Source organism: Periplaneta americana, chromosome 3, assembly GCF_040183065.1.
Source record: "Periplaneta americana isolate PAMFEO1 chromosome 3, P.americana_PAMFEO1_priV1, whole genome shotgun sequence".
Taxonomy (NCBI): domain Eukaryota; kingdom Metazoa; phylum Arthropoda; class Insecta; order Blattodea; family Blattidae; genus Periplaneta; species Periplaneta americana.
The window spans coordinates 64,668,295-64,790,874 of record NC_091119.1 but is presented as its reverse complement, the minus strand read 5'-3'; the positions used below and the strand labels follow the sequence as shown (position 1 = coordinate 64,790,874).

The following is a 122,580-nucleotide window of genomic DNA, read 5'->3' as shown; positions in this document are numbered from 1 at the left end:
ATGAGACTTGGATTTTTATGAATGGTAAGTTTCAATGTATTGTGAGACATTGAATGATTGAATTTTTTACTAACAAATAGGTTAACACTTATGTGAAATATGAAATTGCAATTAATATAGGCTACTAGTCATGAATTCAGGTGGGAACATGTTTTGCAATTAATAGTTTCATATTACAACTAGAAGTTAGTTATAAAGTTCTTGAACGGTTTTCCTGTGTTTGAAATTTTAGTGTCTCTTAGAGTTTCAATGTGAATTGCTTTTCTCTCTCTCTGTTTTTTTTTTTTTTTTTTTTTTTTTTTTAAATAGGATCACCCACTTATTCATGGAGTAAACCAAGTGAAGTTTCCAGTGACATGAATGGCATTATTCGTAGACCAACAAATGAGGGTGGAAGATTAGATGCTGGAACGAAAGGTGGATTTATACTCGGTAAGTCATATTAATTTATATTTTACATAAATTTGGCAAGAGTAATTTTTAAGCCAGGGTACAAAAATATAAAAATTGGTGACTAAATAAAAACGTGGGAAAGCCTTTCACCAAAGAGGATCTCATGCCATATTATGTTATGTGCTGTAATTGCAGTAAAGGAATAAATCTGTTTTATTTTCTTTATTTAAATGCTGTGAATTCATGTGACGTAATTATATGCCCAGGTATCATTTTTATTCCAGGTGCTGATTTAATTTTTTCATGCAATTAAAAGAAAAGTCAGGACTACCATAGTGCTATGAATGGCCCTGTAGTTGAGAAGTGGATGCAAACACAGTTGTTGACCTGAGAACATTAGGGCAATGCATTATTGTCATGGATAGTGCTGCATATCATAGCAGACTTGTGGAAAATCAGCCAACAACAAAATGGAGGAAAGAACAGCTACTGGTGATTGCAATTGAATATAATAGATTTGTTGTACTAAATGATAAGAGTTGATGGTGTGACAACACCTTTTGATATTATATTGCAATATTAATTTCCATACTTTGCAGTTATTATTATTATTATTATTATTATTATTACTACTACTACTATTATTATTATTATTATTATTATTATTATTATTATTATTATTATTATTATTATTATTATTATTATTGCAACTGTTTCTCTTATTTCTCATGATTAGGCATAGACATATGTCTACTCATAGATACTACTTTTTTCTTTCAGGTGAAATTGAATCTACTTAAGAATCCTAAGACAACAGAGCCGTGCCAATTACTGTCCTGAAGCGGCCTTGTCTTATGTGTTGTGTCTATATACAATTAATTCTTTCAGTTTTTTTCCCCCTTAATGTAATGAAGTTGTTGGTTGATTGACTGATACCCAGTATTCAGCAGTTGATATTATTTGTTATCTTGCACGCCAATATTTAACCTGATGACTGAAAGTTGTGTAAAGTTGGACAGTCAAGACAATGATCCATATCTTCATTGAGATTTCGGAAATGGCACATGGGAGATTCTGAAATATCAGTTCTTTGTAAATATTTGAGACAATCATGGCCTGTGATAATATGAGTGCTGCCACTGTAGATTTTCATAGAAGTTCAGTTATTAAATTAGGTGTGTTATTTTTACTATGTATTGTACTATATTTTTGTTTCGCTTAATTGATGAATTGTATATGTTGTAAATTGAATAGTAGGCTGTAGAACTATAGCTTAACTGATGAATTGTATGTGCTGTATGGAATGACCCTATTTTCAAGGCCATATACAAAACCACGAAGGAAGCATCAAATCGGCCGTGGTTTTAACGGTTATGAAATTCTGATTTCCTATTGGGCCATAATTGATATATTGCTGCCTAATTAATCTTGTTAGGTGGTCCAGAAAGTGGAAGGTGAGACTGTATAAAATGGAGAAGAAGTCGAGAAGATGCGAGTCTGATGAAGACGACCTGACGACAACTAATGCGAAGGTATTATTAAAATTAGTTAATGTTAATGATTTGCAAATTATTATTAAAATGCACATTTACTGTACACCAGATAGGTAGGCCTAGATGAGGGAAATGTGGTTTGTTAATGTCTTGGAGTTAATTGATCTCCGTATATTTTTATAATTTCATGTCTTTATGTGAGTTTAAATATTGAAAAGATAGTTAGACGATACCAATTCTTTCGCCCCCAAAGAACTGGCGGAAGACTCGAAGATTGACTTCCTCCTATGGAATGTAGAAGGGCTGAAGAGCATTCTAGAGCTAGCTCCTAACGAGCTTCTAGCTAAACAAGACGTACTTGTTCTAACCGAGACTTTCATGACTGACAACATAGACATCCCTGGATTCTACGCAACGCACGTCAGCGCAACACAAGGACTGAGAGGAAGACCTATATGGGGAATCTCCTGTTACTACTAACCGTTAATTGGGAAAATACTAAACACATACCAAGACGAGGACACGATAGTAATCAATTCTGATAACCTAACCCTGATTGGTCACTATTTCGAACCCCGAACTCCAATAGAAGACATCATATCGACAATCATGACGGCTTTGGTTCAAGCGAACCCAGGTCGCAACATAATAGTAGCAGGAGACATGAACTGCAGGATAGACCTTGCTGACCACAGAAGCGACGAATTACTAAATCTGATAGAAGAGGAAGGATTCAAGCTCCTCAACAAAAGAGACAACAAAACATACTTTGCGCACAATGGCAGCAGTACCATAGACCTCATCTTCTACGAAGGTCCTGAACTGAACCTTACAAAACACAGGGTGTGTTACAACACAGCAGAAACACCACTAAAAAAGCACTGCCAATAATAGCAAGCTTCTCTCTTCACGGTCAGACAAAGCCCACAAACCATTCCATTCCGGAGACACCCCCTTCAAGGAAACTAGACGAGAACGCGCTTAATAGAAACATGGATAAGCTGGACGAAATTAACAGACTGATAAAAGAACACAACCTAGATGCTGCCGCAATAACCCTAGAAGAGCTCACCAAAGATGCCACCGTGCCCAGATCAAAAAGAAGAGCCCAAAAATGGTTCGACGGTGAATGCTACCATGAGAGGAGAAAAGTATTAGAGAAGTTGCACATCGCAAGAACCACAGATAACCAAATGGACCTAAGAACCTATTGCGAATCCAGAAGAAAATACAAAACCCTACTGAAACAGAAACGAAGGACTATGGAATCCGAAGCAGTTAGGATGGTGGAGGAAGCCAAGAGAGCCCCCACGTGGCTTTGAAGCCCAGAAAATCTCAAACCATAGGACAAATAGACATGACCACTTGGGAGGAGCACTTCGCTAACATACTTAATCAAGGGAAGAACACAGCTGCATACACACTGAAGACTATAGACAGAGACCGTACTAACACACACCCTTTTACAACAGACAAAGTTCTTCGAAGTTCTTGCAGTACGAAAATGAGTTTCCCACGTCTGCTTTAACCAGACTTCAAGAAACATACGGCAGCTATTTTGACACTGTTGGTTGTAAAAGCGGACACAGTGTGATTTTAGAGTGGAGAATTTAAACCCATTGCTGACAGCCTATTCTGAAAGTACGATGATGACCAGTTGCACCTGTCGATTGATGGATGGAAGATATCGGGAGCTGTAATATAAACTGAAGTCAACTTACAACAGAGAAAATATTCGGTCACCCACACAGGGGGCAATTCCAAAGATCGCAATGCAGAAAAGAACGCTTAATACAGACCCCTGCGGAACGCCATTTTCTTGGAGATGTTCGTTAAAAAGCGTGGTGCCTACTCGAACTCGGAAATACCGCTGTGCCATGAACTTCGCAATAAACGTTGGTAGACTACCACGAAGTACCCAATCATGCAGAGTTTGCACAATTCCACACTGCCATGTGGTATCGTAAGCCTTTTCTAGATCAAAGAAAACCGTCACAAGATGCTCCTTCTTGAGGAACGCATCTCTCTCAAGCCGAACAAGATGGTCTGCGGCGGATCTGTGCTTACGAAAACCACATTGGATATTAGATAATCGGTTTTCCGATTCCAGTACCCCCATCAGGCGTTTACTTATCATCTTTTCCATAACCTTACATACGCAGCTGGTGAGATAAATTGGCCTATAACTGCCAGGTAAAGAAGGATCCTTTCCCGGTTTCTGGACTGGGATTACAATGGCGGAACGCCAAGAAGATGGAAATACACCCTCAGTCCAGATTTGTTGTATATTGGCAGAAGAAAGGATTTTTCAGCTGGCGGAAGATGGCAAAGCATGCGGTTATGGATATTGTCAGGGCCAGGGGAGGTGTCAGGAGATGTGACTAGTGCCACCTCCAGCTCCTCGGATGTGAACGGTGCATTGTAGTCTTCAGTGTCATCAAATTTAAAATTTAGGTTCCGTTTTTCTGCAGGATCTTCAATTTTCAGAAATTCCGGGTCATAATTCCTTGAGCTGCTTATGTGTGCAAAAGTGGTAGCAAATATTTCAGCAATTTCTATGGGACTGGTGGTCGTTACGCCATTGTTTAAAAGGCCTGGAATTACAGAACTATGTTTCCCCATTATTCGACGGATTTTGTCCCATATGATGTTAGCTGGGACGTTATTTTTCAATGAATTGACGTAGTTTGTCCAGGAAGTCTTCTTAGCATCGCATACAGTGCAACGAGCTTTGGCTCGAAGACGTTTAAACTGGACAAAATTTTCTTGGGTCGGATGGTATTCAAATTGACGTAAGGCACGTTTGCTGTCTCGGATTGCATCTCTGCAGGCATCTGTTCACCAGGGGACAGAGAAGCGTTTTGGCCTGCAGGACGACCGGGGGATAGATAATTCCGCTGACTTTATAACCACATTTGAGAAATGGTCTACTATGAAGTCCACACTTTCATGTCCGATATCATCTAATGATATGGACTCCAAAAATCCGACCCAGACCGCCGTTTTAATAACCCAGTTTGGAGAGTGAGATTCCGCAAGAACGTAGAGCGGACATGTGTATTCGGATGGGGTAGTGGTCACTACCATGTAGGTCGTGAATCACAGGCCATTCGAAATGCGTAGACAAAACTGGGCTACAAATGGAGATATCTATCATGGAGTAAGTACCATAAGCAAAGGATAGGTGTGTTGCTTCCCCTGAATTCAGGGTAATGAGATTTAGAAGGATACACACCTCTGCTATTTTATTTCCTCTGTCATCACCGAAATTTGAGCCCTATGAGTGGTGGATGCATTGAAATCCCCCACTACCAGATATGGAGCAGGTACAGCTGTCAAAAAAAAAAGTGGCCGCACTCGTGAACAGCGAATATTTTCAAAGTCCACTTCGGGCCGCGGCGATGTTACATGATGCATGTGCTTGTACAAGCAGTTCCGGAACTATGAAAGTGTTCCATATCTGCTCCTCGCAGACCAGCGGTAGAGTGCTTGTTTAATGATTCAAAGGTTCTGGGTTCGGGCCTTCTTCAAGTTTTCATTTTATTTTTTAATCGTTCTTTAGTGATGTAAATTATATTCAAATTATCATTTATATCCAGTTATCGTTCTTGATGGATATCACGTTATTTATATTTTGTTATCGTTCTTTAGAGATATGAATAAAATTCAAGTCATCATTTGTATTCTGTTATCGTTTTATAACGATATGAATAATAATTATTACTATTGTAGTTACAGTATCTCCAATGGGGGTTAGCCTTATTTTACACATGTATGTTAGGGCTAGAGTTTTATACACAAAAAAGATAAGCATAAAGAGAAATGGAAAAGAAAATTAAATTAGCTTACGCGATGTAAACAAAACATAAACAATCCGTAAATTAGGCATTGCGATTGCAAAACAAATATCAGTTATCAATTTGAAACATACAAAAACATTAACAACACACATACGTAACACTTCTATAACACAAATATGCAGATTTCCGTACCATACATCATAAATTAATACACAATAGTCACACAAACACAAACTATAATTACGGCATTGCGATGACATCAAGCATCCCATAACTGACTCACATACATAACAAATCAAGCATCCGTTGCAACACATACACTTCAACATAGTAATCACACTTTTAAAAGTTACAAATTTGGCTCCAAGAAGAATAAATAGGACACTGTTACTAATTACTATTCTTCTACAATTTCTTAAATACATCTGTAATAAATCTGTGAAATTCCGATATGAATAATATTCACGTTTTTTATATTGTTATCGTTCTTTAGCGATATAAATAATATTCAAGTTATCATTTATATTGTTTTCCTTCATTAGCATTATAAAATAATATTCAAGTTATTTATATTGTTATTGTTCTTTCGCAATATAAATAAGCTGTATTTTATGTAAGTAATTATTATAACACAAATAAACATCTTTCTTTGTAAAATAGGTTATTTTATTTAGATAATTAAATACGTATTATATAATATCTTATTAATTAAACAAACCGATATTTATCATTTATATTGTGTTATCGTTCTTTAGTGATACTGTATAAATAATATTCAAGTTATTTATATTGTAATCGTTCCTTAGCGATATAAATAACATAAATTTAATATTAGGTTTGGAAAAATCCAGTTGCATAATACTGGTATTAGTTTTTCTTTTTGTATTATTACATTATACTATCTTGAACCACAATAAAATGAAAAGGAGTAACGAGGAATTGAACCTGAGACGTTTACATCTAAATTCCGACGTTCGTCCGCTGAGCTACGAGGGCAAAAGTGTGGAAACATTTTCGGAAAAATTGGCCCAATCACACTCTAAGATTTTCTGATGATTCGTAGAAGCTAGTCCAGGATGCGGGGGGCAAAGGCTAATTGAGATTTCCCGATATCTGATAGGGTCAAACATCCTGATAGAATTAATATTTAACCCTAGCCGTGACATTCGGTGAAGTCCGGAGGGCCCAATTAGTCAAATCCACTCTCCTTATCTCCATGCTTGGGCCCCCTGGAATTTAATAAGATGCGAAAGAGATAGTGGTGTGCGGAAAGCAACGGGATGTTACCGTATTTAGGCCTATCCTTCCCTAGAAAAACTGCAAACATGAACAAAGGAAGCTTTTAATAGAAGAAGAAGGATCTTCTGCGGACCTCTGGAAAAAGAACTAAGAGACTAGTGAAGTGCTTTGTGTGGAGTGTGGCATTGTATGGGGAAGGAACATGGACATTACGACGAAATGAAGAGAAACGAATTGAAGCATTTGAAATGTGGATGTGGAGAAGAACGGTGCGTGTGAAGTGGACAGATAGAATAAGAAATAAAATTGTGTTTGAAAAAGTGAGTGAAGAAAGAATGATGCTGAAACTGATTAGAAAGCTAAAAAGTAATTGGTTTGGTCTCTGGTTGAAAAGAATAATAGACGACATTAGGATATGTGGATCATATGCGGAGACTAAGAGGAAGGCAGAAAATAGGAAAGATTTGAGATTGCTGGGTTTGCAATGAAAGACCTGCCCATGGACAGAACACTTATGTATGTATGTTCAGAATGCCTGGAATATCGTGTCTAAAAACAGTTGCTGTTTGCAAAGACTAGTCAATTCCATGCCCACTCGACTGCAAGATGATCGAGATAAGAGGAAGATAGACTAAATATTGAATTGTGGCTTTTTGTTTTGTTTTTTGAACGCTTTATTGTTTGAATGTTTTAAGGCCGACGCCAGTAAATTTGTTTTGTTTATGCCACGAAAGATATTTTTATTGAGAATAAAATCTTTTTTCTTTCCATTTGCAGCCACAATATCATAATGATAATGATAAAGTCATGGCATAATATATTAATGAACCTGATGTTAATTACTAAAATAATCGTAAAAGAGAAAGGAGCCATTATGTATAGTTTGTCTCTCTCAAAAACAGAACAAAAAAGAACATAAAAAGCACGTGGTTGTAGTCGAACGCAGGACCTCATGAATAAGAGGCCTGAACGCTACCATTATGCTATCGATAACACACAGAATACTTCAATTGTAACTGTAGATATCAGGCAACGTGGTCCAACAACATGTAACATCGCCTGTCTCTGAATTGTAGCGAAGATACCCGAAGGGAACTTTGTTTCAGGAGAGCGGCCACTTTTTCTTTTGACAGCTGTATCTGCGAGAGAATGTGTTCAATTTCATGCACTGTGAAAGGTGTGTCTGGGGGCATATACTCTAACCAGAGATTATTGAAAACTGTATGGTAGGTAAAGTTACTCGAGCAGCTATGCATTGATGTGGACTGTTAATGTTGATAACAGAGGAAAAAATACTTTGGCGGAGTAGGAGGGCACAACCTCTGCTGCCACAAATACCGGCAAGGTGATCATTCTGGTGAATGTAGTATCCCGAGATACTCAGGGAGTTTTCGGGCCAGAGTCGTGTCTCCTAGAGACATAAAATAGCAGGCTTCTCATGACAGATCAATTGTTGTAGTTCTGTACATCTGCTGCATACACCGTTCTTCACATTCCACTGTACAATATCAGTCATCTCAAGGAGCTAAATCATGTTGGTGGCTTCACAGGGGATATTAAACAGTAAAATCTCAATCGAAGGAAAATTAGTTGGCAATAGAAATGAATCAATGAACCAGATTACATAAAAGCACATTTTACATTTTTAATTTCACAGATCCATGTAAATGGCAGTTCTGCACCTCTGCAGTTCTTATTGCAGGGCCGCCCCTGATTAACGCCTAAATTAACTTTGAGAAAATTTTTCGTATATTCTCTCAGTTTAAATAAATTAATACAGTTCCAAAGAAAAGCAAATAAACTAAAATAATGCTAGTAAAAGTACTTGAGTAAAAACAAAAAAAAAACGATGATGAAATGAATCGAGAGTTCCACACCAAAAGTTACACAGCATTTGCTCTTAATGGGTCAAGGGAAAATTCCGGGGGAAAAAAAAACCTCAACCAGGCAACTTGTCTCAACCAGGATCCGATCCCGAGCCCACTAATTTCGCAGTCAGACATGATGACCACTACTCCAAAGTGATGGACGCAGTTTACACAATTGTTGTTTAGTCAACCGTCCGAAGACATGTTTGAACCTCACAAGCAATACAAGAAGGCACCACTTATGAGGCAACTAGGCGAGGAGATAATGGGGTAGGGTGGCCAGTTCCTTTCCCTCTAAAATTACATAATGTATCTCAACACTAATATAATATTGTATATATAAAATTACAGTTTCTTAATAGCAGATACTTTTTAATCCTAAAACGTGTCCACTATTGGGATTTTGCACTGTTTCAACCAGATCAAACACAGTCTAGTGATCCACTGCAGTTTTAATAGATTCATGTCATCATTTTAAAGGGCATACTTTCAACCATATGAAGTCAGGCATTCTTTTAAAAATGTTTTCTCCATCTCTGTCTATATTGGCGGGAACAGCGATGATTAGCTTTATTGTAGGTTCTTCTAGAATATACAGTACCGGTAAACATCTTTTTTCCTTATTGAAAATTAAAATAAAATAATGTAATATAAAAAAATTAATTTTAGATGCTATACCTTACAGTACTTATTGATGTCTTTCAGTGTTTATATGGTTATTTCTCCTAAGTTATTGAATTATTATGTTACTATTTAGGTTTATGAGTCATTACACCTGAAAATATACACTTAAAAGTCCATACTTTTCACTTGAATGGCAATGGTATTTATAAAAAGTTTCTATCATTATCACACAAGAATTTATGCTTCAAAATACTGTATCTAATTATCATTATCATCTTAGGCTCTTTTAGCCTGTACCAGCTTCTCTTTACACTCCCCATTAAATTTGTGTTTGTGCTGTTTCTACTTTCAGTTTCACTGTGTTTCAATTAAGAAGAGAAGGTATGCCAAATACAGTAATTGGATGGTATAATAATAGTTCATCAAAATACATCTATGTACGGTAGCTCAGTTGGTAGAGCAGCTGGCTACGGACTGGAAGGTCCGGGGTTTGATCCCGAGTGGTGACAAGATTTTTTCTCGTTGCCAAACTTTCAGAACGGTCCCAAGGTTCACTCAGCCTCCTATAAAATTGAGTACCAGGTTTTTCGTGGGGGTAAAAGGTGGTTAGAGCGTGGTGCCGACCACACCACCTCAATCTAGTGCCAAGGTCATGGAAAGCATGGGGCTCTACCTCCATGTCCCCCTCCAAGTGCCTTCATGGCATGTGACAGGGACACCTGATACCTTTACCTTTTTCTTTTTACGTCTATGTACAGTAAACTTGTCCAACTTTGTTCTGTATGTACAAAGGAAACTTTTAACCCTTAAGTAATTGCACAGGGTGTTGACGGAGCTGTTAACTATATATTGAGTATGCCTGTACTTCTGAAACTTTCAATACCTTTCTTAGAATTGGTAAGGGAACAATAACCATAAACATGTTTTAAATTGGAATTTGCATACTTGAGATAACGGTTTATGTGGTGTGGTGTGATGCCAATATCCTGTGCTCCTATTATTAATAGTAACAGTGACTAAACTGACCATACTTGTGTAACAAATAATAACAATGGATGTTAAGTGGCGACTGTGTGCACAGAAAAATCAAGAAAGTGGTCTGGAAAGTAAGATAAAAAGTAAATTATGATTAGGAGTGAATAGAATTCGAATATTACATGTGAACCAATATTGAAATATTACCATTACTGTACATTGATCTATAATGTCCACACTTGTGGAGTAACAATTATCGCATCTGGCCGCAAAACCAGGTGGCCCTGGTTCGATTCCCGGTTGAAGCAAGTTACCTGGTTGAGATTTTCTCCGGGGTTTTCCCTCGACCCAATATGAGCAAATGCTGGGTAACATTCGGTGCCAGTCCCCGGACTCATTTCACCGGCATTATCACCTTCATCTCATTCAGATGCTAAATAACCTAAGATGTTGATAAAGCATCGTAAAATAACCTACTACAACAACAATTGATTATAACATTGTCATAGGTATTAAAGTATTTTTGTGTGTGTGACAGAAATATAATGAGCAAGCACATCAGCTTCAAAACATAATACAGACCATGACAGAAATCCGATGTGACATTAAAGACATAAAGGAGCATGTCATAAATAAACATGCACCAGTAAGTAAACACTTCTCCAGTATTTTAAGATTGCCATTATAATTACTTACATTTAGGCCTTTTGGCAAAATTCGTAAGTACCTAGATGATTCTTACATCTGCCATCGCTCATTAGATCTGTTGGTATACCACAATGGCAGTAAGACTTTATTAATTTGTTTTATTTTACGAATGATAGTAAATTAAGACTGGAAAGGAAATAGGAGTAAATCAATCAAATGTCTCAACACTGTCTACCACAAATAATTATTATTCCACTTGTTACAAATGATGCGTGGACTTTGGTTCATGTTTTATACTTTGTTATGGCAATGAAGATAATTTTCAGCGTGCAGCTTTGTTACAGATTCTAAATTTTCAATGTAAGATTTTGTAGGTTAAAGTAGGGATTTGCAGGTGTCAGAATATATTTTTAAAATTATTTCTTACGGTAAAGTACAGTCGGAGGATTGAAAAAAACAGTACACATTTTCTTAACATGTCGACTACTGGTGCTCTTACCTTATAGCATATTAGATTAAGAACCAGACCCCTAATGTAGGCAATCAATCTGTCTGCTTTTCAGGAGAAGCGAAGCGTCCCTTTTATTGAAGAAAGCGAGACAAAAGCTATTGCATCAGTGTGCAAAAAGAATCGAAATGTTATGACTCAGATGGGTGAGGATAATCAATCAATCAATCTTCTTAATGTATCCAGCTGTTTGCTGACAACATAATGTCCACTATAGTCCACTGTAGTCTATTCAGTTATTGTTTTTCACGAGAAAAGAGGGATATTTTGATCGGTGTTCATTATAGATGCCTGTTGCTAGTATCTAGAGGTGGGGTGTAGTCAATATATACTGCAGGTCTGTGTCTTCTGCAACTGGTACTGATGATTTTAATTTACTTCTTTTGTGGTTTATGGATGGACAGTATAGAAGAATGTGTTCCAGATCTTCATCATGATTATTACACCACAGACAAGTAGTATTATCGGAAAGGTGAAATCGGTGTAGGTACAATTGTGTGACAATGTGACCTGTTCTGGCTCTTGTTAAAAATGTTTAAACATGTCTGGGCAAGATTTTATACATATCCAGGTCATTATTTTTTTTTTGTATAGACTGTAAAATTTTTCCTTTGTCAGAAGAGAGTCAATTATTGATCCATAGGTTTATAAAATGAGACTTTACTGAAGCAAAAGCACTGGATAGAGATATCACTTGGAGAGGTCTTGGATGCAAATATGTTGCCTGTTTTGCATAATTATCGACTTTCTCATTTGCAGACATATCAAAAGGAGAAAGAAGCAAACAGTTTCTTCAAAAAAATGAATATTTTTAAGAAAAAGAAAACAGAAACTCCGAAGAACAATATTCAACTAGGTGAGATTTCAAGTTACCAAGAAGATAGTGGTGACTAAACAGACCAAGTAGGTGCAAGAGCTCTAAAATTGAAAACAAGTGAGAGGAGTTGATTCTTAATTATTTTTCAAAGAGATTGATTATAGAGTGAATTACTAGGAGAGGCAATGACCTCTGCCAGAATGACTGGAATCTGATTCCTCCTGTCAGTAATTTGGTTCCATTTTGTAGATGCACAATATCTGAGTCATGGAATATACTTTCAAGTTTGAAATGAAAGATTAATCTGAAGACTACATATACAGGATGATTCACGAGGATATACCGTCACTTACAGAGCTTATTTCCGAAGACATTCTAAACTAAAAATGTCATATAGAAACATGTGTCCTAATCCCAATATTTTCAAAGTTACACAAAATATGATGTTGTTTGTAAAATACCTTATTTCTTTAGTTTTAAGGGTAAAAAAATATTACAAATAGAGAATGAACTATTCAGAAGTATCATTTCTTTAAATGACTAGTGTTCTGAAGCTTAAAATGTGTTGTCAATTGCTTTGCACAGATTTTATTTTTCAATTTTTAACTAAAAATGACATCTTTCTTACGCACTTATCACAAAAATTGTTACAAATCATACGACTTTAGGAACTTGATTCTTTACAGTTTAATTACGCATCTTAATGTACAGTCTTAAAGAATTTACAAGAGTGGTGTGATTTGTAACAATTGTTGTAATAAATGCGTAAGAAAATGTAATTTTGTAGTTAAAAATAAAAAAAAAAAAAATCTGTACGAAGCAACTATGGAATTCACAACACATCTTTAGCTTCCGAATATTAGCTAATTAAAGAAATGTTACTCATGAATAGTTCATTCTTTATCTGTAATATTCTTTTACCCTTAAAACTCAACAATAATGGTATTTTACAAACAATTTCAAATTAGTGTAACTCTGAAAGTATTGAGATTAGGACAAATGTTTATATGATATTTTTTGCTCAGAATGTCTTCGGAAATAAGCTCTGTAAGGAACGGTAAATCCTCATGAATCACCCTATATTTACATTTCTGGGACCGACTATTTGTTTTAGGTCTGCATTTGGTGTTCACATAATGCAATTCTTATTGGATATATTAATTGAGGGGCTTAGAACAAAAAGCAGTTAAGTGACATTATTAAACAAAATGAGGTAAGTGATTACACTGTGCAGTGCTGCTATATGGGCATCATTTCACCAAACTAGTGTATAATATTTCATTGCATGTACAAAACCAACTGTGCTAACTTTCGAGGAATATCACTTTTGTTGACGTCGTACAAAATTTTGTCCAATATTCTTTTGAGAAGATTCACTTCGTACGTAGATGAAATTATTGGGGATCATCAGTGCGGTTTTAGGCGTAATAGATCGACTATTCATCAGATTTTTTGTATTCGACAGATAATGGAGAAAAAATGGGAGTATAAGGGTACAGTACATCAGTTATTATTAGATTTCAAAAAGGCATATGACTCGGTTAAGAGGGAAGTATTATATGATATTCTTATTGAATTTGGTATTCCCAAGAAACTAGGTCGATTAATTAAAATGTATCTCAGTGATACATACAGCAGAGTCCGTATAGGTCAGTTTCTATCTGATGCTTTTCCAATTCACTGTGGGCTAAAGCAGGGAGATGCACTATCACCCTTACTTTTTAACTTCGCTTTAGAATATGCCATTAGGAAAGTTCAGGATAACAGGCAGGGTTTGGAATTGAACGGGTTACATCAGCTTCTTGTCTATGCGAATGACGTAAATATGTTAGGAGAAAATCCACAAACGATTAGGGAAAACACGGGAATTTTACTTGAAGGAAGTAAAGCGATCGGTTTGGAAGTAAATCCCGAAAAGACAAAGTATATGATTGTCTCGTGACCAAAATATTGTACGAAATGGAAATATAAAAATTTGAGATTTATCCTTCGAAGGTGTGGAAAAATTCAAATATCTTGGAGGAACAGTAACAAATATAAATAACACTCGGGAGGAAATTAAACGCAGAATAAATATGGGAAATGCGTGTTATTATTCGGTTGAAAAGCTTTTACCATCTAGTCTGCTGTCAAAAAATCTGAAAGTTAGAATTTATAAAACAACTGTATTACCAGTTGTTCTGTATGGTTGTGAACTTGGACTCTTACTTTGAGAGAGGAACAGAGGTTAAGAGTGTTTGAGACTAAAGTGCTTAGGAAAATATTTGAGGCTAAAAGGGATGAAGTTACAGGAGAATGGAGGAAGTTACACAACGCAGAACTGCACACATTGTATTCTTCACTTGACATAATTAGAAACATTTAACCCAGACGTTTGAGATGAGCAGGGCATGTAACACATATGGGTGAATCTAGAAATGTATATAGAATGTTAGTTGGAAGGCCGGAGGGAAAAAGACGTTAGGGGAGGCCGAGACATAGATGGGAGGATAATATTAAAATGGATTTGAGGGAGGTGGGATATGATGATAGAGACTGGATTAATCTTGCACAGGATAGGGACCGATGGCGGGCTTATGTGAGGGGGGCAATGAACCTTCGGGTTCCTTAAAAGCCATTTGTAAGTAAGTAAGTAGAACTTTAACTGTAATTTCCTCAAAACTAGGTTTCCGTCACTTACCTGCTTTTTGTTCTAAGCCCCTCAATTGTCCATAAAGAGGGATAGAATAAAAGTTAATTTGGATAATTTCCATGCTACATATACAAGGTGAACCATTAGTAATGTCATTAATTTCAGGAGGTTATTCTTTGAGATATTTGAAACAAAAAATTTCATACAATTTTGGTCGTTTTTGCTTCCTTTTTGAGATAAAAATTCTTTTATATGAAACATTTCATAGCATATTTTGGGAATGCCATTGATTGAATCCCCAACATACTTACTTTTTTTTTAAAGGTGTCCCACAGTGGTCCGAATCGCTTAAAACCAGGACAAAAGTAATAACTCTTTTTCTAGTTGTCTTATTAACTTGAAATTTGGTTAACTTATTACTAATAACATGTATCTAACGTGTGCAAATTTTAATGACATTTGGAAATGAATAACTACCCCTCTTCAGGGGTGAGATAATTATGCGTTCAGTAATAAGGGCCAAATTAGGTATTTTTATCACACTCCTGTTATTTTATTGCAAAACTCGATAAATGCAACAATTATAGTCATTTTATGTACACGATTTCATCAGCAATCCCTAATATAAGGGTTGAAAAGATTTACATAAGTTATGTAATCTAAAAGTTTAAAATTGTAAGTAACCTGTATAAATTATAATCGAAATTCAATTAAGGATTGTATTTTTGTGGGTGAATACATTCTTTCATTTAATAACATAAATAATCCAAAAGGTTGATATATAGGCAATTTACTAGTGTTAATTATTTAAGCACGTGTGGCTTACACTGTTTCGGTGTATACACCATGTCAGATTCTACTGGATCATAGTGTCATCTCGATATCGCTGCCTGTTGTAAGGGTGTGTTTATGTGTTGTAATGTGGAGTCAAATAGTGAATGTGTTCTGAAATTGATCTGTGTGTTGAGAATTTGATTAGGGTGTGTTTTAATGTGTCTGTATATTTCATATTGTTCTAGTGTGTTGAGTTTTTGAGTTGGATGTGTAGGATTTCCATGTCTGTATTTATGTTATTATATATATGGTTAGCATTAGTTATGTGTTCGGCATATGTAGATGTATTGTGTCCTCTGGTTATTGCTTTAATGTGTTCTTTGTAACGTGTTTGGAATGATCTGCCTGTCTGTCCAATGTAGAACTTGTCGCAACTATTACATGTGAGTTTGTATACGCGTGTATGGTTGTATTTATTTGTTTGTGTTGAGGTGTGTTTGTAGTGTGTTTTCTGTTCTGTATGCTATGTTGTATTTCTGTATTCTGAATGAAGATGTGATCTTATGTGTGCTTTTGTTTTCGTATGTTAGTGTGATGTATGTCTTGTGTTCTTGTGTTTGTGTTGTATTTTGTGTTTGTTAAGTTTTTGTTTTCTCTTCCTTACGATGTTGTTGCCCATATATCAACCTTTTGTAATTAAGTGTTAAAAGTAGTGTACGTAAGACTCAAGATGGATAAATAATCCGTTAATATTTTCGTAGTTTGTAGGGGTATCCAAAATGTTACTTACCATTTAATACTAGTGGTAATATAACTTGTATGAACTTGCACACTTGAAAATTCCATTGCATTATTGTGCTAAATTATTTTAGAATATCTACATTTGTAGATAAGCAGAAATAAAGTATGCATTTTGATCTGTGAAGTGTGTCTTGGATGCACTGAGTAGTTTCATTGTTGTAAATGCAGACAAGTTGAAATACAGAACTGTTTGAAGGTCGCAATTCAAACACCAAGAGTGATTCGGATTTTAAAAAGGTAGATAAAATATTCTTACGTGATGAAGTAAAGAATTTCAATAGGAAATTAGATCTCCAGCCTGTCACTCGTCCCCACAAGCTGAAGTTTCAAATTCGTCTTCTTCCCCCTTCTCTTCTTCGGACATTACCAAAAGATCAAGCACTTCTGAAGATATAATTAATTTTTATTCCCCTTTGGTAGTTTATTCAAACTGGAAATTAATGAATCAGAAGTCAACATTAACCTGCTAAAGAGGTCTAAATTGTCGTCTCGTTTTGAAATTTTTGAATAGCACTTTCTCGAAATTTTGTCACATCTTAGTTTCTAGACTCAGTGGAATCTTCTAATAATTCTGCAACTGGTACAATATCTGAATTGCCTGTACAATTGCAGAACCATGAAGAACAATTTCATGTACTTGGATGGCATACAGTATTGACGTTTTTAAAAATTTCTATACTTAGTATCATTCATAACACTTTTCAGAAGAATAAGAAGAAGTAAAAAATTGTAAATAGTAACAAAATTTCTTGTTATAATCAGTCTGAATTTTTAGGAAGATACGTGGTTTTGCTGCGGTGACTAATTTTGTTCTAACGCTGATAATATTGAAGATAAAACCACATTCTTATTACACTTTCTAGTGACTTTGTGCTATGACTCCAAATTTAATTCACGTTTGTTCTTTATATACTGCACAACATATTCTTCATGTTACACTCATGTTATTACTCTTTTCTTTAATTTTCGCGTAAATTTCTTTGCAACTAACACATAAATTCATTTTTACACATTACATTATGCACACATTATACAATGACCTGAAACCAACAAAAGTTCTCTGGATATGGAAAAAATCAAGGGCCATTGTTGTTTACTTCCAACAAATCACTCCTCAGTCTTTAAGTAATCAAACATAACTCTCGGTAAGTGCGTATGGCATGATGTGTTGCCGGATCAGGCGCATGGATATGATTCAGAGGTCATAATTCACAGTGTTGCGGGGTGTTGCAGATGAAACCTTCAGTGACAAACTTATAAATGTCTACCAATATACATATGTAAGTTTCACGGTGTACACTTCTGCGCATTTTTTTTTACTCTAAAATAATTTTGTTTTTTCCTCAAAACACGAGCAATAGAAACTTGATTTATTATCAGTACTTAGAAACAAAAAATAATAAAAACTGTAATTGTGCCTGATACATAAGACCGTAACACATTCACAAAAAATATACTTAGCATTTTACTCTGCATAATTAAGTCAGACACAATGCTCAGAAATCACTTATAAAAATGCAGTATTAATCCTGAAAGATTTGTGTCACTTTTGCCCGTAAGTATTGGCCAGAAACTTTGAAGTATTCTTCGAAAAACATTTGGTCTTATCAGAATGACTATTGAGGATTATTATTGAGGTAATTTTGTGTTTTAATATGAAATTCGAAAAATGACTTTTGTCCAGCTTTTTAGCAATCCGGCCTTCTTCCAAAGTCTTCTGTCCTGCCAGTCGCCTTCTTTCAAATTCCGCTCCTACATTACCCTGGCTACTCCACCTCTCCAGGTACTGCGAGGTCTTTGTCTTTTCTTCCTCCCATATGGAGACGATGACAGGATCTGTTAGGGCCATCTATCCTCTGGCATTCTTTGAACATGGCCATACCATTGCAACATTCTCTTTTCTAATCGTTTTACTAGTGTTTCTTCTTGTTCCATTACATTCCGTATATGGAATCCCCAATATACTCAGTTATTTTAAGAGAGCACTGTATTATGATAATAAATGATTGAAAGAATTTTAGTTTTGTCCTTAAAATGTGCAGAAATTTGACCCTAACAAATGTAACTTTTCTTTCTGAAAAGGAATTTTAAAATGTTACATTTGGTCGGATCAAATTTCTGTATACGTAAAGGACAAAATAAAATCTTTTCAGTCATTTATTATCATAATACTCGGCTCTCTTAAATTCACTGAGCATATTGGGAATTCAATCAATGACTTCCCCAAAATACGGTATGAAATATTTTTTATATAAAACAGTTTTTATCTCGAAAAGGAAGCAAAATCGGGCAGCATGCTGGGTCTCTTACGCAGAGGGCCCGGGCTCGATTCCCAGTCGGGTTGAATTTCCTGGTTGAGGTTTTTCAGGGGTTTTCCTCAACCATAAGGCAAATGCCAGGAAATTCAGGCCACGACATTCCTGAATATCACCAGCCTCATTCATCACCAAAATCATATTCATAAAAAATCAGTAATACATATATTATACAGTCGCCATCTAGTTCACAACAATAGACCCAGTCTCAACAATGGTACAGAGGCCTTCGGATTTCATCCAAAAGATTAACTCGCAATATGACCAAAAATGTTAAAGCAAGTATAAATAACAGTGAGAAAAAATAATAATAATGATGATGTCATTAATATCGACTTTGTTATCATGATTGGCAGATCTTACTAGCATGCTCTGGAATTCAACTTGTTGGATTTTCGTATGTAAAACAAGAACAAACAACATTCTGGAACTCACGAGTTCAATGGGTGAAACTCAATTAAAGTATAGGATGGAATATTATTCTGAGTACAGTGAAGTGATAAATAATTCTTGTGTGATTGTCCTCAATTTTAGATATCCGCACGCACCTTTGAGAAAGGAAGAAATATCACGAAGCTTTAGCAAATAAATAGATGACTCACAGTCGAAGGTAATGCACCACTGTCATACTAATTTGTATTACTAATCATATATACTTCTTTTATTTTTATTGCCATCTTTTTGTCTTCATTTCTGGGTAATTTTTAACAACTTCTATATCCCGGGCCTTCTTCTTCTTCTTCTTCTTCTTCTTTGGCACTACGGCCCTTGTAGTCTAGCCTTGGCCTCCCTTAGGATCTTGGTCCATTCCTGTCCAACCAGAGCCTTCTGCCTCCATCTTCTCATGCCTAGAGTCCTTAAATCTTCCTCCACTCCATCCAACCATCTTAGTTTCTGTCTGCCAATATTGCGCCTGCCTTCTGGTTTTGTGTTTAGAATCTTTTTTGGTATTCTCTGATCATTCATCCTGATTACATGTCCTAACCATTCCAACCTACGGGCTTTGATTTCAGCAACAATATCTGGAGATTTATATTGAGTTTTCAGTTCTGTATTATATCTAATCCTCCAGTGCCCATTCTCATATTTAGGACCATAGATTTTCCTTAGAATTTTCCTTTCCCATGTCATCAGTTGTTGTTCCATTTTCTCGACAGAGTCCAAGTTTCACTGCCATAAAGCACAATTGGTCTTACGACTGTTTTATATAATGTAAGTTTTGCTTTTTTACTTATGCATCTTGCTCTCAAAGTTTTGTTAAGGGCTCTCAGGCATCTATTTCCCCCAGCAATTTTTTGCCTCATATCCGCATCTGCAGTGTTTTCTTGGGTAATTAGAACTCCTAGATATTTAAAAGAATCTACTTCCTCATATTTCTGTCCATTTATTATAATATCTTTATTACAAATGCCACTTGGTCTTATGTTTCTCATATATTTAGTTTTCTCTTTATTAATTTTTAACCCCATGTGCTCTGCTTCTGTTTGAATTTGGGTTACTATTTCATTTAGCACTCCAAGAGATCTACTCATGACCACAATATCATCCGCATAGGCCATGCACTGTCTGGTCCTATTAAATATGGTACCATTAAAATTTATATCAATGTTCCTAATGACTTTTTCAAGGCCAATATTAAACAGAGTTGTAGATAAGGAGTCTCCTTGCCTCACCCCATTTATTGTTAAGAATTTATCAGATAGTTTTGTTTGTATCTTTACCTTATTATATGTTTTGGAGAGGGTTATTTTTGTTAAATTTACCAAATTGGTAGGGATACCAAATTCTCTCATAGCCTCCAGAATTTTAAATCGATTCATGTTATCAAATGCCTGCTTTCAGTCTATAAAAAACATATGTATGGGGATATTATATTCACTTGTCTTCTCTAAACACTGTTTGATTGTGAATATGTGATCGGTTGTACTTCGTCCTTGCCTAAAACCACACTGATATTCACCCAGGAATTCATCTGTATATGCTTTAATATAATTAGATACTATATTTGTAAAAATCTTATATGTAACATTCAGCAGCGAGATTCCTCGGAAATTGTTACAGTCCAGCTTGCTGCCCTTTTTGTGTATGGGGCATATCAGGGCTGTTCTCCATTCATCAGGAATTTCTTCTTTGTTCCAGATCGCTAATATTAATTCATATATGTAGGTCCAGAGACGCTTTCCACCTTTCTGTATCAGCTCTGCTGTTATCAGATCCTCACCAGGAGCTCTGTTATTCTTCATTTTCTTAATTGTTAGGGCAGTCCGGCAATTTCCTTTGGGCTTCTCAACAGGTTTGTTTTTCCAGATGTGGAATTGTCAGTCCCACGATCCAACCCCCAACCTGGAGGACCAGGGACTTGATTTTGGAGATCCAACTCCTAGGATGTTGTCTTCACCATGACTCAAGAGTTCATCCTACCCTTTCGCAGTCAGCCTACCTTACTGAGACCTATGAGTGCCGCCGTTGACCTGTTATAGGTTCCTCCGCCACCACCCTAAGTGAAAATCCTGCGGCCGATTCCACCACCCTGACAGACCTAATCCCAAGTTACCCCCGGGCAGCTCTGCCAAGACCTCCATCTCTCGTTTGTTCACTGACCCAGTTCGCCGAAGGGATTGGTTACCACAACCTTGAGCTGGGTTGCTCAGCTTAATAGAGTCCACCACGGAAAGCCCGGGCCTTCTACTTTTGTAAAATATTCAGTCTTATTCTTTTTCGTCACAGATCTTTCGATATCAACACGTCTGAGAACATTACACTGTGGGTTCATGTTTCCAACAAGATAAAGCTTAAGGGGTTAGGTACAGCTTAAAGGAGTAACATTTTGGAATTATTCAACATTTTATTTCCTTCATTACTGTATCTTGTACAATAATGAAAATTAGTATGTGTAAAACACTGTCCTTCTGCTATAAACATGTTTTTACTATTTAAAAGAAATTATTTATTTATATATATATATATATATATATTTTTTTTTTTTTTCAAAATTCGAAGTTCACTGTGCAGTGATGAAGTGTTTCCCTCATAACTCAAAAAGTATCCAACATTAGTATTAGTAGTATTTATTTATTTAACCTGGTAGAGATAAGGCCGTCAGGCCTTCTCTGCCCCTCTACCAGGGGATTCCAACTACAAAATGAACAATATTGTGTATGAAATTTTTTGTGTGTATTTATCCAGGTCGTATCTACAATCACTTCTCTACCTTTGATACATTGTGTGATAAAAAATAAATTCATTTTAAAAAATGGTCAAATATTTAACACAAAATAAAAAAAATATATATTGTTTATTAAGAAATGTAGTTGAAAGAGCATGATATTGTAAACATGAGTTTCAGCAATAAAATAAAAGAGAGAGAACATGAAAAAGTTAAGTTTATGAGTTATGAGGGAAACGCTTCATCACTGCACAGTGAACTTTGAATTTTAAATCATAAAAATATATTTTTCGTATAGCAGAAGGATAGTGTTTTACACATACCAATTTTCATCATTATATAAGGTAGCCTTACAGTAATGGAGAAAAAAAAATGTTGAATATTTCCAAAAATTTTACTGCTGTAAGCTATGCCCTAAAGATCATAGATGTAACAGTTAGGTCGGCTTTATAGGCTTTGACGTTAACAACTTTTGTTAGGTTTACTACGCTGCCATCTAGTTGTTACATAAGGAGACATCATAATTTCCATTTGAATTGCATTAGCAACTGTACTACCATCTTGTATTCGTTTATGGAGGACGGGTGGCAATCCTGGCAGTTGTTCTCTTCAAAGTGCTGCCGATTTTAACATAGTGATGAGTTATCTGTTACATATATGATCTAGGGCTACACCTAACCCTTTAAAATTATTACATAAAACTTCAAAATATTTTATTTCATCTCATTACAAAAGCTTCAATTTTATGTACAGTTCAAGACGATGATGATAAAATATATACAAGCCCACACCTGTGGAGTAACGGTTAGCACGTCTGGCTGCAAAACCAGGTGGCCTGGGTTCGATTCCCAGTCAGGACAAGTTACCTGGTTGAGTTTTTTCCCGGGATTTTCCCTCAACCCAATATGAGCAAATGCTGGGTAACTTTAGGTGCTGGACTCTGAACTCATTTCACCGGCATTATCACCTTCATCTCATTCAGACGCTAAATAACCTGAGATGTTGATAATGCGTCGCAAAATAACATACTAAAATAAAAATATGAGAAGGGGGGGGAGAGGGATATATGTGTGTGTTTTTCCCATAATGGCTCGTAAAGTGGAAGAGGATTAATGGATATCAACAAACTCGCAACAAACTACTGAAAAATCTCCAATCATACTTTAAAGATGATGCTTTACCCAGTCATAGTTAAGGCAGATGAAGGTTATACTTCACTCGATTTGCACAGTTTTCTAAAACAGACAAGTTTAATGACTTTAGACATAAAGAAGACTCTTTGGACAAATAAAACAGCAGGTATTCTAACGCACTCAATTCATGACTTTAGACATAAAGAAAAACAAAATATACTTTAATTTATTGCTTGCAGTCACGAATTGGATTGAATAAATGACTGTCTAGATCAGATTACGAAAATTGATAATGAAATACACTCCAAATGGAAGAAGACAGCAGGGCCGACCAATGAATGATGCATGAATTCTGAGGCTGGAACAGCTCAACAGTGGTTTGAAAGCTTTGATGATGATGATGATGATGATGATGATGATGATGATGATGATGACGATGACGACGACGACAATTATGATGAAATAATTAAACAAACATAGCATCCCATCAAAAGACGCAATCCAGTGTTCATTGAATTTTATAGCATTTATTAAGTTTTATGACATTATCAGGTCAGAATTTCATCAACTAGGTTTGCTGCTTTAGGAATTTCCGACGAAGTTGAGAAAGAGTTAGATGTTAATAGTGTGTGGGAAAATATCAATCAATCAATCTTCTTAATGTATCCAGCTGTTCGCTGACAACATAGAATCCACTGTAGTCTTTTCAGTTCTTGTTTTTCATGAGAAATGAGGGATCAGTGTTCATTATAAATGCCTGTTGCTAGTAGCCAGAGTTGGAGTGTAGTCAATATATACTGCATGGCTGTGTCTTCAGCAACTGGTACTGATGATTTTAATTTACTTCTTTTGTGGTTTATGAATGGACAGTATAGAAGAATGTGTTCCAGATCTTCATCATGATTATTACCCCATAGACAAGTAGGAGTATCAGAAAGGTGAAATCGGTGTAGGTATAATTGTATGACAATGTGACCTGTTCTGGCTCTTGTTAAAAATGTTTGAACATGTCTGGGCAAGTTTTTGTACATTTTCAGGTCATTTGGTTTTTTTTTTTTTTTTCCAGAAGAGAGCCAAATGTTGATCCATAGGTTTATAAAATGAGACTTTACTGAAGCAAAAGCACTGTATAGAGTATCACTTGAAGAGGTGTTGATTGCAAATGTGTTGCCTGTTTTGCAATATTATCGATTTTCTCGTTTCCAGGTATACCAAAAAGACAATGCGTGCAAGCCTAGCAACTTATTTTCTTTCAAACGGGTAACTTATCGTTAATTTCAGTCATGTAGTTTCCATGATTCCTCTATGCTTTAATTTAAATCAACTGGAACCTACAAGAAAACTTGAGAGATCGCTGGCATACTAGGTTTCCATTGAAATGTTATTTTCTTTTGGAGTTTTTTAGTTTACTTAGTTGTTTCTGAATTGAAATAATTCTATGTGCGTATAGGTTGGGTACATATTTCATTATATTAAATATAGTCCCCTTGGAATCGATAAATATGCAAATAGATTTTTCAGAAATTTGAGTAATACACTGAAGAGCAGTGTCAATAGCTAGCAATTCAGTGTCAAGACTGGAGGAGGATGAACATGGTATGAAATAACTTTATTGATATTTTGGAATATAATACTCTGCTCCTGATGTCCCATTATAAGGATTTAGAGATCCATCTGTATAAATTTGAAGGTGATCCTTATGTGTGCTGCACATTAGTTCCATAGCATCTAATTTAAGAATGTATGCATGATAGATAGCCAAACATGAAATTTTATGTCCATGTGCGGTTTCATGCCTTATGCTGAACACAGATTAAGTGATGTGCCTGGTAAAAAACTACAAAAAAGTAAACAAGTAAAGTGTGTAAATAAAAATGCTGTAAGACCAAAGCCTGTTTCAATTAATATGTTTTTAACAAACCATTGAAATATATGCAAAATGTGTGAATCACCCTTTCATGTTACAGGCTGCAGACACAGAGGTCCGTCCTCATGAAGAGGAGGAAAAGCAGATTGGTAAGTTCAAGACAAAGGCTTTCGATGTGCTGAAATGTTCAACAGGCAAGATTTGGCATGCAAGGCAATGAAACAAAGCAAAATATGAGAACCAGATAATCAATTTATACTGTTTTATAAAGTAATTCAAGTTTACTTTGGGAACTCACAAATGTTATTGATAAGAATTTCCGGACTTTTTTTGTTTTCTAACAGACACTGATAAACGCGGAGTTGGGCGATTAAACACTACCGGTAATAAGTCTCTCTTATCTTCCTCGCGCCAACGAGACAGTACTGGACCCTAAAGTAACGTTAATTGTACTATAACAAGGAATTTTATTTTCAGTGTCGCTGGGCGTCACAGAACACTACATTTCGCAGAAGTCGGGCATGTCGCATCGCGCCTCCCAGTACTCCCCCACACCATTGGCAGCTGCGTCTCTCTCTGCCAGTGAGTACATTGACTGCTAACTGTATGGGAGGCAGCTTAATCCCAACTATTTTTAACGATTCTGGAAATAATCTACAAATTACCGCGCAGTGTATTCAGAATAAAGGGAAGCAATTTTTAAACCTCTAAGAATAAAAAAGGTTTAATGGATTCCAGGAGAAAATACAGCTTTACAAATATCAAATTAATATGCAAGCTAAGGATTTAGAATTCCGTCAATTTTACTGCCAGGAAAATAAGACCGTAAAGTCTAACAAGTAAAACATCTGCAGGACATCGAATCTAAATTGATGCACATTACACAGCTGAAATTAACAAGTCGATAGCCTCACTGACAATAATAGTGAAAATTTTCTTGTATGTTTGATCGATTTGATGAAAGACAAAATAGAAGTGTAATGAAGGAATAACAACGGAAGACTAAATCCACGTCATCTCTCAAGGATTAAGACAAATAATTTGCAATTATTACAAAATGCTCCCTGTGGCTGTACAGACGAACCCCGTCCTAATCCAGAGCCTACGCCGTTTCATCGTACCGGTCCCATCTCGACCAAAGTCCGCTCCAGGGGCGGCTAGTCATGCTTACCAAACAATGGGGGGTTTGTAACCCTCTCCATGTCACTGGTTAGATGCTAACCCTTCAAAAGGGGACCACAGCCACCCAGCAGGTTCGTCCATATCAGGCACAAGTAGGCTACCAAGGTCTGGCCATACCCCGGTTTTGCCTTAACTTGCATAATGCGCAGATTGTGTATATATAGCTAATATTAGTCTACGCGTACCAGTCGCAAGAGATAAAAGTTGCACAAATGTACTATAACAAGGAATTTTATTTTCAGTGTTGCTGGGCGTCACAGAGGACTACACTTCGCAGAAGTCGGGCGTGACGCACCGCGCCTCCCGGTACTCCCCCGCACTCATGTTACACGCTGCAGACACAGAGGTCCGTCCTCATGAAGAGGAGGAAAAGCAGATTGGTAAGTTCAAGACAAAGGCTTTCGATGTGCTGAAATGTTCAACAGGCAAGATTTGGCACGCAAGGGAATGAAACGAAGCAAAATATGAGAACCAGATCTTAATTTTGGCACCTAGCATATCACACAAAATCACTGCAAATAAAATTTGATTTTGCACTAAAAACTGACGACTGCACGAATAGTGATACCAGGTTAATACAAAAGAAATAGACACTTTCAATGTTTTATAAATACAAAATGATTAAAGTTATCAGGAATCAATTTATACTGTTTTATAAAGTAATTCAAGTTTACTTTGGGAACTCACAAATGTTATTGATAAGAATTTCCGGACTTTTTTTGTTTTCTAACAGACACTGATAAACGCGGAGTTGGGCGATTAAACACTACCGGTAATAAGTCTCTCTTATCTTCCTCGCGCCAACAAGACAGTACTGGACCCTAAAGTAACGTTAACTGTACTATAACAAGGAATTTTATTTTCAGTGTCGCTGGGCATCACAGAGGACTACACTTCGCAGAAGTCGGGCATGTCGCATTCAGTACTGGACCCTAAAGTAACGTTAATTGTACTACAACAAGGAATTTTATTTTCACAGAGGACTACACTTCATAGAAGTCGGGCGTGTCGCACCGCGCCTCCCGGTACTCCCCCGCACTCATGTTACAGGCTGCAGACACAGAGGTCCGTCCTCATGAAGAGGAGGAAAAGCAGATTGGTAAGCTCAAGACAAAGGCTTTCGATGTGCTGAAATGTTCAACAGGCAAGATTTGGCTAAAGCAGGGAGATGCATTGTCACCTCTACTTTTTAACTTTGCTCCAGAATATGCCATTAGAAAAGTTCAGGATAACACAGAGGGTTTGGAATTGAACGGGTTACATCAGCTTCTTGTCTATGCGGATGACGTGAATATTTTAGGAGAAAATCCACACGATTAGGGAAAACACGGAAATTCTACTTGAAGCACGTAAAGCGATAGGTTTGGAAGTAAATCCCGAAAAGACTAAGTATATGATTATGTCTCGTGACAAGAATATTGTGTATATATAGCTAATGTTAGTATACACGTACCAGTCGCAAGAGATAAAAGTTGCACAAATGTACTATAACAAGGAATTTTATTTTCAGTGTCGCTGGGCGTCACAGAGGACTACACTTCGCAGAAGTCGGGCGTGTCGCACCGCGCCTCCTGGTACTCCCCCGCACTCATGTTACAGGCTGCAGACACAGAGGTCCGTCCTCATGAAGAGGAGGAAAAGAGCAGATTGGTAAGTTCAAGACAAAGGCTTTCGATGTGCTGAAATGTTCAACAGGCAAGATTTGGCTAAAGCAGGGAGATGCATTGTCACCTCTACTTTTTAACTTTGCTCTAGAATATGCCATTAGAAAAGTTCAGGATAACACAGAGGGTTTGGAATTGAAAGGATTACATCAGCTTCTTGTCTATGCGGATGACGTGAATATTTTAGGAGAAAATCCACAAACGATTAGGGAAAACACGGAAATTCTACTTCAAGCAAGTAAAGCGATAGGTTTGGAAGTAAATCCCGAAAAGACTAAGTATATGATTAGGTCTCATGACAAGAATATTGTGTATATATAGCTAATGTTAGTCTACACGTACCAGTCGCAAGAGATAAAAGTTGCACAAATGTACTATAACAAGGAATTTTATTTTCAGTGTCGCTGGGCGTCACAGAGGACTACACTTCACAGAAGTCTGGCGTTGTGCACCGCGCCTCCCGGTACTCCCCTGCACTCATGTTACAGGCTGCAACATAGAGGTCCGTCCTCATGAAGAGGAGGAAAAGCAGATTGGTAAGTTCAAGACAAAGGCTTTCGATGTGCTGAAATGTTCAACAGGCAAGATTTGGCATGCAAGGCAATGAAACAAAGCAAAATATGAGAACCAGATAATCAATTTATACTGTTTTATAAAGTAATTCAAGTTTACTTTGGGAACTCACAAATGTTATTGATAAGAATTTCCGGACTTTTTTTGTTTTCTAACAGACACTGATAAACGCGGAGTTGGGCGATTAAACACTACCGGTAATAAGTCTCTCTTATCTTCCTCGCGCCAACGAGACAGTACTGGACCCTAAAGTAACGTTAATTGTACTATAACAAGGAATTTTTGTTTTCAGTGTCGCTGGGCGTCACAGAGGACTACACTTCGCAGAAGTCGGGCGTGTCGCACCGCGCCTCCCGGTACTCCCCCACACCATTGGCAGCTGCGTCCCTCTCTGCCAGTGAGTACATTGACTGCTAACTGTATGGGAGGCAGCTTATTCCCAACTTTTTTTAACGATTCTGGAAATAATCTACAAATTACCGTGCAGTGTGTTCAGAATAAAGGGAAGCAATTTTTTAATGTCTAAGAATAAAAAATATTTAATGGATTCCAGGACAAAATACACTTTATAAATATCAAATTAATATGCAAGCTAAGGATTTAGAATTCCGTCTATTTTACTGCCAGGAAAATAAGAACATAAAGTCTAACAAGAAAAACATCTGCAGGACATCGAAACTAAATTGATGCACATTACACAGCTGAAATTAACAAGACGATAGCCTCACTGACAATAATAGTGAAAATTTTCTTGTATGGGCCATTCCATGTCAAATCAACACAAAAAAGTGGACTTTTCAACCCGACCACCTCAGATTTTCATTAAATTTGGTGGAATGGTGAAGAACCTTAAGTTAATTAATTACGTAAAATTTTAGCCCTCAATAATGCACGATATCCATACAGCAATTCTGTCAATACGAGAAAAAATGTAAAAATGTCGCATACTATGTCAACAAAAATAATTCGTAACTTCTCTTCTAATTGAAGTAGAATCTTAAGCTTGGGCTTATTTTAAAGCTAATGGATCATACGTTTCAATAAAAATAGGTTTGCATCAAAGTAATGAATTCTTTATTGAATAGTCACGTGAAACACATTTTAACATTGAATATCTTTAAATGCGGGACATAAATTATTTCGCAAAAAATGTATGTTATAGAGGTAAGAGTATTCTCCCCTTGGTGTAAGTTTCATTTTGGAAACGTTTCAGGAATATCAGTAAAAAAATATATCAATGTATTGGTTTGTAGCACTTAACCCCGTCTTACACCAACACTGCATGCGCATGAGTTCCTACTTGTCTGATAAGCTGCGTCATCGATCTGTCAGGCCGTCATGAGTGGCAGTTTATACAGTCTTCAATTCATACAAAATGTGCAATCTGTTTCAAGTGCAGTGTCGTTAGTTTTTGTAGTATGTGGTAGTTTTGTGCGATGTAATGGAGTCTCGTTTTAAGTTATAGGCCTATGTTTGCTGCAATCCCTTCGAGAAATCAGGGCATTGTAATTAGAAGAAAAATTTAAGAAGTGTTATATCGTGGATGCTTCATATATTTCCTGATTTAAAACAGGAACAAAAGGTGTGCGCTATGTGTCGCAAAGAAATAAAAATATAATGTGATGCTATTACGCAGAATCCTCATAATGACCCTAGTAATGAAGAATACGTCGACTCTACAGCAAATGTAAGTTCATTAAATACAAGTCTTTTTGACCAAGGTATGTTCCTTATTAAACAAAAAAGTTTACAACAAGATAAATATAAAAGACAGAAATTTGAAAATATTGTAAAAGATAAAGTCTTCGATATTAAAGATGCCGAGGAACCAGGACCTTTCTGATTCTGAAATTTTGTCTCAGTTGCAGGAACATTTTCAAAATTCAGATAAAAGTGAGAAAATCACCATTTTAACACTACTACCTAAAAGCTGGAGCATAAATAATATAAAAAAGAGTTTCTTTGAGCTTTCAAATACATAATTCGGAAAGCAAAAGTCCTGACAAAGGGAAAGGGAATTTCGTGTTCACCAAATCCGAAACCTGGAAAACCCTTGCTCGTGGCTGTTGCCGGTAAAGTTAAAGACTTCTGTTGTTCTGACGAGATAAGCAGAATGATGCCTGGTAAGAAATATTTATTGTGATTAAAGAATCAGGGAGTAAATCACATGAGCAGAAATTAATTATATGCAGTGTTTAAAAATTCTAACCCTGACCAAGAAATTGTATTCTAGCTGGAGTTAGTGGAACTATACTGTCTGTGTTTGTGTCCTTATCAGAATGTAAAACTTATGCCGGAAGCAATTTATTAAAGTTTCAGGTCTACGTGGATTTCAAGATTTTTTTTTCTCCATACCTTCCAACTTAACATTTCTTGGCTACTATGGTGTGTAATCCTCCTCATAAATTGCTTGTTCAGGAAATGTACAGAATGTCCTGAACCATTCAAAATAAGAGAGGGTTTAGAGAAATGATTCGTATAAAACTTCAGTGAATCAGTGACCTACAAGCAGTGGACGACGACTGACCGATCAACGCTTGAGACCATAATGAAACCTACAGACAAATTTTTCGACTGTCTCTTGGAGAAACTTGGTGATTTACTGACTCACTCATTTATATCATCTGAACAAAGTAAGTTTCTACGTGATATGAAATCATTTCTACAGCCATGCCAGCTTGTTGTGTTATGCGACTTCACTGAAAACTATTATTTCGTAATCCAAGATGAAATTCAGTCATATCATAGGACTAATGTGCAGACAACCATTCATACTTTCGTAATATATTATAACGAATCGTCATCCGATACAGTCTCTATTAAAAATCTGATAATAATTTCACACTGCCCGAAATATGACACTACAGCTGTACATCTGTTTAAAAAATATCTAATGGAGTCATTAAAACTAACATCTGTAATTCACCACAAAAATTATGTATTTCTCCGAAGGATTCTCTGCTCAGTATAAAAAATAGGAAAACATTTCCTGAACCTCACATTACATGAAGAAGATTTTGGATTTCCAGCAGAATTGCATTATTTTTGCATATCACATGGCAAAAGAGCATGCGACATTGTAGGTGGGACACTTAAAAGGTCTGCGGTTTGTGCTAGTTTGCAGAGACCATCCGATAAACAAATAACTACACCTAGGGAATTGTACGACTGGAAAAGGGATCATCTCCCAAACATTAATACCGTTTATGTGACTGAAAAAAGCTATACTGAAGAGGAAAAAATGCTTGCTCTTCGATTTGCAAAATCCACCACAGTGCCTGGAACACAAGTTTCATACAGTCCTGCTGTTTAGGATGGGTATTATACTTGCTAAGCAGTTTTAAAATGCAGCTGAAACAAAGCAGCATCCTGTCTGGAATGATGATCAGGCTATTTCATCTCAACAATGAAAGGTAAGCATTTCTTACAGAACTTCAGGTTTAACAAAATCCATGCGACAATAATTTATTTCAAGTAATAATTTTAAAAATTTGAATTATCTAATACATGTTAAATTACATAGCGACATTCAAGAATATGATCAAATATAATTAAATACAACGAATGTGTGGGACATAATTATCGCGACTTAGACGGTTAGCTTACGCTTGCAGTAACATAATAATTTTTATCTTTGTAACCTATGATGATTCCAAGTTGAAACTTATCAGTTCATTATATCACTAATTGAGCCGTACTATATATTTTTTTCCTTAAAATAGAACCCCCGCATTTTTAAATATGAATATATGAAAATTGTTTCACCATGTTTTTTTAGTGTAATTGAATACATGCAGAAAACAATATAAGCAATAAAAACTATCACATATTAAGAATGTATCACCCAATTTTTGTAAATTTATCTGGAGACGTTGCTGAGATATATAATTTTAATTGAAGCGGCGTGCTTACAAAAATATGATTTTTCTTCATGTTTGAAATGCCTCTGACAGGAAACGAAAAGCACAGGACATATGAAACTCGGCAGTTTTAGTTAGAGCGGCAGGTAAAACAAACCCTCAAAATTTGAAAGAAATCTGAGTCGGTCGGGTTGAGCGCCTGGTTGATTTTATATGGAATGACCCGTATGTTAGATCGATTTCATGAAAGACAAAATAGAAGTGTAATGAAGGAATAACAACGGAAGACTAAATCCACGTTATCTCTCAAGGATTAAGACAAATAATTTACAATTATTACAAAATGCTCCTGTGGCTGTACAGACGAACCCCGTCCTAATCCAGAGCCTACGCCGTTTCATCGTACCGGTCCCATCTCGACCGAAGTCCGCTCCAGGGGCGGCTAGTCATGCTTACCAATCAATGGGGGGTTTGTAACCCTCTCCATGTCACTGGTTAGATGCTAACCCTTCAAGAGCGGACTACAGCCACCCAGCAGGTTCGTCCATATCAGCCACAAGTAGGCTACCAAGGTCTGGCCATACCCTGGTTTTGCCTTAACTTGCATAATGCGCAGATTGTGTATATATAGCTAATGTTAGTCTACGCGTACCAGTCGCAAGAGATAAAAGTTGCACAAATGTACTATAACAAGGAATTTTATTTTCAGTGTCGCTGGGTGTCACAGAGGACTACACTTCGCAGAAGTCGGGCGTGACGCACCGTGCCTCCTGGTACTCCCCCGCACTCATGTTACACGCTGCAGACACAGAGGTCCGTCCTCATGAAGAGGAGGAAAAGCAGATTGGTAAGTTCAAGACAAAGGCTTTCTATGTGCTGAAATGTTCAACAGGCAAGATTTGGCATGCAAGGGAATGAAACGAAGCAAAATATGAGAACCAGATCTTAATTTTGGCACCTAGCTTATCACACAAAATCACTGCAAATAAAATTTGATTTTGCACTAAAAACTGACGACTGCACAAATAGTGATACCAGGTTAATACAAAAGAAATAGACACTTTCAATGTTTTATAAATACAAAATGATTAAAGTTATCAGGAATCAATGTATACTGTTTTATAAAGTAATTCAAGTTTACTTTGGGAACTCACAAATGTTATTGATAAGAATTTCCGGGTTTTTTTTGTTTTCTAACAGACACTGATAAACGCGGAGTTGGGCGATTAAACACTACCGGTAATAAGGCTCTCTTATCTTCCTCACGCCAACGAGACAGTACTGGACCCTAAAGTAACGTTAACTGTACTATAACAAGGAATTTTATTTTCAGTGTCGCTGGGCATCACAGGGGACTACACTTCGCAGAAGTCGGGCGTGTCGCATTCAGTACTGGACCCTAAAGTAACGTTAATTATACTATAACAAGGAATTTTATTTTCACAGAGGACTACACTTCGCAGAAGTCGGGCGTGTCGCACCGCGCCTCCCGGTACTCTCCCGCACTCATGTTACAGGCTGCAGACACAGGGGTCTGTCCTCATGAAGAGGAGGAAAAGCAGATTGGTTAGTTCAAGACAAAGGCTTTCGATGTGCTGAAATGTTGAACAGGCAAGATTTGGCTAAAGCAGGGAGATGCATTGTCACCTCTACTTTTTAACTTTGCTCTAGAATATGCCATTAGAAAAGTTCAGGATAACACAAGGTTTGGAATTGAAAGGGTTACATCAGCTTCTTGTCTATGCGGAATACGTGAATATTTTAGGAGAAAATCCACAAACGATTAGGGAAAACACGGAAATTCTACTTGAAGCAAGTAAAGTGATAGGTTTGGAAGTAAATCCCGAAAAGACTAAGTATATGATTATGTCTCGTGACAAGAATATTGTGTGTATATATAGCTAATGTTAGTCTACACGTACCAGTCGCAAGAGATAAAAGTTGCACAAATGTACTATAACAAGGAATTTTATTTTTAGTGTCGCTGGGCGTCACAGAGGACTACACTTCACAGAAGTCGGGCGTGTCGCACCGCGCCTCCCAGTACTCCCCCGCACCACTGGCAGCTGCGTCCCTCTCTGCCAGTTATTCCCAACTATTTTTAACGATTCTGGAAATAATCTACAAATTACCGTGCAGTGTGTTCAGAATAAAGGGAAGCAATTTTTAAATCTCTAAGAATAAAAAATGTTTAATGGATTCCAGGACAAAATACAGCTTTACAAATATCAAATTAATATGCAAGCTAAGGATTTAGAATTCCGTCAATTTTACTGCCAGGAAAATAGGACCGTAAAGTCTAACAAGTAAAACATCTGCAGGACATCGAATCTAAATTGATGCATATTACACAGCTGAAATTAACAAGACGATAGCCTCACTGACAATAATAGTGAAAATTTTCTTGTATGTTAGATCGATTTGATAAAAGACAAAATAGAAGCGTAATGAAGGAATAACAACGGAAGACTAAATCCACGTCATCTCTCAAGGATTAAGCCAAATAATTTGCAATTATTGCAAAATGTTCCCTGTGGTACAGACGAACCCCGTCCTAATCCAGAGCCTACGCCATTTCATGGTACCAGTCCCATCTCGACCGTAGTCCGCTCCAGGGGCGGCTAGTCATGCTTACCGATCAATGGGGGGTTTGTAACCCTCTCCATGTCACTGGTTAGATGCTAACCCTTCAAGAGGGGACCACAGCCACCCAGCAGGTTCGTCCATATCAGCCACAAGTAGGCTACCATGGTCTGGCCATACCCCGGTTTTGCCTTAACTTGCATAATGCGCAGATTGTGTATATATAGCTAATGTTAGTCTACGCGTACCAGTTGCAAGAGATAAAAGTTGAACAAATGTACTATAACAAGGAATTTTATTTTCAGTGTCGCTGGGCGTCACAGAGGACTACACTTCGCAGAAGTCGGGCGTGTCGCACAGCGCCTCCCGGTACTCCCCTGCACTCATGTTACAGGCTGCAGACACAGAGGTCCGTCCTCATGAAGAGGAGGAAAAGCAGATTGGTAAGTTCAAGACAAAGGCTTTCGATGTGCTGAAATGTTCAACAGGCAAGATTTGGCATGCAAGGGAATGAAACAAGTGTAGGAGAGTCTTGTCTGGACTTTAAAGTAACATTAATTCTACTATAACAAGGAATTTTATCTTCAGTACTGGACCCTAAAGAAACGTTAATTGTACTATAACAAGGAATTTTATTTTCAGTGTCGCTGGGCGTCACAGAGGACTACACTTCGCAGAAGATTAGCACGACGTCAGGCGTGTCACACCGCGCCTCCCCGTACTCCCCCGCACCATTGGCAGCTGGGTCCCTCTCTGCCAGTGAGTACATTGACTGCTAACTGTATGGGAGGCGGCTTATTCCCAACTATTTTTAACGATTCTGGAAATAATCTACAAATTACCGCGCAGTGTATTCAGAATAAAGGGAAGCAATTTTTAAATCTCTAAGAATAAAAAATGTTTAATGGATTCCAGGAGAAAATACAGCTTTACAAATATCAACCGATTTATCCCAATCGGGCCCCGCATCTAAGAATATTATAAGAAATGCGCAATAGACCTGGAAGTGATATGACAGATGCCAAGCCAGAAAAGGATAAAGAATAAGTAAACACCATAAAAGTGGCTAATACAGGTGTTACACTCTTCGTGAAGAAATCGAGGCACTGAAGGCAATTCTTCCAGTAGAGATTAAAAACTCCATGAAAATGCTTGAGTACCTTGCTTGCAACAATAGGTGTATTGCATTAAAAAATGTATTTATTGCCCTTCGGATTTTCCTCTACTCCAGTGATTGTGGCAGTAGGGGAAAAGAGCTTTTTCCAATCTTAAACTGATTAGTGTAGGAGAGTCTTGTCAAGGTCACTCACCACTACGAGAGGGTTGTGGCTCGCGTGGCTATTGTAGCAGCTTTCTTCTATAAAAATTATCTACTACTACGAACTACAACCACAATCTAGTATATACAGTCACGAAGCTCAATACATAGGGAATATGCATCCATAAATAGTTGCTAACCACTAGGATCGCTACTATCGCCTCATCACAGACAATGCGAAATAGTACCTGCACAGTCTATTGTTCCTTGTACCCTCATCAACCCAAGCTTCGTGACTGTATATGTGACCCATTGCGCGAAAAGGGACATACTAAACTAGGACGTAGTTTTACACAGTGCTTCTTAAATACCTAAATCTTTCTTATAGTCATCATCATCATCCTTCACGAATTAGGCCTCTGTAGACCTGTTTCGGCCCCATCTAGCAGTCTTCTTAAAGGTCTTCCTGGTCGACGATCTTTCTTATAGTTGCTAAGAAAACAAATGAAAACTTTAATTGCATTTTTCTCGAAAAGTACAAAATGTAGTATCAACATTCAGTAAGTAATATATTTAAAACCATAGCATCTAGAACCATGACTTTTTTTTTTAAATTCTCAGTATGTCATCCTCTTTTTGAAACTACAAAAAAAAAAAATCCGAATTTAGGTCCCATTTCCTGCAACTAGTCACAGATACTAGACTGTGCTACAACCTTGGGATACTTACAAATGTTACAACATTCTTACGTTGAATGTTAAATTTATGATACTACACGTAAAATCCAGAACTCTGTGTACAATATGTCCGTATTGAAATAGGTTCATACAAACGGTTTATTCTGAAACTGTAATATTAATCATGCTTATTGAAAAATATTTAATAAGTTAATTACGTAATGTATTATTTTACTCCTCACATAATGAATAATATATTCAAATATTTTTAATATTCTGCAGTATGGAAAACAGGTTCATAAACATTCGTTTTTCGAAATCATTGAAATTTAAATAATTCACAAGAAAATGTCTACTTTCTTCGTAAATATTGTACTTAAAATAAATCTTTCGGTATTTACAAATTATCAAGGTTGTACTTTTTGCTTCCACTACAAAACTTTATTATAACATTACAATAATGATACATCTTAAACAAAGTAAACTCAATCCATAGTAAAACGAAAACAAAAAAAAAATGCAACCTATGCTTTTAGTATGTTTACTATGACAAGAGACTAACAACTTAACTTCGAGCAATCGAACTCTTAACTGAGCTGTCAATCATATGGCCTCTGTAGAAAAGAAGAATCACGGCTATGGCAAATGCCAGAAACATTTCAAAAGTTTGGTAATTATGTCTATTGGATGTGAAATTATCATGAAAATAAGCTTACAAGCAAACATTCTCATGTTTTTTTTTCTTCCACCATGTTAATAATGTCAAAACAAGTGCTTGTACAAATTTTGGCCACTCGAACGCAATTACGAGGGCCGTAAAAAAATAAGTTTTCCTGGTGCCGTTTACAGTAAGAAAGTACAATTTCATTGGGAAAATTTATTGGAACAGCTACAATAACTGTTGAGCTATTTTTCATATATACCCCACCAGAATTGAGACATCTGTCATACCATGGGATCAACAGAGAGGTACAGACAGTTGTCACATATAGGTTCCAATCCCAGACGACAGACCTGCGACACAAGGATACAAACTTGATCCCACGGTATGTATATATAACATTCACAATCTGAACACACGCTCTCGCCATGAAACAATACTAACAATACCATCCCATCGTACCTCCTCATACTCATCCTCTTTCACAATAGCCCTGCCAAGACTCTGGAATTCGTTACCTGCTAGCATCAGGGACTGTCGAAATAAAATTGAATTCAAACGCAAACTTACTAGGCACTTGGTCAGTAATTGAGACTCGTTCAGACATGGTTTCTTGTAAATACTTCTCTTAATCTATCACAAAATATTTCAATATCCGGTAATTTCATTACTATAGATTTTTGTTATTGTAGGTTTAATTTGTAATTCAGTAAATACAAAAATATTCTTTGTTCTTAATTTCTATGATAAAATGTCTAGCTTTCATTAATCAGGTAATCTCTACCAGGTTAAATAAATCTACCAGGTTAAATAAATAAATACTAAATACTACTAAATACATTCAGACACTTCACCTGAACACCTCTCTTAAAGTTTGTAGTGGAATTCGGACTTTGATACAATAAAAATATATCATTACATAAGACGAGCATTTAATGTGTTTTTAAATCAAGAAACTGCGACTGGAGTGCCAAAACATCCCACCCAGTCCTTAGAAGGTTAATAATAATAGTCAACTCATGTTTTTAAATTTGAAATCAAACAGAATACATCTTACGAGGAAAGCAACAATGAACAGTTTAATTTTTCTTCACTTACTAATTTTCTTATTTTTTATTTTGAATTATTTTGTGGATTATTTATGTTGGTAGTAGCCTACCGTTCTTACAACATGTAAGTTAAATATGTTCCACATTTTAATTTATTTGTTCATTGCTGAGGATCACTTACTCTCTTACTGTCTTGAAGTATGGTTTTTTTCTGCAATATGTCGAAAAGTACTAGTAGATTATAACTGATAAGTTAGACCTAGGGAGTTTGGTAAATGTTAGTTCTTCTTCTCCTTCGTCGTCTTCTTCTTCTTCTTCTCATTCAGAAGTTGATGATAATTTAGAAATTATAGAGGAATTTGATGTAATCACACGTGAACCTGTACCTCATGATGAAGTGGATCCATCTACAGGAGATTCTGGAGAAGACGACTCTTCTTATGTTTTTAGTAGGACCAGCAGTAATCCGCAAATGGGGAAACATGATGGTTGTTGATGATCGTTGGGTTCCCACTCACGTTTGGTAGGATCTATCTGCGGTCTTTTAATTAAAAATTATCCATGGTGTTGATTAACAGCACGAGAAAATCACATCACAATCACATTAAGTAGTTAACCACACAGTGACGTTCGCACAAACTAAAATTGAAGTCAACTGATTTCGTTCTTTTATTTACTAAGCACCCCTACTCAGTAATAATAATAATAATAATAATGATGATGGTGATGGTGATGGTGATGGTGCTGGTGGTGGTGGTGGTGGTGGTGGTGGTGGTGATGATGGTGATGGTGATGGTGATGGTGATGATATGAAATAAGTAAACAAACATAGCATCCCATCAAAAGACGCAATCCAGTGTTCATTGAATTTTATAGCATTTATTAAGTTTTATGACATTATCAGGTCGGAATTTCATCAAATAGGTTTGCTGCTTTAGGAAGTTCCGACGAAGTTGAGAAAGAGTTAGATGTTAGTAGTGTGTAGGAAAATACAATCAATCTTCTTAATGTATCCAGCTGTTCGCTGACAACATAGAGTCCACTATAGTCCACTGTTCAGTTCTTGTTTTTCATAAGAAATGACGGATATTTTGATCAGTGTTCATTATAAATGCTTGTTGCTAGTAGCCAGAGTTGGAGTGTAGTCAATATATACTGCATGGCTGTGTCTTCTCCAACTGGTACTGATGATTTTATTTTACTTCTTTTGTGGTTTATGGATGGACAGTATAGAAAAATGTGTTCCAGATCTTCATCATGATTATTGCACCACAGACAACTAGGAGTATCAGAAAGGTGAAATTAGTGTAGGTACAATTGTATGACAATGTGACCTGTTCTGGCTCTTGTTAAAAATGTTTGAACTTGTCTGGGCAAGTTTTTGTACATTTTCAGGTAATTTTTTTTTTTTTTTTTTTTTTTTTGTAAAGGCTGTAAAATTTTTCCTTTCTCAGAGGAGAGCCAAATGTTGATCCATAGGTCTATAAAATGAGACTTTACTGAAGCAAAAGCACTGTATAGAGTATCACTTGAAAAGGTCTTGGTTGCAAATGTGTTGCCTGTTTTGCAATATTATCGATTTTCTTGTTTCCAGGTATACCACAATGACTAGGTTTCCATTGAAATGTTATTTTCTTTTGGAGTTATTTTAGTTTACTTAGTTGTTTCTGAATTGAAATAATTCTATGTGCGTATAGGTTGGGTACATATTTAATTATATTAAATATAGTCCCCTTGGAATCGATAAATATGCAAATAGATTTTTCAGAAATTTGAGTAACACACTGAAGAGCAGTGTCAATAGCTAGCAATTCAGTGTCAAGACTGGAGGAGGATGAACATGGTATGAAATAACTTTCTTGATATCTTGGAAAATAATACCCTGCTCCTGATGTCCCATCATTAGGGTTTAGAGCTCCATCTGTATAAATTTGAAGGTGATCCTTATATGTGCTGCAGAGTAGTTCCATAGCATCTAACTTAAGAATGTATGCAGGATAGATAACCAAACATGAAATTTTATGTCCATGTGCGGTTTCATGCCTTATGCTGAACACAGATTAAGTGATGTGCTTGGTATAAAACTACAAAAAAGTAAACAAGTAAATTGTATAAATAAAAGTGCTGTAAGAACAAAGCCTGTTTTCATTAATATGTTTGTAATAAACCATTGAAATATATGCAAAATGTGTGAATCACCCTTGCATGTTACAGAAATATAATATAATATCAGAAATAATCACCTCCCATGGCAAATTAAAGAGACGAGACAAGCAGCTGAGAACTGATGGAAGCAGAGGAGAGCCGCAATATGGTTATCAATAAATTTGATGGTAAGTTCAAGACAATGATGATGAAATGAAGCCAGAGTTCCACACCAAAAGTTACACAGTATTTGCTCTTAATGGGTCGGGGGAAATCCCAGAAAGAAAACCTCAACCAGCATCCGATCCCGAGCCCACTAATTTCGCAGTCAGACATGATGACCACTACTCCAAAGTGGTGGACGCAGTTTACACAATTGTTGTTTAGTCAACCGTCCGAAGACATGTTTGAACCTCACAAGCAATACAAGAAGGCACCACTTATGAGGCAACTAGGCCAGGAGATAATGGGGTAGGGTGGCAAGTTATTTTTCCTCTAATATTACGTAATGTATCTCAACACTAACATAATATTGTATATATCAAAATAGAGTTTCTTAATAGCAGATATTTTTTAATCCTGAAAGGTGTCCACTATTGGGATTTTGCATTGTTTGAACGAGATGAAACACAGTCTAGTGAGCCACTGCAATTTTAATAGATTCATGTCATCATTTTAAAGGCCATACTTTCAACCATTTGAAGTCAGGCATTCTTGTAAAAATGTTTTCTCCATCTCTGTCTATATTGGCGGGAACAGCAATGAATACCTTTATTGTAAGTTCTTCTAGAATATACAGTAACCAGTAATCATCTTTTTTCCTTATTGAAAATTAAAATAAAATAATGTAATATAAAAAAATTAATTTTAGATGCTATAACTTACAGTACTTACTGATGTCTTTCAGTGTTTATATGGTTATTTCTCCTAAGTTATTGAATTATTGTGTTACTATTTAGGTTTATGAGTCATTACACCTGAAAATATACACTTAAAATTCCATACTTTTCACTTGAATGGCAATGGTATTTATAAAAAGCTTCTATCATTATCACACAAGAATTTATGCTTCACAATACTGTATCGAATTATCATCATCATCTTAGGCTCTTTTAGCCTGTACCAGCTTCTCTTTACACTCCCCATTAAATTTGTGTTTGTGCTGTTTCTACTTTCAGTTTCACTGTGTTTCAATTAAGAAGAGAAAGTATGTCAAATACAGTAATTGGATAGTATAATAATATTACTTCATCAAAATAAATCTATGTACAGTAAACTTGTCCAACTTTGTTCTGTATGTACGAAGGAAGCTTTTAACCCTTAACCAATTGCACAGGGTGTTGACGGAGTTGTTAACTATATATTGAGTAACCCTATACTTCTGAAACTTTCAGTACCTTTCTTAGAATTAGTAAGGGAGTAATACCATAAACATATTTTAAATCGGAATTCGCATATTCGACATAACAGTTTAAGTGGTGTGGTGTGACGCCAATACCCTGTGCTCCTATTGTAAATAGTAACAGTGACTAAACTGACCATACTTGTGTAACAAATAATAACAATGGATGTTAAGTAGCGACTGTGCGCAAAGAAAAATCAAGAAAGTGGTCTGGAAAGGAAGATAAAAAGTAAATTATGATCAGGAATGAATAGACATTCGAATATTACATGTGAACCAATATTGAAATATTACCATTCCTGTACATTAATTATAACATTGTGATAAGTATTATAGTATCTTTGTGTGTGTGTGTGTGTTTGACAGAAAGTTACATTGGCATACGGAAAAGTGCAGCATCTCGAAGAAATAATTGAAGAAGTGAAGGGTAATATTGTGAGAATTAAGGAAGAGATTGCTGAATTAAAGAATTTTTCTTCCAAAGAAGTAAGCAAGACAAACAACAAAGGGAAAAAAGACAGACAAAAAGAAGAAGGTGGGAAAAGAATGAACATGTTCAGGTGAGGAGTTGATTCTTAATTATTTTTCAAAGAGATTGATTATAGAATGAATTGCTAGGAGAGGCAATGACCTCTGCCAGAATGACTGGAATCTGACTCCTGTCAGTAATTCGGTTCCAATTTGTAGATCCACAATATCTGAGTCATGGAATATGCTTTCAAATTTAGAAATGAAAGATTAATCTCAAGACTACATATACAGGATGATTCACGAGAAAGTTACACTAATATGAAGTTGTTTGTAAAATACCTTATTTCTTTAGTTTTAAGGGTAAAAAAATATTACAAATAGAAAATGAACTATTCAGAAGTATCATTTCTTTAATTGACTAGTGTTCTGAAGCTTAAAATGTGCTGTCAGTTGCTTTGTACAGATTTTATTTTTCAATTTTTAACTAAAAATGACATCTTTCTTACGCACTTATTACAAAAGTTGTTATAAATCATATGACTTTAGGAACTTGATTCTTTACAGTTTAATTATTATTTTTTTATTTTAGTAAGTTATTTTACGACCCTTTATAAACAGCTTAAGTTATTTAGCATCTGAATGAGATGAAGGTGATAATGCTGGTGTCCAGCTGGGGTCCAGCACCGAAAGTTACCCAGCATTTGCTCATATTCGGTTGAGGGAAAACTCCGGAAAAAACCTCAACCAGATAACTTTCCCCGACCGGGAATCGAATCCGGGCCACCTGGTTTCGCAGCCAGACGTGCTAACTGTTACTCCACAGGTGTGGACCAGTTTAATTATGTATTCTAATGTACAGTTTTAAAGAATTTACAAGAGTGGCGTGATTTGTAACATTTGTTATAATCAATGCATAAGAAAATGTAATTTTGTAGTTAAAAATCGAAAGAAAAAAAAAATTCTGTACGAAGCAACTATGGAATTCATAACACATATTTAGCTTCAGAATATTAGCTAATTAAAGAAATGTTACTCCTGAATAGTTCATTCTTTATCTGTAATATTCTTTTACCCTTAAAACTCAAGAATAATTTTTTAATTAATTTATTTAAATCTGGTACAGATAAGGCCATCAGGCCTTCTCTTCCCCTCTATCAGGGGAATAATGGTATTTGGATTTTCGTATGTAAAACACAATAACAAACAACATTCTGGAACTCACAAGTTCAATGGGCGAAACTCAGTTAAAGTATAGGACGGAATATTATTCTGAGTACAGTGAAGTCATAAATAATGCTTGTGTGATTGTTCTCAGTGTAAAAAACTGTCCCCAACAATTTTCGCCAAGTTTGGGGAAGTTGGACATACCAGAGGCATCAAAGGAAATATACAGAAAAGAAGAAAAAGATCAGCAGTAAAAGAAAAAGGTAATGCACCGCTGTCATGAAGGCTATCGAAACTAACTAATTTTGTATTACTAATCATATATACTTCTTATATTTTTATTGCTATCTTTTTGTCTTCATATCTGGGTAATTTTTAACAACTTCTATATCTCGGGCCTTCTACTTTTGTAAAATATTCAGTCTTATTCTTTTTCGTCACAGATCTTTCGATATGTGCATATAGGTTGGGTACATATTTAATTATATTAAATATAGCCCTCTTGGAGTCGGTAAATATACAAATAGATTTTTCAGAAATTTGAGTAACACACTGAAGAGCAACATCAATAGCTAGCAATTCAGTGTCAAGACTGGAGGAGGATGAACTTTCTTGATGTCCCATTATAAGGATTTAGAGATCCATCTGTATAAATTTGAAGGTGATCCTTATGTGTGCTGCAGATTAGTTCCATGGCATCTAACTTAAGAATGTATGCATGATAGATAGCCAAACATGAAATTTTATGTCCAAGTGCGGTTTCATGCCTTATGCTGAACAGAGATAAAGTGATGTGCCTGGTATAAAGGTACAAAAAAGTAAACAAGTAAATTGTATAAATAAAAGTGCTGTAAGAACAAAGCCTGTTTCCATTAATATGTTTTTAATAAACCATTGAAATATATGCAAAATGTGTGAATCACTCTTGCGTGTTACAGAAATGGACCACACTTCCAGAACTAGACACCTCATCCGGTGAGCAGCCACAAGTAGAGGAAAGCCACAATATGTCTGACAAGAAATTTGATGGTAAGTTCAAGACGAAGTCTTTCGATGTGCTGAAATGTTCAACAGGCAAGATTTGGCATGCAAGGGAATGAAACAAAGCAAAATATGAGAACCAGATCTTAATTTTTGCATCTAGCTTACCACACAAAATCACTGCAAATAAAATTTGATTTTGCACTAAAAACTGACGACAGCACAAATAGTAATACCAGGTTAATACAAAAGTAATAGACACTTTCAATGTTTTATAAATATAAAATGATTGAAGTTATCAGGAATCAATTTACACTGCTTTATAAAATAATTCAAGTTTACTTTGGGAACTCACAAATGTTCAATATATACTTCATATGTCACACGGCACACATCAAGGTGATGGCCTAGTTCATCCCAAACCCGGTGTAACATACCTGCATCGACACTAGCCATAGCAATCGTGATGCATTGTTTCAACTCATCCAAAGTTATTGTAATGTTATAATAAAGTTTGTTAGTGGAAGCAAAAAGTACAACCTTGATAATTTGTAAATACCGAAAGATTTATTTTAAGTACAATATTTACGAAGAAAGTTTTGCAGTATTATCGACTTTCTCGTTTCCAGGTATGCCACAATGACTAGGTATCCATTGAAATGTTATTTCCTTTTGGAGTTTTTTTAGTTTACTTGTTTCTGAATTGGAATAATTCTGTGTGTGTATAGGTTGGGTACATATTTAATTATATTAAATATAGCCCCCTTGGAGTCGGTAAATATGCAAATAGATTTTTCAGAAATTTGAGTAACACACTGAAGAGCAGTGTCAATAGCTAGCAATTCAGTGTCTAGACTGGAGGAGAATGAACATGGTATGAAATAACTTTCTTGATATTTTGGAATATAATACCCTGCTCCTGATGTCCCATCATTAGGGTTTAGAGCTCCATCTGTATAAATTTGAAGGTGATCCTTATATGTGCTGCAGAGTAGTTCCATGGCATCTAACTTAAGAATGTATGCCGGATAGACAGCCAGACATGAAATTTCATGTCACATGCGTTTTCATGCCTTATGCTGAACACAGATTAAGTGATGTGCCTGGTATAAAACTACAAAAAAGTAAACAAGTAAATTGTATAAATAAAAGTGCTGTAAGAACAAAGCCTGTTTCCATTAATATGTTTTTAAAAAACCATTGAAATATATGTAAAATGTGTGAATCACTCTTGCGTGTTACAGGGAAGTACCTCAGTAATAATAGCAGAATATCAAAAGCAATTAAATGAAGGTAAGTTCAAGACAAAGTCTTTCAATGTGCTGAAATGTTCAACAGGCAAGATTTGGCATGCAAGGGAATGAAACAAAGCAAAATATGAGAACCAGATCTTAATTTTTGCACCTAGATTATCACACAAAATCACTGCAAATAGAATTTGATTGTGCACTAAATTTTGCACTAAAAACTGACGACTGCACAAATAGTAATACCAGGTTAATACAATATAAATAGACACTTTCAATGTTTTATAAATACAAAATGATTAAAGTTATCAGGAATCAATTTATACTGTTTTATAAAGTAATTCAAGTTTATTTTGGGAACTCACAAATGTTCAATATATGCTTCATGTGTCACACGGCACACATCAAGATGATGGCCTAGTTCATCCCAAACTCGGTGTAACATACCTGCATCAACACTAGCCATAGCAATCGTGATGGATTGTTTCAACGCATCTAAATCACTAGAGGAAGTAAACATTGTGTTTCACAAATCTCCAAAGAAAAAAGTCGCATGGTGTGAGATCAGGGCTCCTTGGTGGCCGTTGTGTGAGAGTGCAGTTGTGTGTTGCATGGCTAATCCATTGCTGTGGAAGTGTTTGATCCAGATAACACCCTGTTGCCAGTCATCCTGTTGGAAGATGGAGTTCCCCCTTTCCCTATGCAGATGAGGCAGTTCCTCAACCTAACAGCTTAAATGCATGTCAATATCACAGATAGTGATCATAGCTATTATGCTTGCACCACAGCAACAATCAACACAGTAATAACAGCAGTGTGTCTTATCGAAACTTCTACAGTTCCTCAACCTAACCAGGAAGTATGTCTGAATTGGATGATTGCCCGTACATGCTCAGACTTACCTCCTAGACTTATAGTTCACCAAGAAGACACAAGAGGTCGTTGAAGTTATTTCCCATGGAGAAATGCTATCACTCGAGAAATACTATACTTTCATGCTTCAGTGTTCATTTCTAAATGATTCCTTAGTGCCATTTTTAAATAGTATGTATATAGTTCCACTGTTATAAGTGTTATTAAAACTTATTTGATTTTACATGGAAAATATTTACACATTTCTATAAATTCTAAAAATGAGCACAGTTCCTTAAAAATGAACTTTCATAGCTTGTCGCCATTTCCCTACAGAGAACTCCAAAACGTAACAATGAAATCTCGACCAGATGCTTCCAGTATCATTTGTTTATACTTTGTCTGCTGCTTAATTTGGAGAGCACTACAGTAAGACAATTTCAAGTAGTCCTAAAAGTATGAAGACTTATCTCAAGGCCAAAAGCCTTTATACTTTTCACCATACAGAGAAGACTTGCCTGTGGATGTACGTTTGCACAGACTTACCTCCAGATTAAGTCTTAGCATGTATGGGGCCCTTAACACTTCTTGCCTCAGTGAATAAGTTAGGGCAAAGAAGACTATTTTATGGATCACTGATCATTCTAATTAATCATAGATCATTTTAAGAATTCATTTGAAATTCCTAAACACTGAAGTTCTTCTTTTTCAAAGAGGAGAACAGATTTTCTCCAAATGAATATATGACATTAAATTAATACAAGTTTTCACTTTTCTTCGACTATATCCATTACAGATGTCCAAGAAAATATTCTTTGTGGCAATTTTTCAAGTGGATAGTATACATTTACGAGTTTTGCAGCTCCACTAGAGGAATCTGTTTCAGCACAGACTTAGAATGAGAGAAATAACAGGAGGGCTTACTTGGGCCCATCCATTTCCCACTCACACAAACAGTGAAATTATGGCTAGGAATTTTTTCAGAACACTTCCAACCCAATTTACTTTTATTTTAAATATGGGTACATGAAGCAAAGCTCACAACTTCTCTTAGGAACGTTTGACAGCTTCTCTTATCACTATACGTAGAATGACAATGTTCTTATTTAAGTTTGTTAAATTTTTTGGTAATTTCATAGAAGATGGGCACTTGGTTGAATATAGTATTACCAACATTTTTATTTCAGAGTTAAATGTTAGTGATCTTTTAGTGACTTTTACATCTTAGTTCTAGGTTTTTTTTATACTAGGTGTCGCTGTGATTTTCTTTTAATTTGATTGGTTATAGTTGTCATTTGTTCTTAGTTGTATGACATGAGAGGTGTTATGTTGTGTCTGATGGCTAAAGCTATTGAAAGTTTGTCATTTTATAATTTTTGTAATTTTCTTTCGATTTGATTGGTTATAGTTTTCATTTATTCTAGAATCTTCATTAATTTTGAATGGATAATGACGTTATCAGTTCTTGGTTGTTTGACGTGAGTGGTGTTATGTTGTGTCTGATGGCTAAAGCTATTGAAAGTTTGTCATTTTATGATTTTTGTGATTTTCTTTCGATTTGATTAGTTATAGTAGTTGTCATTTATTCTAGAATTTTAATTAATTTTGAATTGATAATGACGTCAGTTGTTCTTGGTTGTTTGACGTGAGTGGTGTTACATTGTAGATTTGTCTGCATTTGTTGAATGCGCATGATCATGCTTACGAAAAGGCACTTTTCAGTGCCAATAATTTATTTTGTTGGACAAGGTTGGAATTTTGAAGTTAGAGGGAAAGGAAGGATTCCGTGTTTTATTTTTTTTATTTTTTTAAATCCACCACCAACAGAAGCATGCTTCCAATTACAGGTGGCTTACACAGATGTATACACAAAATACATAATAAGAAATGTATCCAGGCGCGGTTCCTGTATATTCGCATGGTCGCATGTGCACACCCTAAATATTTTACGCTCGCCATCTGTTTTAGGATTAGATTAAAATTTTAAAATATTTTGCAACTTAACATTTTTACAATATTTCTCGTTCGATTCCACGCACTATAGTAGTATCTTTTCTATTCCAGTCACTATAGGGCTCGCAACTTGGGACTATGCGAACATATTTAGGTATGTTTGCGGGCAGCGGGTAAAGGAGGGGGAGTACAGCAACAATCCTCATTCAATCGCATCCCTTGCCAGAATCTCCTGCGCGTACGCAGCTTCTCAGACGCGTTTGGCATGTACTCCCTTCTCCCTACACTCCCCTCACCCACATTCACGTGTTTGAATTTTACACTTTCTAGGGTTCGGTTGGCAGACATGGCTCCTTGCTTGCGGGAAGTAAGAAAAATAATCACTTTCATAGTTTCTTCAGTGTATTGGAATAAATCTACAAATATTACTTCGTGGCCGATTGTACTAATAAAACTATGCTTATTTATGTAATAGAAAATGTTTAAAATATACTAGTGAAGTTTAGATGTCAGACGAACATTATATTTTCTTTTTAAATATAACGAGTTTTGACGAAGTAATTGTCATAGCCATTTCAAGATGTCAGTGTCACAAACTGACAAAAAATAATCAAGTCACATGTAGCTTAGCGTCAAGGTAACTGGAATATAATAGGTAGGCCATTCCCGCACTTTTCGCTCTCATTGGCTGCCCGCCTCTGGCGTCACTTGGAAGGTAAAGCATAGCGCGTCTTTCGAATTACAATTGAAAGTTACGTGTAAACTTCGTTTTAAACTATATACTACCTCCTATATCAATGCATGAGTCATAGGCTACAATTCAAAGAATTAGACTACTTACGTACATAGCGTAGGTTAAACTGACCTTAACAAGAAACACAATGTCATTAAATTAACAATTAATAGAATATAACTCACATGCAAGTAGTATACACTATGAATTGATATTTTTTATTATGTAAATGCATAAGGAACAATCTTCATAAATATGCTAACCTCGTTATAATACTACTACAACATAATATTTAGAACAAAAGATCGTTTCCCTATAGTTTAGGACTCGTACATTTATTAGAATACGCCACCTTAACAAGAAAATGAAAATAGAAGCCATGGAAAACCAGGCAGCCAGGAAGAGACGATTGTGGATGGCATCTAGATCTTCCAAACTAACATAACACATCACTGTAAGTCTATTTATAAAATAAAAAAACTGGACCTGTAACACAAGACGGCGTCCGGGATTGTGTGGGACATTCCCGGCTAGGAAAACGCGATTAAAGCCATTGTCACTGTCGGTGTGATTATAGAAGGTGTGTATCTCGTTTGCGAGTAATTCGGCACGTTTTATGACACCTGCGCGTGATTGTTTAAGGGAACAGGGACTCAGAAAATCCCTAGCGAAAATTTTAAGAAGGCAGGTCGGCGATCTGTAACACAAGACGGCGTTCGGGATCTAATTGTATTCGTGATTGTGTGGGACATTCTCCCCTAACAAGACGCGGTTAATGCTATTGTTGACTGCGGTGTGAATAGAGAAAATGTGTAGCGCACTTACGACTAATTCGTATTTCGTCGCCTAAAGAATATTATTTTGAGAGGTGTATTATTTTATAAACTAGCCGTACCCGTGCGCTCCGCTGCACCCGTTAGAAATAAATATAAAGTAATTATATAATTAAAATAGGACATTTGATCCAGGGAGCATTTGTGTTTGATAGAAGGATAAATCGTTTATTATGTTACTTAATTTAAATTGTATTAAAAAATTAAAATGCGATCATTTTGATCCAGAGACCACTCATTTGGTCATAAGAATTAGTTTAGGAAATACAGGAAACGAATATACAGAATAGCCTATCAAGTTTTCTGTGCATAAGAATCTATTTTAATCTGACCTGTCCTCGATTCACTCAGAAGTTACTGTGATAACATTATAGCATTATGTCCATCTAGAGAAACTACACTTTCCAATGGTGAATTAATAATTAATTATACAAATCGGTTAATTTAGCTTCCGATATTACTTCATAGAAACGCAGAAATATTATCTGTAGGCTATCTTTCATAGCTTTCGATTGTTGCTGTCCAAGGCCCCTCATAGACGAAGTCATTTGTTTTTTTTAATTCATTACACTGCCTTAGATGGCAGTTATTTTAATTTTAAAACTCATTTATCTCATTAAATATCAGTCCTATCAAAATTTTTCAAGGAATAAAACTTATCGCAAATTATTTTTAAAGAAACTTTTGTTATGTAATATTTTCCACAAAAATCAATAATAAGCGAGATATTTCGGTTTATTTAATTCAGGCCCCCTTATAACCCCCCTTTTATATAATGTATTTTGAATGCCATATAGCCTAAAATCTAAGTTACAACGAACTTAATTTATATTCCAATTTTCATCGAAATCCGTTCAGCCATTATCGCGTGAAAAGGTAACAAACATACAGACAGACAGACAGACTGAAAGACAAAAATTTCAAAAAAAGCGATTTTCGGTTTCAGGATGGTTAATTATATATGTTAGGACCAATTATTTTTGGAAAATCGAAAATTACCAGAAAAATTTCGGCTACAGATTTATTATTAGTATAGATAAAGACAGCGTTCCTTCCAGTTGACTTGAGATACTACATTGGTAACACGACTATACAGATAATTGCGCAATAACACATTTTCAGATATTAACAACAGTATTTTGAGACATGTATGTTAGAATTAATACACTTGTTTTCAGTGGAATACATACATTCGCATACTGCATTAGCAACATTGCAAAAGTAGCCTATCACTGAATTGCTTTTCGATATGCGTACAATTCTTTGTTTTCCTCTGTATTGCATAATTGAAATAGCAACTTCTACAGTCTATTGTTGTTTATTTCTTTTATGTTCAACATCGAATTTCATGGGACCGTGGATATCAAAGGAATATGTGGAATAAAAACATCTCCTTTCGTTTTGCCAGTTAATACTGTATGTTCGCTTATTAGGTTTTGCATGATTTTTTTTCACACCAACTCTTGTTCCATTGCATAATTTTGGTGGGTCAATTCTTCCAAATAATATTATTGATGGCATTAAATCCAGACGTTTGATATGGGCAGGACATGTAGCATGTGTGGGCGAATCCAGAAACGCATATAGAGTGTTAGTTGGGAGGCCGGAGGGAAAACGACCTTTGGGGAGGCCGAGACGTAGATGAGAGGATAATATTAAAATGGATTTGATGGAGGTGGGATATGATGATAGAGACTGGATTAACCTTGCATAGGATAGGGACCATTAGCGGGTTTATGTGAGGGCAGCAATGAACCTGCGGGTTCCTTAAAAGCTATTTGTAAGTATTATTGATGATCCAATATTAAGTATTAAGTTATGTGGTTATATTCCTTGTGGTTTCAAAGAATTCAGGAATTCAGTTGGATAAAAGAAAGTCTGCTCACTATCCACAATTGTATCGAGAAATTCATAACATGGTCTTGGACTGTGTAATAGCTACTTATTGCATGAATTTTCTAGGTTTTTCGTTTCATAATATACCTACCAACAATGTTATTTGATTTCATGTTATTTTTTCGACGGCCCCGTGAAAGTCGATGTTGAATATAACAGAAATAACCACATTTGACTCTAGAAGATGCAATTTTAATATTACGCATGCATGTTTGATAGTATTTATTTGCATTATTTTTTAAAATAATTTAACGTCCATTTGTCTAATGTTAATGTTGCCTATGTTTTTCGCCTGGTTGTGAAGGCTTAATGTGCAAACTTGGACGAAAATAGGTCAAAGCATGTGAATCTGTATACTTATGAGCAAATACATACCGTACATACATTAATTATAAACTTATTTATCGGTTAATGATCGTCACATTTATTCTGTACTAGTAGATTAAACTGAGAGTGGCAATGAACCTCCGGGTTCCTTAAAAGCCATTAAATAAGTAGGTAGATTAAATTGATGTCTGCATTTGGAATCTGATAGTTACTTGAAAATGACGTGACAAATATAGGTATATTTTTAAAGTAGACGTGATTAACTAATAAAAGTTCCTACTTAGGCCACAGTATGTTCTCTATACTGTGCTTAAGCTCGAAACATCAAGTACTGTACCGCAAGTTTGTCATGTGTCGTATCTTGCGTACAGTGTTTCGAATCAGCACATCTGACAGCAAACGAAGCAGCGATACAGTGCCAGCCGGCACATTGCCTCTCAGTAGATGTGTCGTGATTCGATACACTGTTTCGAAACATTTTACTGTGTCGTTCCGAATGTTTCGAAACAGCTGGATGTGTCGCTTTTCCCATGTCTACACACCACGCTACCCTCCACGTGACGTCAGCAGCAGACGACGATGTTTGAGAAGGAAAGCGCGGGAGCTGGGAAGAGACCCCCCTGGCTTAGCGTGGTCTGTGCTGGTGTTTGATGCTTTCTGGCAAATAGTATTTTTTACATTGTGATAGTTTTACGTGTAATTAATAATGAATTCGGTTAACGTCTGTGCTGGTGTTGTTTAATGCTTTCTGGTAAATAGTATTGTTTACATTGTGATAGTTTTACGTGTAATAAATTAATAATGAATTCGGTTCAAAAATTGAAGAAAACAAATTTCGGTAATTTAAGTATGGAAGAAAAGTTGGAAATTAAAAGTAGGGGAAGACCCCAACCTTTAATAAATTTGATTCAGACGAGCAAATGTAATGATAGAGATATTAATAGAAAATTCAATCCTGAATTTTATAGCAAATACGAGTGGCTCTGTGGTTGTGAAATTACGAACCGATTGTACTGTTTTCCTTGTTTGATGTTCGCGAGTGAGAAAGATGGCACATGGACAAATAATGGTTGTAGTGATGTCGGGCATTTGAAACAGAAAATTACAAAACACGAAATGTCTAAAGCGCACAAAAATGCACAGCTAGAATTGAGTGTTTTAGGTAAATATGACATAAGGCAACAATTGGACACTGCGTTTCGAAGAAATATTCAACAACAAAATGAAGAAATAACAAATAATAGATACATATTGTCAAAAATTATCGACTGTATAAAGTTTTGTGGTGCTTTCGAACTGGCTCTTAGAGGACATGATGAGTCGGAGGGGTCAGTTAATCCTGGCATTTTTCGGGGACTAGTAGATTTTACTTCAGAATTGGACTCTGCTTTAAAGGAACACTTGAAAAACGCTACAGTATTCAAGGGTACATCGAAAGAAATTCAAAATGACTTACTGCAGTGCATGTTTGAAGTCTGCCAGGATGAAATAAAGGCCGAAATCCAAAGTGCTGATTATGTTTCGGTAATTGCTGACGAAACGACAGATGTTTCATCAATGTTTCAAATGGTGATGGTGTTTCGATACGTACTATCAAATGGCAAACCTGTAGAAAGATTCTGGACCTTTCTAAATCCCTCGGGACAGAACGCACCAATTTTGTCCGCATGTGTGAAACGAACATTGGAGGTTATTGTTTCTGACAAGAATAAAGTAGTAGGACAAAGTTATGATGGAGCTAACGTCATGAGTGGTTCTCGGTCTGGAGTTCAAACTCTAGTGAAGCAGGATTATCCTTTTGCTTATTATGTGCACTGTTATGCACACAAACTCAACCTCATCATGTCCCATGCTACTAGCCAGAATAAGGATGTAAGGATATTTTTTGCTGACTTGGATGAAATTCCAGTTTTCTTTTCAAATTCGCCCCAAAGAGTCGAAGTTCTGAATGAAATTGTAGGGAGAAGACTTCCTAAAGCTTCGCAAATAAGATGGAATTTTCATTCTAGGACAGTTGAAGTAGTATACGAACACAAGGACTCCTTAATTGAGTGCCTTGAAAAAATCGAAGAAACAAGCAAACACAACCCTACAATAACACAGGCAAGAGGAATACTACTGAAAATGGAACAATCAGTATTTCAGTTTTGGCTACAGATTTTTTATTTAATAATGCCGCACGTTGATATGCTTTACAGCCAACTACAAAAAAGAAACATTGACCCAGTGTCAGTTCAGACAGCAGTCTCTTGTTTCGAAGATGCTATAACGACCATCAGGGAGAAGATTGACAGTGTTGCCAGCCAGCCTGAATTCCTAACAGGAGCAGAAAAGCGACGCAAAGAGGATGTTAAAATAACAAGAAATGTTGCTGCTAAGGAGGTGTGCGACGTCATTATTAATCAAGCCAAAGAACGTTTCTTCTTCACAGGCCATATTGCAGCATCAAATCTATACGCCTCTGAAAATGTTTCTAAATTCAACCATGCATTTCCAGAAAGATGTCTCTAGGAGTCCTGTGACGCATATCCTTTCATCGAGAAAACAAGGCTAAAAACTGAATTGGAAGTAATCTATATGCGGGAAGATTTCCGAAATGTGTCTGGTGCTGTAGATTTGTTGGCATTCTTAATTGAAAACAACGTGCAAAGAACATTCAGTGAAACTTTCAAGCTCCTTAAAGTTCTCATGACTGCCTATGACAACGTGTGAAGCGGAAAGATGTTTTTCAACATTAAATCGCGTTAAAACTTTTCTTCACAGCACAATGTCGGAGGAACGTTTAAGTGCATTGGCCATGTTGTCGATTGAGAAGGAGCTGGTGAGGAGCATGAAAAATTTCAATGAACGGGTGATCGACAAATTCGCTGAGAAGGACAGGAGGATGAACTTTATTTACCGACACCTTATGTAAAGGTATGCACTATAATCATTAGTTATTATAATTTTGAATAGAAGATAATATATATGTGCACACCCAATGTGAAAGCTCACGAGCCGCCACTGAATGTATCTATTAAATTTTGTGTCGATTTTGGTTTACTTCTTTCGCTGGTGAATAAGGATTGTGTTGAATGTTGAGGAGAAAACTGCTTTTGTGTGGTTTAAAGGAATTATTTACTGAATTTTCTGTAGATGTTGAGGTGTAATAAGTGTTCGAAGAGAATTTCATTTAGTGTAAACACATGGTTTATTTATGCAAAGTTGACTGTGTTGGTTTAGTTCTTTGTTCCCTGCATGGTTTAAGTTTAAATTGCCTTAAAGCCTGTGTCATTTATATTGGAAGTGAAGAGGCTGTCTTTGAAGACATCGATGAGAATTGAATTTTATTTGATAAGGTGATAAATTATTATGTTTTGTTTTTTAGTGATTTTGCGGACGAAAACTGCCAGAAAAGTACTACCAACTATGAAGTTCGAATGCCAAGAAACTCCAGAAAAATAAAAGGTGAAAAAAAAAAATATATATATATATATATATATATATATTTTGAGGGCTTGTTCTTTAAAAATATGAATATTTATTTGATTTTTCATCTTTGATTTTGCGATGTTTGGTGACATTTGGACTTCATAGTTGGCAGAACGGTTTTGGTAGTTTTCGTCAGCCATGTTGGACTTTGCCCGTCTTCTAGGAAATTACCAATTTTTTTAAATTTAGTTTAAACTTTTTGGCTCTTAGGTGGTGTGCAAGACGAAAATAAATCTCATGCTGATCATTCTAGTTCTTTAATACAGTAGAATCCCAAGTATCCGTCACTTTGTTATACATTATCCAATTATTTCTTGTATTTTTTCAGCAATGTAACCACAGAGCATCTCATTCAGCTCCTGGCTGGAAATTTGCACATAAGTCATGCATGCTTGTCTCGCTTAGGTTGCACTATTATTGTTCCATAACTCCCATGTATTTCTAGTCATATGCAGTGGGTGGACATCGAATTAGGAATTTTTTATTCTAATCTTATTTTACAAATTTTCAAAAACATTATTCCCACCTAGTGAATCTATTTATGTGGAAATTAATATAAAAACTCATTGTTGTCTCTCTAACATCTCTTAGCGCTTTCTGGTTGAGTTCACAGACAGTGTTAATTGTTAACAAGTGATGTTAAAACACGTCTCCAGTTTTCTGGCCAGTGACAGTCTTGATATATTGAATTTTATTTGAAGACAGATTAGTTAATAATCCAGGGCACTTGCAATCATATAAGTTTCCAGAACCTATCTAGACACTGGGAACTTTTCTCCTTTAAGGAATATTTCCAAAAAGCTGAGCCCAGGAACTGAACCAAATATATCCAGATATTGAAGCCATCCTGACCACAGATCACAGAGGCAGTAAGAAAATGAATATGAAACATTCCTTTTGACATGATTATGATGGTAATTTAGTTATTTGACACTAGAGAGGTTTGAGGAATAATATATGAAAATAATAAATATACATTTATTTTTTAAATTTCTAATTCGTTGTTCTTATGTTGTACTTAATTTCTATAGTGTGGAGGTTATGTTGCCTTGCAGGACAACAGATATTGAAGCATACAGTCAAATCTCTCTATTGCGATATTTAGGGGAACAAAGAAAAGTATTGTTATAAAGAGATGTATTGTTATAAGGAGGGTTTTAAAAATAAAAGTTAAATTGGTAAGAGGCTTTCTATTCAGCTTACTTGGTGTGTATATATGGTACAAACTGTTAAAATTATCAATGAAACCCTCTTAATATACTGCCCATTGTACTGTCCTACATTTTTTTTTAAAGATATCACTTGTGTCAGTTTGTTTCAGAGCTCTCTTCACGGAAATCGAGACACATAAAGACCTTATTAAATTGAAAGACACTAAATACTCTTCTGGAACATCACTAACACTAAATAGGAACTGTTGAAGTGATTCACACACTGCCCATTGTACTGTTTTTTCAAATACGTTATTTTACAACGCTTTATCAACATCTTAGGTTATTTAGCGTCTGAATGTGGTGAAGGTGATAATGCCAGTGAAATGAATCCGGGGTGCAGCACCAAAAGTTACCCAGCATTTGCTGATATGGGTTCAGGGAAAAAACCTCAACCAGATAACTTGCCCTGATCAGGAATCGAACCTGGACCACCTGGTTTTGCGGCCAGACGCGCTAACCATTACTCCACAGGTTTGGACATTGTGCTGTTCTGCATATTTTGAAAGATATCACTTATGTCAGTTTAATTCAGAGCTCTCTTCACGGAAATTGACACACATAAAGACATTATTAAATCTAAAGACACTAAATACTGTACTCCTCTGGAACATCAGTAACACTAGATAGGAACTGTTAAAATGATTCACACACTGCCCATTGTACTGTCCTACATTTTTTGAAAGAAATCACTTATATAATATATCACTTATATAATACCCATTTTATAATGTCATATAATTATTTTTATCTGGATTTAAGCTGTGATCATAAATTAATTCTTGTGAAATATTCATCAAATAATCATGCAGAAAATCTCATTAAAAAAAAAAAATAGACCTTATGTAAGTTTCTTTCAGAGCTCTCTTCACGGAAATTGAGACACATAAAGACCTCACTAAATAATGTACAAACATTTCATTTTCCCAGGCTTTATCATAGTAGAGAGAGAAAATACTACACTGAGGACTATTGAAGTGTATCGTTCAATAGAGGATATCATTATATCAGAATAACTTTTACATTGAAGGAATTGACAATAGAAGAAAAAGCACTGATTCAATATGAAAAACTTATCAGATTACCAAGAAACAATTGGCATTCATACAGTCCTCTCTGTAGATTGAAAACTCAAAAAAGTTTCATATCCATTGTTCAAGAATTAAAACAGAAAATCGATATCCCAAATTTAAAGGAAAACTTACAAATTAAACCAAACCCTTTAACTCTATTAAATATAGAATATAAACTAAATTTAACAGAAGAAATACTGAAATCAGAAGTAAACACTGAAATACTGAAACAATTGTCTTTAGAGACAATTAATATTAGGTACCCTCCACAAAACTGGCTTCATTTATACACCGACGGATCCTTGATCTCCAGAGAACAAGGTGCCAGTGCAGGTGTTACGTGCTGTCTCTTCTCACTTTATAGATCTCTTGGATATGGAACAACAAGTTTTGATGGTGAAATCATTGCAATAAGTGAATGTCTCAGGAATCTTCTATGCCACATCAATAAATTTAGGAATGCAGTCTCAGGAATCTTCTATGCCACATCAATAAATTTAGGAATGCAGTTATATTGTCAGACTCCAAAGCAGCTATTCTATCAATAGTCTCTAAACACACACCTTCATCTCAAACAGCAGAAATAACTAAAATGCTCTCTCAATTAATATCACTCAATAAAAGAATTGTATTCCAATGGATACCATCACATTGTGGAATCCTGGAAAACGAGAATGCGGATTCTTTAGCAAACAAGGGCAGCACTGCTACTTACAGACCTGTTACTAAATCTACGTATTACTCTGTGAAGAGATTTATTAACTCTACATACTTAGACTTCAACAAACAAAATTCGACAACTCAATCCCAAGGGAAAAAATGGAACTCTCTGCATCAAAATCCACAGTTAATTCCCGATTTACCACGAAAATCGTCTGTAGCTGCATTTAGATTGGCAACAGGCCATGATTGTTTGGCCAAACACCTGCATAGAATTGGATTATATCAGTCCCCTAATTGCCCATTGTGCAACTCAAACCAAGAAATGGATTCGGAACACCTCAAAATCTGTGCTTCAGTGGCTGGTCATGATAATATCTTTCAAAAATATTGGAGTGCAAGAGGTCAAATGACTTTATTGTCAAACGCCTGGCATTAGAAAACAACAACAACATTGAAGGAATACATTTTATGCTGAGAACTATATTTTTAATTGCAATAGAGGAGTTTATCATTATAATGATAATCATTATACGGAGACTTGACTGTAATACCCAATTAATACACTATGTTTCGATACATGATGAAAAAAAAAAAACTGGCATACGGTATGTGTTGTAACTGCAAATAGAACAATAAGGTCCACATAATTTGAAGAAGTGCAGTATTAGCTGAACAATTAGTATGTCGACTTTTCATGCTAGTAATCCAGGTTCTAATCTCAGAGAGTCCAAGTAGAGTTTGTTGTGGACGAGGATGGTGTTTTGTGGTAGTTTTTGTAGGGTACTCCAGTTTCTCCTACTGGATTTCCACCATTACTCCATTAATCATCATGCAGTGCTATGTAGTTCACTTTCTAAGGCGTATAGATACCAACATCTAAAGTGGCAAAAATAACTAGATTTGGTGCATTACTCATAGATGGCAATGTTTAGGTTAGGGTTTCCATAATGTAATTTAAAAAACTGGAACATTTTTTAAACTCGTCTTAATGTGTGTAATCAATGTAACATGATTAAAGTATGTAGAGCTATTTGAAAAATTGATGACGTCACGTCTTGTACCATAATGTAGTTACATGCATCAAATCTCCACACTCATGTTAGCCCCTCGTTCTAACATAACTCTCAAAAGCAAAAATTTCAATACCTATCGAAACAAAAAAGTTATAATAGGTGCACAAGATGAATAGGTCACCCTGTATAATCATGATTTGTAGTCAACCTGAAAGCCGCCACTGCTAATTTCCTCAATATGTTAGGAATTTTATTTGGAGTGTTATGTAGTAGTCTATTGTATGGAAACTTAGATAAACTTCATTTTCCTTCTTGCTTCGCAATATTGTTGAACTGGAGTTAAAATGGAATCATTGTGTAGATGTTCTGTTGTCATGGAATTTTCATTTTCATCTTCATCATCATTTTCTCCTCATGTATTAGTCCTTAAAGAACTGTTATGGTCTAAATAAGAGACTGGTATTCTCAAGCCATTATTTTCTGGTGACAGTGCTATGTACCATGGGCTTTCCTCTGGAGCTCATGGTAACTCTTGGGATCTGGGATTGAGGGAGTGCAGTGATGGAGAGATAAAGAGATTCTGCAGGCTGTAGGGTTCTGGGGCGCAGTGGTCTTTAGGGTGTGCACATCATTCCATTTTGGGTAGTACAATATATATATATATCTGAGGATACTATGACTGTAAAAAGAGTTTTGATGTAAATGTATTATTTCAGATGGACTAACTAATCTACAAGCCCAACCAGAGCAAAAGGGTTGGTTATGTGAACACTGTGGATATTTTATAATACCACGACACCTTCATGACCATCAGGTAAGTAAACATGACCATGTTATGGAGTAAATGTGCTAGTAAATGAAGAGTAAACAAATGTTTTTTTTTTTATTCAGATATTTGACTTTGTTACTTAAGCTTCCCCAACTATGATCGACATGCCAAAGCTGTAATCCCCATTCCATACAAGAAGACTATACCTGAATGGCCTATGTAAGAGGGCAGTCCCCATGCTGCTAATAGATAGAATGCGGGACTAATATATGAGGATACTATGAATGTAAGAGTTTTGATGTAAATGTATTATTTCAGATGATGGACTAAAGTTAAATGAAAAAGGTTTGGCACACAGACTACCCCATTATCAACCAGATCTGAAATCAGAGGAAAAAGCTAGATGGCTATGTGAATTTTGTGGACATATTTTTCCTCCTCGAATTCTTCATGATCATCAGGTAAGTAAACACGACCATATTATGGAGTAAATGTACTAGTAAATGAAGAGTAAACAAATGTTATTTTTTTGTTATTCAATAGCAGATATTTGACTTTGTTACTCAAGCTTCCCCAACTATGATCGACATGCCAAAGCTGTAATCCCCATTCCATACAAGAAGATTCTACCTGAATGGCCTATGTAAGAGGGCAGTCCCCATGCTGCTAATAGACAGAATGCGGGACTAATAGATAGAATATATATATGAGGATTCGCTACTATCGCCTGATTATCACTAGCCAACAGTGAAAATGTAACTGTGATGAAATAAATGTTTGTGATCTATATCAACCACGCTGATAACGAAAACGACAATAAAAAACTCGAATTAGCTGTCACTTCCAAGTTAAAGGGGGGGGGGGGGGGAATGCATTTAATTATAACACTGGCCAACAAAATATATATTTTTTTAATGTTTCCTACAGTTCATGAGTCAATTCATACTAATTTTAGGTTGAGAAAAACAAATATGATAATGAAAAATTTTTCTTAGCTCTCGTTTCCGTGATACACAATAGGTGGAAGTATTTCAGTCTAATGGATTAAGATAAAATGATACATTTTAATTACATATGCCAACAACATTCAAAGTGCATTTGAATTTTTTAAAATGGCAGTTACATTTTAAGAGTTCTAAATTGATGGAAGAATATCTGGCAGATGGTTGGGTCGTAAGAGAATCATGTGGTGGCTTCATGTTGTCGTCTTTTAGCTTGCCTCTTGTGAGTTCCGGAACATCCCTACACAAAGACCAGCAGTAATCTGCAAGCATTGTTTCATTCCAACTGCCCTGATATCTTTGTTCCATAACAAAAATATCCTGATGGAATCTTTCTCCGTGTTCATCACTGACAGCTCCACAACTAGGAGGGAAAAAGTCTAGGTTAGAATGGAAAAAATTGATTTTAAGGGACATGTTGCATTGGAGTTGATGGTATTTTTGCAGGAACGCTGTCACCAACTGAGTGTAGTTATCATTTCTTTTGTTGTCTAAAAATCTATGAATAACTCCCTTGAATGCTTCCCAAGCTTCCTTTTCTTTCCCCTCCAAAACTTGGTCAAATGAAGGATGCTTTGCAAAGTTCTCGAATTTGTGGCCCGACAAAAATACCTTCCTTAACTTTGGTATCAATTTCGGAAATTTCTCTCTTACGTACTTAAAGTCCTGTCCTTGGTTCATACCTTTGACAAAATTTTTCATCAAACCCAGCTTAATATGCAGGAGTGGAAGAAGAACATCTTTTGGGTCCACGAGAGGCTCGGCAATGACATTTTTCTTGCTAGGGTTAAGATTTCTTGCAGGCCAATCTGCTTGAATATAATGTGATTTCCTATCCCTGCTGTTCCACATACATAAAAAGCAGTAATATTTTGTGTACCCCAGTTGCATTCCTAAGAGTACAGCAATGACTTTTAGATCACCACAGATTTTCCACTTGTGTTCATGATATTTGACTGAATCGAAGAGGGCTGTCATATTTGCATAACTGCTTGTGAACTGCTTGACCAACAGGTATAGAAGGAAGACAGTTGCCATTGTGAAGTAATACAGCTTTCAAACTAAACTTGGAGGAGTCTATGAATAGCCTCCATTCATTGGATCATGGTTCAAATTCAAACATTTCATCAAGCCATTAATGTTGCAGCAAACAACAAGATTGTTTTTCTTCTCAAAAAAGGGAAGCAGATCCCTGTAACGTCTGTCCTGTGAGACCCTGACATCACGTTCAAGAAGATTCCATTGCTGTAGTCTAGACCCTAGAATTTCTGCCTTTTCCTTTGACAGGTCAAGGTCTCTAATGAAATCAGTCAATTCCGCATGACTCAGTCTGTGCGGTTTATCATCTTTTTCCTCAAAATCCATATATTAGGAAGGCGTACAGACTGTACTTTAGCTGTGAAATCGGGGACCAGGACAAGCCCTGGGCTCCTCATGTATGTTGCATATCTTTTGTCTCGAGTCTTCATTCGTGGTTGAATCGTAAATGATCTTCCATGGGCTTTGCTATACCCATGATCTGGCGTGAACCATCAAACCATGTGAATGATTGTTACTTTTGTATGACAACTCCATTAACACATGATATTTCCAAGAAGAAAAAGTCTTCCTTGACATATCCTAACATATCGTCGGTCATGCAACCGGTGCCTCACGGAGAAGGACTGCCTGTTCCTGTCCCATCTGATTGTGATAGTGATAGAGTTGAGGACGGCAGTGAAACTAGTGCTGCACCATCAACTTCAAAACCCAGTTGCTGATTTTGTGTGTAACGATGAGTGTACAGAGATTCACAAAATAACACAGTGTGAACTTAATGGCTAGTGCGAGATCTTGAATTGCCGAAAGGTAAAGCTGAACTGTTGATGTCAAGACTACAACAGTGGAATTGTCTTGATAAAACGGTAAATGTGACTGCGTTCCGTAACCACCATATACCATTCCTTCCATTTTTCGAACGTGAAAAGAACTCTGTATGTTGTAGTAATGTACAGGGACTAATGACAGCTATGGCCATAGACTAAAAATGATGAGTGGAGGTTGTTCATCGACTCCTTCAAAGTCTCAAGTGTGTGCTGCTGCATAATGGCAACGTGTTACCATCAGTTCCGATGGTATGCACCTTACATGAAAGAAACATATGATAACATGAAACAATTGTTATTGCGATTGAACTGTGACAAGTTTAATTGGCAGATTTACGGGGATCTGAAAGTCATAGTCATATTACTTGGACTACAACATGACTACACCAAATTCTGTTGCTTCCTGTGCCTCTGGGATAGGAGCGCCAAAGCACTTCATTATAAAAAGAAAGATTGGCCTAAGCGTCAATCACTTGAACCAGAGTCTCACAATGTTATGCACGAGCAACTGGTCGAATCCAAGAACATAATTCTTCCTGCTCTTCATATAAAATTGGGCCTAGTGGAAAACTTCGTTAAGTCCATGGATAAAACTGGGGAATCATTTCTCTATTTGCGCGAGAAATTTCCACATCTTAGTGAGGCAAAAATAAAAGAGGGGGATTTTTGTGGGTCTCCAGATACGCAAATTGCACAAAGATGAGCATTTCAACACCATCCTGACAGGTGATGAAAAGTTAGCTTGGGATGCCTTTGTTCAAGTGTCAACAAACTTTCTAGGAAATAAGAGGGCAGAAAACCATAAGGATCTTGTGACAAATCTTCTGCATTGCTACAATAGTCTGGAGTGCAACATGTCCTTAAAGATACTTTCTTACATTTCCACTTGGACTACTTCCTTGACAACTGTGGTGCTGTAAGCGACGAGCATGGGAACGCTTCCACCAGCAAATTTCGGACGTGAAAATGAGATACCAGGGAAAGTGGAGTGCACCAATATTACCCGATTATTGCAGGACACTAATCAGGGAATCACCAGCTCAAAACTATGAACACCAGGCAAAGCGATTGCACCTTCAGTGACCTTCCCCCAAGGGATAACACTAAGGTAAATACATGCAATAAGCTTATATAGGCAATAATGTATAGTTAGCATAACTTCAAAACGAGAGCTAATCTTGCATTTTCACTATCACTTTCGTTATCAGCACACCCGAAAACATAAAGATTAGCTGTTTTCATTCCGGTTACACAAAAATGGTAAAATTTTGTTGGCTAGTGTTACAGACAATGCGAAATAGTACCTGCACAGTCTATTGTTCCTAGTACCCTCATCAACTCAAGCTTCGTGACTGTATGTACTAGACTGTGATATAACTATGCTTTATAAAAGAAAGTTTACTTTTTTATATCAAAGAATCTTATACGATTTTTATAGATACAAAAATTTTGCTGTAAGAACAGCAGTTCTCAACAATACCACAAATTTTGTTTTGTTACAATTCCAAGAATACTTAGATTTAGTTCTGTTTCATGTCAGATTACGAATAAAGACTGCATTCTAATAATTAACCCTTTTGGATTACAAAAACTAACAATATTAGCTAGAGAACTGTTTATTTATTACTTGGTCAAGTTTTCATATTGTTTAACTTTTGAAATAATACCTGCACTAAGAAAAAGTATGTTAAGTTACTTGTGAGAAGTACAGAGCTATTATTATCATATATCTCAGAAAAGAGTGGCCACCTGCGCCCTGCATGGTTTCTGCCACACGCTGTTTGTCCCACGCAATTGAGCTCCAGTAGCCATATGGCATTCAGTGTACTTAGCTTGTAATGAAACTCTCGAATCTTCAAGTGTACAATGTTAGTGTACAAAGTTTAGTGATTATTGTGTATATAGGTAATGCCTAGCAACAATTTCTCTGTGTGAACGTGTGTAAATGTACAATACGTTGATAAAAGGTAGAAGATCGTGTACGAAAACAAGACGAAAATTTCGAATAGAGTTTCCAAACAGACCTGTGCCTTCTGCCAAATCAATTACATAGACGACTCGCTAAAAGATTTAAAGAAACAGGCTCAGTGAAGAATCGAAAATCAAGCAGAAAACGTAGTGTTCTTGTGCAGAACGAATGTCAGTTTATTGCCAACAAGATTCCGCCACTGCTCATACAGCTGCCGTGTCAATGAGGGAATTGAGGCTTATTTTCTGTACGAGACTAATCAGTAATAATTTCAGGTCTCCACAAAGCCCAGATATAACACCCTGTGACTTTTATTTATGGGGAACACTAAAAGGTAGGGTTTATAGGAAAAATCCTCATTCTATAGATGAACTAAAAGACTATGTACGAGAAGAAATCCAAGCTATCAATGATGTGGAACTTCAGAGTGTTGTTCATTCATTTATCAGAAGGTGTCAGTTGTGTGTGGTGGCAAACAAGGGCCATTTTCAGCAACTGTGAGCATGGTAAGTTTAAATTATTGAACATTTATTGTTAGTACTGTTATGTATTGGAGAAGCGCCACCCTATAGACCTCAGCCCCTCCCAACACCCAAACCTTATCAATCAGATCCCTGTACCTGGGATCTGTGGACAGCTTCTTCAATGCTTATTCCAACAAGGCACACACGATAGTGTTGGGGAATGCAAGAGGTTCTGGTGGTTTGAATTGGCTTAATACAATATTCAATGCACCAGGGTGAGGTTTTGACACCACAGCTTCCATCGTTTCCCATGTACGACAGCCAATAATGACAGCATTCTGTCGATTTGGGCCGCTTATTCGGGGTTAGGAGGTCCTCTCGAGGAAGTTGAACTCTGAAGGAATGCTCCAGGGAAAGCCGTGATTCCGTCCAATGTCCATGTTCTGGTCAACTGCAGAGATCAGATTCAGCTTCACAGGAACCTGCTGCCCGTCCATAGCTCTGCTGTACTGACAATTCAATCTGCAAAGATAACACGAACTCTCAAGCAAACCTAAAACGACTATCAAAGAAGTCTGTATTTCGGCAATACAGTTACATATTAGAAATCTACCTAGCTTCCAACCAGCATATCATTTTACAGATACCGACAGGAAGTCGGCCTGGGTAGCGTAGTCAGTATAGCGCTGGCCTTCTGTGCTCGAGGTTGCGGGTTCGATCCCAGCCCAGGTCGATGGCATTTAAGTGTGCTTAAATTGTACTCCAACTATCCGCATGCCCTACCCACCCTGTGCGCTACACCTCTTCCACACAGCACAACTAGTCACGTAGTGGAGATATGTCCCACATGTTGATACCTGAATGAACAACCATCAGGAACTTTTTACCATTGAAATGCTTTTAACTCCAAGTGAATTTAGTTACGCCCTCTTTACTAGCTGTACCCATTCCAGCAGATGAAATTATAAGACATTATCACGTCAGAGAGCTAGAAGTTCCTACAGATTTGGAATAAAGTATCGTAACTTTAATAGTTTGTGAACGTGTTTGTTGCATTACTAAATTTAATTCTTTGGCATAACAGCGCGAGAAATGAGCTGTAGGACACACACATACATATTTAAATAAATAAATAAACAAATATATATTTTCTATAACTCTCCATGTTTCCCACTCATAACGTTAGCCCCGCCATTAACACAGCACTATTAATTTACGTGGTTCAGTAACCGACTGAATTTTTGTTAGGCCTATATTCCATTAAGATAGTATGTACCACACTTTCAGCGTCATGTTTTGGTGGCAATAAAGATAAATTTCCATAACCTCACTACTGGTACTTCATCTTCGATATAACGGAGGATGAGGGACTAAAACCATTTAATTTAAATTTAATTTAATTGTGATTATGTGAATGTGTCCATTGCTTCGTTTAACCATTATTGCAACATAACAAGCTTCTTTAAGTTCCTTCGATAATTTTATTTCTATACAGCAATCCATTTTGAATTGTTTTTGTAGTTCCTTTGAATTGTGACGAGCCCTATAAATGATCTTCGAAAATTTAATCTAAATGTGGAGTAAAATCAGTCAAACCCTGAAATATGCAGCGGTTTGCTGAATCTTCTAATTCGGCAAGTCCTTGCATCGCTAATTCAAATGCGCCATAGAATTTCACACAGTTAATTATTTTTTGATAGAACATATCTATTCTTCGAAACACTTTCATCTTGTTTCTGAATGTTAGTCCAATACGCAGAAACAGGCTGTGTTACAATATTTTAATATTTCTAGCAGTGACGTTAGTTAGTTAGTGAAGTTTAAAAGGGCGCGTCAGCTACTATGGCTATTTGCGCCCTTATCTAAAATCCTTCACAAAACAGAAACACAGTACAATAATCAGAATGTTTAAAAGAATGAAAAAGCGTTGTCACGGTTAAAACGAGGTTCACAAATGCAGTTTCAACAAGGTGACGCATAAAAATCATAAAAGTGAGCAATTCGCAGACCCAAACTAGATTTAAAAACAAACAATAAAATAATAAAACAAATGCCACCAGAAACAAATTACCTGGCGCATTTATAAAATGCTCGGATGTAAAAGATCCGAATTGTCAAGTATTAAAAAATATATATAAAACAATGAATACAACCTCCGGATGTAAAGGGTTCGGAGGATAAGTAAAATGGGTAAAAAAAAACTAAATCACCCTGTCAAATACTGTATTCGATAAAAATCTCAGAACTGCATTTGTACAATTAAAATCATTTCCAAGAGCGTCACGTAGAGTTGGTCGAATTCCATATTGCTGATGGACAGTCATATTTTCTACACTGTAATAAAAAATGTTCCACCGTAAGTGGAACATGGCATATATCACACTTCAGCTGAGACTCGCCACGTAGGAGATAGCCATGTGTCAGATGACAGTGGCCAATCCTCATCCGGGTGAGTAAAACTTCTTTGTGTCGTGACGCTCTTCTGGACGAATCCCAACCTTGAACAGTGTTCTTTATTCTTCATAATTTATTTCCCTCTTGTGCAGACCATTCTCCTTCCCATTGCCACCATAACGTATGTTTCAGGTAATTTTGAATATCTTGCCACCTCTCACGCCAATACACCTCAGACCCATTCATAGCACCATCCCCTGCTGCAGCATCCGCTGCCTCGTAAAAACTAACGAGTAATTTGGAAACTGTGATAAAAGTTCACTAAAACGAAGTCTATAAACAAAAGCTGGTGTATAATTCTTAAAACTTCGGCTCAGACTTACATCAAACGTGGGACGTCGCAGAATCCACGGTGGAGTGGCCGTATATTCCAGTGTACGAACTGTTGGCAGGCAGATGTCGAGCTCAGAGAGCAATTCACATAACCGCACACCTGCTGGACGAAGTCTTCGTGGATTTTCACTGCATCGGCAGTAAAGAGACAGATGATAAAAGGAGTCGTAATAATTGTACTCGGGTTGTGAGCGGAGCTTAACCGCATATGAGCACAACAAGACATTACGTTGCCAATACAGTGATGGTCTCCCACTTCGCAATACAGGCTCTCTATCCAACTCGTTTGGAAGGCCCCTGCAGTGAGTCATATCCCATGATGATGGAGTGTCTAAGAGACGTAACTTCGATTTATTTGCTGAGCCATAAATAAAACGCCATATTCCAGTTTTGACCGGATAAGAGCACGATAAAGACGTAAAAGCACTATGCGGTCTGCACCCCAGCGAACCTCTGACAAAAGGTGTAAAATATTTAACGATTTTTCACAACACCGTCTCAAGTCACGTATATGCGCGTCCCACGTTAATTTATAATCAAAGATAACGCCCAAAAATCTCGCAGTGTCTCTATATTGCAACTCCACTCCATTAAGACGCAGTTCAGGATGTGGATGTAGTCCACGTTGGTTGTAAAAGTGGACACAGTGCGTTTTTAGAGTGGAGAATTTAAACCCATTGCGGACAGCCTATTCTGAAAGTACGTGATGACCAGTTGCACCTGTCGATTGATGGATGGAAGATATCGGGAGCTGTAATATGAACTGAAGTCAACTTACAACAGAGAAAATACTCGGTCACTCACACAGGGGGCAATTCCAAAGATCGCAATGCAGAAAAGAACGCTTAATACAGACCCCTGCGGAATGCCATTTTCTTGGAAATGTTCGTTAAAAAGCGTGCCTACTCGAACTCGGAAATACCGCTGTGCCATGAACTTCGCAATAAACGTTGGTAGACTACCACGAAGTACCCAATCATGCAGAGTCTGCACAATTCCACACTGCCATGTGGTATCGTAAGCCTTTTCTAGATCAAAGAAAACCGTCACAAGATGCTCCTTCTTGAGGAACGCATCTCTCTCAAGCCGAACAAGATGGTCTGCGGCGGATCTGTGCTTACGAAAACCACATTGGATATTAGATAATCGGTTTTCCGATTCCAGTACCAATCAGGCGTTTACTTATCATCTTTTCCATAACCTTACATATGCAGCTGGTGAGACAAATTGGCCTATAACTGCCAGGTAAAGAAAGATCCTTTCCCGGTTTCTGGACTGGGATTACAATGGCGGAACGCCAAAAAGATGGAAATACACCCTCAGTCCAGATTTGTTGTATATTGACAGAAGAAAGGATTTTTCAGCTGGCGGAAGATGGCAAAGCATGCGGTTATGGATATTGTCAGGGCCAGGGGAGGTGTCAGGAGATGTGACTAGTGCCACCTCCAGCTCCTCGGATGTGAACGGTGCATTGTAGTCTTCAGTGTCATCAAATTTAAAATTTAGGTTCCGTTTTTCTGCAGGATCTTCAATTTTCAGAAATTCCGGGTCATAATTCCTTGAGCTGCTTATTTGTGCAAAAGTGGTAGCAAATATTTCAGCAATTTCTATGGAACTGGTGGTCGTTACGCCATTGTTCAAAAGGCCCAGAATTACAGAAGTATGTTTCCCCATTATTCGACGGATTTTGTCCCATATGATGTTAGCTGGGACGTTATTTTTCAATGAATTGACGTAGTTTGTCCAGGACGTCTTCTTAGCATCGCATACAGTGCAACGAGCTTTGGCTCGAAGACGTTTAAACTGGACAAAATTTTCTTGGGTCGGATGGTATTCAAATTGACGTAAGGCACGTTTGCGGTCTCGGATTGCATCTCTGCAGGCATCCGTTCACCAGGGGACAGAGGAGCATTTTGGCCTGCAGGACGACCGGGGGAATGATAATTCCGCTGACTTTATAACCACATTTGAGAAATGGTCTACTATGAAGTCCACACTTTCATCTAATGATATGGACTCCGAAAATCCGACCCAGACCGCCTTTTTAATAACCCAGTTTGGAGAGTGAGATTCCGCAGGACGTAGAGCGGACATGTGTATTCGGATGGGGTAGTGGTCACTACCATGTAAGTCGTGAATCACAGACCATTCGAAATGCGTGGACAAAACTGGGCTACAAACGGAGATACCTATCATGGAGTAAGTACCATAAGCAAAGGATAGGTGTGTTGCTTCCCCTGAATTCAGGGTAATGAGATTTAGAAGGATACACACCTCTGCTATTTTATTTCCTCTGTCATCACCGAAATTTGAGCCCCATGAGTGGTGGGATGCATTGAAATCCCCCACTACCAGATATGGAGCAGGTACCTGCGAGAGAATGTGTTCAATTTATGCAGTGTGAAAGGTGTGTCTGGGGGCATATACTGTAACCAGAGACTATTGAAAACTGTATGGTAGGTAAAGTTACTCGAGCAACTATGCATTGATGTGGACTGTTAATGTTGATAACAGAGGAAAAAAATACTTTGGCGGAGTAGGAGGGCACAACCTCCGTTGGCACAAATACCGGCAAGGTGATCATTCCGGTGAATGTAGTATCCCGAGATACTCAGGGAGTTTTCGGGCAAGAGGCGTGTCTCCTAGAGACATAAAATAGCAGGGTTCTCATGACAGATCAATTGTTGTAGTTCTGTACATCTGCTGCATACACCGTTCTTCACATTTCACTGTACAATATCAGTCATCTCAAGGAGCTAAATCATGTTGGTGGCTTCACAGGGGATATTAGACAGTAAAATCTCAATTGAAGGAAAATTAATTGGCAATAGAAATGAATCAATGAACTAGATTACATAAAAGCACATTTTACATTTTTAATTTCACAGGTCCATGTTAATGGCAGTTCTGCAGCTCTGCAGTTCTTATTGCAGGGCCGCCCCTGATTAACACCTAAATTAACTGTGAGAGAATTTTTCGTATATTCTCTCAGTTTAAATAAATGCATACAGTTCCAAAGAAAAGCAAATAAACTAAAATAATGCTATTAAAAGTACTTGAGTAAAAACAAAAAAAACAATGATGATGAAATGAATCGAGAGTTCCACACCAAAAGTTACACAGCATTTTCTCTTAATGGGTCAAGGGAAAATTCCGGGGAAAAAACCTCAACCAGGATCTGATCCCGAGCCCACTAATTTCGCAGTCAGACATGATGACCACTACTCCAAAGTGGTGGACGCAGTTTACACATTTGTTGTTTAGTCATCCGTCCGAAGACATGTTTGAACCTCACAAGCAATACAAGAAGGCACCACTTATGAGGCAACTAGGCGAGGAGATAATGGGGTAGGGTGGCCAGTTCCTTTCCCTCTAATATTACATAATGTATCTCAACACTAATATAATATTGCATATATAAAATTACATTTTCTTAATAGCAGATACTTTTTAATCCAAAAACGTGTCCACTATTGGGATTTTGCACTGTTTCAACCAGATCAAACACAGTCTAGTGATCCACTGCAGTTTTACTAGATTCATGTCATCATTTTAAAGGACATACTTTCAACCATATGAAGTCAGGCATTCTTTTAAAAATGTTTTCTCCATCTCTGTCTATATTGGCGGGAACAGCGATGATTAGCTTTATTGTAGGTTCTTCTAGAATATACAGTACCGGTAATCATCTTTTTTCCTTATTGAAAATTAAAATAAAATAATGTAATATAAAAAAATTAATTTTAGATGCTATAACTTACAGTACTTATTGATGTCTTTCAGTGTTTATACGGTTATTTCTCCTAAGTTATTGAATTATTATGTTACTATTTAGGTTTATGAGTCATTACACCTGAAAATATACACTTAAAATTCCATAGTTTTTACTTGAATGGCAATGGTATTTATAAAAAGTTTCTATCATTATCACACAAGAATTTATGCTTCAAAATACTGTATCTAATTATCATTATCATCTTAGGCTCTTTTAGCCTGTACCAGCTTCTCTTTACACTCCCCATTAAATTTGTGTTTGTGCTGTTTCTACTTTCAGTTTCACTGTGTTTCAATTAAGAAGAGAAGGTATGCCAAATACAGTAATTGGATGGTATAATAATAGTTCATCAAAATACATCTATGTACGGTAGCTCAGTTGGTAGAGCAGCTGGATACGGACTGGAAGGTCCGGGGTTTGATCCCGAGTGGTAACAAGATTTTTTCTCGTTGCCAAACTTTCAGAACGGTCCCAAGGTTCACTCAGCCTCCTATAAAATTGAGTACCGGGTCTTTTGCGGGGGTAAAAGGTGGTCAGAGCGTGGTGCCAACCACACCACCTCAATCTAGTGCCAAGGTCATGGAAAGCATGGGGCTCTACCTCCATGTCCCCCTCCAAGTGCCTTCATGGCATGTGACAGGGATACCTGATACCTTTACCTTTTTCTTTTTACGTCTATGTACAGTAAACTTGTCCAAATTTGTTCTGTAGGTACAAAGAAAACTTTTAACCCTTAAGTAATTGCACAGGGTGTAGACGGAGCTGTTAACTATATATTGAGTATGCCTGTACTTCTGAAACTTTCAATACCTTTCTTAGAATTGGTAAGGGAACAATAACCGTAAACATGTTTTAAATCGGAATTTGCATACTTGAGATAACGGTTTATGTGGTGTGGTGTGATGTGATGCCAATATCCTGTGCTCCTATTATAAATAGTAACAGTGACTAAACTGACCATACTTGTGTAACAAATAATAACAATGGATGTTAAGTGGCGACTGTGTGCACAGAAAAATCAAGAAAGTGGTCTGGAAAGTAAGATAAAAAGTAAATTATGATTAGGAGTGAATAGAATTCGAATATTACATGTGAACCAATATTGAAATATTACCATTATTGTACATTGATTATAACGTCCACACTTGTGGAGTAACAATTAGCGCATCTGGCCGCAAAACCAGGTGGCCCGGGTTCGATTCCCGGTTGAAGCAAGTTACCTGGTTGAGATTTTTTCCGGGGTTTTCCCTCGACCCAATATGAGCAAATGCTGGGTAACTTTCGGTGCCAGACCCCGGACTCATTTCACCGGCATTATCACCTTCATCTCATTCAGATGCTAAATAACCTAGATGTTGATAAAGTATCGTACAATAACCTACTACAACAACAATTGATTATAACATTGTCATAGGTATTAAAGTATTTTTGTGTGTGACAGAAGTATACGGAGCAACAACTTCAGGCCATCACAGACATAAGAAATGATCTGAGAGAAATAAAACAGCATGTGTTGAATAAACATGTATCAGTAAGTAAACACTTCTCCAGTATTTTAAGATTGTCATTATAATTACTTACATTTAGGCCTTTTGGCAAAATTCGTAAGTACCTAGATGATTCTTACAACAGCCATCGCTCATTAGATCTGTTGGTATACCACAATGGCAGTAAGATTTTATTAATTTGTTTTATTTTATGGATGATAGTAAATTAAGACTGGAAAGGAAATAGGAGTAAATCAATCAAATGTCTCAACCCCGTCTACCACAAATAATTATTATTCCACTTGTTAGAAATGATGCGTGAACTTTGGTTCATGTTTTATACTTTGTTATGGCAATGAAGATAATTTTTAGCGTGCAGCTTTGTTACAGATTCTAAATTTTCAATGTAAGTTTTTGTAGGTTAAAGTAGGGATTTGCAGGTGTCAGAATATATTTTTAAAATTATTTCTGACAGTAAAGTACAGTCGGAGGATTGAAAAAAACAGTACACATTTTCTTAACATGTCGACTACTGGTGCTCTTACCTTATAGCATATTAGATTAAGAACCAGACCCCTTACGTAGGCAATCAATCTGTCTGCTTTTCAGGAGAAGCGAAGCGTCCCTTTTATTGAAGAAAGTGAGACAAAAGCTATTGCATCAGTGTGCAAAAAGAATCGAAATGTTATGACTCAGATGGGTGAGGAAAATCAATCAATCAATCAATCAATCTTCTTAATGTGTCCAGCTGTTTGCTGACAACATAAAGTCCACTACAGTCCACTGTAGTCTGTTCAGTTGTTGTTTTTCACGAGAAAAGAGGGATATTTTGATCGGTGTTCATTATAGATGCCTGTTACTAGTAGCTAGAGGTGGGGTGTAGTCAATATATACTGCAGGGCTGTATCTTATGCAACTGGTACTGGTGATTTTAATTTACTTCTTTTGTGGTTTATGGATGGACAGTATAGAAGAATGTGTTCCAGATCTTCATCATGATTATTACACCACAGACAAGTAGGATTATTAGAAATGTGAAATCGGTGTAGGTACAATTGTGTGACAATGTGACCTGTTCTGGCTCTTGTTAAAAATGTTTAAACATGTCTGGGCAAGATTTTATACATATCCAGGTCATTATGTTTTTTTTGTATAGACTGTAAAATTTTTCCTTTGTCAGAAGAGAGCCAATTGTTGATCCATAGGTTTATAAAATGAGACTTTACTGAAGCAAAAGCACTGGATAGAGATATCACTTGGAGAGGTCTTGGATGCAAATATGTTGCCTGTTTTGCATAATTATCGACTTTCTCATTTGCAGACATATCAAAAGGAGAAAGAAGCAAACAGTTTCTTCAAAAAAATGAATATTTTTAAGAAAAAGAAAACAGAAACTCCGAAGAACAATATTCAACTAGGTGAGATTTCAAGTTACCAAGAAGATAGTGGTGACTAAACAGACCAAGTAGGTGCAAGAGCTCTAAAATTGAAAACAAGTGAGAGGAGTTGATTCTTAATTATTTTTCAAAGAGATTGATTATAGAGTGAATTGCTAGGAGAGGCAATAACCTCTGCCAGAATGACTGGAATCTGATTCCTCCTGTCAGTAATTTGGTTCCTGTAGATGCACAATATCTGAGTCATGGAATATACTTTCAAGTTTGAAATGAAAGATTAATCTGAAGACTACATATATAGGATGATTCACGAGGATATACCGTCACTTACAGAGCTTATTTCTGAAGACATTATAAACTAAAAATGTCATATAGAAACATGTGTCCTAATCCCAATATTTTCAAAGTTACACAAAATATGAAGTTGTTTGTAAAATATCTTATTTCTTTAGTTTTAAGGGTAAAAAAATATTACAAATAGAGAATGAACTATTCAGAAGTATCATTTCTTTAAATGACTAGTGTTCTGAAGCTTAAAATGTGTTGTCAATTGCTTTGCACAGATTTTATTTTTTCAATTTTTAACTAAAAATGACATCTTTCTTACGCACTTATCACAAAAATTGTTACAAATCATACGACTTTAGGAACTTGATTCTTTACAGTTTAATTACGCATCTTAATGTACAGTCTTAAAGAATTTACAAGAGTGGCGTGATTTGTAACAATTGTTGTAATAAATGCGTAAGAAAATGTAATTTTGTAGTTAAAAATCGAAAAAAAACAATCTGTACGAAGCAACTATGGAATTCACAACACATTTTTAGCTTCCGAATATTAGCTAATTAAAGAAATGTTACTCATGAATAGTTCATTCTTTATCTGTAATATTCTTTTACCCTTAAAACTCAACAATAATGGTATTTTACAAACAATTTCAAATTAGTGTAACTCTGAAATTATTGAGATTAGGACAAATGTTTATATGACATTTTTTGCTCAGAATGTCTTCGGAAATAAACTCCGTAAGGAATGGTAAATTCTCGTGAATCACCCTATATTCACATTTCTGGGACCGACTATTTGTTTTAGGTCTGCATTTGGTGTTCACATAATGCAATTCTTATTGGATATATTAATTGAGGGGCTTAGAACAAAAAGCAGGTAAATGACATTATTAAAAAAAATTAGGTAAGTGATTACACTGTGCAGTGGTGCTATATGGGCATCATTTCACCAAACTAGTGTATAATATTTCATTGCATGTACAAAACCAACTGTGCTAACTTTCGAGGAATATCACTTTTGTTGACGTCGTACAAAATGTTGTCCAATATCCTTTTGAGAAGATTCGCTCCGTACGTAGATGAAATTATTGGGGATCGTCAGTGCGGTTTTAGGCATAATAGATCGACTATTGATCAGATTTTTTGTATTCGACAGATAATGGAGAAAAAATGGGAGTATAAGGGTACAGTACATCAGTTATTCATAGATTTCAAAAAAGCATATGACTCGCTTAAGAGGGAAGTATTATATGATAGTCTTATTGAATTTGGTATTCCCAAGAAACTAGTTCGATTAATTAAAATGTGTCTCAGTGAAACATACAGCAGAGTCCGTATAGGTCAGTTTCTATCTGATGCTTTTCCAATTCACTGCGGGCTAAAGCAGGGAGATGCACTATCGCCTTTACTTTTTAACTTCGCTTTAGATTATGCCATTAGGAAAGGTCAGGATAACAGGCAGGGTTTGGAATTGAACGGGTTACAGCAGCTTCTTGTCTATGCGGATGACGTGAATATGTTAGGAGAAAATCCACAAACAATTAGGGAAAACACGGGAATTTTACTGGAAGCAAGTAAAGCGATCGGTTTGGAAGTAAATCCCGAAAAGACAAAGTATATGATTATGTCTCGTGACCAAAATATTGTACGAAATGGAAATATAAAAATTGGAGATTTATCCCTCGAAGGGGTGGAAAAATTCAAATATCTTGGAGCAACAGTAACAAATATAAATGACACTCGGGAGGAAATTAAATGCAGAATAAATATGGGAAATGCGTGTTATTATTTGGTTGAGAAGCTTTTATCATCTAGTCTGCTATCAAAAAATCTGAAAGTTAGAATTTATAAAACAGTTATATTACCGGTTGTTCTGTATGGTTGTGAAACTTGGACTCTCACTCTGAGAGAGGAACATAGGTTAAGGGTGTTTGAGAATAAGGTGCTTAGGAAAATATTTGGGGCTAAGCGGGATGAAGTTACAGGAGAATGGAGAAAGTTACACAATGCAGAACTGCATGCATTGTATTCTTCACCTGCCATAATTAGGAACATTAAATCCAGACGTTTGAGATGGACAGGGCATGTAGCACATATGGGCGAATCCAGAAATGCATATAGAGTGTTAGTTGGGAGACCGGAGGGAAAAAGACCTTTGGGGAGGCCGAGACATAGATGTTATGTTGTTATGTTATGTTTTATTTAACGACGCTCGCAACTGCAGAGGTTATATCAGCGTCGCCGGATGTGCCGGTATTTTGTCCCGCAGAAGTTCTTTTACATGCCAGTAAATCTACTGACATGAGCCTGTCGCATTTAAGCACACTTAAATGCCATCGACCTGGCCCGGGATTGAACCCGCAACCTTGGGCATAGAAGGCCAGCACTATACCTACTTGCCAACCAGGTCGACCCGAGACATAGATGGGAGGATAATATTAAAATGGATTTGAGGGAGGTGGGATATGATGATAGAGACTGGATTAATCTTGCACAGGATAGGGACCGATGGCGGGCTTATGTGAGGGCGGCAATGAACCTTCGGGTTCCTTAAAAGCCATTTGTAAGTAAGTAGAACTTTAACTGTAATTTCCTCAAAACTAGGTTTCCGTCACTTACCTGCTTTTTGTTCTAAGCCCCTCAATTGTCCATAAAGAGGGATAGAATAAAAGTTAATTTGGTTAATTTCCATGCTACATATACAGGGTGAACCATTAGTAATGTCATTAATTTCAGGTGGTTATTCTTTGAGATATTTGAAACAAAAAGGTTTAATACAATTTTGGTCGGTTTTGCTTCCTTTTTGAGATAAAAATTCTTTTATATGAAACATTTCATAGCATATTTTGGGAATGCCATTTATTGAATCCCCATTTATTGCCATTGCCATTTATTGAATCTTTTAAAGGTGTCCCACAGTGGTCCGAATCACTTAAAACCCGGACAAAAGTAATAACTCTTTTTCTAGTTGTCATATGAACTCGAAATTTGGTACACCTATTACTAATAACATGTATCTAACGTGTGCAAATTTTAATGACATTTGGAAATGATTAACTACCCCTCTTCAGGGGTGAGATAATTATGCATTCAGTAATAAGGGCCAAATTAGGTATTTTTATCACACTCCTGTTATTTTATTGCAAAACTCGATAAATGCAACAATTATAGTCATTTTATGTACACGATTTCATCAGCAATCCCTAATATATAGGTTGAAAAGTTTTACATAAGTTATGTAATCTAAAAGTTTAAAATTATAAGTAACCTGTATAAATTATAATCGAAATTCAATTAAGGATTTTTTTTTGTGGGTGAGTACATTCTTTCATTTAATAACATACATAATCCGAAAGGTTGATATATGGGCAATTTACTAGTGTTAATTATTTAAGCACGTGTGGCTTACACTATTTCGGTGTATACACCATCGTCAGAGTCTACTGGATCATAGTGTCATCTTGATATCGCTGCCTGTTGTAAGGGTGTGTTTATGTGTTGTAATGTGGAGTCAAATAGTGAATGTGTTCTGAAATTGATCTGTGTGTTGAGAATTTGATTAGGGTGTGTTTTAATGTGTCTGTATATTTCATATTGTTCTAGTGTGTTGAGTTTTTGAGTTGGATGTGTAGGATTTCCATGTCTGTATTTATGTTATTATATATATGGTTAGCATTAGTTATGTGTTCGGCATATGTAGATGTATTGTGTCCTCTGGTTATTGCTTTAATGTGTTCTTTGTAACGTGTTTGGAATGATCTGCCTGTCTGTCCAATGTAGAACTTGTCGCAACTATTACATGTGAGTTTGTATACGCGTGTATGGTTGTATTTATTTGTTTGTGTTGAGGTGTGTTTGTAGTGTGTTTTCTGTTCTGTATGCTATGTTGTATTTCTGTATTCTGAATGAAGATGTGATCTTATGTGTGCTTTTGTTTTCGTATGTTAGTGTGATGTATGTCTTGTGTTCTTGTGTTTGTGTTGTATTTTGTGTTTGTTAAGTTTTTGTTTTCTCTTCCTTACGATGTTGTTGCCCATATATCAACCTTTTGTAATTAAGTGTTAAAAGTAGTGTACGTAAGACTCAAGATGGATAAATAATCCGTTAATATTTTCGTAGTTTGTAGGGGTATCCAAAATGTTACTTACCATTTAATACTAGTGGTAATATAACTTGTATGAACTTGCACACTTGAAAATTCCATTGCATTATTGTGCTAAATTATTTTAGAATATCTACATTTGTAGAAGTTTATGGCTAAGCTGAAATAAAGTATGCATTTTGATCTGTGAAGTGTGTCTTGGATGCACTGAGTAGGTGGTTTCATTATTGTAAATGCAGACAAGTTGAAATACAGAACTGTTTGAAGGTCGCAATTCAAACACCAAGAGTGATTCGGATTTTAAAAAGGTAGATAAAATATTCTTACGTGATGAAGTAAAGAATTTCAATAGGAACTTAGATATCCAGCCTGTCACTCGTCCCGACAAGCTGAAGTTTCAAATTCGTCTTCTTCCCCCTTCTCTTCTTCGGACATTACCAAAAGATCAAGCACTTCTGAAGATATAATTAATTTTTATTTCCCTTTGGTAGTTTATTCAAACTGGAAATTAATGAATCAGAAGTCAACATTAACCTGCTAAAGAGGTCTAAATTGTCGTCTCGTTTTGAAATTCTTTGAATAACACTTTCTCGAAATTTTGTCACATCTTAGTTTCTAGGCTCAGTGGAATCTTCTAATAATCCTGCAACCGGTAAAATAACTGAGTTGCCTGTACAATTGCTGAACCATAAAGAACAATTTCATGTACTTGGATGGGATACAGTATTGACATTTTGAAAAATTTCTATACTTAATATCATTGATAACAATTTTTAGAAGAATAAGAAGAAGTAGAAAACTGTAAATGGTAACTAAATTTCTTGTTATAATCAGTCTGAATTTTTAAGGAGATACATGGTTTCGCTGTGGTGACTAATTTTGCTCTAACGCTGATAATATTGAAGATAAAACCACATTCTTATTACACTTTCTAGTGACTTTGTGCTATGACTCCAAATTTAATTCACGTTTGTTCTTTATATACTGCACAACATATTCTTCATGTTACACAAGAGTCTTATTACTCTTTTCTTTAATTTTCGCGTAAATTTCTTTGCAATTAACACAAAAAAATTCATTTTTACACATTACACTATGCACACATTATACAATGACCTGAAACCAACAAAAGTTCTCTGGATATGGAAAAAATCAAGGGCCATTGTTGTTTACTTCCAACAAATCACTCCTCAGTCTTTAAGTAATCAAACATAACTCTCGGTAAGTGCGTATGGCGCGATGTGTTGCCGGATCAGGCGCATGGATATGATTCAGAGGTCATAATTCACAGTGTTGCGGGGTGTTGCAGATGAAACCTTCAGTGACAAACTTATAAATGTCTACCAATATACATATGTAAGTTTCACGGTGTACACTTCTGCGCATTTTTTTTTCTCTAAAATAATTTTGTTTTTTCCTCAAAACACGAGCAATAGAAACTTGATTTATTATCAGTACTTAGAAACAAAAAATAATAAAAACTGTAATTGTGCCTAATACATATGACCGTAACACATTCACAAAAAATATACTTAGAATTTTACTTTGCATAATTAAGTCGGACACAATGCTCAGAAATCACTTATAAAAATGCAGTATTAATCCTGAAAGATTTGTGTCACTTTTGCTCGTAAGTATTGGCCAGAAACTTTGAAGTATTCTTCGAAAAACATTTGGTCTTATCAGAATGACTATTGAGGATTATTACTGAGGTAATTTTATGTTTTTAATATGAAGTTCGAAAAATGACTTTTGTCCAGCTTTTTAGCAATCCGGCCTTCCTCCAAAGTCTTCTGTCCTGCCAGTCGCCTTCTTTCAAATTCTGCTCCTACATTACCCTGGCTACTCCACATCTCCAGGTACTGCGACGTCTTTGCCTTTTCTTCCTCCCATATGGAGACGATGACAGGATCTGTTCGGGCCATCTATCCTCTGGCATTCTTTGAACATGGTCATACCATTGCAACGTTCTCTTTTCTAATCGTTTCACTAATGTTTCTTCTTGTTCCATTACATTCCGTATATGCAATCCCCAATATACTCAGTTATTTTAAGAGAGCACTTTGTTATGATAATAAATGATTGAAAGAATTTTATTTTTGTCCTTTAAATGTGCAGAAATTTGACCCCTAACAAATGTAACTTTTCGTTCTGAAAAGGAATTTTAAAATGTTACATTTGTTTGGATCAAATTTCTGTATATGTAAAGGACAAAACTGAAATCCTTTTAGTCATTTATTGTCATAATACATGGCTCTCTTAAATTGACTAAGCATATTGGGAATTCAATCAATGACTTTCCCAAAATATGGTATGAAATCTTTTTTATATTAAACAATTTTTATCTCGAAAAGGATGCAAAATCGCGCAGCATGCTGGTCTCTTATGCAGAGGGCTTAGGTTCGATTCCCGATCGGGTTGAATTTCCTGGTTGAGGTTTTTCAGGGTTTTCCTTCAACCGTAAGGCAAATGCCAAGAAATTCAGGCCACAACATCCCTGAATATCATCGGCCTCATTCACCACCGAAATCATATTCAAACAAAACAGTAATGCATATACAGTCGCCATCTAGGTCACAACAATAGAACCAATCTCAACAACAGTACACAGGCTTTCGGATTTCATCTAAAAGATTAACTCGCAATATGACCAAAGATGTTAAAGCAAGTATAAATAACAGCGAGAAAAAAAAAATAATAATGATGTCATTAGTATCGACTTTGTTATCATGATTACGAGAGCTTCATAGCATGCACTGGAATTCAACTTGTTGGATTTTCGTATGTAAAGACAATAACAAACAACATTCTGGAACTCACGATTCAATAGGCGAAACTCAGTTAAAGTATAGGACGGAATATTATTCTGAGTACAGTGAAGTGAAAAATAATTATTGTGTGGTTGTCCTCAATTTCAGAAAGAGTTTCAAATTATTTACGCAAATGAACCTCTTCAAAAGACATGAAGAAATAAGATCTGAGGTATTGTCAAATGTAAAGAGCTTCAAAACAGAAGAAAATAAGTCAGAGGTAATGCACCACTGTCATAAAGGCTATCGAAACTAACTAATTTTGTATTGCCATCTTTTTGTCTTCATATCGGAGTAATTTTTAACAACTTCTATATCCCGGGCTTTCTTCTTTTGTAAAATATTCAGTCTTATTCTTTTTCGTCACAGATCTTTCGATATCAACACGTCTGAGAACATTATACTGTGGGTTCATGTTTCCAGCAAGATAAAGCTTAAAATTATTACATAAAACTTCAAAATATTTTATTTCATCTCATTACAAAAGCCTCAATTCTATGTACAGTTCAAGACGATGGTGATGATGATGATGATAATAATATATAATAATAATAATAATAATAATAATAATAATGCGTATGTTTGTCTATATTATATATATTTATAAGTACACACCTGTGGAGTAACGTTTAGCGCATCTGGCCATGAAACCAAGTGGCCCGGGTTTGATTCCTGGTCAGGGCAAGTTACCTAGTTGAGGTTTTTCCTGGGGTTTTCTCTCAACCCAATATCAGCAAATGCTGGGTAACTTTTGGTGCTGGACCCTGGACTCATTTCACCGGCATTATCACCTTCATTTCATTCAGATGCTAAATAACCTGAGATGTTGATAAAGCGTCGCAAAATAACATACTAAATAAAAATGAGAGAGAGAGAGAGAGAGTTGTGTCTGTGTGTGTGTTTTTCCCATAATGGCTAGTAAAGTGGAAGAGGATTAATGGATTTCAACAAACTCGCAACAAACTACTGAAAAATCTCCAATCATAATTTAAAGATGATGCTTTACTCAATCATAGTGAAGGCAGATGGAGGTTATACTTCACTCGATTTGCACAATTTTCTAAAACAGACAAGTTTCATACTTTAGACATAAAGAAGACTCTTTCGACAAATGAAACCCTTCACAGCAAGTATTCTAATGAACTCAATTCATGACTTCAGACATAAAAAAGACTCTTTGGACAAATAAAACTCATCACAGCAGGTATTCTAACAAATTAAGTAAAAATAAATGTTAACATGGCTGCAATGAATATGAACTGGGCAGTTTCATTATCCAAATTAGGATCATATTGTGCCCACCAAGATTCCAAAAATATATAGTGAATGAATCTGCAATAAAAAGTCAATGTAGAATAAGCGGAAAAATACCTGAAGTCATGCTATATTTATTAACTTAAGACTGCATCAGATAGAAAGACTTGATTTAATTGGCATGGATGGATTATAATACCAAAAACTTGCAAGACATATCTGCTCACTATAAATATTTTGAAAAACGATAAAAAAGAACCCCTATACTGGAAGTTAAGTACAAGTACAGATACATGACACATGCACCTGGACATAACATTTATGGATAAGGAAAACTAAAAACCACTTGCATAACTGATATTGCTGCACATAACACACACAATCTTGAAAATCTGACGGACGAAATAAAATCTGGCACCAACAATCAGGGTGCCAAATTTTTAAAAATCTTGAATTACAATAAAATATCAAATTCTCCCTTATATGAATTGTGATGTATGTCTGTTCACAACAATGATATAAAATGACAAAAAAATTAGAGATCTGACAATCTTTTTGATAAGTTGATAAAAATAATCGAATACAGACAGTAACTTAATTAAACCGTGATAAAGAGTTGTGTAACCCTGTGAATAAGAAGATTGTGATTAAGTTGTAAATTTAAGTTTACAGTTAACTTTTTAAATTTACGATTCGACTTTGTAATATAATATAAAACAATGAGTCGGTGATTTGAGGCTATCTAGCATGTTCCCTTGAGATATAGGTAATTGTTGGGAGTTATATGTGAGGGTTGTCTAATCTGAGATTGAATTGTCGAGTGTGTGTTCTGAAGTCTAGCGTATCTGTCGTTCTCCATGTTCTTAATCACTGTCAATGCATATGACGTCTGCCCCATAAGAATTTGTATGGCTTCAAATCTGGATAGATTACTATCATTAATTTTATCTATGATATTTTGTTCCATTTTTTTTCACTGGACATTTTGATCCATTGCCACGTGTGGACTTTTGCAATTACGGCATTTGACTGAGAGACTGGCATTCCACCTCTAGATGATTTTCTCCACATTTAGGACAAGTAGGGTAAACTGTCCTATTGTTGGCACCACGCCAATTGTTGTCACCCCTTAATTAAAGCTTCAATATTAAGGAAATGCAATAATTTGCACACCTCTTTCTTACGAATTTCGTTAGCCAGTTACTTCATTGTTCTTCTGCAATTTAATTTAAAAATATCTTGCTCACTGTTTGGCGGATATCGCTTGCGGATGGAAGTGTTGTAAAATATCTCTTCTATTCTGGCCATTTCTTAGGGGTAAGTTAAGAGCAGAGAATTCTTTGTACCTTAATAACTATTACTGTAATCTTTTTTTAAATTTGTCCGGATAGGTGCATAACTTATGCTTAGCCTCCTAAGAAGTATGATATATTGTGGTTTGTGTAACTTGCAATTTTACGTGCGAGAAGGGGGTGCCAATAAATTGTGTGTCAAAACTCGCATTTTCCAGTTGTTGGCATGTAGTGCCAATAACCGGGTTTATGAGTGAAATCGTTATTTTTAGACCAAATATTCTCAAATTAGTCCTGCATTTCTTATAATAGCTCTATTTTTAAAAAACAACTTCTCTATCCAATCATTGGCACTGGTACCAATAACTGGAAAACTTTGTGCCAACAACTGGTGTTACGCCTATGTTTACCTACATGTTTTTATATTCATAGACTGAATAATAGCTTACTGCTAGTTTCTAATGTGAAAATAAAAGCGCACAGTGGACAACATGGCACCACACAAAAAAGACATAGGTACAGTGAGGAGACTTTAAAAGAAGCACTGCAATTTATAAAGCATGGGATGTCATTTAAAGCTGCAACCAAACGATTTGGTGTACCTACAGATATATCAAAACGTTATGAAAACACCTTGTTGTCGAGTTCCTATTCTTAACAGTGAAGAGGAAATCATTCTCGTTAGGTGAGTTATCAATGCAATTGGGCCTATATAAATTTAGTCATCGAGGTCTTTGACATTGTGGATTTGTGAAAATTTTTAATTAAAGCATTCGGATTTAGTTTCTGATCATTATTTTCTTCGTGCTAGATTTTTTTAATTTTAAACAGGACATTTTCAAAAATATATTTCTATGTCACTCCTGTCTTCCTAGGTGGATCTTCGAATGGAATGTGCCATAAGGAATTTCCAAAGTGTAAAGATCTTCAGAGCTGTGTGAAGTGTGAAGGAATTTCAAGGAAACGATCACCCAAATCCTTTTAAGGATGATACTCCTGGGGACAAATGATACAACTCCTTCTTAAAGAGCCACCCTGTAGTTTTCATCAGGACTCCTGAAGGTGTCACTGAGGCAAGTGCATGCGTGAGTCAATAAGAAATAAGAGGATGGTTCATTGTTGTGGAAGATCTTCTCAATGAGGAAGAAGATATGTATAACATTCTGTCATATCCTTATCATATCTTCAATGGAGATGATACAAACTTTATGCTTTGTTCCAAAAATGACGTAATGAGGGCGAAACCTGTGATAACAGGCCTCTAACAGTAAATAGTCCTGAGAACCAAGCTTATGATAACAGAACTTCCACCCTTGTCAATGACGAAATGAATCATGATCAACAATGTGTAAATGAAACTGTTCCTCAGCTAAATTCTATCTCCCACATTGAGGAGAAACAAAATGAGATTATAAATTAATCTGTTAATTTATGATCACTAAAGAAAACATGTGTGAAATATTATTGTGGCTGGAAACACCAAAACGAAAGGCAAAGAAGAAGATAAAGAGAGTACCATTTGTACTAACATCTGGGAAATGGAGAGAACTGCATGACCAGAAGGAGAAACGAAAGGAAGATGCTTTGAAACAAAAGGAGAATCGTAAACTGGAAAGAGAAAAGAAAAAGCTTGAAAAAAATCAGCAGAAACCGGACGAAAAATTTCAAAAGTGAACAAAGATTAGAAAAGGGCACCACAAAAACACAGAGCGTACACACAGTATTCTCTGTGCCATCTACAAGCAGACAAGAGGAACGAAATATTCGGATATTTTTCAAATACACAAGAGCTGTTTCTTCAACCAAAAAGGACTATGAATGCAACACATGCAAGAATATTTATTCTGCATTATTGCATAGATAAATTATTTTCTTCAAATTAATTTCTTATTAGAATTCTAAATAGTTTATTTACAACTTTTGAACATGTTTTCACATTGATATAGTTGTGAGAATATCATAGTCGATACATACCGGATCATCAAAGAAAACATATTTCAGACGATTTCGACGAAGATCTATTTCATTGCCAGTTACAGACAGTAATAATGTTTCTGGGGACGAGACATTTTTTTTCTGACCCAGAGTAGCTGAAACTTCATTTCAATAATAGCCTTACAATTTCAATAATTTCATTATTATTACATGTCATATTACTATAATGTAATTTAGTATGATTATATCTAAGAAATGAGACTTATAAATTAAAATGCACCTTTTTACAGAGGGTGGCAATAACTAGCAAAAAAAGGTGGCAAGTACTGGCAAAAGGGTGCCAATAAGTGGCATATTTGATCCTAAATATTTAACAAGACATTGTTGCATTAATTGTGAAATAAAATATTATTTGATATTACCATTACATTTGTCAATCTTTACTCTATTTATGAGAGTTTTTCTAAGTTCCAGTAAAGAGTATTTTCATAGAAATTTAAGATTTCCTCATCCAATGTTCATCGTTCGTGTGTGTACACTTGCACTCTCACTCAATACTTGCAAACTGTAGCGATCTCCATTCTGCTCGGTTCTTGGCTGTTCTGGACCACAGGGGTCCAGCTAGGCTCTAGGCAGTGGTCTTTAGGGTGTGCACACTATTCCATTTTGGGTAAAACAATGGGCCTACCTGAATGGCCTATGTAAGAGGGCAGTCCCCATGCTGCTAATAGACAGAATATATATATATATATATATATATATATATCTGAGGATACTATGAACTATGACTGTAAAAAGAGTTTTGATGTAAATGTATTATTTCAGATGATGGCTTAAATAACCAACAAAAGAATGGAGCCCAAGAAGAGGAAATGACTATTGGTTTGTTGTGCCAGTTTTGTGGCCATTTCATCCCAACACGTATTCTCCAGACCATCAGGTAAGTAAACATGACCTGTTATGGAGTAAATGTGCTAGTACATGAAGAGTTGTTGTTTTCTAATGCCAGGCGTTTGACAAGAAAGTCATTTGACCTCTTGCACTCCAATATTTTTCAAAGATATTAATTATCATGACCAGCCAATGAAGCACAGATTTTGAGTACATGAAGAGTAAACAAGTGTTTTTTTTTATTCAATGATAGATATTTGACTTTGTTACTCAAGCTTCCCCAACTATGATCGACATGCCAAAGCTGTAATCCCCATTTCATACAAGAAAACTCTACATATTAACAGACATACTGCAAAATCTTTCCACACCTCAACCTCTGATTGGTCTTATGTTTGTGCTGGAAAATGAGGCATGCATCGACATGTATGGAGCAATGACAAATTACATGATGTAACAGACAATTTTTTTAAACTAACAATCTAACATAAAGCATCAAGAAACATGTACATTTCGTATTTTGTACTCAATTTCGCATTTTATTGCGGATGAAAAACTACAGTAATATAATTAACATGCTTTTAAACATAAAATTACTTAAGCTACAGTTTGTTTACAGTAGTGATCATCATCGGATGTACATCGCTGGCGATTATAAATGCTGGTGATGATTGCCAAGAAGTGGTTTCTTTATCAGCATACATCGCTGTCAATTCTCATTTGTTTTGCTGCCACAACTCGATTTAATATTTCTACATGGCCTCCTGTAAATATATATTATTGAATATGTGTGTGGTGATGTGAATTCTGAATTTGCTTCAGAAGCAACCTCCAGCAATCTGCATCGCGTCTAACGATCTATGTTGGCGATCATCACTATAGAGAAACCGTCCACATTCATTTTAACTACTAGCAACTCCAGTCTACAATCACCAGCGATGATCGCCATAAACAAACAGCAGGTTTTGTTTGACAGCATTTTGGCTCATTTCGTTTTTGCTGTGATTGCAAAAATATACCATCTCTACGCATATCTATTATTATTTTCCTAACTAGGACAGCACTTTGATATGCAAAATGAAAATTTAGAACTATTGCCATGTTGGTGTTTTCCGTGTTCCGAAAATTAAAATTTAACTTCTTAATATCTCCGTTTTGGCAAAATTACATGTAAACACACACTGCCTCTCTCACTCATACTACTGTGACCCTCAGTTCTCGAGCAGTCACCATGTTAGCTATTTGATCCAAGGATTTGCAGGCTCATACCCAGCAGAGGCCTATTTATATTAAAGGGTAATAATATCCTTAGTATGATTTCCTTTTGAAAGAGGGAGGTAAAGGTGGGAGGTCTTCAATGTAGTTTCACGGCATATAAAAAAACCCTGTCCCAAATAGGAGATCTCCAGGCAATTTCTCCTTCACATTGAAGTTTGATGTTGAATAATCTCTGCAGTTGAAGGCATTGTTAAATAAAATATTGAAAATTACTCACTCATAGTCTGACATTAACTACTTGTTCACATTCATCGCTGTAGAGTAACAGCATGTCTGACCATGAAATGAATGGGCCTGGGTTCAAATCCTCCGTGGTTCCCCCTCAACCAATTGAAGCAGAATTGCTAGGTAACTTTCGGCATTGGACCTCGGACTCTTTTCACCATCATTTATTCACATATCATTAACACGGCCCAGGTTAAGTTTATGGTATAGCGTGCTGTATTTGTACAGTGCATTCATAGCTCAGCCGGATCGTTCCGAGGTGGCCTGCCTGCTGCCAGAGTAGCGCTGTAGCTACTGCTGACGTGCCAGTCAGTTGAGTTGGATCTGTTGTGAGGGAAAGACGCCTGTGCGCGTGTTGTGAGTAAAATTGTGTTGTCTCGTGGTGATAAAGTGTCTATTAATAATGGATAAGTACACTTTAGAACAACGTATTTTTCTCTATGATGCATATGTGAAATACTCTTTTGCAAGAAGGTATCGAAGAGAATTTGAACATCGGTTTGTAGGTGTTCGAATTCCTCACAGGTCAACTATTCATGACCTTGTCAATAAAGTCAGACATACAGGATCTTTTTTGAGCAAGAAACGTGTTCAACAACTCTGTGTACTGACAGGAGAGAAGCTTGATGAAGTAGGGGCCCAGTTAGAGCACTCACCCTGCAAATCACTGTGATGTTTAGCACAAGAGGTTAACATTTCCAAGACGTCAGCTTTTGTGGCAACTAAACTTCTGAAACTTAAGCTATACAGGATAACTGTAGTTCATGCTTTACAATCACAAGATCCTGTAAATAGGGTTATTTAATGCAATTCGTTTGTACAGTCCGTTCATAATGGCGATGTTGACCCACTTTTAAAGTTCTTCACTGATGAAGGGTGGTTTCATCTTCATGGTCACGTTTCTACTCAGAACAATAGATACTGGGCTACCGAAAATCCCCATATTATTCATGAAGTTCCTCACCACGCTGCAAAGGTTGGGGTTTGGTGTGCAGTGAGTGTGAGTAGAATTATTGGTCCCATATTTTTCGACACAACAGTTGATTCACACGTTTATGTAACTTCAATTTCAAATAATTTTTTTCTGCAACTAACAAGAAATAAATGATTGAATGGCTGGTTTCAGCAGGATTCAGCTACAGCGCACACCGCTGCAAATTCTACGCATGAATTGCGAAGTGTGTTCGGTGACAGAATAATTAGTTGAGGATTGTGGCCATCATGTTCCTCTGACCTATCTCCATGCGATTTTTATTTATGGGAAACGTGTATGCATCAAATCCGCACACTTACAAGAATTGAAGGACAACATCACGAGAGAAATACAGGCAATCAGTCAACTTTTGCGAGTGAACCAGAATTGTTTTCAGAGATATAGGGAATGTGTTCGAGTTGAAGATCACTTTCAACATCTGTTATGATGCAGGTAAGCCTAATGTTAGTAGAGTAGTTAGTGTTCTGTACCCATGACTTGCCAGTCGTTTAGGTGTAACTCTGGCAGCAGGCACACCTATCTTCACCCAGTCCAAGGCTGCAGTGGAATGGTCCGGCCGAGCTACGAACGCACTGTATAAGAATGCGACTGTATAGTGACAAATATCATTCAGAGAAGAGGACTGGTAAGCACAATAAGCCTCAGGCTGCGGTGCAAGCCTTTTTCAGCCCCTCCTCTGTAAAAGGAAAAAAAAAAAGATCCTACTTTGTCTTAGGGGAAAAAAAGAACCTACTTGCTCTTTCTCCCTTTTTCACACACACAGACACACACATACACATTCTCAACCCCCCCCCCTCTCTCTCTCTCTCGCATACACATGCTTTTCCTCTTCCTCCTGTATATTACATTTATTTTTTACTATAATGATCACTTCCAACTAGATTGACCCTGAAAGAGTTGATGCTGTAAATATTAATTCGTTTCTATAACTTAATTACCACTTTAATTTCAATTTTTTTTAGATCTTACTTCACAAGAAGGAATGGGCACAAAAAACTAGACTGCCACCTATAGGTAAGAAAGAAGCACAAGACATTATATCTTTAAGAACAATTGTATGGACATGTTATGAGATACGTATGTGAAGATTTTTATGGTGTAATGTTTTTCTTTTCACTTGAAATTCAGAAATTTTCAGAGATCTAAAGCTATAGCATTTGAAATGCTCTTGCAAATGGAACGAACTTTTCTCTCATTTTTATGCGTTATCTCTATGATCAAATGATACATTAGTGTGTGTGTCCACTTCTTTATTTATTTTTTTTTTATTATTCTTTTTTACTAAAACCTGTAATATTGTTCTGTTGCAAGGTCGCCAGCATTCCTCTCCAAGGTGCCAAACTGGGTAAGTAATAAACCAACCATAAACCATTTTCACTGCAACATAAAATTAATTAAGTGAAGTATATTTGGTGAAGGGAGTAAAGGAGGATATATCAAGATTCGTGTGCCGTTCTCACTGAAAATAAGGTGGAGCATAAGTCATGACAACTATTCAACTAGGCCTATTATTTTTTGTGAGAATCAGTGCGCAGTTCGAAATTTTGTACATCCATAAATGACACAGTATTATGCTGCTTGAAAGGGCAGGGTTCCGAGTGCTGCAGGACAACGCTTACAACCAGTTTATATTTGACCAGTTACAGATCAACTGGCGAGGTTGCACATTCGCTTGGATATCTGGCCTTGAAGCAGTTGCACCTGGCTAGACAGAGCCACAGATAGGAGACGACAGAATACCAAGCATTTCACCATACAGGAACTCTGATGACATTTTTTAACTACACAAATGGAGTAATTGAAGGAAATTTACTTTTCCTAATTAAAAAAAAAAAAAGAGCCTGTTATTCTTAGGAAAATATTTGGGGCTAAGAGGGATGAAATTACAGGAGAATGGAGAAAGTTACACAACGCAGATGCACGCATTGTATTCTTCACCTGACATACTTAGGAACATTAAATCCAGACATTTGAGATGGGCAGGACATGTAACACGTATGGGCGAATCCAGAAATGCATATGGAGTGCTAGTTGGGAGGCCGGAGGGAAAAAGATCTTTGAGGAGACTGAGATGTATATGGGAGGATAATATTAAAATGAATTTGAGGGAGGTGGGATATGATAATAGAGACTGGATTCATCTTGCACAGGATAGGGATCTATGGCGGGCTTATGTGAGGGCAGCAATGAACCTGCGGGTTCCTTAAAAGCCATAAGTAAGTAAGTTAGCTTGAAATAGGGTTATAATTGATTGAACACTTTGGTACATTTATCTTCATAACTAATATATAAATCAACTAATGGACACCGGCAACAACAAAGGAAATAAACGTAATGCATAGATGAAATCTGACATGTAAACAAATACAAGAATAAAATAAATTACAATTACTTACAAACGAGAAGAGCAAATATGTACACACTTATTACTGTAAGGTTCATACTCTAAACTCAAAATACAGCCTGTTATTATTTCTCTAATAAATCGTTTTTAGGGATATAACACGTTATTACTTACTTACTTACTTACTGGCTTTTAAGGAACCCGTAGGTTCATTGCCGCCCTTACATAAGCCCGCCATTGGTCCCAATCCTGAGCAAGATTAATCAAGTCTCTACCATCATATCCTACCTCCCTCAAATCCATTTTAATATTATCTTCCCATCTACGTCTCCGCCTCCCCAAAGGTCTTTTTCCCTCTGGCCTCCCAACTAACACTCTATATGCATTTCTGGATTCGCCCATACGTGCTACATGTCCTGCCCATCTCAAACGTCTGGATTTTATGTTCCTAATTGTGTCAGGTGAAGTATACAATGCGTGCAGCTCTGCGTTGTGTAACTTTCTCCATTATCCTGTAACTTCATCCCTCTTAGCCCCAAATATTTTCCTAAGAACCCTATTCTCAAACACCCTTAATCTCTGTTCCTCTCTCAAAGTGAGAGTCCAAGTTTCACAACCATTCTAACTTTCAGACTTTTTGACAGAAGACTAGATGACAAAAGCTTCTCAACCGAATAATAACAGGCATTTCCCATATTTATTCTGCGTTTAATTTCCTCCCGAGTGTCATTTAGATTTGTTACTGTTGCTCCAAGATATTTGAATTTTTCCACCTCTTCGAAGGATAAATCTCCAATTTTTATAGTTCTATTTCGTACAATATTCTGGTCACGAGACAATCATATACTTAGTCTTTTCGGGATTTACTTCCAACCCTATCGCTCTACTTGCTTCAACAAGAACTTCCGCGTTTTCCCTAATTGTTTGTGGATTTTCTCCTAACATATTCACGTCATCTGCATAGACAAGAAGTTGATGTAACCCGTTCAATTCCAAACCCTCTATGTTATCCTAAACTTTCCTAATGGCATATTCTAGAGCGAAGTTAAAAAGTAAAGGTGATAGTGCATCTCCCTGCTTTAGCCCGCAGTGAATTGGAAAAGCATCAGATAGAAAATGGCCTATACGGACTCTGCTGTAAGTTTCACTAAGACACATTTTAATTAATCGAACTAGTTTCTTGGGAATACCAAATTCAATAAGAATATTATATAAAACTTCTCTCTTAACCGAGTCATACGCTTTTTTGAAATCTATGAATAACTGATGCACTGTACCCTTATACTCCCATTTTTTCTCCAATATCTGTCGAATACAAAAAATCTGATCAATAGTCGATCTATTACGCCTAAAACCACACTGATGGTCCCCAATAATTTCATCTACATATGGAGTTAATCTTTTCAAAAGGATATTCGACAAAATTTTGTATGACGTCAACAAAAGTGATATTCCTCGAAAGTTACTACAGTTAGTCTTGTCCCCCTTCTTAAAAATAGGTACGATTATGAACTCCTTCCATTGTTCTGGTACAATTTCCTTTTCCCAAATTGCAAGTACAAGTTTATAAATTTCGCTAGATACTGCCCTTCCACCCTCTTGTATTAATTCTGCTGGAATTTGATCAATACCTGGAGACTTGTACTTTTTCAGATTTTCTATCGCAATTTCGACTTCAGAAAGTGTGGGTTCCGGTATAAATGGCTCAGCAGTTTGTATTTCAATTTCGTCCCGATCATTTCTATTTGGCCTATGTATATTTAGTAGTTGCCCAAAATAGTTTTTCCATCTGTTCAGGATTGAATGAGAGTCTGCAAGCAAGTCATCATTCTCATCCTTGATCACGTTTACCCTTGCCTGATATCCATTTTTAAATTCCTTTATACCCTTATATAAATCTCGAATGTTTTTATTCTTACTATTTGTTTCTACCTCATTCAGTTTTTCCTTCAAGTAATCTCTCTTTTTATTCCTAAATGTACGACTTGCTTCCCGTCTTTCATTGAAATAATGATCTCTATTCTCCACAATTGGATCCTGTAAGAATTTCAATTTTGCCTGTTTCCTTCTATCTACTGCAATGGAACAATCTTCATCAAATCATGGTTTCTTTTTCTGAGTTTCATGATAACCTATGCTCTGCTCAGCCGCAATTTTGATATTATCTCGGATTTTGTCCCACACGCTATTAACATCTAACTCTTCCTCAGCTTCGTCAGCAGTTGCTAAAGCGCCAAACCTATTTGAAATTTCAACCTGATAACGTTGCTTAGTTTCCTCGTCCCTTAATTTCAGAATATTGAATCTACTAATATTAGCTTGTTGCTCTACTCGCTTGGCTACTGATAGTCTTTCTCTTAATTCTCCAATTACCAAATAATGGTCAGAATTACAGTCTACCCCCCTGAAAGTTCGAATGTCTACTATACTAGTGTGCCTTCTTTTATCTACCAAGATGTGATCTATCTGGTTATGTGTCATTCCGTCTGGAGAAGTCCACGTATATTTATGTATATCCTTATGGGGGAATGTTGTACTCTTGACAATTAAATTTTTTGATGTGGCAAAGTTGACTAACCTAACTCCATTGTCATTACTACGTACGTGCAGGCTCTCTTTTCCAATAGTTGGTCTAAAAATATCCTCCCGTCCTACTTTAGCATTGAAATCCCCCAATAAAACTTTCATGTGATATCTAGGTAACTGATCAAAAGTATGTTCCAATTCCTCATAGAAGCTATCCTTTATATCGTCGTCTTTCTCTTCTGTAGGGGCGTGAGCATTTATAATTACGATATTGCACCATCTACCCTTAAGTACTAAATACGATAACCTGTCACTGATAAATTCGACCTTTTTTACTGCTGATTTTATTCTTTTATGTACAAAGAATCCTGTTCCTAATTGGTGATTATTGTTTCCTTCCCCATAATACAATAAGTAATCGCCTATTTGTGATATGCCATTCCCATCTAAACTAACCTCTTGTACTCCACGAAGTCTATTCTATATCTAGCTAGTTCTTTTGCTACTAATGTTACCCCTCCTGTTCTATAAAGACTAGTTACGTTCCATGTACCAAATCGTATAACCTTTTTCCTTTGCTGTGGTCGTGCCGGAGAATCAGTCCCATTCCAAGGCTTACTGTTAGGTTTCGTAACAAGCTGTTTTTTACGGTAATGGGTTGTTAGCCCTTCGCCCAACCCCCAAGCTGGAGGACCACCCCTTATCGGCTGTCCACGACTGCTTATTCAATATATTCGCAGCTACCCTCCATATCTGGAGGCCGTCTCCTCTATCCGCAACCTGAGGACGAGCCATGCCGTGGTGATAGGGACCCACAATACATGGTATAACACGTTATTAACAAAAATAAAAGCACTCTCAAGTCTAATGATTGTAGTTTCATGATGCGTGCTTCAATCAATGAGGAAAGAGGAGGAAATATCATTTGAAAGGTACACGATGATAATCACGTTCTTGCAACGATTCTCATAACTCCTGGATGGCTCAATATTATCTGACTTTCATGACCCAGAGCTGTCCAACCAAGTGAGACTCGGACATCCATTAACCCGAACATTGGACTACCCTGCGAGATGGAAGAGCTTCGCATACTGTCTATAGCGCCAGGCATTCAGTAGCAATCTGTCTTTTTCTATCTTTCTTAACCAGTTATGCAGGACTCTACAGGGTATGTGCTGCTTGAATGGACAGTATATGTGGTAGTGTGGTAGAATAGGGTAGAGTTGTGACCAATTATTCATAAACAACACAGTATCATACTACTCGTTTATTACAGTAGTTACAGCATTACAGCACACATACAGTGCCAGATTTAGGCCTAGGCAACCTACGCAGTTGCCTAGGGTGGAAATTTCCAAAGGGCCGGCATTTTCTCTTCTTCTTTTGTCTATTTTTTTTTCATCTCCATTTTACAGTGAAATTGGTTTTTAAAACAGTTGTTGGTAAATCTTTTTTGAAGTTTGTTCTTGAACATCTTGTGGAAGTCGGATATTTTGTTATCGCATTGTCGCGGTTGTGGCGAGAGTAAAAGGAAAGTGTGCAGCTGCATAGTTATATTGTAAATCTGATATCACATTATTATACTATGAAACTGCTTAAATTTAACTGCTTGTATAAACAATAATGCATTGTTGAAAATCAAATTAGATGTGTGTTTATTTATCGCTATGAATAGTAACTACAAGTCTCAGTTACATTTATATGTAACTGTATATAATATAATATAATATGTGTATCGTCAACAATACTATTTAATCACTTTTTAGCATGTGCACAATATAATAATTTAATATGAACGGTTTATTCCAGAAAGACTTAAAAATTAATTTTTCAATTTACTTTATACTTCTATCGAAGTAGAAATCCTCGTAATTTGTACCATCAACAAAACCAATGCTTACAAATAAACCACAGTCTACCTTTCACAAGTCAGTTTTGTTTCAACAACGAATAAGTTTGAATATATTTCTTTGCATCGAGTCTGTTGTGCTTTGTCAGATCAACTTTGATGACATCATCAATACTTTCTCTCTGCATTACATCAATCTCTGTGCAATAACCATATCACACTGTCATTTCTGTAGTGATGCGACCACATACTCATATGATAGATGCACAATAAGATTGTTGACTGACAGCTGAATTCACATTGCTCTCTGTATGATAACCATACATTGGTTAGGTCTCCCTGGGTCAAAAAATGTTACCTTCTACTACACTTTCAGTCTTGTACACAAGATTATGTAATTTAGGATAACTAAGAAGTTTTGACATCTGGAAAATTCTCTGCGAACTTTCTAAACACTTGTTTGGCTGAGTGAGTGCATGTAAAACATAAATACTTCCTGTTGTATAGTAAACACAGAAATATCCATTGCAGTCATATAATTACCAGAAAAGAATTTCTAAGCTCACCTGAAGGATATGATTCTTAAAAAGTAAGTTCAATTTTGTAAATAAAGCAACAGTTTAAAACATCTATTGAATTGTTTAAATACAGATTTTATTCACTTCATAAGGTCTTATTTTATTTTAAAAGTAGTCTGCGTAATACTATTACAGGTTACTGTTACAACTATTTTTGGTTATATTGGTAGTTACTAAATGTAAATTCACGTAAAGATTAATTTTTGGTCCTATAGAATATATCTGTTATGGTAACAATGATTATTAGAGGAGAAAAATTTGCTCTGTTGCTGGGGATCGAATGCGGGTTCTTGGTTCTACATACCAAGTGCTCTAACCACTGTGCTATGGCTAAGTTCAATCCACAGCACTGGATCGAATCCCTCTCCTCTAGTATTTTTTCCCTTTGTGGCCTGACTCCAAGTTCGACATATATTGTTGACATATATTAAATCAACTGCCATTATACAAGGAACGCACTCAATTGAGTCAGTGGACGGGATTCCACAGTAATATGCACTGTTGAGCAAAGATTCTACGTAAAGTGCTCTAATCACTGAGCTACACTGAAGTTCAATCCCCAGCACCAGATCGAATCCCTCTCTTCTAGTGTTTCCCCCCCCCCCTTTGTAGCCTGACTCCAAGTTCGACATATTTATTTATTTATTTATTTATATTGCTAGTAAGTTTTAAATGAATACAAGTTAATAATACAATGAAAGATAAACTAGCCCACTCCTGAATGAGTAAGACTTATGCTCAGGAGGGGATTCCAATACAGACAAAAATAAAATTAAAACTGAGAGTGAATATAGATTAAATAGTGTTTAATATGTTTAAACCCAAACTATAAATCCAATACAATTTTTTATATTTTTTTTATTAATTTGGAGAGGATTTGTCATGGTTGAAATATTATTGGAATAAAATTTGTTTAATAATCTGGGACCTTGACTCGTGCTATGATAAAAAGCTGCATTCGTTTTACATTTTGGTTCAGACAAACGCAGAGAATTCATATTTTTAGTTCTATATTTATGTACAGTATATACCTTTCAAAGTTATTAAAATTTCTATGAAAATAGTTTAATAGAATAAAATGATACATTTGTTTAATGTTGAAAACTTTGAAAGTTTAAACAACAATTCAGTTGGGTAATCTTTCTGTTTTTTTAAACAAATTTTTAATACTTTTTTCTGTAGTAAAATTAACAGATAAAGGTTGTATTTATAAGTTCCACCCCAACCTATAATACCATACGTAAATATAGACTGAAATAATGCTAAATAAATTACACGCAAACAGTTAATTAACAAAATATTTCTTAGAATAACAAAGTAACCTAATGTTTTACGTAATTTATTACAAATATAATGAATATGATTTTTCCATTTTAAATTATTATCAATAATTATACCTAAGTATTTAACCTCATTAACTTCATTAATAACTGAACAATTGAATCATTTGTTTCAGAAACAGCACTTCTCCCTCCAGTAACATTTTTCAGGAAATTGAAAAAACGTTCTGTAAGGCATATTTTATTGTTCACACTTGTGGTATTTTTTTCATTTGATCATTTACTAAATACAAACATCCTGACATCTTGGTTATTTGAATGAGTTCAATACCCACATCTACAGAATTTGTTTAATTTGGAGGAGATGTGCTGTTTCTGAAACAAACAGTAGGAATAACAAGAACAACAAGTAGATTCTCAATGTTAATAACCTTAAATTAATATAGAAATGCTAATATAAGTTAGAGAACATGTTTTAAACCCATTCATTCAAACTTCACAGCATAACCTGCCTAATAATCACAACTTAAAATGCAGAAAATATTACTTGCAAAGAAAAAGAAGTTCACTAAGATTCTGTCAAACAGGACATTTTTAATTATGTCAATAATAAATTCATGATGGCATCAAAGCATACACACAACATTACTCTTCCTTAGTACGTTTTCTTGCATCACCATGATTAGTCATCAGTTGATGTCGTTGGCCAAGTATATAGTTCATTATAAAAATCATGATATTCTGTTGGAATGTATGGTTCCAATTTCTTAATGTCTGATAATTTCTTTTCATTTAAAGCCACATAGCAATGTGGATAAGCAGGAACACTGGGCAGCATAGGAAGCACACTTCTAGAAAGGAACAACTTGAAAGTATGAACAGTCAGTCCATCAATAAAATTCCTTCCTGAGATATGATCCACTTCATATTGGAACTCCATAAAGTCGTTCACATGAAAAGTTACTTTCTGATCTCTTTTTACTCCTCTTCCCATGGACTCAATGGACAGAACAGACTTCTTGAAATAGGTCTTCCATCAATGGTTAAAGTCCAAAATGTCTGCAGTTTGTATCATTTGAGCAGAGAATCTGTTGTTCTTATTTGATGCAACTATTAACTCTATGTATTCTTTTATTGAATAGATTCTGTCTGATGTGCGAATCTTCCCCTTTATAACACCAAAATCTCGATCACAGGGCATGAAGGAATGCCCACGAATCGGAAAATAATGGTATATTTTTTTTTTTAATCTGCCAGTAGTAACAAGAGTTTGGAGAAATCGAACAACTGTGTTATTCCTATTCTGACCTGGGCAGCTATCAGAGAAAATGTGTAGGTATTTTGTTGTGTTTGGTAACTCGATGCTTATGTAATCTAAGATAAATTAACAGACTTCATCTGGATCTTTTTTTAGCCAGTCCCTCGTGATATATGTACAATTTTGCTGTGTTATCCCTCAAGTTATGTATATTAAATACATTAACATTAAGTTGCCTGAGATAGAATGCTTCCTGCATAGGTATCTCTGGCAGATGCAAATTCTGCATATAATATATACATATTGAAGCAGTTTCATTGTCTTCTTTGCAGAGATTAGAACAATATTCCATTTTTTGGTGAACTTTTTGGCTCTTCTTTTAAGGACAATAAACTCTACTCCTGCTACACGTTTGGCGTTATCATTCAGCGATGGACTTTTCATCCTTACCGATAGTTGTTCGCATGTACAGCAGGTATCAATTTGTGGCCTCCCAAATGATAGACTGAATCGCTCCTTAAAAATTTTGCGGTATAACCAGTAGGATACCTGTTGGTCAGGATACTTCTCCATAAAGGAGGCATGCATTAATGTGATATTTAACCTCTCGCTCAAATATTCTATTTCTCTTGATGAGTAGTGAGATTTTTTGGTTGGAATGAGCGTATGTGATCTTCCACTAATATACACACCTCCCCAGAAGTTGCATTTCCAGAAGTGTTTTTACCCCTCAAATCCTTTGGAGATCTTCCAAGCAGTAACAAAGATGTTAGACGACGAATGCGACCCTTTGTCACACCAGGCAAGTTTAGAAATGCTTTGGCACACACTTGTTGTCGTCCAGAACTACATGTCACATAATACTTGAAATTACGCGAACGTGGCTTCTTTGGTTCATCTCCCTGCTGACGTCTCCTTTTAACTTGCACTACTTCCACTAATGCTTGTAAATACGAATCCTGTTCGTCTTTAGTTTCTTTGGCATAAAAGTTTATAAATATTTCTTCTCGATCCCCCTCCAATAACCTTCCAAAGCACTTCAATTTACACCTGAAGGAAAGAGAGATTATGTTATGTGACGAAAAGTATAACAGGAGTAAATATGGATTTAACATATTATGAATCATGTTACATTGCAAAGTATGATTTTCATAACAGCAACGCTATTGAACAGGTAAACATTAATACTGTGGCATACTCACTTGCAATCATTTCCAATTTTCTTCTTTGCGACCACCTTAGAAGCATAGTTGATATGTTCTAACCCCTTTACTCTTCCTCTTTTCACATGTTCTCGTTTGTATTCAACACTTTTTAATCCTTTCTTTCGTTTTTTCACTACGGACAAAACAGCTCCCTCATCACTACTAGACGCCATGTTGGAATAGTACTATTGGGGGAAACTAGCAGCGCTCCTTGTGGAGAACAGAAACAGCACCTCTCCAGGATAAGTGTTGTTACTGCACAAAACGGAAACTTTCGACTAAGTTTGCAAGCAGCAGTTATGTGATGGAAGTGTTGTTTCTGCACAAAACTGTAGCATTTCAGTCGGTAATTGCGATTGTGCTAACAACTCATATACCGTCAAACAGTGGAGAAGTGTTGTTTCTGAAACAAACGATTCAATTGCAATTTATATCAGAACAATCAGAATTATGCATTTTAATTTGTAATACAGATGAAATTGGTTTATTACCTTTATTATTTAAAGAAAATGGGATAGCTATTGTTTTGTCTTTATTTATTACAAGTGAATTCAAATTGAACCATTTTTTTTATTAATTTTAAGCCGCAATTTGCATTATAATAAGCATCAGTCCAAGTTTTTCCACTAAAAAGTAAAACAGTATCATCAGCATACGAATATAAATCACCTTCATATTCTTTAAGGTCTATTATTAAAAGGTCATTAATATGTATTAAAAATAAAATCGACTGCCTCCGTGGTCTGTTGGTCAGCATGATGGCTTCCAGATCATGAGGTCCCGGGTTCGATTCCCGGGCTTGGCTCTCGTGAATTTTTCTTGAAGAGTATGGAAATTTGTATGAATGTGAGTATGCTGGATTAATATTAATTAACCAATCATCAGAAATATAAAATACATCAGGACTGTCGCTGGGCAGTAACCCGAACACACGTTTCAGCGTCACATTGTTGACAAGTAACTCCATCTGTTAACACAACCATACAGCATCTAATAGATGCTATAGAGTTACCAACAATGAAAAAAAAAAATAAAATAAAATCAGTCCAAAGACTGTTCCTTGCGGAACACCTATTTTAATTTTAATAAATTCACTTAATACATTATCAATTTTAGTAGCTTGAACTCTATCATTTAAATAAGATTTTAATAAATTGAAAGCATTATTTTTAATTCCAACACAATTTAATTTTTCTAATAATAAATGATGACTTATTCTTATATGGTAGAGACTGGATTAATCTTGCTCAGGATAGGGATCAATGGCGGGCTTATGTGAGGGCGGCAATGAACCTCCGGATTCCTTAAAAGCCAATAAATAAGTAAGTAAGTAAGTATTAATTACACTATTCTTTTAATTTACACTACCTCTTAATAGGATGGGAAAAACAGTACCGGTACTTTACAAATATCGTTATTAAATTGTCTATAATCGGTTATTTCATGAAGCTATATCAATTATTGTAAAGTTATAAAACGTCTATGGAATTGAAAATAACGAGACGTTATATTGGCGAGATTAATGCAAAGATTCGCCAGTAATTACCTTACACTCACTTTACAGTTGAGGAAAAGCTTTGGAAAAAGAAAACCAAGTATTTTTTAAGTAGGTTATTTTGCGACGCTATATCAACATCTCAGGTCATTTAGCATCTGAATGAAATGAAGGTGATAATGCCAGTGAAATGAGTCCGGGGTCCAGCACCGATATTTATCCAGCATTTGCTCATATTGGGTTGGGGGAAAACCCCGGAAAAAACCTGAATCAGGTAACTTTCCCCGACTGGGAATCGAACCCGGGCCACTAATTACCTACCAGGAATTCGAACCTACTCCAGAGCGTAAGTGCTGAGAACAAGTCCTGCTCGATTTTGTTCTTCAAGGTTCGATAATGAATATACAGAAGTAGTTTAAAAGCATTCAATTTTTCGTCCACTTCGCAATACCTCCCCTAAGTTATAAAGGAAATTCTGGTATTTAAATGTATTTTACTGGCTCTAAAATCAGTCGATTTCATGTTAATTTCACTCTTAATGAGTGGAAAACTATAAATGCCAGTTTTAGCTATATATCTTCCATATAGAAATGATTGGCTACTCCACTAAGATTACTTACAGAAGTTTATTGCAATAAATTTTCACTCGCACAGATGATTACTTGATCGTAAGCAAATAATAATGCCTCAATATTTAATTCTTCAATATTAAAAATATTAACCTCTTACTAGTTTTGAGTCCTGCGTGTAACAGCGTGGTTTAAGGCGTCAGACTTCGAACTGGTTATGTTGAATGAGCGCTGGTTCATTATTATTACAGTCAACACCAGATATAGTGAACCTCTGCGGACTTGCATATTTCGTTCACTATATCCGAGGTTCACTAAATCTGAAGTGTCTCTCCCCTAACCTTAAATGACAGGAATGAATGAAATTTTGAACAAGAAAATAAAATACTATACAGCAATTAAAACATTTAATTTTTATGAACTGGATTACACTGTATACTGTTACTCACAGTTGATTTACTTAAACTATGCTGTCGACCCACGTCCGCTTGCAAAAGACCACGTTCAATGTTACTTATAATATTCACCTTATCTTCAAAGAAAACACTTTATGCTTCGACATTTTTATAGTGTGTGTTCACTGTTCGAACAGTAGAAACAGACTGATCAGGTCAGCGTAGTCAGCTTTGGAATTTCCTGGATCACTTATTGGAAACTGGGCGGGAATTGATGGAGTTTGAAAGCCATCAGAATCTTACCTTCATTTATGCTCTGGACATAATGTCCGTCCCATTTCAATAAAAGAAGCCAATTAATTTTCCGTTGTTTCAATGCTATCCGTCATAATAGAAATGTTTCTAAAAACAAAAGGCAACCCTTCGACGGTGGAGGATTAGAAATAACACTAAAGTGGTGTGCCTAAGAACATAATGGCAAACCTTCGACGGTGGAGTGAGGCAAGGTCATCACGCGTTGTCTGGATTTACAGTATAGCTCATTGTCTAGTAATCCTACCTTTGTCCTTCGACTAAAGGCGTAAGAAACTCAGAATGTTGTTCTCAACATATTATTCTTTCAATTATACAGAAGAAGGTCTGACTTCAAATAAGAAGTTATCAGGATACAACTCTTGTAACTTCAATTTTTAAGGTTCACTATAACCGAAGCAGAGGTTCACTATAAACGGAAATATTAATGTACTTTTTAATGTATACGGGTTGGGACTAACGATTTAGGTTCACTATAACTGAGTTCACTATATCCAGAGTTGACTATTATTATTATTATTATTATTATTATTATTATTATTATTATTATCATCATCATCATCATCAACAGCAGCATCATCATCACCGAAAATCATTCCAACTGCTTTAGAAACAAGTGCAGCTGAAATAAGATTATTCAAATATCTGGCAGATTTAATGTCAGGGGATCACAGCAGAAACGAGGAAATAACGTATGTTTGGAACTGAGAATGCCATGTATTTTTGGAACAATAGAATGGACTGGTATTTTCACCTCCTAAGAATACAACTAAAGGGTATTCAAGCTGTATCAGTAGCTTACCAACGGAAATGAAACAAGAAAGTTGCAGGACCAAGGAAATGCTCACGTCAACAATTTTAAGATTCTACAGCCGGAAATTGTTAAAAGGTGCAACAGAAGATGAACAGCAAAAAGTAGACAAATATATATTTTTTTTTTTGCGCACGATCGTGTTTTTGTTGTATTTACAGCTATTGTTCTTAGGGCTTGAAAGATAGAATTCCCACACAGAAACTTGTTGCTAGGAAAACTTTTCTTCATAACATAAACTATACTCAAGTAGATCCATTACAGTGCACTTATTGTTACTTAGTTACCTTTAGAGTGCAGTTTTGCTAAGGTTTTAATGCAAAGTACATTGTACAGTGTGATCCAGAAGTCTCTCCGCAGTGCTTGTGTAGCCGAGAATCCACTAGGTAGAGAATTCAAGTGTATTCGGTAAAGAATTCAAGTGACAGCATTGGGCGCTAAGCATATGATGGACTGGGGATGTGAGGTTGTCAAACCGAAATGAATAGGGGAGTGCCAAATTTCTAAAGGGTTGTATTCTAGGATTACTAGAACTAATAGAGCTGCAGAGGGACTTTCCGATCGCACTGTATTTGCATTTTTTTTTTAATATGAACGTGCAAAAAATGTTGTACAATACCCGCTGTGCTCGTTTTTCAAACTTTTCTTCGATTTTGTAAAAAACCTTCACAACCTTGTATCGTAATAGGCCTATACTATAGGTTACTATTTCATTGGTGCTTACTTACAATATATTCTTTTAAGAACATTCAGTAAATATGAATTACAGTTATCCAATAAATTGATGGCTAAAGAGTTTTGATTATTGTTTAATCGCTGTTGATAATGTTTACTATAAGAGAAGATTTCTTCTTTGATGTTGGTAATTTTTTAAGTCTCGAAGTTAGAATTGTGTCTCATAAAACTAATCATTGTATCTAGGCAACTGTTTTAAGCATAGGTAAGAGAAGTTCCTTGGAAATTAGCTAAGAGTAGGCAATAGGATGTTTATATACTGTATTCGTAACTGAATTTCTAAGTAGCCTTAAAATTAACAAAGTTAATTGTAAACAAATTATCGTAATTCACCAGAAGTTTTGAAATTATCATTATATTTACAAATAATTTCAGTTTCGAATAAATTAATCTAGAGAAAATCCGAACATCCAGTGGCATTTATAATATAATAATAATTACTAATCAATAGAAAGTCTCAAGGTATTTGTGAAATACCTTGAATTGCGTGCGTGAAAAATCGACATTCTTGGTAAGCCTATGTAATTGCATATTAAGGACAGATTTAAGGAGTAAATAAATACTACCACAAGCAGGATGAGTACATCTTATCTAGTGATTTGATAATGAAGCAATACGAATGGTGTGGAATGACGCAGTGAAAGAAGAGGAAATAGGAGGAAAAATAATATTTGAAATTACGCGATAACACGTCACTGCAAAGGAATGTGGAGCTGTGAGGATGTTGCAATGATAAATACCTCTCATTCGTTGAAATTCAACAGATTTTCTCACTCCATTACAGAATAGATACATGTCTGAAATAACTTATGAAACATTTTTAATCATTTAAACGCTAGAATCACGCACACAAAGCGAAGTCTCTCGAAGATTACGGAAAAGGAAGTTAAAACAATTTTCGTTAAAAATATTCCACTCTGTCAGCTGAATTCTAGAGCGCGGCCACGTAATTCAGCGAACTAGGGTTCGATCCCATTGTTTATTGTCGGATACTTTTGTTGGAAAAGGTCGAAGGATGAATTTCATCACACCAACACTTTCCATTTCATTTTATTCCTCTCTTCGTTTTATGTACTCAAAAATATAATATCAAGGTACAATGTACGAGCTTCGGTGATGACGAATTGAGATAACTAATAGTGACTAGCATTCGAGGGATGTTTCTGCTAATAGGCTGTAACTTTTCGTTGTAAAACTTTACAATGTTACATTTGTTAGGATCAAATTTCTGCACATTTAAAGGACAAAACTAAAATTCTTTCAATCGTTTATTATCATAATACACTGCTCTCTTAAATTGACTGACCATATTGGGTTTTAAATCAATGCTTTTCCAAAAACAGGCTATGAATTTTTTTCATATTAAACAATTTTTATATTGAAAATGAAAAAAAAAAAAAAAGAAAGAAAGAAAAAAAAAAGCAAAATCGTATGAAACTTTTTATGTGAAATTTCTCAAAGATTAACTCCCTGAAGTTCATTATATTACTTACGATTCACCCTATATACAGGATGGAAGTGAAATAACCTTCCTGATTGAAAGAGGCGATAAGACACTCTTAAATGAATAGAAAAATTGTATTACGTTTTGTGATTAAAAACACGGTTAATTAGAAAATTAATTTTGAAGTTTCAGTAGACCGGCAACCATCGCCGCTAACACACTCTTCTCGTGATACAGATGTAAGAGGTCAACGAACTCGGCATGTCTCTAGGTGAGCTGTTCTCTGGCGCGACGCTGCAACCTGCTTGCATCGTGCAATGGCTTGAAATTATAGGTTATTAATCTTTACGTAAATCTTACGTTGAAATTAAAGGTTTTTAAAATTAAATTTACACGAAAACTGTCCACTCTACTGAAGTACACCAGTAGAATAAATTATTCTTTATTATATTTCCTATCGATATGGATGAAAATCACGATTCTACTCGCAATAGTTACCGAATAACAGGTTGTTAAACATTTGAGAAAAAATTGTTTTCTGAAAAAACTAATAACTATCCACCAATATTATATTATAGTTTGTATTCTGGACCTTCGTTGTCAACTGCAGTTTAGCAGCAGACGAAACTTAATAAATTTTATAAGCAGTATATTGGGAAATTTAGAAAGGTACAGTTGTAGTAAAATTAGAGATGAATACCAGAAAATTGAAACTAGTCATACATAAGAAAATTTTTTAAAATATTTTACCAGAAGATTAGAACCCCAGTGATTATCATAAAATGTTGTGGTTATTTTCCCCATATATTAGAATACTTGAAGTGTCGGCTGGAACAACATTGTAAGTTACAAAATTTTCATTCGGCGTGTTTCCGTGTAATAATGTTGTATGTCATGTTACCTTGCTATACTCTTTCGCTTGCAACTGTCCATCAATGCAGTACGTGAAATTTGTCCATTCAAAAGTTTGCTACCCTATAAGAACAACGTTGTACGTATACACATTTTTGCAGCTCCTGTAAATTTTATCAAATGTAACTTATAATGTTGTTCCAGCCAACGCTTCAATTATGCAATAGTATGTCTAGGATAGTTGAACTAGCTGTGAACAAAAGCAAAAAGTGTGTCAAGACAATATATAGGTTTAAAAGAAGGGACTTCCAAAGTTAAAACGAATGTAAGAGACTTATTTACGAGTTCTGAAGCTGTAAACAGAATAAACTTCTGATATTACATAATGTAACAGTATGATAACATGTTTATGTTGGGGACAGAGACTTCTCAAACACAAGTGCATTTCCTATCACGACATGAACAGTGTGTGGACTACTTCTCTAAATTGGATCTCTTTTTTTTCCGCTAACCCTGTTGCCACGGTTACGAGTCCCAATCGGCATTTTTCTTTCGAAACAGATTTCACAAAAAGTCCTCCTACTTGGTACGTGAAGAGCCTGTGATTTTCATTTAAATTCCGCCTCTTAAGACTCCACAGCTACTCAAGATTAAGGTCGCTCCCTACCTTGCATCCTTCGAAACTACAGAATGCCAGTGAAGCAGGCAGTAGTTGTCCTGAAACAGACAAGCAACGATTCAGTTCTAACAGAAATAGTTATGAAATATAACAGAAGCACAATGGTTATTTTATTTCGTCTACTTTCCTTTTTGATTTGTGTATGGAGAAAGGAATTAAATTAAGAGAATAGTATGTTTAACAGTATCGAAAGCTTTTTTTTTTTCAAACCTAAAAACACAACTAATTTATGTTTACAAGAGTTTAATTAACTTATAAATTGCATTTTCGGTGGACTTACCTTCTCTAAAGCCAAATTGGGAGGTAGAGAGTACTTGGTACTTATTTAAAAACTTAGTAATCCTAGTACAAAGACATTTTCAAAATAGTTTCACCATGTTAGAAATGAGAGAGATATGACGATAATTAATAGGATCTGCTTTGTCTCCAGAGTTCTCGTAGATAGGAACAATGATAGAATTCTTAAATTCTGGAGGCACATGTCCATATTCAATAAATGAATTAAAAATGTGTGCTAACAGCTGACTAATGGTACATTTTACGGATTTTAAGAATCTTACAGAAATATCATCTGGACCTGCAGCAACATTATTTTTTAACAAAGTTATCTTGTTAATTTTTCCTCTGGAGTAATTGGCTCGAGGTATATGGAATACACACTGCAATTATGTATAGTTCTTTCTACATTTGGTATCTCAGAAGCAAGATGTTTTCCTATATTAGCAAAATAGGAAGAATTAATTACATTAATATGTCCTTCAAACAATACTTCCCGTTTTTTACTTTTTAAGTACCATAGTCCTTAAGCAAGTTCTATTGTTCTTTTAGATAATTATTCTCCAATATTTACCATTTATAATGTTGTTCTCTAAGAATGTTAATGTAATGTTTGATTTTGTATTTATAAATTTTACCTAATAAATGGCGCTTGGCCCACTATGACTCTGAACCTTTCATATACAGAGTGAACTGTAAGTAATGTCATTAATTTTAGGGGAGGAGGGGTTATTCTTTGAGATATTTCAAACAAAAATGTTCCATACAATTTTGCTCGTTTTTACTTCCTTTTCGAGGTATAAACTGTTTTACATGAAATATTTCATAGGGTATTTAACCCGAACAAATACAACTTTTCGTTCTGCAAAGGAGTTTTACAATGTTATATTTGTTCGTATCAAATTTATTCACATTTAAAGGACAAAACTAGAATTCTATCAATAATTTATTACCATAATACACTGCTCTCTTAAATTGACTAATCATATTGGGAATTATATCAATGGCTTTCCCAAAACACGCTATGAAATATTTCATATAAAACAATATATATATATATATATATATATATATATATATATATATAGAGAGAGAGAGAGAGAGAGAGAGAGAGAGAGAGAGAGTACTAAAAAGTCACATATCATTTTGCTATATTTTGAATAGTTTTGCAGAAAAGCGTATATTTTAAAATAAACGAATTACGAGATCTTGCAATGCTGCGCGCTGCAACAAGTTGGGAGTAACATTTCATCTATCGGCTGATTGTTGAATGGTATCGATTCTTTCATAAATGGTATCGACTATCTTAGGTTGTTAAGTCCTAGACTGAAAATAATGACTTCATTTTAATATTATTAAAATGAAAACAAGTCGAACATAGTATGAAATAATAATTCTTTATAGTACAAGCTTGTTAACTTGGCACAAGTGTAAAGTTTGTGAAACTCATTCTTTTATTCATTCATTCATTACAGTTTGGTATCGTCAAGAGCAAAACATATTTTCTTAAAATGATTTATTAATAAAATAATGCATCTGCTTAGAGTAATTAAAAGGTATTAACAACTACTGTTTTAGAGGTATGCATTTTGAGTCTGAAGTATAAATGTACTTATTTTCTCTTTTATTTAATAATTGTAATTTATTCTATTCTTGCATTTCTTTACACACCAGATTTCATATTATGCATTACACTTATTTCCTTTGTTGTTATCGCTGTCCATTTGTTCACCTATATATGTTATGAAGATAAGTGTAATAAAGTATGCAATCAATCAAGGGGTTAGGTACAGCTTACAACAGTAAAATTTTTGGAAATATTCAACTTTTTTTCTTCCATTACTGTATCTTGTACAATAAATGAAAATAATTTGTGAAAAACACTGTCCTTCTGCTATATGAAAAAAAAAACGTTTTTATGATTTAAAAAGAGTCACTTACTTTTTTTTTTTTTTTTTTTTTTCGAAATTAAAAATACTGGCAGTTCACTATGCAGTGATGAAGCGTTTCCCTCATAACTCATAAACTTCTTAAATTTTTCATGTTCTTTCTCTTTTAGTTTATTGCTGAAACTCATGTTTACAATATCATACTCTTACAACTACATTCCTTAATAAATAATTTTTTTTTTGTGTTAGAAGAAAATACTGATATTTGACCATTTTTAAACGAATTTATTTTTTAACAGACAATCTATCAAAGATAGAGTGATCTTGCATCATATTGTTAATATGACATGTATAAATACACACAAACAATTTCATCGCAGAATGTTGGATTTTTTTTTAGTTATGTGGGAAATGCTTCATCACTGCACAGTGAACTGAATTTTGAAGAAAAAAAAAATGTAAATATTTTTTTTAAATCGTAAAAATAATTTTTTCATATAGCAGAAGGACAATGTTTTAAACATATCAATTTTCGTTTTTGTAAAAGATGCAGTAATGGAGAAAAAAAGTTGAATATTTCCAAAATTTTACTGCTGTAAGCTGTACCTAACGCCTTAAGCAAATACATTTTTTAAATTACACGGTAAATTTTCTTCAATTGTTACTCCGTTTGTGTACTCAGAAAATGTCAGTGTTCTGTCTAGCCTGCAAAACATTAGGGGCAACCGGTTGAAATTCGAACATTCGTTCGGATGCTCAGCTTTGATGGATGCTCTCTGAGGAGTCGAATGAAAACCGGCTGTAAGCCTGGTTACTGTTATAACAAGGTTACTGTTAGAAGAATACGATTTTGACGTTGTCCATAAGGCGGGAAAAAGAAATGTCAATGCCGATTGCTTAAGTAGAATCACCCTCTTTATGAAAGACGGAACTAATGAAATTTCAGAAGAACGAAAATCTCGATTGTTGAAAGAATCACACGATTGTCCCATCGGAGGTCACCAAGGCAAACAAAGAACCTATGAAAGGATTAAATTGTATTGCAAATGGCCCAATATGTTGGGAGATATTACACAGTACATTAGGAAATGTAAAATTTGCCAAATTAATAAAAGTCAACAGGCTATTCCAAAAGCCCTGTTACAAATAACAGACACACCCCAGAGTGTATGGGAAAAGATATCACTTGATATTGTAGGCTCTCTTACCTTATCATTGGAAGGAAATAAATATATTCTGACGTGTCAGGATCTCTTAAGTAAGTATCTAATAGCCGTTCCAATGCCAGAAATGACTACAGAGATTGTAGCCAGATGTTTTGTAGAATATATTATTTTAACTTATGGAATATGTGATGTAATTCTTACAGATCAAGGTAGTCAATTTATGAGTAAACTTTTTCAAGAAATTTGTAAGTTACTCAAAATAAATAAGATTCATACCAGTGCATACCACCCAGAATCTAATGGTAGCTTAGATAGGTCCCACAAAGTTATAGTGGAATATTTAAGATGTTTCAGTTCCACTAAACAGGATGAATGGGATAGATGGTTACCCTTTGCAATATTTACTTATAACACAACTCCTCACTGTAGTACGAAATTCACTCCTCATGAGCTTATGTTTCGTCGAATAGCAAATATTCCTGGAACTTTAAGGCAGGAAGCGAAGGTAATATATACCTATGATGATTACGTGGCACAGTTTAAGCAAAGGATGAGGCTCACTTGGCAGGAAGTGAGGAAGTTCCTCAAACAAAGTACGGAAAAGCGAGTACTCGACGATAATAGGAATAAAGATAAGAAAAGTCATAGGCCTAATGATGAACTCGGGGAGCTAAGAAAGAAAATAAGGAAAAGCTGGACCTATTGTGGGTAGGGCAGTGTGAAGTCAGTAATGACGTAGCTCGGGGAGCTAAGAAAGAAAATAAGGAAAAGCTGGACCTATTGTGGGTAGGGCAGCGTGAAGTCAGTAATGACGTAGCTCAGGGAGCAAAGAAAGAAAATGAGGTAACTAATGACATAGCTCTGGGAGCCAAGGTCTTGGTACGAAAGGAGAACAGGAAAAAGTTGGACCCTCTGTGGGAAGGCCCATTTGAAATAACTTGTGTTAATAAGGTTAACCTCGAGTTGTGCAGGATTGGGGGAACGGGAAAAAAGAGATTCACTGTACACATTAATAGAGTGAAGGAATACAAAGAATAATTTTGTTTCTTTTTTTTCAGAAGCATACCAAGATGATTTTATGTAAGTGGTTAGCACTACTCATTGGTATGACTACTGTTAAGGTTGAATGCTTTTCAGCAACTCAAAATGAAGAAATCAAAGGACAGACAGGCATATACTTTGATTTTGTAGCAGACGTGTGGTTCACTCCGCACTTCTGGGATGTCATTACTTACGTAGACGTGGGACCGGTACAACACTTGTATGATACGCTCAAGCAAGGGAGTGTAACTATACAGAATGAATGTAAAAATTTGTTAGTATACACATGGTATCACAAAACGGATTGTGAGCAAGGATTAGCTCACATCCTGGCTAAAAGAACTAGTGTACAAAGGCTAAGAGAAACTCTTGAAGAAATTATTGGACCAATGGTCAACAATGATAATAACAGGAAAAAGTGTTCTGTACTAGGTTTTGTAGGCGAAATTTCTAAAATTCTATTCGGCACTGCAACTGAAGCTGAGATAGAATGTATAAGGAAAGAATGGATAAGATGCAGCAAGAACAACTTAATTTCTTACACATTAGTTCAGAACAGTTAACACTTTTAAAGTCAAGTTTGGTAACAGTCAATGAAACAACTACGGAATTATTGTTAAATCAAAAAGCAATCAAGGAAAGTTTCAATACTTTTCTTTCACATTACCAAAAGCAGTGGGAAGGTAAGATGCATGAAGACAATACAATCACAGCAATTAATCTAAAGATTAAACATGTTGAGTTAGGATACCAAGACTGTTATGAATATTGCGATTTGTTGATCACAAAGACAACAAATGCGCGACTTGGAATTATTCAGCCTCAGGTTATAACTTACGAGAAGATTAAGAAAGTGTTACGTGAAACAATTCCTATCGATCTGCAATTACCACCTTTGCCATCACACCAAGTGGACCTGGTGATGACGGCAACTATTTATAAAACGTCATCTATGTTGGTATACATTGTGAGAGTACCTCTCTTGTCACGTGAAAAATTCAATTTATATGAAATTGTTCCTTTTCCGGTAATTACGAATAATAACAGAACCGCTAAATTTATACAACCCCAACATCCTTACATAGCAACCAATACGTTGAGAACGAAAACAGCATTTTTATCTCAAAAGCATGTGAGAGAATGCAAAAAGATAATTGCTAATATGATTTGTATGGAGAATGTCCCAATAAATCATATAGTGAAAGAAGATTGCCTCACCTACCTGATACATCCTACTACGACTGAATATCCAGAAGTATGTAAAGCATTTGAACAATATATTCATATAATAGATACCATGTGGATACCTTTAACACATAGTAATGAATGGTTGTATGCAAATCATCAAAAGGATGAGATAACTGTAGTATGTGAGAATGAAGTAAAGGAAAAAGTAAAATTATTTAATAGAAGGAAACTTGTATTAGCTGTTATTGTAAAGGGTTGACCTCAGTAGGAGTGTTATATCCACTACAGCATACTAAAATTAATCAAACTACTACTGATATCATCCCTATAGCTTCTATGCATATTGACTGTTATATTTCACAGGAACAAGAAGAAATAATGACAAAAACTAAGATGCAATTGCCATTTCCAAATATTCTATCTACGACTCATGATTTTAAATACATGGGAGTAAGAATTGATGATCTTCAAAAACAAATATCAGAAGAACAATCCAAAATTAAATATGAAAGTGTTTGGCGTCACTATTCTTCTTGGTTCTATATTAGTTCAGTAATCAGAGTAACGTTGCTCTTTTGTGTGTGTTGCTGTCGCTGTAGCAGTTGTAGAAAGTGTGGATTGTGGATGTTGAAACAATGTAACTGGAGAGAGACGTGTTCAGATTACAGGAAGGGATGTAGTGCTTGTTGTCGTCCTATTATTATTAAGGATAGTCAATACAATCAGAGATCAAAGGAAAGAGCAAGAGCGGGAGAAAAGTCAGATAGTGAAAATGAAATGCAAACATTTTCTATGAATCCTAGTAGGTACCAACCCAATCCTAACGCCACAATAGCTGATGTCTCCCAAGCCCTTGAACAAATAAAGGCAAAATCCCAGAAATCCATCCCTGCAGCCGTCTCAAAATCTCCCTTATCATCCAGAAAACAGAAGGAATGGGATAAAGTTAAAGTTTAACCTCTTAAAAGTCGGTCAAACTTTTAATAGGAAGGGGAGTGTGGAATAATATTGTAACTTTTGTGTGAATTAATAATTGTATGATCATGTATGTTCATGTATGTAACTTATATCTTTTACATTCTGTGTAACTGCATCATTATAAATGTATGTTACTCCTAAGGATTTTGGTGACTAAGTACAAGCTATCTTCCCTTCACTCACGCGTTATCCTCTCACCCCTTTGTATTTTTTTGGATTCTGTAGGGTTGCGCTCCCTAAAATATTACCATATAATTATGGTACAACGTCTATCATAGTGCACGTGACTATAACCCCTAAACATTACCATGTATGGTCATGTTTAGACATGGACTTGCATCCTGAAAACGCCCCAAATCTCTCCTATATAATTCAAGTCACCACAACCCTCAGGGCTTTTACTCGTTAGTTGTTGTGCAGTCTACACAGTCAACTGTATTACTACTTCATCAATATAGTATACCACATTCGATGGCTTGTTCTTATTATTCTCAAGACTTAGGTCTTGGGCGAACCCAACTAAATTCCTATACGTTACAAGTGTGGTCAAGTCTACCTTACACCACACTAGCAAAAAAGATTGAATATCATTGGTTTAAGCAGTGAAGATGGAGAAGACGGAAAATAGTAATATGACGATAAGGACGAGGTGCCTCTGATTGAGTTTTTGGCTGATATTATCAAGCAGTACATCTCACTTGACGATATGTGTCAGAGGAAGAACAATTGTTTGTTTACAATTGAGGAGCGTTTTTGCAAAAGTCGATAGATGCAGAAATGAAGATTTTACAGAAAATACACTAAGTGACAGGATCTATCGAGTTTTGGAAAAACCTGGAAGGTTTGGTAGTCTCTACATACGGTATGAATCAAGTTTTGGTAAATCTGATTTCATAGATCGATTCCGGAGTTATAAAAAATAAGATATCCATATGTAACTCACTATCGAAAATTTCTGCATCTATCGACTTTTGCAAAAAAGCTCCTCAATTGAAGTCTGATTAGTGGAATATGTACAGTAGCTAATTGGCGATGTGTGCAATGGAGGGGGAAAGGAACTGGGCACCCTACTCCATTATATATATATATATATATATATATATATTGCCTCACAAGTGGTGCCTTGTTGGTATCACTTGTGAGGTTCAGACCTGTCTTTGGACAGTTCACTGAACAACAAGGACGAGGGTGTTTAAGAGAAGGGATAGGTGATAGTGAGAATAAAGGGGAGTAAACGAAATTAAGATTACGGAAGAGATAAGCGAAAAGTGGAAGAAAGGAAGATCATAATGTCGTTGCTTAAAAGCAAAGGAAATGGTAAAGGTGGTAATGATAATAACCAAGGGATGAAGAAAAGAGAAGAGGAGAGGAGGGGGGAGGGGAGGGGAGAGGAGAGAAGGGAAAGGAGAGGAGAGGAGAGCAGAGGAGAGAGGAGAGGAGAGGAGAGGAGAGGAGAGGAGAGATTCGGTCGTAGCTAACTGCCGCTGCAACATTAAATGAAGAATCACTAATCAAATGGAAATTTTTCTTGCATTGCCAAGTCTTCGAACCTGGTCCTCTGGAATGGAAATGATTGCTCACTAGCCTCTCCATCCAGTTTAACAATATTTATCTGTTCAAGGCGTCCGTAGAAGTGGCTAAACAATGACGTCATTGGAGTAAAGCTTAGCATTAATAATTAAGTATCATTTTAAAATTGCCTCGTTCAGGTCGAGGTCTGTTGCCATGGATACGTCTTACGTCTGTCTTTGAAGTGGAACAGTTGAAATACAAAGAGTCACTTGTATGAACACAGTGTGCACTTATGTGCTACATTGAATGAACGCAGGACATCCATTCTCGACCACCGCATAAACACATTGACACAAATAAACACGACACGAGTCTTAAAATGTGTTATGGGCAGACGATTTACTTATTATGACATCAAATGTTATGTTTACGAAGATACGGCGAGGTTCTCTTGAACAGAAGTAATGCATCCAAAACAACCCATCATCATCATCATCATCAGCAGCAGCAGCAGCATCTCCACGCTGGGACCCTAGGACCTTTTTAAGATGCGAAAAAGAGAGTGGTGTGTGGAAAGCAATGCGAAGCTACGGCGTTTATCTTTCCCAAGAAAAACTGCAAAGATGGCATGATGAGTCTTTCCACAGTAAAAGATTCCGGACATAAACTAAGGAAGTTACTAGTAAAGTGCTTTGTATGGAGTGTGGCATTGTATGGGGCAGAAACATGGACATTACGACGAACTGAAGGGAAGCGAATAGAAGCATTTGAAATGTGGATATGGTGAAGAATGGAATGTGTGAAGTGGACAGATAGAATAAGATAGGAAACTGTGTTGGAAAAAGTGAGTGAAGAAAGAATGATGCTGAGACTGGTCAGGAAGAGGAAAATGAATTGGTTGGGTCACTGGCTGAGAAGGAACTGCCTACTGACGGATGCACTGGAAGGAATGGTGAACGGGAGAAGAGTTCGGAGTAAAAGAAGCTATCAGATGATAGATGACATAAGATATATGGATCATATGCGGAAACAAAGAGGAAGGCAGAAAATAGGAAATACTGGAGAAAGCTGGGTTTGCAGTGAAAGACCTGCCCTTGGGCAGAACACTAAATGAAAATGGTTCATTGATGAGCCTCAGTTACTGAGAGTGCATAGAAAGAATAAACTGTGAGATGGTTTTTCTCCTTATTTTATGTAATAAGAAATAAAACTGTTTGTAAACATTGTTGCTAGTTACCATTGTTGGTGGCCTCGTTTTACAACAATCTTCATTATTGAGGCTTATTTACTGTCCTATAATTCTTTTGTGAATAAATATACATAAAAAAGGAACACAAATATACTTATTATCACAAATAATCAGTTGGGGTGAAGAAACACCCCACACAGTCGTCTATGTTACAAAATGTATCCAGTCCTCAGAAGGTTAATTTTTGTACAAGAGCCTCTCTCTGTTTCAGTTGATGAGGACATATGCCATAACTAGCTGTTGATTACCTCCACAATTTGCACAGTTAGGTGTATGATCTGGTCCTTTGAAGGGGCAATTTACAAATAAGTGGTCCTTACCACACTTCACACATTTTATTTGTAAGTTACAATGCCTCGAAGTATGTCCAAAACCTTGACATTTATGACATTGAGTGACACGAGGAGTTGGTCTGTATGATTCAACTTTAATAATATGATGATTTAAATCCTGCATTTGATAAATGGTTCTAGATTTTTCATCATTAGGTAGTGTAACTACCCAAATGGATATTGGTCTCCTGTATGGGGTACCATTTGGATGAGAGTCAGATACAGACATTTGACGTACATGTGCAACAGAAAAATTTAAAGCCTCTAGCTCAGTCTTTAAAGTTGAAGCCTCAACATTGGTGGGAAGACTTTTAATAACAACCTGAAGAAGTTTTGTTTCCCGAGGTTCGTGAGAATAGAATTGTAAATTTTCAGATTGTAGTATTCTATATAACTTGTCATAATCAGTTCTACATTAAGTATGATATTTAATACCATCAGTAGAATAACTAATTTTCATGGGTTGACTTAAAAGGCGTTGTAATTTTCGATTATGATAAAAAATGTTACCTTTGGGAGGTTTTTTGACTACTATAGGAGGCATTCTTGGTTTTCTTTTGAAGGAATCATTATTGGTACATTTTGTTACTGAATCTGAAGATAATGAATCTTTTTGACTGACCTGAGGTTCTAGTTCCATCTCGTTAGAGGTTCAATTGAATTGTGTAATTCCACGTCAGGATGAACTACTGAATCCAAGACAGCAGATAGTGGATTAGTAGCATTTGTCTCCATATCACTCTTATTCTCATCACTTGATTTAAATTTCTTTGTCGGTACAGATGTTACCTGTTTTGATTTCAATGTTGATGGTTTTAGTTTAGAAGTAGATAGATTGACGTGAATAAGTTTTTAGCTTATTTTTATTTTAGTGGGTTATTTTACGACGCTTTATCAACAGCTTAGGTTATTTAGCGTCTGAATGAGATGAAGGTGATAATGCCGGTGAAATGAGTCCGGGGTCCACCACCGAAAGTTACCCAGCATTTGCTCATATTGGGTCGAGGGAAAACCCCGGAAAAAACCTCAACCAGGTAACTTGCCCCGACCGGGAATCGAACCCGGACCACCTGGTTTCGCGGCCAGACGCGCTAACCGTTACTCCACAGGTGTGGACGAAGTTTTTAGCACAGGAGAATTTACGGAACAATGTCGTAATTCTAAATCACTATCCACAATGTGTTGTGTATCCTCAGGCGAGGGCAGTTGACCCATATTTGTGATATTTTCATTAGCCATTTCAATATTGCAGGTCTAATGCATTGCTAACAATAAAACTGAACCCAATATGGGCACAGAAAAATGACTTATTTAATACAATATTATTAATGTCAAGGACAACTATTATTTATTTATAACTGCAAACAACACTTAAACAATTAAAACACAAAACCACTGATCAAATTAAAGAGAAACACTGATTAAATGTATTTATGCCAGGCAGAATACAAGTTCAAATGATCCGCCATTCAGACCCAACAATCGACTCCTGTGTTTTGTTTCTCTGTGCACTGGTGTTTAGTTCCACTTTCAAGTGCTAGAGGTTAGTGGTAATCGAGTATACGCTAAGATAATAATTGAGTATAGAGTTAAGAAACAGGATTCACACATCGCCTACCTTATTGCATAATCCAGTAACGCTTTGCTTAAAATAAATTCAAGTTAACAGCTTTTTCTTATTTCTCAGTGACAAACTAGTTGTAATAATAATTTTTTATATTTCAGATATAATAAATTATATTATAAAATAATAAATATATTACAAAATTATATATCAAAGTCATTTAATATTTGTATATAATATAATATAATATAGGTATATGGTTTTACTTCTCATAAGAGTTTTGTTTTTCCATTTTCAGTGCTAACAAATCATTACATATTATTTTAATTGTTGTTGGGGTCAACATGTCATTATAAAGGAACTCTAGAGTCTAGACATTACAGTTAATGACGGATTTATTATTTTATGGATCCAATTTATTTTGAGTATATAATGTACCTAGCTGTATTAATTATATGTGTTATATTTCCGCTATATCGACTGCTAGCTGGTTACAGTGACTGTATAGCTGGTGTGATGTTAGCGCCAACTCTAGGGAGAAAGCAGAATCTCACGCTCTAGCTGGCTTGAAAGTCATTGAAATCAGTCCGGCTACATCAAAGGTACCGACGCGAAGTGTCCATACTTAATTACCTATACGCTGCAGTCACTGCATCCCCTACAAGATCACCACACACTCTAGCAGGAAAGAGTGGAAATATGGGTTTAGGGTGGGGTGACATCTAGTGGAGGAAAGTGGAACTTAAAGAGTGAATGCAGCATCTATGAAGTAAAAGAGGAACTTCGTCGTGTGTCTCTTTATTTCTCTCTCTCCAGCCTCTTCTTTTTTCTTCCTTGCTTAATATCTCCTTTTTTTTTTCTTATGACTTTGCAGAGGGTAGTATCACAGTCTAGTATATACAGTCACGAAGCTCAATACCGTACTTACTAAATATGCAAACATAGACAGTTGGAATATGCATCGATAGATAGTTGCTAACCACCAGGATCGCTACTATCGCCTCATCACAGACTCTTTCCCCAGCAGACGATAAAATGTATTGTACTTTCGATGTCGTATTCTTTTGAAAAAATTAACACCTTCCTTCCACATTTGAAATATGAAACACATAAGGTTTATATATTATTTTCATAAAGCATATATTATATTTTACTAGCTAAAAGCACCCAGCGTTGCACGGGTTTTCCTTTCCGCTTCTGTTTTTAATTAAACTGCTTATTACATTTTCGGAAATCTCGGAAACCTAACTATAGACAACCTAAATGAATTGCCTTTACTAAGCTAAGATTAATCTTTACTTAACTTCACATGAATTGCTGAACTCCTTAGCGAAATGCCTGCTAGTGTTAACTCAATCGCGGTATCATAACACTTGTTAATTTTTTCAGTTCCCCACCCCCTCCTTTTGTTTGTCTTTCATCAATTTTTTTAGCCACTTCATGCCCATCTTCTTTATTCCGTTTGGTTTAGTGCCAACATACTGCTAATGACTTCGGGTCTTTCTTAATTATAATCTCCACCGAAGCCAGGAATCAACGATCAGTCATACAGAATAGCTGTACGTAACGATACCAACAGTAGGTTTTTTCTCTTTTTTTCTTCTCTCCTTCCTTCCACCTGAAAACGAAGGAAGAACCACCCTTCGAAACGTTGTGTCTTAATTTTTGATTTTGACAACCAGCAATGGAAAAAGTCCAAACCCCTCACCTAAACATTATCAATTTAAACAGTTGTAAATCAGGTACCGAAAAGAAAACATATCATCATGTGTCTGACATTCAAGGTTTTTTTTTTAATTTTATATATTTATTTGTTTTTATTTATTTATTATGGTGTAGTTAAGGGCACCGCCACAAATACAAATAAAATAATAGAAAAACTCAAACTATGAACAAAGTAAAACCCAACGAAAATATGATTCCTTTTCCTCTTTCTGATCAGTTTCAGCATCGAATCAATATGTACATATATAATTTTATTTATATTCGAAGATTTTTTACCCCTTGAGCATTGTACACCCATTTATATCATACCCAGTTTTTTTAATATGACTTGGAAAACTATATCTCACAAATTCAGAACATAGTATTATATTAATTATTATTTTATACACAGAATACAGATAAAATATAAACTTGCAATAGGTAAGTCATTTTTTTAACATAAAGACTAATATTCTGAGAGACGTATAGGCTTAACGGTATTTTAGAAACTAAGAGATTGTTATTTCCACAATGCATAATATACTACATATGTGATTATATAGATAGAATTTCGCAGTAACATATTTTCAGACGTGAACAACAATATTTTGAGAGACGTATATTTTAGAATTAATACAATGCTATTTTCAGTCGGCTTATGTACATTCACATACTACATTAGCAACATGACAGAAATATCATTGAATTGTTTTTTGATATGTGTAAAAGCTTTTTTTTTTCCCCCACTCCTTTGTATAAAATATAGTCGAGG

At 35.9% G+C, this 122,580-nt stretch overlaps 1 protein-coding gene across 5 annotated transcripts; it reads left to right on the top strand.

The window, feature by feature from the left end:
- The first annotated feature begins 27,214 nt into the window (after nucleotides 1-27,214).
- Nucleotides 27,215-115,919, top strand: LOC138696106 (uncharacterized). 5 transcript variants are annotated; one of them, XM_069820650.1, is made up of 20 exons: nucleotides 27,215-27,334; nucleotides 28,299-28,435; nucleotides 28,765-28,869; nucleotides 33,042-33,179; nucleotides 33,779-33,898; nucleotides 35,221-35,358; nucleotides 35,558-35,674; nucleotides 40,775-40,893; nucleotides 42,474-42,667; nucleotides 43,894-44,005; nucleotides 44,681-44,771; nucleotides 45,968-46,016; nucleotides 60,712-60,809; nucleotides 61,083-61,225; nucleotides 74,067-74,156; nucleotides 75,434-75,530; nucleotides 88,015-88,129; nucleotides 91,540-91,591; nucleotides 91,889-91,922; nucleotides 113,299-115,919. In XM_069820650.1, coding segments are annotated over exons 3-8 (522 nt in total). In that variant the 5' UTR covers nucleotides 27,215-27,334; nucleotides 28,299-28,435; nucleotides 28,765-28,868; the 3' UTR covers nucleotides 40,783-40,893; nucleotides 42,474-42,667; nucleotides 43,894-44,005; nucleotides 44,681-44,771; nucleotides 45,968-46,016; nucleotides 60,712-60,809; nucleotides 61,083-61,225; nucleotides 74,067-74,156; nucleotides 75,434-75,530; nucleotides 88,015-88,129; nucleotides 91,540-91,591; nucleotides 91,889-91,922; nucleotides 113,299-115,919. The 5 variants fall into 5 exon arrangements, with proteins under 5 accessions (XP_069676751.1, XP_069676754.1, XP_069676753.1 ...); XM_069820653.1 differs by lacking the exon at nucleotides 28,765-28,869; XM_069820649.1 differs by lacking the exons at nucleotides 27,215-27,334; nucleotides 28,299-28,435; nucleotides 28,765-28,869; ... (3 more) ...; nucleotides 35,558-35,674; nucleotides 91,540-91,591 and having other exon boundaries at nucleotides 40,772-40,893.
- The last annotated feature ends 6,661 nt before the right edge of the window (nucleotides 115,920-122,580 follow it).

Coding starts and splice junctions, on each gene's coding strand:
- LOC138696106 (XM_069820649.1), top strand. CDS start 75,476: ATGAATATTTTTAAGAAAAAGAAAACAGAAACTCCGAAGAACAATATT. Junction 75,531..88,014: donor GAAGAACAATATTCAACTAG/GTGAGATTTCAA, acceptor GTATTATTTCAG/ATGATGGCTTAAATAACCAA. Junction 88,130..91,888: donor CGTATTCTCCAGACCATCAG/GTAAGTAAACAT, acceptor TTCTGTTGCAAG/GTCGCCAGCATTCCTCTCCA.